This window comes from Apteryx rowi, unplaced genomic scaffold, assembly GCF_003343035.1.
Source record: "Apteryx rowi isolate R43461 unplaced genomic scaffold, aptRow1 scaffold_333, whole genome shotgun sequence".
In the NCBI taxonomy this organism is placed as follows: Eukaryota; Metazoa; Chordata; class Aves; order Apterygiformes; family Apterygidae; genus Apteryx; species Apteryx rowi.
In genome coordinates, this window is record NW_020449786.1 from 1 (window position 1) to 132,218 (window position 132,218).

Here is a 132,218-nt window from a genome sequence, read left to right on the forward strand (position 1 = left end):
GCCGCCGCTTCCTGCGGGGGCGGCCCCAGCCTCGGGCTGCCCGCTCCCGGCACCCGCACCGGCCTGCAGGACCTGCCCCTGTGTTGGGTGCTTTTCACTGATTTGACTTGACGTTTTAGTTATGCACTACCACGTTAGACTTGGTAGTTGTTATTTATAACGTGTCAGAGCCTTGGAGCCCTAGTTAGGAAGCTGAATTGCGCGGGGCTAGGTGCTGTGCAAGTGCGGGCAAGGAATAATCCCCCCTGCCCAGACCTTCCAGTGCAGGTTGAAAACTACAGGCAAAAGGTAGGCAGAGCACCTGAACATCTGCCAGTAGCACAGACAACTTAATGTGTAGTCTATATGCCACTTTACACCCACACGTTTAACAGGATGGGTTGAACCACAACCAAATGCTCAAGATGACAGGCTCTTGATTAAACCTGCACCAGGTGCAGCTGCTGGGGCAGCACACCCGATGGTACCAGCACCTATTGCCAGGCCACGTTCTTTTTTCTGAGTCCAAACAAAGTGCTGCTGGGTAGTCTGTAGCATTCGCCTCTCCCTGCTTCGATTCATGCTGTTGCAATTTAGGCCTCAGCTAGTTTTGGATTTGTTAAACATGTTGAAGTTTAAACCTGTGAGTAACCTGGTATCTGTGAATAATCCCAGTTTAAATTGAGGCAGCACATTCCATAAACCTGCAAGATCTCTTGGGCAGGGACAGTTGGGTTTTCCTGGCAATAGTTGGATATAAATTGAGAATACTTACACAGGCCTTTTGTGATTTGAACATGCTTGAGGCCTCACTCCTTGCTCCACAAACACACCTTTAGCCATATAGGATAGAAAGGAAAAACTTCTTACAGACACTGGAAGCTATAAACAGAGCAAGAAAAAACAGAGTTGCTACATCAACAGGTTGCTCTGCCAAGCGCATCAGCAAGAAGGCACAGCACTCACCCAGAATAAAAAGCCTTGCTTGTTCCCTCCTGCCCACACATACTGCTTTTCACCTGCTACTTGGATTGGTCAGAAATATTCTTTTCCTGTGGAGAGAACCAAGCAGGTCAAAGCAGAAAATGCAAAAAAGCATTTCAGGTGGATAAAGCCCACAACCTCTTGCTCTTGGCAGTGGTGGGTCCAGGTTAGGCTCTCATAAGAACTCTGTAAAGCTCTCTGGTCTGTAACCCCATGAGGTCAAGCCAAAAGGTCAGAAAATCCAGCTGCAGGTGGTTCTGCAAGGAAAACATAGCCAAGTGCTTGACCATCATTCACAACAGCCCACAGAGTCCTGCTGGCCTTTGATCTAGGGTCTTTTGTTTCCAGTAAGGCTCAATGGCCACTTTCTTCCTTTCTCTTCCTCCCAGTTTCCTCTGTGACCCACAGACTTGCTGTAGGCTTGTGCCAACCCAGCTGGAGCTCTCCTCTCTGCCCCACTGGCTGGTGCTACACCCTCATGCCAAATCCTCTAACCCAGCTGCCACCACCTTCCTCCTCCTCTTCTCTTCTCCACTGGCTGTAACCATGCAGGGGCAGTACTAAGGGCCGGACCTCATGAAATGACCAGTATGGTCACCTCTCTCTTAGCATTAGCATGTCCTGCTAGTGAGGTGAATGGGGAACTGGTGATCTAGTTAGTGATCTAGCTAGTGGTGATAAGGCAGCTTTTGCTGCAGAGATTGGACCCCAAGCCCTCTTGCTTCTGGTTGCTACAGTAGCCATTCCTTCCTCAGACAGCTCATAATTTAAGTATTTACTAAGCCACAGATCAAGAGCAATGTAACTATTTGCCCACTTCTTCTGAAGACCAAATCACCTTTTGCAAACAATTTGCTCAACGTTTTTTGTTTATAATCTTATTTTATTCCCTCCTTAGTTCTTAAGCATATCACAAGGCTTATGCAACCTTTTTTTTCCTCAATGAAGTTTTGTTTGCAACTTGCAAGCCTTGAAGGTGGGGATGGAAAGAGAAGAGAAAGGAGGACAAAGAACTTAAGACTTGAGCTGGGCATCAGTTGAGACTTGGACTTTTTGCTAGTCCCGTAGAAAGATTAACTTCACACTAAGCAAAGGGCTTAATAAGAAAGAAAAGCTTCCAGATGCTGATTGATTGTTCTCCAAAATAGCGTACATGTACTCCATGTTTCCAAGCACAGCCTCATGTCAACTTCTGACACAAATAAAGTAACAATGAGACACTTGCTGAATACTACTTACAGCTATATATTAATTTCCCATTATGAAGTATAGACAAGAATACTCTATATGGAAGACCCATATGCTGAATTTGAAGTATGACAGAAACCTGAAGTCAACACAACATTTTACTGGTAAAATAACTAGCTTTACAAAGCAATGGAAAGCGTGGATGTAAAATCAAGGGACTTAAGTACCTCCTACATTGTTAAATCTGTTAGTTCTGTTTCTTGGATTTGCGAGAATAAAGGTTTGCAGTCACATGCTGGCACTCTAAATGCATACTTTAGAGTTATTTTATTTTGTAATCCCATGGGTTTACAGAAGGGAAGAACAGCAGAAGACTGTCCTATACTGCCTTCAGGTTGTTCCTGGCATTGCCAAGATATGACACTTCAGACAGGAGGAAGGAATCTCTGCTGCCAGAGGAGTTAGTGGTCTCATTTACTTCATGCCATGCTGTACTAGCCAAGGATCAGGCGTTTTCCACAGTAGATTACTACCTGATCACTATCTCAGTATCATGTTAGAGGTACATGGAAATATTTAACATTTGTTGTCACCTCCTATACTTCAGTCTTAGAAATCCTAGATGCAACACATGAATACAGATATCCCTGCCATTGACATCTCTAATTCTCCCCAGACATTTTTCTCAAATCACCTCCCCACCTACACACACTCCTTGTTCTTCTGCCTTACTCTCCTCAGCAGAGAGCCTCCCCACCTGGCACTGTTCAATGGACAACCCTCCAGTCCTTTCTCCTGACCTTCCAGCAGTTAAGCCCCTCTTGAGACCCCTTAACACTTCACCCTACAGTTCCAACAATCCAGCTTAAAAGAAGGCAATTAAGCAAATCCTTCTGCTGCCCCATCTATGCTTTCTGAATAATGAAATGATATTCCTATCCCTATTCAGTTCCTGTCTGTAGCTTCAGCTTCCTCTCACTTCTACCAAAGCAGGACCAGAGACAAACTCTTATGTTATTTTTCATCTCATAGGTCTCCCTAGTCAACAGTACCTCCTAGTAGATCACAGGTAATTATCTCCCTCATAACTATCAGCTGTCTAATCACCTTGTTATTTCCTGCATCCATCAATCACCATTAGGTACCATGCTATATTTTGATCAGAAGGTGCAAGGATGAAGTTTGTTTTCTTAAAGAAGCCACTGACTAAGTATCCTTAGGATCAGTTAGAAATCTGAAATACTAACTGATTTTGATCATTAAAGATTCTATGGTACATTTTAAAACAAAGAAGCCATCTGTCTAGCCAAACTCTTGGTGGGGGAGAGGGGAACTGTATTCTGTCTTTACATATTGCTCCTATAGGCCTTTCTTCTTCACTGCTGCTTAGCACCATGCTATCGTTATAATGGGCATCAGAAGTCCTGTCCTAGCATGCATACTCTCACTGAACTCAAACATTCATGAAATACTAAATTCTCTAATGTGCAAAGGGGGGGTGGATGTCAGGCCCCAAGGGCACTAATAGGTCTTATTGTCTTTGACCAGCCTCACCTGAGGCCTTCCCCCTACCCCACTGCCCATGGGCCCTGGAGCTTGGCCTTCAATCCCTGTCTGAGCCATGCTATAAGGGGGTTGGTTTCCAATTCAGCCACAGCTCTGCCTGGCTGTGGGCCCTGTTTATCCAAACCCCAACCTGCAGACTGACTTCCCAGCTTGATCCCAGCCTTGCCTCAGCACTGTGGACCTGCCTGGCAATTGTGGGGCTGTGTCTGATCCTGGCTGCTGTCCCTGGACCTGACCCTGATCTGCAGATTGACTTCATAGCTTTACCTTGGATCTGCCTTGTTATCAGAAACTTGCCTGATGATCTGGATTTGGGGCTGCCCCCAGCTGCCCTGCTCCCTCTTGGGGCAGTGGGATGGCCCTGGCTGGCCAGGCCCTGCTGGCTCAGGGAGCCCCTGCTGCTACTGGCCCTCAGCCCTTAGGGAACAGCTGGCCCATAGGGCATCCTGAAAGCGCGTCCCTGCGCTCTTCTGTAGGAAGCACTTTGTGTCCTGGTGTGAGAAGAGATGGAATATTGATCATCAAGATGGACAGGCCCGAAACTATGGGTCAATGGATAGGCTGGATGTGTCACTTCAATTTAGGCTGTATGTTTTGTACAGCAGAAATTTAAAGCAAATTAGTGACAAAAAGCTCGGGTTCTCTTTAGATAATCAGCTGAATTATTGTGAAGTATGTGGAATTAGTTAGTAATGGTCAAGTTTTGCTATGTTTCTATAAATAACTTGTTCCAGTTTTGTGCAGTGTTGTATTTTTCTTACTACATTTATTTTAGTACCAGCCAATAGAGCAAGTCTGCAATGCATGTTAATAAGGCCACATGGTGGGTGAATACCTAACAGTTAAAACAGATTTGCAAGCTAGCGGATATGCACTTATTTAATGCATCTGAATGTATTTCCAGTGGATCAGCCCAGTAATAAATGTCTTACAGTGCTAACCCTATAAAGACTTGTGCACCTATTTATAGCCTGTCAGAGACCTAAATTACTTATGTGCTTCAAGCTATGCATGTACATACATTGCAGAAATAGAACTTTCCTTTCTAATTCTAAAGTTTTTGAAGTCCTTTTCATCACATTAAAAAACAATAAAGATACTATGCATGCTTGTAATGTCGTTCTTTACCAATAATAAAGAATTCAGATTTACAACAGCCACATGAGGCAAAGGAATACTATATCTATTTTACAGATAGAGGAGAACTAAATGCAATTTAAATCATGAGAGCTTAAGCAGTATAATTTACATATGTTAATCATAAATCAAAATGTCTTCATCCTCAACAGTTTGCTGTTCTATACTGAAAGCATATTCACGGGTCAGTGGGCTGCCAGGTGAGTTTATATTCAAAGATTAACTCTGCAGTTTTAACATGCTTGCCTCTCTTCCTAATTACCTCGTGGCATTTTGATTTAGGAAACACAGCAATTTTTGGCCTTCCATTATGAAATGTGTTAAGCTGGTCAGCTTGAAAGATAATTCAAAGTTATTTGGTAGAATTTTCCGGTGTGTTCAACACAGGACTAATTCTGCTCCTAAAATTAAGCCTACGGTTAAGGTTTCTGAAAATTCTACCTATAGAATGTTGTTAGATTTTTTTTTTCAGCTAAAGCTAGCCTTTATGATTACCCTCCTGAATGCACAACAGAGTACCTAAGGCCGTGTATTTCCAAAGTCTGAGGTGCTCCACCTGTTTAGCTTTCTTTTTCTCCTGTTCCTCTCCCCACTTCCATTTGTATTACTCTTGTCATCCCTGTCATGACTTTCATCAGGTAACTGCAACAAGATATGCTGAATGGAAGATGGAGACGCTCACTTTTGCATTGTGGGAGTAGAAACATGCATCCTGATCTCACTATGAATCAATTTCAGTCCAGTTTGATCCCTCTCTTCTACAGCCAAAGCCACTGAGCCATCTGCACCTGAGTCTTTTCTTGTAGCTTGTTTCCGTGCTGTTCCTGAGAGTGCTGTTATCTTAACAGGATAGAGATACTAACCATAGCCTTTGTGATAACAAGCTCCTGGGCTTTATAAGCCACTTACAATATGAATGCAGTTCAAATGAAACAGTGGTTCTGTGTATCCAGGTACATCTCACTACTCTACTTATGAACCCTCCCCAAACCCACCATCAGTCCTGTAAGTTTCAAATCTCAGTAGGAATTCATTACATTTTTGGTTTACATGGCTGAGCTCTTGCCTAAGTGGAAATAGGGCAATCTCTTGGCAAAAGCAAAATATGGGAAGGCAGCTTCTGCCAGTCTGGAGATAGTTTTGCATTCAGACTGTAGGATTTTGCTGAGAAAGCTGAACTAGCTGGGCAGTTGGCTTGGACAGCAGGGGTGGTCTAGCTAGGGCAACATGGAGCTTGCACAGGCCAGGGATCTGCTGAGAAGTCTGTGCAGAGCCGTGACAAATTGAGCATTGCTTTTTACCTGAGTATTAATTGATGTTAGTGTATTGCCAAGCTCCTTGAAATGTTTACCTTTTGCTATTTCTGTCTTGTCTCTGTGAATCTGTGCTGTCTTTTCTCTTAGCCTATATGCTTATTTTCTGCAGGCTTTCAGTGCATAGGCAGTAATAGAGACAGAAGCAATGCTGTCTGCCTCTTGGGGACACCAAGTCTGGTTAAAGAGAATTGGTGGTCTGTGATGGTTCGGCAAGATGAGCCAGAGCTGTGAACTGATATAGTGTAACACCATGCCATACTTATCCAGTTACTGATGCTGGTCCTTATGCGCTAGCTATCCACATCTAAGGATGTTGAAGACCTATGCAAGATCTGTGTTTGTAACCACAGAGAACAGGTGAGGGAATGCACCCTCAGTAAGTTCACAGACAAGACAAAACTTGGAGGAGTGGCTGATACGTCAGAGGGTTGCTCTGCTATTCAGAGAGACCATGACAGGCTGGAGAAATGGGCAGAGAGGAACCTCATGAGGTTCAACTATGGGAAGTGCAAAGTCCTGCACCTGGGAAGGAATAACCTCAGGCATCAATACAGGCTAGGGGCTGACCTGCTGGAGAGCAGCTTTGCAGAGAAGGACCTGGGGGTCCCAGTGGACAAGCTGACTATAAGCCAGCAATGTGCCCTTGTGGCCAAGAAGGCCAATGGTATCCTGGGCTGCATTAGGCTGTTACCAGCGGGTCAAGGGAGGTGATCCTCCCCCTCTACTCAGCCTTGGTGAGGCCACACCTGGAGTGTTGTGTCCAGCGCTGGGCTCACCAGTAGAAGAATGACATGGATATACTGGCGTGAGTCCAGTGAAGGGCCACAAAGATGATCAAGGGACTGGAGCATCTGTCATACGAGGTGAGGCTGAGAGAGCTGGAACTGTTTAGCCTGGAGGAGAGAAAGCTCGGGGCGATCTTATCAATGTGTATAAACACCTGATGGGAGTGTGTAAAGAAGACAGAGCCAGACCCTTCTCAGTGGTACCCAGTGACAGGACGCGAGGCAACGGGCACAAACTGAAACACAGACGCTTCCATCTGAACATGAGGAAAAACTTTTTCACTGTGAGGGTGACAGAGCACTGGAACAGGTTGCCCAGAGAGGTTGTTGCGTCTCCTTCTCCGGAGATATTCAAAACTGGAGAGGTGCCAAACTGTCACCAAAAGCTGTCTGCAGCACACTGCTGCATGGCATGAGAACAGCAGTACCAGAGATTAGGTCACCTGTCCAGCCAACTGCAGTGTCTCTCTCATGGTGGCTTGCTGCTACATCCACAATGAGAACAAAAGACACATGCAGTGGCAGCTCCCAAGCTTTTGGCAGTCTATCATAAGTTGGATGTTAGAGCCTCATTATTGTGTCTGGTAGCCCTTGACAGATCTCTTTCAATAATTTGCTGAGTTGCTTATTGATCCCATTCATACTTCCTGGTATCCAAAATATCCCCTGGCAACAAGTAGCACAACAGACTGTCCTAAAATAGTATTTCCTTTTGTCCATTTAATTCTGCTGCCTGATAATTTCACAGAGTACCTCTCATTCTTTGTATCATGAGAAATTATGAATAATCATGCCCTGTGTAGTTTCTCCATGACACTAGTGATTCACTGTTTCTCTATCATATCCCTAGCCACCTCTTTTTCCAGGAGGAATAGTCTTTACCCTAGTATACTAGAAAAGGTCAAACTTTTCTACTTCATTTTTTTAATCTTGATGAATTTTCCTGAAATAAGGGCAAGCATCCAACTACTTTGTTCTGTTTTCTTAGGAAAAACAGAAGAAAGAGCACAACCCCTTCAGAACTAGGTTTCTTCCAAACAGTARTGTTAGTGGTAAGGATGAGACCTAGCTGCATGTGCTGATACACAACCGACAGCTTGGAACATGGTCTCCTTCACATTGCTGTTCACACTAGGAAGGAATACCTCTCTTTGGGACAATAAAATGTATACTCTTCCAGCTAAGCTGCCTGCAAGAAATAGAATATGGCTAAGCTTGGTCAGTTCCCTTTCACCATTTTCTGCAGTACACCAATGCAAGTTCAGAATTTTGACGTGACGCATATCAATTAATGATCAGACAAGAAAGACTGCCCCCCCCCCCACTTTTCTGGAAATACAAAAATACTGAAATTACAAACCACTGAAAATTTCTGCACAGCCATACAAAACCATCCTGAAGGCTGTTTTTCAGTGCTTTGTATCTGAAAGGTAAAGGAGCCCTAGTAATTCTCGAAGATATTTCCTGCTAGCTGATCTAGAAATGATGCTCAGGGATTCCACCAGGGAACACCTCCCAGTTCAGAACTTGGTGGCTGCAACATCAGATCCTATGAACTGAGGAATCTACAAAAGAGAAGACGTGGGAATCCTGCAGGGTTCTAGGGCTTAAAACCAGAGATGAAAGCTGCAAATACAGTCGTACTGAATTCCTGTGTCTTGCAGATGCTGAGACAACTCACATCTTACTGTGTAATGTCAAATGAGACAAAATGATTTTACAGAAAACTAAATTAATTAGTTTTGACAGACTCACAGTAAACACCAACATCAAAGTCATTTATGTGAGAATGTATGAAATAGGACTGGTCAGAGCTTATAGTTGGATAGTGCAGCCTGAATAATAGAAAGGGGATGTTTAGAAGATCAGAAGAACCCCAAAGACATGGGAACAAGTCACATTTTGTTTTAACAGAAGGGAATTCCATTTCTGGACAGAAAATATTTTTTCCCAAACTAGCAAAAATTTCAAAAGTACAAAATTGTCATTGTAAATAATGAGTAAGACATGGYGCTGTGACCGATCAATAACCCCTACAATGGAAGAAGGCTCAGAGGAGATGGGCAAGGAGGAGGTGCCCATGAAGCTCAGGAATGATGTGACTCCTTAATCCTTGCTGTTGCACAGAGAACTGACTTTGTCTCAACACAAAGGGGGCCAGAGGGTGACCTTTGTTTTAAGTAGCCATAGACCAGATATAAATGAGTTGAAGGACTCCCTGAGATAGCCAGACCAGTACAGGGGAAGTGTATACGTGGCTCAGCCCAACACAGAGTATAAAACCTCAACAACTAACAAAGGAATTTCAAAGAGAGTGAGGGGCTTAAGCTGGCTTCAACCCACGTATTCCTTCCCGTGTYGTGATGGTGAGCATATTATAGAGACCAGTAATGGCAATCATATTGGTACTGTGATAAAAATGTGTAAGTGTACGCTTGCATTGTGATTTCAGTATATTGCTGGATCACTCTGCTAAAACAAAAATCCTGTATAACATCAAATATCTTCAAAGTAAACTTTTATATTAAACATTCCACTCTCCATGTGTGYGGAATATCTAAAAGAACCTGGTCAGAGAGTACTGGACTCTGACAGGCACATCCACCTGTAAACAGCATGTTAGAATATCAAAAATGCAAACAGCAATGTGCTAAACTGAGGGGAAGGGGATACACTGTCCTTCAGTGATCTGTCTTCCCTTGCTTGGTCATATTCCAAACCTTTACATCTGGTTTAGAATTGCAAGCAAGCTGCTCAGGAGTTTAAGAAATCTGTTTTATGCGATTAACAGTAGACTAAGGCATAAATATCTCAGAATCAGGCCCTTAAAATGCAAACAGCATGGATTTTACACTGAGAAGAATATAAAAATAGCACAAGTACTAAAAAAAAAAAAAAGGTCAGTGAAAGAAACTTGGCTTCTATTTCTGTTTGTAGAACATACTACTATTGTATATTCAGAGCAAACGTATCATTCTAATTTTCAATCAATATTCCTTTATTTCCTGAACTAATACCTATTTGATAATAAGAGTAAAATTATTACAGATAATTTGGTTGTATACCTTTATTAACCACTTGTAAAATAGGAAAATACCAAATGCATCTTGAACCTGTTTAATTGAAATTTTATTTTACATATAAGCTTCCATAAGCTAGTATTTTTCACTGAATTTTCATTATCTATTTCCTCCTCATTTTGGTCTTTGTTTTTCACACTTAAAGGCAGAGAGTTTTGTATTTGAAGGGAAATAAAGTTTTTGTATTCRATTTTCAAAATATTATTTTTAAATTATATTCAGTTTAACATTAATGGTGTATTTGAATAGTATATTTGAATTTTTTAAAGTTTCATAATAGCCAATTGAGAAAATGTTTTTATATTATTATATATTATTATTAAATTATAATATTCTATGATTATAAAAATATGCATAGACTATTAGACTCCTTTATGTATTATTTATGCTTTGAAGTATCAAAGGTTTGTAATCATCTTTGTTTAGAGATGCGCATATATATTACATAAGAGCAAAACTGAATTACATCTGTGCAAGATAATTCTGATTTTTTAAAATAATACGGTTTGCATTACAGTAAAGTGGCCCTAGATATCCTATGAAGAATACYGTAGGTATCTGATTTACATATAACTAAAAGAAGGAGACTGCACTGCCCAAAAGGATTGATATATTTTGTCATTGCTCACATAATTCATCATTTACTTTTGCTGTATCCAGAAAAGCTTGGATGAAGAGGGCAGACTAAACCAGCTACGTTTATCTAAGATGTTAAAATAGAATCTTCACACTTTATTCCAAGATGAAACTGTGTCAGGTATTGTGATTATTCAAGGAAGATAAAAGCAAACACTCTTCATCATCAATATAAGGAGGCTACCATGGACAGATTGGTATTTTACTACCTTTTCAAATGCACTTATAAGGAAAAAAACATTTAACTGGTCTTCTCAGGGAGATTAAAATAAATTTAGATCAAGGAAAGAGGTAAGTACACTCAACAGCCTGTTTTTTCTTATTGAAACTAGTGTCCCATATGTTAAAAGGGGTATCTTTGACAAGGAACATATTTTTAACTTGCTATTTTCACAGAAACATGTTGGAATATCCTCTTGCTCTATTTTCAAAATTACATGGGTTGATTATCTATGTGATGTGTGTAGAGAGCTTGTGAAAATAACAGCTGCTGAAACATTACAGACAAATATTCCACTCCTTCCTTCCACCCACACATACCAGGGGAATCACAAGCTCTGGTAGCACAGTCAAACACAGCTAAACCCCTACTAAGGAAGCAAGAATTGCAGCTCTCCATTCAAATTCAAACACTCCCTAAAAGGTCCAGAATACACAACTGCTCAGTTATTGCTTACATTAGAAGACCAGATTATTAAAAGAGATTAGATATGCAATTTTCCTAAAACACAGGCAAAGCCTTTGCAGACTTCTGTGTGATACCAATCTGAATTCAAAGGAAAACTCTGGATCACACTATCCTACAGTTACCAAACAGTTTTATAAGCTTGTGTATTTTGGAACAGTTTTGTCACTTTGTCAGTATTAGTATTTGAGAGATACAGTTAATTTTGGCTCGGAGAACTGCATTCCTTTCACTTAAATATGTTATCTCTAAAGTTCCTTTTTTACTCATCCAACCTCTCCTGTTTTGCTCACTGATATCACATTTAATACTTCGATGCAAAATATCTGAGGGAGACACACTAAATTTCAGCCATGTTTTGATGGTAGCTAGAACAAAGATTTCCTGAAAAATATATAATTTTGAGAACAAGGTTTAGAGCGAGCTGATGAGAGCAAAGGAAGTCTTCATGGGCTGTTTCCTTTGGGTTTACGCCAGAGCATTCAATTAAAGGCCCTACAGTTTCATATCTATAGACTTTGAAACATCCAAAAGGGGATCTGGCTTTCCAGATGGCCTCCAGGATCTTTGCAGCTTCAGATTTTTAGCTGAGAACTCCTCCTTYTGCTAACAGTCAGTATATAGGTAAGATTGTTTATATGCTCACAGAATTGGCTTCCCATGCTTGTAAGTAAACCAAAAATGTGAGTTTTGGGGGTTTACTATTCATAAATAATAATTCTTTCTTGCAACATGGTAAACAAATGACAGAATTATATTGGGATGGAAGAGGAAGAGGTGGTAACATCTATTTTATTTCAGCTGTATGTTTGACTCTCACATGTAGAAGAGAAAAATTTAAATGAAGGTCTGTATTACAAAGAATTGGGCCATCTTCAGTCCTGAGCCTAAAGTTTTCTATTGCCTGGGAACCTCTGAAAATCCTAAAACAGCTGACAGTGATACTCTTTCCAGGGACAGATAAGAAATTTTGGACATCAAGACCTGTGTTTTGATCAGAAAATTATCAAAAAGCTGTATCTTATTTGTAGAATTTCAAGAAAATATCCTATTTAATATTCTCAAGTGAATCTAAACTTTCCTTTCAAGCATGAAGCTGATCTACAACACTAAGCATTTGGAAACAATGAAACACTGACATTAGAGTATGCAGAGACCACAACACAGTAAACGTAGAGGCCACAGCTTTAATGTTGTTGCACAGAATCACAGAATAATTGGGGTTGGAAGGGACCTCTGGAGATCACCTGGTCCAACCCCCCTGATCATGCAGGGTCACCTAGAGCAGGCTGCCCAGGACCTTGTCCAGTCAGGTTTTCAATATYTCCAACAATGGAGACTCCACGATCTCTCTGGGCAACCTCTAAAGAAGTGTTTCCTTATGTTCAAGTGGAATTTCCTGGGTTTCAGTCTGTGCCCATTGCCTCTCATTCTGTCACTGGGCACCAATGAGAAGAGTCTGGACCCATCCTCTTTGCACTCCCCTTCCCCACCCCCCRTCTTTTCAATGCATATAAATACACATACATCATGTGTATTTAAACACATTGATCCCCCCTCAGCCTTCTCTTCTCCTGACTGAACAGGCCCAGCTCTCTCAGCCTCTCCTCATATGAGAGATGCTCCAGCCCCTTAATTATCTTAGTGGCCCTTTACTGGACCGACTTCAGTATGACCATGTCTCTCTCGCACTGGGGAGCCCAGGACACAATAATTCAGATGCAGCCTCACCACGGCTTCTTTTGAATAAACCAAAATTTTTGCCAAGCTGTTCTGTAGCAGGTTCACAGAAAAATTTGTTGTGCTCAATGCTAGAAAAACAAAAATAACACCTACTTTATATATCATAGGTTCATATTCAAAAGATTATAATCACCTTTTTTTAGAGGGAAAAGCAACTTCCACAAAAACTAAATATTTGGAACATACTTAGTCAAAACACTACACATCTATTTCAAAGTCAATTTAATCAGACAATTACTAACAGCTTTCAGATTATGCAGTGTTTGATGATGCAGTAAGTGAGTATATCACAGACTAGAAGGGTCATACCTGAAATGGCTTAGAGCTATTGATATGGAGTGTCTGTCTTATCCATCTGTTGCCTTGATTTCCAAACTTGTACCACAGCAGCTGTCCCTTGGTATTACTCTCAGTTCTCTGGAAGACTGACAGCTTATAAACTTGCTTTCCAAACATATGATAGTGAAAGCGGAAAATGCAAGTTTCGTTGCCATAGGGCTTGAAGACAGGACTAAGCAAAACTGCTTTATTTTGGAATACATAAGGCTCTGAGGATTCCATGTAGAGGTAGTGTCCCCTGACCGTGCCTGTTGTGTGATCCTTTAACGGGCCTGTATTAAGCGTGGGGGTTGGACCCTGTTTTCTGATCCAGTCAAAGTCATCCTCTATGTCCTGCTCCCAATTGCACAGCCCATTTTCAAAGTTACACTGTAGGTCAGGATCTGAAACATGTAAACAGAACAGACTGTAAAGTACTGAAAGTAGTATCAAACATTGATACTACTTTGATGTATTTTTCATTCACCTTCCTTCTAATATAGAGAAAAAAAACCCAAACATTTTCTTTTTCCCCTTGCAAAAATTTCCCTTTGAAGAATAGTTTTACACTGCCTTGACAAAAAAAAAACAACAAAAAAACCACTTTAGTTAATTAGTGTCTCTTCTAATATACATCTGGCAAACTGCACATAATTAACTTACTGAATAAATAGAACTATAAAGAACATTATACTAATTACATTATTAAATAAATGTGTATATTTTTATAATTAAAGTATGCAAAGTCCCTTAACTGAAATTTAAACGAATGAAGGAGTTAAAACTGCAGTAGCCTGTATGATGTTGTGGTAGATATAAGAAGTGACCTAAGATGTTTTTGCATGATAAATAAAATCAAATTTTAACTCCGTTTCTACATCCTTATTGTCCCTAGTAATACTAATGCAACCACTTTCTCAGAGCTAAATTCAAGAGAGACATTTATATAATGCAATTTCACTTTACTTGATATCAAGCCAAAATATATTGATTAGACCAATTACTTCTAATGCAAAAAATAAAATGAGTATCAGAGATGGAAAATCTGGTTTCCATCTTTGCATCTCTCTTCCATAGAGAGTGACTAACTGACATAATGGCCAATTCTAGTTCTTTTCTTAATGAAACTGTTATTTGTTATGATGTCCTGAACTGCAAAACCATGGATAATTTATGGACCTCAAAATGGATTATAAACAAGATAAGCATTACTTCCTATTACAAGTGGCAAATTTGAGATAGGCTAGAAAGTTTGTGCTTTACTTTTAATTCATATTAGGTTTAAGTTGTTATTCAGCAGATACTAGTACAATTCCCTTCAAGCATGTACAGTGTACCCTATTTCTGAACCTCATTGTGATCTGCATAATTTAGTTACCTCAGGATGTGATAAAKCTTCTGCTAGCTATTAATTTTGTTTTATATTAATGTTCCTGAATTCTTAAAATTGATGAAGGGAAAAAAATCATCATGAGGGAAAAAAATCATCAACAACACCCTTCAGCACTGCAAGGTAAATGTAGAGAATGTGAATGACCCATAGCTTTGTTCAGTTCCTATGAGTTCTTTCTTGGAAAGGTGCAATTATCTCCAGCATGACTAGTATCTTCTAGTAATACAGGCATATTAATATTTTCTAGGTAGACAGAGAATTATATATAGATAGGACATACACTCCTCTCAGTTCATATACACCTTTTGTTCTACTTCCATCAGTGCAATCAAAGTCAGCACTTGAACCAAAATCAATTGGCAGACTATGAATTATCCCTTTGAGAATAAACTTGTAATACATGGGTTTATTTTACAAAAGTTAAAGAAATATGACTAGTTTTAATAAAGGAAATGAATTACATTCACCCTCAAATTCATCTGTAACTCATCATATGCATTTAGGTTAAGAATAATTTTTAGAATCTATTTCAGCAGTAACTATATTCAGTTGTGTCATTAGTGGCTGTCACATTGATAGGCTGTAATAGTACTGTGCTTGTCTATGCCAGKGATGAACTTGGCAAGTAACTTTTGTTTTGATATAAAGTAAGGAATAACAAAGTACTCACTACAGTTGTCTTCATCTGATCCATCCCCGCAGTTATCCACAAGATCACACACCATTAAACTGTCAATACATGCTTTTGTGACTCTGCACCAGAAACGATTAGGACCCTCACAGCTTATTGCTGGAGGTGGAAGAGCACAATTTTCAAACATAATATCATCAATTGCTGAGACGCCATCATAAAAACCCAAACTGATTTTATCAAGTGATAATTGGAAAGGATGTGGAAGGCGTCCAAGCTGAATGAATGCCTTCAACCACTGATCTCCCTGGTTGTAATATATCCTCCAAAGGACAGTAGGCTCTTTCAGCCCATCCACCAGCAATTGCATCTCTGCGGCTCCAACTGACTGTCCATAATTGTAATACCTAAAATGATAGCAACAAAGTTAAGGATGCAAACAAGGAGAACAGACCACATCAAGTATACTGGACCAATATCTTTTCTGTTATAGCTCTGAGAAATATAGGAAGACTTCATTGCCTATCCACATTCTGTATACTGATATTGATAGCAGGGCAGGCTAAAATATGAATCTAAAGCTCATTTCAAGAATTTAAGATTATGAGAGAAGTATACTTCATTAAGTTATAATCCATAACTGGAAAGAGACTTTTGCTTTCATAATAAGCTCACTCAGAGTGAGTTCACTGCTCACTCAGATGCTTAATGTGTCTTTCATAAATTTAATTCAATACACAATTGTGAAGTTTCAAGAAAGAAAAAAGAACACTTACTGAATGTAAAAGCACACCTTCAATCTATGGTAGTTATTGTTAACATGTCACATTTTTACAGCATTTTTGGAGGATCTCAAAGCATTTTAAAACCATAAATACATAAGTGAGTTTAATAATACCATATCTAATTTAAAATTTTGGAAATAAACAAGTAGAGAGTCAAAAGGTTGAACAGCAATGATACATCTTAACTGGGAACAGAACAGCAATAGAACCAACAATTCGTAATTTCCAGAGGTGTACTCCACCAAATAGCAAGATTACCTTCCCTCCACTTTCAAGTAATGAATCTGACAAAAAGACTTTTTTTTTATCTACAGAAAATGCAATACTCAGAAACACTACACTGAGCACTGCACTAAAGCCAGTCCAAACAGATTTATTTAAGCAGTAGTATCATCTCTGACCTCAGTACAAAACTTATGATTTATTTTTTCTGTCCCTCTTTGTGAACAGCACAATCTCTGTGCAGTCCTGGGGCAGTAACTGAAAGGACTTTTTTTTATGTATATAAGGAAAGGATGGGAAGTGAGGCTCCAGTTCTTGCAACAGAGCTGTCATTTAAAGAAGGCACAAACTAATTTTGGGATACCAAAAACAACTCAATGAATGTAGTACTAGATTTCTGGATGGCTTTCTATTCTAGAACAAAACTCCCTAAAATTTTGGGACTGACTTATCCAAAGCAGAAATGTTATCAGAATGACTGTGGTATTTCTCTATGTAAATGTAGACACAATCCTTTAATATATTTTTGCCCAAAGCATGGCAACAAAGCAGTCCCATATTTCAGTTCTGTTTTCCAAATGCTTCAGCTTATTGGTCATAATGAACACTGTATGATTAAAGAATAAAAAGCAGCAATACTGTGGAGGATGGCATATACTGCTGTAAACTATAACCTCCATTTCAGTCCAAGAGAAGCTATGTGAGATGATCCATAAATTTAAATCTAACTTCTTTCATACCAGAAAGACACTGTGCAACTTGATCCAGTTTGGCTGAACTTTGGGCTTCGTAGCTGAGCAACTTGTGAAATGTTGCTGCTGTTTTTCAGAATGAACATAAAATGACCTATTGAAATAAAACAGAAAACAACCTTTCAGGCTGAAGAAAGAAAGCATTTCTAAAAGTTTTGAAAGGGTTCACAGCCTCCACTTTAAATCTGATTGAAGGGCAGCTGTATCTATGCCACTTTGTCTCTAGGCCTGATTTGTCTTACCTTCAGACTTGTTGTAGGTGTGATCCTGCAGAGGAGCTTGTGTCTGAAAAGCAGGTGGAAGAGCACTACTGGAACTCCTTACCCAGTCAAATTCATCTTCATTTACAGTTTCAAGCCAACCACAGTTGTTTGTTTCAAAGTCACACACAGCAGCTGAAATGAGCAAAGAGACATTTGGCTTTGTCTCTGAACATAACAGTACCAAATGAGCTTTACAGTATGAAAAGGAAATAAAACATTTCTAACACATCACCAATATCCTAGACAAAAGTCAAGGAAAGGGGTATGGGGAGACAGAGGACAAGATGAGTTATTTGTTTTATAATAGTTAAGACAACTGTCCCACAAGAACAACCAAGCCATCATTATATGCCATGTATTCAGTAAAATAAGGTCTCCACTTTAAAGGCACCACAGCCAAAGTACACAGAGCAGGCAGAGAGGAACTGAAAAGGCACTTCATGAACCTCATGTTGCAGAGTGTGCACAAAGCAATAACAAGACTTGTGCACAATCTTTTAAGGAATCTATATGGGAGCCAGGAATCGAATCCCTTATTTCCTGAATCTTGCAAGTATATTAATGATAATAAAACTCTTCCTCTAGTTCTAATACAACTCAAGCTAAATATTAAACATTATTGAGATATTATCATATTGGTAAAAGTAGGACATATCTGAAACAAAGTACTTCAGTAACTAAGGTTGAAAAAATATATTTAGCTGCATTCCCATGACCAAAGCTTTCATCAAAAGAGCAGCAATAATTTGGAAGATGTGTATAATGCAAAATAAATGCATCTGGAAAGAAAGGAGTGGAAGGATGTAATGTATGAATATAAATTGACAAATATTTATGACTTTAACATGAAGAAACCTCAGATACTGCTCTTTTGCATTTAAAAAGATCCTTTTAAATCACAAAATGGTATTTTTGATTCCTGTAATTAGAACATCCTTTTAATGCAAAAGATTTTTAAAAAATCAATAATTTTAAAATAATAATTTATTATTTGCATACATAGAATAAATCCAAAAACGTTAAGACACAGTCCTCAATATTCTACCATTATTCCATAACATATAGGATCACAACTTTTAGTGGCCATATGATTATGATACAAAAGATACACATTTCAGAATTAAATGTAGTCTCTTTGAAAACAGAATATTAGATAAATGTTTATTGCTGGAAGATATGGGAGGCTTTTTGTTTTTTATTCCTTTTTAAAGAACTGTTTTTTATTTTAAAATTATACATCACTTGTTAGAAAGAATGAAAAATTACTGACCATACAAATTAATATTATTTTTAGTTAAAGCTGCTAAAAAGACAAGAACTATTTTATGGATTATTAACCAAAGCATATAAAAATGCACAGCTACTAATGCTGATTCAAAAAAACCACTCCACAAATACAGAAAGCCAAATAATATTTAATAGATCAAAGAAAATATAATATGTCTGTGTGTATGGCGGACGTGGCCCAGTATTACTGATGATAAAACGACACAGAGCAAGTGTGACAAAGAACAGAAGGATTAAAATTTTTGATGGAATATTTTGATAGAAGAAAATGAAGACAAAAAATTATTCGCAAACATGCAAGGACCTAGGTATGATGGAAAGGACTGAGAATCCACTGACAGAACCCAATCATGACGAGACATGGAGAGCTATTTATGGTTACCTTTTTGCTCATCAGAGATTTCAAGAAATACAAGAAACTGTTTTACATTCCTAGGGGAGCAGAAGCAAGTAAAATGACAAACTTCGGGCACAGATGGATACACCAAAAGAGGCAAATAAACAAGATAAAACAGTTATCTGAGCCCAGACTTAGCGCATTTGTAACTTTGTAACAGAGACAAAACACTAAAGAAAGGAAGCAGCAGACCATGCATCTAAGCCTGGATGAATATACTGAGATAAAATAAGYGTCAAAACTTCAACTAAAACTCAAACCAACTGTTTAACACCCAGGAAAGATATAAGCATAGGGCAGGCTGGTAGAGCCTGGGCCAAATGCATGCGGTTGTGGATGCTGACTAACACTTCCGTTATCTAACTGTCCAATGACCTCTTTCCCTGGCGCTTCTGTTGTAGGCAGATTACCCAGAGAGAAGGGATGTAGCTTGGGTACCTCTGCAGTTTCTTACACAGGTGTGAACACACACAAAGAATTAATTTACTTTCTCTCCTAGCACTTTATTCTCTTTCTGCTATTTCTTATTTTCTTACTCTCTCTTCTTATACTGTGACCATCAACTGGCCTTACAGACTCTGTCAGGCTTTCTGCGCCTCATGTATTTGAAGAGTTTACTGTGAGCTTTTCTTAAAACTTTTTCTGGTCATTCTTACTGTGTTTTGACATTCAAACCACCAAACTTTATGATCCTTTCTTTTTTTCATTTGGACATTGCTTCAGGTCTTTGATAGATGCCTTTTTACTTCTAATAGTCTCCATGCYTGTACTGTTGTATTTCTCTTTGCTGCCCATTCTGCCTTCTTTTTTTTAACAAGCTTCCTCAATAACCATGAAGGAACCAGAGTGGCACCATGAGTGGAGCACTTCATGATAGTTGGGTTTTGTTGAYGTTTTGAGGAAGCTGCCTTTACAGTGTCAGCAGATTTAGTTATCTCTAAACCGAGTTGTGATCACAAAAGTCTAGATCACAAAAGTCTAGTCCTGCTGACTCCGGATTCTTATGCAAAGTGATTTTTCCATATTCTGTTTTGAGGAACTTCACTCAAAGGCCTTCGCAGATCAGATGTGCAGCCTCTCTTTTACCTGAGCAAATGCCTAATAAAAATTTAAGAAAGAGTCTGCTGAAAACTGTATTTAAAAACAAATGTTTAAGATTTTGGCTTTTCTCAAAGACTTCAAGTTCATAAATCTCTACATCTCAAAAAACCTCTCCTTCTCTCTCAGCACGTGTGTATTTATGTCGAAAGCACCATGTTGAGGAAAACTTCACATGAACTAATCCAGGTGAGGAAATATCATCATCATCACTGGCTTACAACTTTTTTCTTTCACTTATAAAGCTGTTTTAAAAGGCCCTAACATGCCACTAGACATTCAWCTTTTCTTAATCAGCAATATTAAAATAAATTTAAAGACTTATAACTAGATGCCATAAAGAAGACAATTTATTGATGTCTTCATATTTAGGAACCAAAGACAGTTTATCTTTGGACATATGCATCTTAACAGAGAAAAGTTATTTTAAAGCCCTTTACAATACCTATTTTGTAGGAGTACCAGTCTAATTTCTACACTGAAAAACAGTGTATAAAAAACAGTCTATAAAAAATATTGTGGAAGTTTGTCAGTAATAAACAATGCTAAAAGGAAAAAAAAGACAAAAAGACATGTTCCTGTTTGAAGGTCAGGCAAGTTTGATTTATACAAGATCCCAGTGAGAGTCCYCCTAATTCCAACTTTCCATCCCCAAATACTATTTTAAAGATTGGTGTCACCCCAAAAGGGTCTAAAGTGATACTTTAAATGCTTTCTTGAACCAGGTTTGGTCAAAAAATTAGAAGATGTTCTAGTCATTTATTAAAGAATTAGCATAAATCAAAAAATAGCTCATCCTACACCTACAGTTTTGAAAAAAAAAAGAAATAACTTCTACATAAATGTTCAAAATTCAAAAATTGAATGTCATCCTGATTTGCATCAYAATATTCTCCTATATATATATATTTATTTATTTATAAAATCACAGTTTAAATGTAAAAATCCTGTAGAGAAGACATATACCAGTCTCCTCAAAGAATGGCTACAGGAAACAAAACGCTTCAGAATACTTTTTTTCACTGCTAATTTCTATGGGAAAATCCATTTCAATAGCTGTGAAACTGAACAGACCTATCTGTGATTTCAGCCATCTAGGCTTTTAAAGTAATAGGCAAATGTTATTTGTAGACAATATGTAGATGCCTTCCTCTTGTGTAATGAGTTTCACAGATAAGACAGACAAAATATACAGAGGGAAAAGATTTTGTAATAAACACTAGTGATTTCACTGTGTGCTTACATTTTTAACAAGGTAACTGCATTACATGTCTCCAAACACTAAGTAATTTAGCTGGATTACTTACAAAGATTCAGATTTTTACAAGGGGAAAACAAAACATGCAATACTAATCTACTCTAAATCTAAGCTAAATATTCCCCCCCCCCCGCAAAAAAAAAAGAAACCTGAACTGTCACATGCATTTGCTACAATTTCATTTTCTAAGCAATTGTATGAAAATAACCATTACTTTGCAACTCATCTTCAGGGCAGGTCCATCCTGTGCAGAGAGACAGATATGCAATCTTATAACTAAAGGCAGTTTCATAATAAGAGTATTTTAAAGTGAGACAATGTCCAAACACACTGGTTTATTAATTTTGACATTTTCTGGAAATCCATTGGTTCATATGATGCTGTCATTAGTGAGTGCCTCTCAGGTTCTGGAATGAGTGATTACAGTATGGGAAATAATCCCAAAATAATAAAAGCCTCCCAAATAATCAGCTGACGTTTTCTTTTGAAATTTAGCAAATTGGGTCCAAATCTCTCTTCTATTCTATAGTGTTAGTCAGCTAGTCCAAAGAAAACTCTATTTCTTAAACAATGCCAAACAATTTCAACAAGAGAAATTGAGAAAGTTCTGTCCTAGAGCAGCCAAAAACCTGGTGATTTGGGATGCAGGTCCAAGTCAAATAAAACAAGTGAGATTTAGCTATTCTCTAATAATCACATGCTTGGCTTTCTGTCTTCATTGTATAACTGAAGGGGAACATTCCCGCTTTTAATAAAGCAAACAGAAAAATAAGATCCCATGACCGTTATACAGGCCATCTTGATATTAACCCCTTGAGTCTCTGCCACTGGAGCTCATGCAGTATTTGTTGTCATAGTCCATAAGTAGCAAAGAACTAGACAGGAATAACTAGAAGACATTGAGATATACTTTTTTTGCTCAAATTTTACATAAAAAATTTGCTGACAAAAGTAGAAAAGTTAGATTCACGACAGCTAGGTTCTACAGCATTTCTGAAAGTGTATGTCATCTCAGGCAGAAGAAYGCTCTTGCCCATTCTGCCATGCCCTTCCTTTCCACAGCCTATTTCCCCTTTCACCTGTCCCACAACTCATTTTCTCTGACCCCTTATCTCAGTCCTAGTCTCACTGGAAAGGTAAGCTAGTCTTTCCTCCTCCAGTTCTCATCTTTTTGCATGACTGTATCCCCAGACAGCTCCTTGCTCCTGTTCCTTCTGTGTGGTTTCAGTTCTCTGCTTCATACTGCCACGTTTTATCCTACTCCCTCCCAAAGCATCCACTGCTCCACATTCATATTCCTTTTTTTCATTTCCTTGTTTTATTCTCTCTTCTCTAGCTTTTTATCTTTCATTACTGTATCTCTCCTGGTGCTGTATCGCTGACTCTTTGACCAACTGGTCTCTGACCAACTTTGCTTCCCGCAGGCAGCCTGGCTCCTTCCCTCCCTGTTTTCCTCTAGCCCCTGGTTCCTTCTCTCCCACACCAGCAAGCACCAGCACTGCAGCCTCTGCTGCCATTCTCCTTCTCTATAGCCAAAGGTGGTTTCCACTCACTATAGACTGCATTTTACTGCCATCTCCTCCCCATTTACTTCCCCAGATCCTAATCTTAATGTATCCTATCCATAGAGATCCAGTCTCGGGTCCCTTCTCCAGTTCACAAGATGACAGTCTTAATTTTCCTCCTTGAACCTAACTAAACCCATCTCTCAGCACTGTCTGCTATTTCTGGCCTCATCTTTTAAAAAATGCTGATCTGTTTTGGCTGATATGGAGTAGTAAGCATCCGAGTCCGACATTTGTCATGGTAGATTTTGACTCCTAAGATCAAATTTTGGAAGAGTTACTTTWTAACCAAAAATAGCATTACATAAGAAATTGTATACTTCAGCAAGATTAGTAATGGACAATATTGTGAACATGTCTGATAATACTAAGGAAATTATTACACTTTTATAAAGGCAGCCATTAAAAGCCCAACAGTGCTGACAGTTAAATAATTAGGCCTCAAAATCACATTTTTTTAAAAAAACAATACATGCACTGTTCTCTTCTAATCCTTCTAAGTCATATCAGCCTACATAAAACTCTGTGCTAATATATAGATTACTTCCAGTGTATGAACTACTTCATTTAAGGCTTGCTTGAGTGTGTACAGGGCACTAGATTGTACACGGTAGAGATAATAACTATGAAATGTATATTTCTTTTATAATTATATTCCTTCTCTCTATATATATTCTATTTATCTCCTAATGTATTTTACTTCACATATATATCTAATACCACAATTATTGCTATACATATTAAATTATAACTTCATACATACACTTATGTGTATATATATTTATCTACAATATTTTGATGTTAAGAGACAGTGCCAAACCTGATAATCCACMCTGTAAGCAAACAGAAAAGAAACAAAAGACAGAGCATGGAGAAGTGTACTGCCAAGCATCAGACAATTAGAATACCAGATTTCCTTCCAGTCGGATCTTATTCACTATACCATCATCGTCTTTCTTTGATTGGAAAAGTGAGCTTTTAGACTGTGCCAAAAGCATAGGCTGCAGACTTTAGAAATGATACTGTACATTCATATTCCAGAGCACGAACACACAATGTGATAGATATGTTAGGTCACTGCTTGTAAATCTGCAGCTTGAAAGAGGCAGTCACTTCTCTCTTCTGCCTTAATGCATGGAAGTCATGTATAATAGTTTTATAGCCATTGTAAATTCTTCAGCTGTAGAAGGAAAGAGGTAAACTAATAGGAGTAGTGGTACTCGAGAAAGAGAACATTTAATAGCTTATATTTGATATTCTTTTCATTTTTCTCAACCAGTCAGAAAAATCCTAATGATTTTTTTTGTTTGGGATGTATACTTTTGTACAATGAAACTAGGATTCGGGAAACAAAGTCTAGATGTATAGATAATGTCTAAGACAAAGTTTAGATAATGTCTAGATAATAAAAATAATTATTTTCAGAATCACAAACAGAACTAGATCATTTAAGCATAGCTTCTTGAACCCTATAATGAACACACAAGCCATATAGTACCAGAATACTTTCAATATACCATCAAGTTTTGACTGATGGTACTTTACATAAATGTGGCATAAAATTATTCCCCTCAAAATTTGGTGGAAAAGACAGAATGCAGCAAAGCCGAAAGATTCCCAGGGATTAGATCAAAGTGGGAAGCTACAAAAAAATATCTGGCATTAACTAAAGTTAAAATAGACTATACAATAAAGATATTATCTTATGTTAATTATYAAAATGTTATTCTCATGCTGATTAAAAGAAAAATAGATTCTGAACATATGGCTGAGATTTTTATGAAGCACAGCTAAGAATAAATTTACAAATCAAAATATATAGCCAAAGTACATGCAAATACTATGTCACAGAATAAGAAGCCAAATAACTGAAGAACACCAATGTTGTAAAATAGAAGCCTGAAATGTTCTAGGAAACATTTCTTTTCACAAAGAGAAATTAAGCTTTGGAGCAGGTGGCTGCCCAACTTTATGCAATTAAATGGAACTTGGGTGGGCTGGAAAACCATCAGCCTTTTCCTCAGTGTTGAAGAAGACAACCAAGGACAACTGTTATCTCAGGTGGGCCAGCTATAGCCATAACTGTTTCACTCCTTTGAGGGCAATAGCAGGTTGCTCAACTGAACTAGCCCACTTGAACATATTGTCCTGGACAACCTAAACATTGCATTTATGACACTAAAAGCCTAAGTATGAGGGTGTGGGAGGTTAAACATATGTAGAGCTGTAAATCTGCCATTAGTCATCAATATCTAATGACAAATCTATAACTAGCCTCTTATCACAGCAGAATTAAACATAATGACTAGGTACTTTAAAATGATTAGCCTTTTAATCCAAGGTCCTTGAAAGATCAAGGGTATAAGCAAAATGATTTTGAGGCAACCATATGGAAATACTATACAGGCATACCTTGTTTTATTGTGCTTCGCTTTATTGCACTTCGCAGATACTGTGTTTTTTACAAATTGAAGGTTTGTGGCAATCCTGTGTTGAGCAAGTCTATTGGTGCAATTTTTCCAAAAGCAGGTGCTCGCTCACTTCGTGTCTCTGTGTCACATTTTGGTAATTCTCACAATATTTCAAACTTTTTCATTATTATTATATCTGTTATGATGATCTGTGACCAGTGATCTTTGATGTTACTATTGTAATTGCTTTTGGGTGCCACGAACCGTGCCCTGTAAGATGGCAAACTTAATCAATAAATGTTGTGTGTGTTCTGACTGCTCCACTGACTGGCTGTTCCCCCTTCTCTCTCCCTCTCCTCAGGCCTCCCTATTCCCTGAGACACAACAATATTGAAATTAGGGCAATTAATCATCCTACAATGACCTCTAAGTGTTCAAGTGAAAGGAAGAGTCGCACATCTCTCACTTTAAATCAAAAGTTAGAAATGATGAAGCTTAGTGAGGAAGGCATGTCGAAAGCCAAGACAGGCCAAAAGCTTGACCTCTTGTGCCAAGCAGCTAGCCAAGTCGTGAATGCAAAGGAAAAGTTCTTGAAGGAAATTCAAAGTGCTACTCCAGTAAATACACAAATGATAAGAAAGTGAAACAGCCTTATTGCGGATATGGAGAAAGTTTTAGTGGCCTGGATAGAAGATCAAACCAGCCACAACATTCCCTTAAGCCAAAGCCTCATCCAGATCAAGGCCCTAACTCTCCTCAATTCTATGAAGGCTGAGAGAGGTGAGAAAGCTGCAGGAAGAAAGGTTTGAAGCTAGCAGAGGTTGGTTCATGAGGTTTAAGGAAAGACGCCATTTCCATAACAYAAAAGTGCAAGGTGAAGCAGCAAGTGCTGATGTAGAAGCTGCAGCAAGTTATCCAGAATATCTAGCTAAGATAATTGATTTAGGTGGCTACACTAAACAACAGATTTTTAGTGTAGACGAAGCAGTCTTCTATTGGAAGAAGATGCCACCTAGGACTTTCATAGCTAGAGAGGAGAAGTCAATGTCTGGCTTCAAAGCTTCAAAGGACAGGCTGACTCTCTTGTTAGGGGCTAATGCAGCTGGTGATTTTAAGCTGAGCCAATGTTCATTTACCATTCCGAAAATCCTAGGGCCCTTAAGAATTATGCTACATCTACTCTGCCTGTGCTCTATAAATGGAACAACAAAGCCTGGATGACAGCACATCTGTTTGCAACATGGTTTACTGAATATTTTAAGTCCACTGTTGAGACCTACTGCTCAGAAAAAAAGATTCCTTTCAAAATATTACTGCTTGTTGACAATGYGCCTGGTCACCCAAGAGCTCTGATGGAGAGATGTACAACGAGATTAATGTTGTTTTCATGCCTGCTAACACAACATCCATTTTGCAGCCCATGGATCAAGGAGTAATTTCAACTTTCAAGTCTTATTATTTAAGAAATACATTTCACAAGGCTGTAGCTGCCATAGATAGTGATTCCTCTGATGGATCTGGGCAAGGTAAATTAAAAACCTTCTGGAAAGGATTCACCATTCTAGATGCCATTAAGAACATCTGTGATTCATGGGAGGAGGTTAAAATATCAACATTAGCAGGAGTTTGGAAGAAGTTAATTCCAGTCCTCATGGATGACTTTGAGGGGTTCAAGACTTCAGTGGAGGAAGTAACTGCAGAAATGGAAAAATAGGAAACAGCAAGAGAACTAGAATTAGAAGGGGAACAGAAGATGTGACTGAATTGCTGCAATCTTGTAATAAAACTTTAATGGATGAGGAGTTGCTTCTTATGGATGAGCAAAGAAAGTGGTTTCTTGAAATGGAATCTACTCCTGGTGAAGATGCTGTGAACATTGTTGAAACAACAACAAAGGATTTAGAATATGACATAAACTTAGTTGATAAAGCAGCAGCAGGGTTTGAGAGAATTGATTCCAATTTTGAAAGAAGTCCTATTGTGGGTAAAATGCTATCAAACAGCATTGCATGCTACAGAGAAATTCTTTGTGAAAGGAAGAGTCAATCGATGCAGCAAACTTCATTGCTGTCTTATTTTAAGAAATTGCCATAGCCACCCCAGTCTTCAGCAACCACCACCCTGAYCAGTCAGCAGCCATCAACATCGAGGCAAAACCCTCCATCAGTAAAAAGATTACAACCTGCTGAAGGCTCAGATGATGGTTAGCATTTTTTAGCAATAAAGTATTTTTTAATTAAGGTATGTACACTGTTTTTTCAGACATAATGCTATTGCACACTTAATAGACTAGAGTATAGTGTTAACATAACTTTTATATGCATTGGGAAACCAAAAAATTCACATGACTCACTTTATTGTGATATTCACTTTATTGTGGTGGTCTGGAACCAAACCTGCAATATCTCTGAGATAATGCCTGTACTTTGTTTTCATGCTTGAAGGTTCTTCAACCCTATTCAGCACTGAGAAGTGTTTTGGGACWGTCAGTGCTTTGAGTGTCTTCTAATAATATATCATGGAAAATATTGGGAAATTCTGCCCTCTTGGGTATTTCTGCTCTCTGTACTAAGTAGCATAGTTCTATGTCATGGCATATTTGCTGACTGTGGAACCACAGAAGTATTGTATCATTTTGTTTGTAATTGCATAACTTTCATATGAAGGTCAAAGGTTTACCTTTTTCTTTAATATGTGTTTTTAAAAAGCAACTGGTCTTATAAACACTCTTATCAAGACTCTGATTGAATAACCTGGGAACAATGGTAAGCAGCATAAAAAGTTTAGTATTTCATTTTAGCAGGAGCGGCTTTGGACCAGAAATAAGGCATGCGACCAAGATCTTGTATTTTCTTTCAAATGTAGTGTTTCAAGCTCAAACAAAATTTTTTATAAGGGGTGGGGGAATGGAGGAGATGGTAAGAGATCAGAGTACTGAATTGCAGCTCCCTAGTACACAGGAAAGTTCCTAACCCAAGTTCAGGCTAGAGTCCCTCCTGTACTTCATCAAGATTCCTGACTCAGTACATTAGCATTACTAAATTTCAATACTTACTAAAGTTGACACTGTCATTCGTAGCGAAAACTGAATTGTTCAGTGCAATGGTGTTATTTAGGACAACTACCTGAAAGCATGCATTAACTGGGTTAAATTAAAAGAATTTTATAAATACAATGTACACCTATCAGACCTTGTTTGGCCAAACTGCAAGAAGGAAGAGGACGTATGTAGCAACCAGGAGAAATTTTAGATGACCACAAAAACTGTCTGTCAGGAAAGCTCACTAATGTTTGCAAACAACCATCCATAAAGACAAAGGAAGTTATTCCTAGAAATAGTTGAATGCAATTCAGTTTTGAAGAAATTTTAAGATTTTGAAACGTTTTTCCTCTAAAGCTGAACAAAAGTAAAGCTTTCTAGAACTCCCCATGAAATGCATTCCTCAAAATGTTGTCATCAGACTAAGATGTCACTCATCAGGTTAAAATATGTAAATGAAAATATATACATGAAAAATAAAGTATTTTATTTGATGACATGTAAATAGTTACAATAATTCACTACAGCTATTGGTGTCAAAATAAAATAATTGAAATATGCTTTTATTTTTAGATAAATTAAGGACRGCTTTTACTTAGTCTAAGAAATCACAAAGGCCCCCATACACGTAAATCTATAAAAATCTTCCTCTACCCAGACTACTTCCACATTAACCATTTCCTTACTTTCCATTTCCTTACAAGCAGCGAAATGACAGATATCTTAGTTAACCTTGGACAACAAATCTTTTCCATCGCAACAGAAAGAGTAGTGAGGGTGGAGCTAGATATCACCAGCCAAATGTTGTAATAGCAACTGCTTCCTTCCATTCTCTTTCATTCTCCTCCACCCATTACCTTCAGTAATTTGCAAAGGATATTGCCTACATACCTACACAAAATAATTTCACAATTATATACCATCCCCTGTGGCTTCCAATGGAAATAAAGCTGCCTGGTTTTCACTTAGGGATGTAAGAAAAGCCTTTACTAGACTTTGAAAAAGGCCTCAATCTCAAAAGTTCAGTGATAAATACAACATAGAAAGAGGCAGAACAGCCAAAGGAAAGAGTGACTGGGAAAGACTGGTGCCTATCCTTAGAGGGTTGAAGATAAGTCACCTCAAACCTCACAGACTATTCGGGCAAATGTACAAACAATGAGAAATTTTTGTCCTTGCTGATCCAGCCTAATCCACCAGAATAAGTAAGCAAATACAGCACTAACCAAAAATGTTTCATAAGCACCAACAAGAAGTTTCTTTCAGGGCTCAGAACAYGCCAAGAACTTAACAGAAAAAAAAATCTTACATTAACAAAACCAGTCTCAACATAAAAATAATACTGGCCTTCAATAACAGGACAATTACACAATATGCTAAGGACTTTCAGTCAGGAAAATGAGTAACTACAACTGTTCCTTCATAAGTCTGATCCAGCTGATATTACTGAAAACTGGAGGGAAAAGTCACGGGACTGGCGTATTAGATATAAGTTGTTACTATCTGTTCAGGAGTGAGGCAACCTGAAAACAAGAGGAGGACTGCATGTAAAAACTGCAAGCTGCATATTACCTTTGAATGGCTGTTTGATGTAACCATTTTTTGTCTGTGCTCTTTTTGTTCTTTCTGCTAGGTCACAGATGAGAAGGGCTAAGGACACATCTGAACTCAATAGCAAACTTTAGAAAGGAGTTTTAAAATATAAGAAAGAAAATGATAATCCCTAAACAACTTAATATGCCAGGCACTGGCTGAACAAACTGAACAGACCCTTAAAAAAGGATTAGCAAGGAACCATATAAACATGAAGGCAAGGCAGAGAAAGAGACCCCCTTGCAGTAAAGTATTATAGTGGAAATACAATTAAGAAACATATACTGGGAAGAAAGAAGAATATGGGAGAGCAGAGGGGTTGGAAAAGGCAGCAGAGAAGATGCAATGGAATTCAAGGAGGAATTATGATAACACATCAATGTCTGCAAACATCAGCAACAGACAGAATGATCCAAAGATGCAAAAGATTAGAAGAGACAGAACTAGAGATTCTGTACTTAGTCAAGCTAAGGAATGAGGAAAAATGACTGAGAAAAATGAGACATTTGCATCCAATTGCATGAATCTATATACCAAAATGTAGAAATTAATGCTAGAAGACAGCTTCCTACAAGAACCAGGAACTAAAACAGCTACACTATGTAGCAACATAGGGAAGACACTCAGAGAACTGGAGACCTTCAACAGAGTTCTTCCAGTTCTGACAGACAGAAGAGCTCATTTATGGGGTAACAAAAATCAAGGACTGATGCTGTGAGAAGAGAAAACTACAAAAAGATTCTTCTTGATCAGTGGACTTGGATAGACACAAGCATCTAAGGGAATAATCTTGCTGGAATAAACGATAAAAAAGCTTTAAATTAAAAACATTTGGAAAACCCATTTTAAGTCCTTTTAATCTCCTTGTTTGATTCTCATACCAGGAGGAAAAAAGTTACATCAACAAGGTTAAGGAGTATACAATCACCAGGAGATAGACTAGCATAGAAATAAACGTTAATATTGATGAAAGGAACAAAGCAATTATAGATGATGAGGTCAACAAAACATCTGTACTTACTCAAGCTAAGAAATGAGGAAAAATGACTGAGAAAAAAAAGAGATGTTTGCATCCAACTGCATGAATCTATATACCAAAATGTAAAAACAAATTCTGCAAGGCATAGAACTGGATTTAACAGGATGTCAGAAATATGGTGGAACTGCCATCATGACTGAAATGCTGTATTTAGTGGATAATAAGAGACCGAGTAAACATGAAGATGGTGAAACATCGTTGTACAATATAAATACATATAAATTACATTGGAAATACGCAGGTGCACAGACAAAACAAAATTGATCTGGATCAGAATCAATTTGTGGAAGAATTATAAGAGAAGTCCTATTACTAAAGACCACCAGACTAAACACTGAAAGTTAAGTTTACTGCTTGGGAACAATCAACATGCTAAACTACTTGCAGAGACATTTTTGTACCTACATTATGCTTCCCATGCTCAAATTGCAGTGCTAGCACACACTGAGCAAGCTCAGGTGCTTCTGTATTCAGGATGTAGAATGCTGCTTCGTATCAGCAGCATGACAACAATTTGTAATAGGCAACAATATATTGACAGCAAAGCCAATTGTAAATATACTTATAATGGCTCCATAGTTCTACTGAGCATGGCATCATTAATGCAAGTCCGGGCAACTGAGACTTGGGTATAATAAAAGGATCTACAGTTACATAGTTAGAAAGAGAATAAAGAAAGAGAAAATGAGTTGCCATATAGGAAGCCTATGATTAAGGATAATATAGGTATGGTTAAGCAGCTAACTGAACATTTGCCTTCATTTTGAGGAAGGGTATAATGTCGAAATGGAAACATAGCCTGAATAGCTAAAAGGAGAGGGAGTGCTGAAATCTAAATGACCATATCTGAAGTGGAAACTTCCAAGATTTTAGTTGTGTTGATTAAAGGTTAAACTGCCATCCCAGAACAGTGAAAGAGATTTTGCACAAAACCATAAATCTATTAGCAATGTTTTTAATTAAACTATTAACTTGAAAGTGTTATTATTTGATCAGAGAACAGAAATCACAGTACTTGAATTTAAGAATAGTAATGGGAGAGTAATCCAGACAAATTTTGGCAATTATAACCCAGTAACGAATGCTTCAGCACTTTTTGAAAAAAAGCATTAAAATACAAAGTAAATGGAACAGGGCTAGACTGTAATATGGATTTACCAATAACAAATTGTGCTGGATTACCTGAAGACTGATTTCCTAGATATAGGAAAAGTAATAGATCTGCCTGCTCTTTACCAATATGTTATTGTGCTATACAGATTTTATACATGCATGCACATGTTTAAAAGATAGTGTTACTACCAGAGCTGCAAAGAATATAAAGTTGCATTGGAAAAGAAGCTATTTGGCTGAAAGGAGATCACCATGGAGTTCATTACAGAATGTCGAATTGATAAGCAAATGATGAAGAAGAGCTGGCATATTTCCAGAAGAGACTAAAGAAAGAAAATAATAGGTTAAGTATATTCCTGTACATTGGAGGAGAAAAGGAGAAAAGAACTGTGCTTCTCATGGGATACTTCAAACTGACTGGTACACACAAATTTTTACACTAAATATCTTTAGAATTCCTTAAAAAACATTGGTAAGAGTGCACTGTCAGAAGCTGTTAAATATACTGCAGAAAAAGTCCTAGTCTAGTTTATCCAATATATTCTATTCTACATTCAACTTCTTAATGAATAGAGAAGCTTGTTTACATAACTAAAAGCTATGCCTGTTTGGGGCAAGTGATCATGATTTGAATATATTTATTAAAAGTAAACAGAACACATTGGCTGAGAGTAAAAACAGTGGAAGTAACTGTGGAAACAATTCACAAGATGGCCTGTGAGTTTTGCTYGAAAAGTTTTAAGGTCCGCAAATTTCAAAACATTAAGAAATACTAGCCTAAAAGTGTGCACAGGCAAAGTTTGTTGAAAACCTTTAAACTGGGCATTAACAGTGCAGAAGAAGCAAAAGTATGTAATACAATTTTCTTGTGTGTTTTGGGGAAAAGCTAGATCATTTATTCATATATAACAATGGGGACTGTTTTCCAAGCATCTCAAAGAAGAGTATGTTCAATAAGTCACTGAACTAAAATATTTATAAAAATGTGATGATCAGAAAAAAGGGAATTTTAAAGGCCTGGCCTCAACGAAAATTTACAGCAACATTCATGAGTCACAAAACATCAGAAAAATTCCAGAGGACAGAAGAGAGATAATATTAAACTTATGGTATGCATTATGCAGGATGCCAGAATGGGTTATTAAAATTTTATCCTGCTATTCTTAATTCAGAATCTTTTGACTTTTTTTTTTTTTTTTAAATACTTGGAATCCAGAGGTTCCAAATCTCATAAAGGTTCATCTATAAAAATAAATGTAATTATCTCATTCTGCTCATATTGAGTATTACTAATTCTCTGCAACCAATCCAGGATGTGGATCTGAGCATCATAACTATGCTTTTTAGAAATCATTCAAAATACCCCAGATGAAACTGAGGACTATTTAGGGTATGTTTGTGATCTATTACTTTTGAACTTTTAAGGATACCATATCTTGTTTTCTTTATTTCAAAACATGCTAAATAAGCAAAAGAAAAACAATATACTCACCACTGGTCTCATTCATCTAGTCTTTTCCATAATACTTCCCTTCCTAACATCTTGCATTAAGATAAGAGTACCTACATGGTCTTATATTCTGAGATACAGATTGCCTGATCAGGAAGAAGTAGATGAGGCCTTCTTTAGAAAGCTGGAAGAAGCCTCACTTCGCAGGCTCTGTTCCTCATGGGGGACTTCAACCATGCCAATATCTGCTGGAAGGGCAACAAGCTATCCAGGAGGTCTCTGGAGTTCATTGATGACAACATAGATGATCAAGGTGCCAATGAGAGAAGACATTCTGCTGGACCTGATGCTTACAAACAAGAAAGAACCAGTTGGAGATATGAAGGTTGGGGGCAGTCCTGACTGTGAGATGGCAGAGCTCAGGATCATGAGAGGAAGGAACAAGGGAAAAACAGGATCACAACCCTAGAGTTAAGGAGAGCAGACTTAGGCCTGCTCAGGGACCTGCTCAGAAGAATCCCATGGGATACAGGCCTGGAGAGAAGAGGAATCCAGGACAGTTTGTTGATTTTCAAGAATCACCTCCTCCAAGCTCAAGAATGGTCCAACCTGATGAGCAGGAAATCAACGAAAGGCAGCAGGAAGTCTACATGTATGAACAAGGAGCTCCTGACAAAACATAAAAAGGAAGCATACAAGAGGTGAAAGAAGTGACAAGTGACCCAGAAGAAATATAGAGATGCTGTTTGAACATGCAGGGATGGCGTTACGAAAGCCAAAGCYCACCTGGAATTGAAGCTGGTAAGGGATATGAAGGGCAATAAGAAAGGCTTCTGTAAGTACATCAGTAGCAAAAAGAAGACTAGGGAAAAAGTGGGCCCTCCGCTAAGAGGGCAGAGGACCTGGTGACAAAGTTACATGGAAAGGGCCAAGATACTCAATACCTCCTTCACCTCGGTCTTTACTGGTAAGACCAGCCTTCAGGAAACTCAGATGTCTGAGACCTAGTGGGAAAGTCCAGAGCAAGGAAGAATTTCCCTCAGTGGAGAAGGATCAGGTTAAAGAACATTTAAACAAACTGGACATACACGAGTCCCTGGGACCTGATGGGATTCACCCACAAGTGCCGTGGGAGCTGGCCAATGTCACTGAAAGGCCACTCTTAATTATCTTTGAAAGGTCATGGTGACTGAGAGAAGTTCTTGAGGACTGGAAGAAAGCAGATGTCACTCCCATCTTCAAGAAGGGCAAGATCCAGGGTACTACAGGTTGGTCAGCCTCATCCCGATCCCTGGGAAGGTGATCAGGTAAATAATCTTGGAAACTGTTTCCAAAAACGTGAAGGACAAGAAGGTGACTGAGGGTAATGGATTTATGAAGGTGAAAACCACACTTAACCAACCTGATAGCCTTCTACGATGGGATGACTGGCTTTGTGGATGAGAAGAGAACAGCAGTTGTTATTTATCTCAACTTTAGCAAGGCTTTTAACACTCTTATAACATCTTATAACAGAAAGTACGAGCTAGATAAGTGGACAGTGAGGTGCACTGAAATCTGGCTGAACAGCCAGGCTCAAAGTTGTGATCAGCAGCATGAAGTCCAGCTGGAGGCCAGTCATGAGTGGGGTACCCCAGGGACCCTCCATCATAAGATGTTTAACATCCTCATTAATGAGCTGGATGATGAGATAGAGTGCACTCTCAGCAAGTTTGCAGACAATAAAAAATTGGGAGGAGTGATTGATACACTAGATGGTTGTGCCATCATTCAGAGGGACATCAGCAGGCTGGAGAAATGGGCAGAGAGGAACTTCAGGAAGTTCAACAAAGGGAAGGGCAAAGTCCTGCACCTGGAGAGGAATAAACCCCTATGTGCCAGTTCAGGCTGGGGACTGACTAGCTGGAAAGCAGCTTTGCAGAGAAAGACCAGGGAGTCCTGGTGGACAAGCTGACCATGAGCTAGCAACGTGCCCTTGCAACAAAGGCAGCCAACAGCATCCTCGGCTATATTAGGAAGTGTGTCACCAGCAGGTCGAGGGAGGTGATCCTGCCCCTCTACTCAGCACGGGTGAGGCCACATCTGTAGTGCTGCGTCCAGACCTGGGCAGGTTTCCCAGTATGAGAGAGGTGTGGACATATTGGATTGAGTATAGCAAAGGGCCATGAACATGAGGGCTTTGAAGCATGTGTCTCACGAGGAGAGGTGGAGAGAGCTGGGACTGTTCATGCCTTGAGAAGAGAAGGCTTGGGGGGATCAGGTGTATAAATACCTGATGGGAGGGAGTAAAGACCACAGAGCCAGACTCTTCTGAGTGGTACCCAGTGAAAGGACAAGAAGCAACAGGCACAAACTGAAATAAAAGAAAAACAATTTGAACGCAAGAAAAATCTTTTTTTATAGTAAGAGGGATCAAATGCTGCAAGAGACTGCCTGGAGAGGTTGTGGAGTTTACATCCTTGGAGATATTCAAAATCCAACTAGGCACAGTCCTGGGCAACCTGCTCTAATTGACACTGCTTTGAGCGAGGGAGTCAACCAGATGATCTCCAGAGGTCCCTTCTAACCTCAACTGTTCTATAATTACATCAGACTTTTTTCCCCCCATTCTCACTGTGGTCGACAAGAGGAAGGACATTCTGCCTAGTGAATGTCTTTTAGTTATTTCTGGGTTTAGCTAATGAAAAAGTTACTGGATTGAGAAAGTGGTTTCCTAACTTCAAGCTCTGAATATTTTTGATATAAATCTTTACAAGCCACTAAAACTTTGAACACCATTGCTTTAACCAAGAAAGATCTGACACTAAAACTGAAAAGAAATTGTAGGACTACGGATAAAAGCTGCAACTATTTCAGCTATGTGCTAAAAGTCAAATAGTTCTTTATTTATCTGAGCAACACCTCTCAAATTCCCTAAAAAAAATTAATTAGGGATTTTAATTGTATTAGCACCTGTGAAGAAGTTTATACTTTGTGATGTATAACACAATATAGTTAGAAAATACTGTATCTTCTCTACATTACATTTCTGATGATTTTTTGCTGAAATGCTAGAAACAATCATGCTGCATTTTTCAAAAATCCTGTACTAAGTATTGATCACGAAATCTCACCTTTGCAAATGCATCAAGACTTTTATAGCACGGTCAACAGTTCAACGCAATACCAAGGGATTCATTTTCACAGATGAAAAGCGTAACTGATTTCTTATGCAGAGCAGGTAATTGAATGAATCTAAAAGGTTTCTGAAGCTACGCATTACAAGCAAAAAGCAATCCGGGCTCCTTCCTGATTCTACACTGGAGGAGGACTCAGCGATACACTATCTCTCTCTACTTTCCCATGTGTTAGATTCCACACAGAGAAAGCACAGGCACATAGCCCAGACAGGTGCCACAGCACATCAGAGCAGGAACACAGGACACAGCCTAAATTATGTCTGCGACAATGTTTCTGCACAACTGCTTTATTTACCAATCCAGCTCTGGTATCATCGCATTAAAATTAGGCACACAAAATGCACAAAGTTTGAGCATGAGTCTGTGACCACGGCATCATTAATGTTTTCAGTCTCACTGTTTCTCAGATGCAATTGAAGGACCATCTAACTTTTAAAAAGAGGTATCTTGCACAGTGCTGCCACACAATTTCCAAATTTGTACATGTGAAATGTATTTTCCTCTCATTTTATTAGCTTTTTTTGTAAGAATGGGAGTATGTGCAAGACCTTGTGTGCAAGAGTGTGTATGGCACATGTTCTTTTTGATTTGCTTTACAATGGCTGCCTGAATCAGATTCCAGGATGTTACAGATTAGGCCTTTATTCACTACACCTAATATTTAACACCTTAGCAGTTATAAAATAAAATACTGTATTTTAAGCAATTCTTACCACTAAATACTAAATCAAAGTCCTTTTTTCCTGTTTTTAATCCTAAGAGGGAAGTAGTTGCTACAGCTAAAAAAAGAGAAAAATCAGAATAAAATCAAACTGAAATAACTATTTCTTGAGAGCTATTCCTTTTAATTAAATGACAACGTTTATGAAGTAATGGAAACCTTGCAAATAGGACAAATAAACATGCTCACAGGCAGCCTAACAATGTAGATTATTTTTAGATTTTTCACTTACGGCAGTTGGCTTCATCACAGCTATTTGAACAGTGAGGTGTAAAATCACAAAATTTGTCAGATGAAATACATTCTCCATTCCCACATGAAAAAAGTCCCGGTGCACAGTAAAAAGATGAAGAATTAGTGCCTGTAAACTCTGTTTCCCCTTAAAAAATAGAAAGGAAAATACATGTAAAAACAYATGTATAAAATTGTAAAATGCACTTTTTATCATCTTTGAATATAACAATGTACAAAGCATGTGGAATCGCCTATAAAGTGAGCTAGATTACATCACARTTGATAGAAAATACAATTGATATTAAGTTCTGGGGCCTTTACCAGTGTATTATTCTTGACAGTATTCAAACACTTGAATGAAAATATATCAAAAACACCTTAGAGGTCAATGGCCAAGCTCCAGTTTAGAGGAGAGGCTCTGTGCACAGTCTCTCTCTCACAGCTAGTTCAACAGCCTGCCTTTTTTCCTCACAATCAAAAGCAAGTCTTCCACAAAAATTTTGTGCTGTAACTGGTTTCAGAAACAATTTCTCTGACGAAATAGTGGGTTCAGTTCACAATGAGAATTCCAAAAAGCTGAAGTTGTTTTTATACCACTACTAGCTTGCAACCTCAAACTACACATGAGAAAACACCCCCAATTTAAATGAAGAAAAAAAAAGCAAAGATTACCAATTTTATTTCGGTAGAGTTCTAAAGAGAGAGCCAGTGAGAGAGGAATGACATGCAACTTTTCATCTTTTTTGTTTAAATTAGCTTATTTAGATACTCATAACCATTTTTCAGACAGGTTTTTTTTTTTTTTTTTGAAAAAGCACACCTTGCTAAAAATTGTACCTTTGTGACTGATAAGAAAATATGGGAGTTGTAGGGAAAATAAGTAAAGCAAATTATTTTTTCTTCAAATACCTAGCTATTGCCAATTGGATCATATATGGGGATCAGGGAAACATTAAAAACACAAGACTGCAATTTTCTACTATGCCTTTAAATTTTCTAATCAAGAAGAAATATACCCAGATTTCTGCTGGGTATAACCCATCAGTATTACCACTAACTGCATGTATGTCCACACCATTTTAGAGAAGTAGTCACTACTAATAAAGAGCACCAAGATGCAGCACAAGTCTGACAGAAGGTTATAGTTATTATATGTTTCTATCCATTTCCACTTTGAGATTACAGAGGATGGGCACACAGACAAGTTTAGCAGGACTGTAACTGCTTAACTGTATGTTAGGTATTTGATAGCAATGATGGGTGTATCCCCTTGCCCCAAGGAAAATTCAGCGGAATTTGCCCTTCAGTGGAAGATGTAGGATACTTTGTTTTTATCTCAGCATCCAAATGTGAATAATGGCAGATACCACATAGTAAATGACATCTGGAAATTCCCACGACAGCTTACTTCACAGAAGCTCGACTGTAAACTAGTTTTAGCAGCTAAYGTGTAACACAGGATGAAAGTCTTCATTATAGGGAACCCKTTACTACAAATGGACTTTTTTCTGAGGTTGCTCTACTTTCTTACAGGTATTTTGAAGTTGTCAGTTGAGTCTCAGTTTAATCTAACAGATAGTGTGGAAAATGTATTTCAAAATATCAGAATAGAAGGAATTTAAATAATGTTTAAATAGGATCATATTCTTGGTAGATGTGAACTGGGATAGCTACTAAAATAAATAAATAAATAAATCAGCCACTGAAACTCCGAAAATTTACATGGGTTGAAAATCTGGCCCATGAAGTATTTTAATTTCCTGGCTTACAGAAAGTACATGATATCATACAGCTGAAAGCTACCTCTCTCTTGCTTTTTAAAAATGTACCGTAATGAACTTTAATGAGGCAATATAAAGCCCTGTAACTTTTTGATTGGGATTTTACAATCTGCATAGTTGTAGCGTCTAAATAAGATTATGCAGAAACCAAGCTGCCCATGAAAGGTTAAAATATTTGTGAACAGAGCTACTCTTTCATTGAATTACTTTGTTTGAAGAAGTCACAAATTATCCACATAACTAGAACAATTTTCCTGAAAATACTTTTCAACAAAACRAAAAAAAAATTGCAGCACAACGTTTTGTCCTGCAGGTCTATTGAAAGCTACAGAGCTTGCCTTTGCTTTCTTGGCTGATACCTGAAAGTGGTTTATTCATAACTCCACATTCCTCTGTTACACTGATATCATCAACAGCAACGGTAGCATTTTTTGATGGAATTGTAGCTTGTAAAATTATCTGTAAATACAAAGAAATAAATAAGCTCATTAAAGATGACATTACAAAAAGATACATATATATTCCCTTATAATTTACTACATCTGTACAGGAAGTAAATACTGCCTACAACCAACTCTGATTATCATTAGCCAGCAAAAACTGTGATTGAAATTTGAATGCTAAGACAGAAGTCAAAAAYGTACTGCTTAACTCTCAAAAGTCATAACTACCTTTACAGAAAGCTATGTAACCCAAATCATCCAGTTTCAACCACAAGTGGTAACAACCATCACTACCTGAATGAACTGTTTTCCTGGTGGAACCATTAGAAATCATACACCTTTTAAAATAAGCTATTCAGGGTACCCAAATGTGGGGGTTTACAGCTCCATTTAATTGAGACAAGAATTCATCTATACTATGTCTGCTGAAGTCAACAAGGCATTTCCATACAACAAATCCATGCTGTGTGTTGCGTGTGTTAAGATATATTTTAAAACACAATGTGTAAGATTTTCTGCCAGCTAGCAAATTCATTATTGATTCTCCTCATTTCCAGTTTTCTACCTATAAATAAAGCTAAGATACAAAGATATGAAGATTTTTTTATTTTAAAAAAATCACTTTTTTTACATGTGGTGCAGTAAGTGTAAGGTTGTAAGGATGCATTTGTAAGCAGAAGGAAATATTCAGCAGATCACAAATGGAAGTAAAGTTCAGTCATAACTTACCAATGACTGAGTTGCTTTCTTAGACCTCATTTTACAAAAATGAGACACAAAATGAAAGGCAAAAACTGGAATTTTGATTTGTTAAATATTAATATTTGAATTGCTGATCCCCCCAACAGTTGCATTCTAAATTTTAGTAAAGTGTAGTTTCCTGAGATTATGTAGAAATAAAATTAAACTCAACAGCTGCTAATTGTTTCTGTGATCAATGCTGCAAGTTGAAGTCCACGGATCTGCACTTATCCTGCCTTTAGCCAACATAATTAGGTCCTCATTTTGAACAGCAGCTTCTATAGCAAGTCCATTTCTTTTAATCTACTGCACAACTCCTGCTTGATTTTTATTATGAAAAGGTGATTCTAATGCACAAAATGCTGAAACAATGTTTTTCCTCTTTAATAGGTACATCTATATAAAGAGCTGAATGGAATTCCATTTTATACAAACATTAAAGAATACAAAATTCTCATTTTATATTTCATTTTTAAAGCAAGTTAATTCTAAAGACCAAATTAGAATAACTGTTTGAAAGCAACAAAAATGTAATTTCTAAATACCTGAAAAGGTAAGTCCTCAGCTACAGTTTCTACAGGTATACTGGCTTTTGTCCACTGCAGATCAGGCAATCCTGAAATGTCACACAGTTTTTCCAAACTGCCATCCAGGACAGTTCTTTTAAAGACATAAAGCTGGGAATCCTGAGATAACTGATACCAAAATCTTACCTGTTGAAAGAATTTTTAATTAATAATTAATAATTTAATTCGCCACTGTAAAAACTTCATCATCAATCTGCAATATATTAAATATTAACTCACATACTTTGTAACACAGAATGACATACACACCCATAGGCCTAAACACAGCTTTGGTATAGAAGAAACAAATCTATAAAGCCATGGCATGCTGAGGAGCAGTATTATGTCCAAAAGTAAAACCATAATAAAAACAAAAAACATTTTTAAAATTTACTTTTAATTTGTATCTATCAGCTGATACAGATTGACTGATATGACCTCTCAACTCATTTTTAATTCATTTTTAGCTTCACCTTAGAAGYTTCTCAGAAAAAATTTTTTTTTTGCAAATACTGAGTACCAGGACAGTTTCAAAAGCATGTTAACCTCAGAGGTGTGACAGTTGAGGTATTTACATGAAAGAAGCCTTATGATCTTCTGTTTCCACGATCAACCTAAATGACAGATGTTTAAAATAACCTACTGATCTCCTAGAACAAACAGATTGATCAATGTATGGGAAGAAAACACAAAGTGTAGGTAGGTGAGACTATAAAAACTAGTTTGCCAAGCAGAAAAGATGAAAAAACAAAGGACTAACTCCACTATCCCTCCCCTGCCGGGGAGGGATCCCCCCTGCCTACAAGGGGAACAATACAGAGTATACCTGATGCCTTTAAATTTGTAAAATATTACCCAGAAAAAAAATCAGCTAATAGAACTGCAAGGAAGAAATGTGATTTTCAAAAACTGATTTTTTTTTCCTTCTTCTGAGTCCTTTCCTGCTTTTTTACATAGTAAGAGACTAAAATTCCTTCATCTGCAAACTCTTCACTTCCCTGCAGAGTCTTGATAATACCTGAATTAAAAAGTAAAAAGAGGCCTTTAAACAGGTCTTCCCACCCTGATTTTCCGTCCATCTTTATATGATCTTACACTGTGTATCTTGGATGCTCACACCACAGACAGGATGTTTCCTATACTTTTTCAGATTACACTAACTTTTAAACAACAGGGCTGATGAATGCAGACCATTTTAGGACAACAGCCAAATGAAACTACTGCATTATTTTGCAGGATGATAACAAATACCAGAAAATCTATCTTTGACCTTAGGACAACCACAGACTTCAGTGAAGCAGATACAGGTGTTATCCAACTTTAAGTTAGACAGAAGATGTAATCAAGCTTTTATTAGAGTAAGATAGCTAACACAGTAGACTCTACAGGTCCTGGAAAAGAATTATGTTAAAGACTGTAACAGGCAAAACAGTCTTCACTCACATAATTTTTGCTTTATTTAATCTATTGCCACACAATAACACAAACTTCCAATCACTAATTCGGGTATAAACAAACACTTAAGAAAACACCCTTCCTCCCCTTCCATCAGGATTAACTTAAGTCAAACATCTATTATGCCCCTTTCCAAGTCTTAACTTCCCGTGTATTCGCTGTGGATTGCACTCAGTCTGGCCCGATTCCTTTGGTGAGGCAACGGGTGGTGCAGGAGGTGGGGGTCAGTGCAAATTGGTTTCTTCCTGCAGCTCCTTCCTCCTTACTCGTTCCCCTCCTCTGCTTCTTGCTTCTTATTCATTTTCCCCTGCTCCAGCATGGGTCCCTCACAGGCCCCAGTGCCCTCAGGCGTGCCCATGCTCCAGCATGGATCATGCTTCATAGGCCTTTGGGGGCATCCCTGCCCGGGGGGGGGCCCCCGGCCATGGTCYCTCGGGGGTGACCCTGCCCCGGCGTGGAGTGCCTACTTCCAAAAGCACATCCCCAGCCGTGTCCTCAGCAGTGTCTCTTCCCGTATGTCTCCTCCCTGCATCTTGCCAAGAGCATCTCCTCACATTTCTCCAAACATGTCTGTTTACATATCTCCTCCCCTTGAAGCCGCTGCTCTTTCTTAAGCACATTTGGGCAGGGGCACAGTGCTCCCCCGACCAGCTGGGTGGGTTGTTTAGGCTGATTTTGGAGCCGTCTGGAACCAGCTGTGAGCAGCACAGGAGGGTTCATGGCCTCTTCCCACACAGGTCACCCCTGCAGCCCTGCTACCCAAACCCTGCCCTTTACGCCCAACAGAGGAACAAAAAGATTTTCCTGAAAAGTACCACAGAGGAAGCTGGGTTTTTTATTTTGGATGCCAAATGTGTTTGTATTTACATACCTAACAGACAAGACCAAATTGCACACATCTTCCAAAAGCTGGTTGAAGATACTCCTCACTTCCCATAATCTGCTTTATTTTTAACTATCACAGATTAAATGGAAAGTCAACCCACTCGACACACGTGCTGGCATAGAGTACTTTGAACCTAGCTGCAGTCTTCCAGGACCCTCCTTCTGAGTGCTACAGTACTAGGTAAAATAAATAACTGCACTGGAAAGCAACACTGAGTAACTTAGCCAGAATGGCTTTTTTTCGCACTTTGAGTTAACAAAATAGTTTAACAAAAGGCAAACCTGTCATCCAAAGCAGAACTTGAATATAAAAGTGCTCATTTCCAGAAGAATAAATCCACGTAAAAGCATAAGCATTAACTCAAGTATATATGATGGTCAAATTAACTTTTTTTTTCTTTTCTAACACAACAGGGAAGCAGTAGTTATGAGTGCCCAGATTCTGATAGAAGTCTTTTCTTCAGCAAATTTTCACATTAACATATGCATTAAAGCTATAGATCTTTTTCCTCCTAGCAAGTTGAACAGCAGGACTGATGAATTTGAAAATTGCTTACGTTCAGAACATTAACTACTAACCTGAAAATCATTATGCATACAGATTCACTACTTTTCACATCAGGTCCTGAATTTAATTTGGCCATAAAATTGCCAAATACACCAAAGATATTACACTTTTGCTATGTGTGAACCAAGAATTTCCTTTTACTTATGTTCTGTAGTACAAGGTAGATCAGCAATTAATGACAGAAGCACTCTTTGTTGCAACACACGTCGTTATTTTTTAAGCTCTGCTGCTTTCATGGTTGGTGGACTTGGCCTTTCAGTTTCCCATAGCGCTTCTTTTTCTCCCACTCTTGAAAATTATGTATTGTACAAGATAATCTCAAAACCTATTAATAAATTGAAATACTTTCATGTGTTTTTTTTTTTCATCAGGCAGCCTAAGGGACACAAAGGAGCAGGTATACAAACATTTCTCAAAATTAGCTGTTTGAAGAACTATACTGTAAACAAACTAGAACCGAGTAAGGTTTGCATTTATTAAATAGCTTTTCAAATGTAAATTGTTTGTTCTGTGTTTTCATTTCATAAGGAATCAAATAAAATTATCTTTACTCTCTATGGCTACATCTTCCACTTTAGGGAGATTACCATGTCCATTAATCTGCCATAGACAGAGAGCTGAGATCAGAAATTTGCTTCTACAATTCTAAAACCTGAGCTAAATGTAGATGTTTGTTAGCTGACAGCTGTAGAAAGACTCAGCTACAAGAAAAAAAAACACAGAAAGAAATTACTTCTGAGCTTCAATCACCAGTAAGGCACAATATAAAATTGTTATCCTTCAACTCCGATTTTTTTCTTTTAAACAACTGGAGCCAAACAACTTGTAAAGCCATTAATAAGCATAGATCTCTTTATGTAGATCCCTTTATCCTCTCAGTGGGACATCCAACAGAGGGCAACATCACACATTTTTACACAGCATAATGCACCAATACATGTCCTAATGAGCAACCCCTACTCTTTGCTCCCTCCCAGAACTAAAAGTCTGCAGTGAAAATGTGGCAGAAAGCCAACCTTCCAGTCTCCAGAAACACTCTTTGCAGACTTGTATGGCTGGATAAGGACTCACACTCATTTTTACTGAGTCTGGGAACTCAAAATAACACAATACGTGCATACTCAAAATTTAAAAAAAGATTATAGTTAACTTTGAACTGCCGAAATGTATGCATATGATCATGGCATTTATGCTTATTTTGCATACAGACCAACCTCTACAATAGATCTAACCAGAAGGATTCATTGATTCACATACCAGTTGTGCCCAGCTCACCTTAAGATTCTAAGATCAAGTTCATCTGTACTCAAAAGCTGCTTATCTACTCAGTATCCAAGTCTATAAAAGAGAAATGAAACTGCCTGAGCCTTCAGGCAACCTTTGTTCTCGAATTTTTAAATCAGTATTCTCTGCTAACTATTCCAAATTAATTCCCTACTGTAAATTAAACAATGTCCCAAGTTTCTTCTTGTGAAGCCCTCAGAGTTTCAATAACATGGCAGCTGTGGAAACTGCCTAAAAATCTCTTCTGTCAAAGTGTCACTCACTCATTACTGGAGAAAAGTCACTTTAAAGTTAGACTATTTGTTGACGATAGTGAGAACAGATCTGAAAGGATTAGAATTTCCATTTTTATGGTTAGTTCAGAATGTTAGCAGACTGCTATTCAGCTTACTTTGAACTGGCTGAAAACAGTAAATTCTTTGCTGTAAAAATTTTATGTTCTTGATTTTTTTTATCCCAAATTGTGAAGACTGTTCAAAAAGCTGTTTTATGCCTAAAATATATATGTATACATTTCCAGGAAGGGAGGAAAGGTGTTAGGAGACCTGAAAGAAAAAAAAAGAAGAAGAAGAAGAAGAAAAAAAAAAAGGCCTATTTCTGTTTGGCTGAAAAGTTTTTGCCCAATTTCCCCTTCTATCTGTGTGTGTGTGGGGGGGGGGGGAACGGCCTCCAGCTCTGGAGAGCTTCCATCCCATGTATGCTGGCCACACACAGAGCCACAGCCCTCAGTCTCCCTGCCTGCCCACCTAAGTTAAAACTGAGTGAGAAAAGGAGCCCAAATGCTCTAGAGAGCCACTGAACCCTCGGCAGTGCAGCTGGCTGCTGCCAGGCTGGGCGTCAGGTGGAGCAGCGCTAGCAGGTATGTCCAATAGAATCACAGAATGGTTGAGGTTGGAAAGGACCTCTGGAGATCATCTAGTCCAAACCCCCTGCTCAAGCAGGGTCACCCAGAGCACATTGCACAGGATTGCGTCCAGGCAGGTTTTGAATATCTCCAGAGAAGGAGACTCCACAACCTCTCTGGGCAACCTSTKCCAGTGCTCTGYCACCCTCACAGTGAAAAAGTATTTCCTCATGTTCAGATGGAAGTGTCTGTGTTTCAGTTTGTGCCCGTTGCCTCGCGTCCTGTCGCTGGGCACCACTGAAAAGAGTCTGGTCCCATCCTCTCGACACCCTCCCTTCAGATACTTGTACACRTTGATAAGATCTCCTCTCAGCCTTCTCCTCTCCAGGCTAAACAGGCCCAGCTCTCTCAGTCTTTCCTCATAAGAGAGATGCTCCAGTCCCCTAATCATCTTTGTAGCCCTTTGCTGGACTTGCTCCAGTAGTGCCACATATGCCGTGCCAGCAGGTACGCTGCACAACACGTGTGCCACAGATGCAAGAGCCGGAAAGAATCACGTAAGCCTCAAGGTTCAGAGCTCATCAGGGTCTTCCTGATATTCAAAGCCCAAATTATTGCCCCAGCAAGCAAGAAGTGATGAGGAGGGCATGCTGGAGCCTTCCTGAACATTAGCGAATGCTGGTCCGGCACAGCTCTGAATGGTACCATTCAATGCCTTCTGTGTTTCCTGCAGTAGCAATCTTTCCTGAAATTTGCAGAGCTTCTTATTTTACCCTCAATGGGGAAAATGGCCATGGCATGGGTATCTATTTTGTTTCTGATTCTTTACAATGCTATGATGAAATGCAAAGATTAAGCACTAAGAATGACAGCAAGCAGTTGCCTTTCAGTTGCTTAAAAGGCTTCTGCTCCTCAGCTGGAAGTTACAGCCATTCAGCTGAGAGAGCTAGTAATTGATTGACATGTGCAGTCCCAGTCAGGTACAATTTCAAATAAAACAGATTCATTGAAGCCAACACTTGCTTCAGGTCTAATACTACTACACTAATAAGGGCCTAAGAAGCCCTTGTCCTGCTAGAAAAAAATTCTGCTATTGGTTGTGTCTCTTACATGCTGACATTGTTTTCTGATATTTTTATTTCTAAACAAGATTTTTCCTAAGTGAGTGTGATGGTGTGCTCCTTTCCCCCGCAATGTACTCTCTCCCCCTCAACTTGACCTCCCTGTAAACAGCATGTATGTAGGGGCTAGTTGAGCATGCACCAACTAAAGCCTGTCTAGTATGCAAATATGAGTCAATCATCTCCCCCCCATAAATAGGGGGCAGCCCAGAGCCCATTGAGCTCTCCTGCACAGCAGCGGGCTGCACTGCAGAACCTCCTCTTGAGCAGGGACGCCTCTCAAGGTTACTCCTCGAGGCTGAGAGATTCCTTACCTGCGACAGATCCTCGATAAGTGATTAATAGCATGCTGAACTTTTGCGAACTTTGCAAAACTTTGCTGAGTTATATCTCTGATTAATTGTGCACATAATCCCTTAGACATAAACAGTTGACCAAATCTGGGACTAGGACTGAATCCAGCTGCACCTAGGCTTCTCTCCGAAGGAGTTTAGAAAGCAAGGGGGTCCTTTCCGAACCTCGTGACTCAATGGGAGGGTCTCCTTCACACACTCCTTTAGACATAAACTGTTGACCAAGTCTGGGACTAGGACTGGATTCAGCTGCACCTAGGCTCCTCCAAGGGGGAGTTTAGAAAGCAAGGGGGTCCTTTCTGAACCTCGTGACTCAATTCTCTGTTGCACATGCATCTGACCCTGTCCTTCATGCAGTAAATAACTGAGTGAACCTTGCCAGTCAAACCTCATTAAATCGTTCTTATTTACGATTGAACTTTAAGTCACTGTCTTACCGCAATAAACATAGTGCTGCTTCCCTCTTATGAGTGAAGTGCATCACTCCTTTCGTGACAGTGAGATCACAGTCTCTAGTCTATACTGATTTTCAAAAATTAGGCAACCAGTCTAAATTTTGGTATTTGTTTTCTTCAAAGCCTCTCTTTACCACTGAACACAAGAAAATGATTTTGCAATGCTTTCTCCATTTTTTCTTTTCTTCTCCATGACTTCTTAAATCAGAAAGCAGCATACAGTGGCAAAATAAAAATAAAGAGTAAGTACATATCTTAGGTTCTGCCCAGTATGGAGTAAGTTTTGAAAAGTTACAAAGTAGAAAACTAAAAAAGACTCAGGAAAAGGGAAAAAATATACTAAAATTGTACAATATCCATTCACTTTATTCAGTTGGCAAAAAAGATAAACAAAAATTCAGTTAAAAATGTTCTGTTGTAGTGTGTGTGTGTGAGTGTGTGTCTGCGCATTATATATATATATATATATATATATCACACCAGGGGAGATTTATTTAAGTTCTATTTTAAATCTGTGAATTTTGTTGAAAGTGCCAACATTAGTCAAAAAACGGTATTGCTGTTTTTCATTTAAGGCTTTTCCATTGCTTAGTGCTTCTTGACCCGTTTCTTTCTGGTAGCTTTCTAGTTTGTCAGATCAACCACCATGCTGCTACTCTTGCATTCCTCTACAGAGCCACAAGACATTTGACAGAAAAACACTTTGAGGTAAACTCTCAAGCACTGCATTGATCAGCTTTTAAAAAACAACCTCCTCAAACCGTCAATTAAAATTTACTATGTGTTTGGAGCATGGTAGGTAATTCTCTCCAGTCACTTCAGCATAGCTAATCTGTATAATAACTTCAAACAACAGATCTACTGTTATGGATGTTTGAGGTAAAASTATTTCCTGCTTACAGATGACAGAGTGATTCTTTCCCAGCTCTTGCTCGTAAGTCAGGCTGATTTGACTGTGAGTGTATATGGCCCTAACATTGTTGTTCAGCGATGTTTTTCCCAGCATACAAAAAACTGAAGTATAGCCTGCTGAGTCACCTTGTGGATGATTTAAACTGAATAATAATCAGATACAAACAAGGCAGCAAAAAGCCTGCTGCATCTCCCTCCAGCCAAAGAGTCAGTCTGTAACTCCTTCCGCCATTAATGAAATGGATCCAGTTTCTCTGTAAACAACTCTTATAGCAAGAAGAACACCATATATGGACATCAGGTGACTGATAACTTACAAAAGTGAGGACAGTTACCTGACAACAGGAAAGTCCAGGGGACAGCTTGATGAGGAAAGGGCTCCCCAAGTAAGCCATGGCCATTTCGGTGTTCCTCTGTTGTGATCCATCAAAGTAAATGTATGCTCCTGTAAACAAATTCAGAGAAATATGTCCAGTGGCAAGTAGTCACCTGAGAAAATTAACTCTCTCTTAAAGGCCTCCTCAGGCACATGGACCTCATTCATACACCTAAACACGTGGAATGGCATTCCTTTCAATTCAGCCTCAGTAGGTTCGGTTCATCCTCTCTAGGAGGATGTTGTAATAGACTGTGACAACTAGTATCTATATAGGTAAAAGACAAAACAGAGTTGCTAAATGCTCCTGCTGTTCCTCCCCAGTAAAATTAACATGCTATCAGTCCACAGATGAGGAAAGAAGGGGAAGGAAAAAACAGTAGTTCAGCAACTTGGGTAACAATTGCTRAGGCTATCCTGTCATGGTGCCTGCAAGCACTTAAAGCTGAGGAAATATATACAGAGCACTGCAAAACAAGTTCAAATGCTGCTTCTACAAGGGCTTTACTGTGCAGAACATATTCCACWGGATTCATTCTTTCATCTGCCTTCTTCAGGCAAAAGTCTTAAGACCTCAGTCCCCCAAACACAAATGTGACCTCCCATCCCCTCTGCATTCCCTGCCTCTCCACTCCCAGCGCAGTCATGGTCTGAGCTGGAACACAGAGCGCCCAGGAGATCAAACAACACACAGCTCAGCTGGGATCCCTAAAAGACACATACCCATTGGCTTAAATAGCATCACAAGTAGAATTTAGAATTAAAATTAATTTCCTTTAAGATACAGTATTCACTCTCAGCACAGCACAACTGATTTTAAGCATGCTAACAATGTTGCAAATCATGGGAGCCAATGGAAAAAGCTGTGTTTTCTCATGGGGTCCACAGACTGACATTGTTGTCTGTGCTAGTGGGGATGAAAGCTTAATTAAAGATCTAATCTGAACTCTGTCAAATGAACTGCCTTTGGATTTGAACTACAGCAGATGTGCTTCAGACAAAGGTAGGAAAGGATAAACATCTTCAAGGGGCCCTAAAACAGCATATTTTGAATGCCGTCAGTGCTGCCTTCACTGAATACTGAGACTTTTTCATGAAACTCTATGCAAAATAACACTAAAGGCTCAGTCTTGTTTGCACATTGATATTATACTTATTGCCTTACATCTTGGAAAATCAGCTATTGTGCTGCCACAGCCATACTCCTTAGCCATTTATTTCCCATGGATACGTAATGAAGCAGAGGGTTAGGTCCAGCCCCGAGTGAATAATTACATAGATTTACCAAGACTGGCACAAAGAGATGACCGTTACAGCTTCTTGTACAAACAGGCATGCTGCACTCTGCAATGCAAGGGCAGCTCCCCTCGTTGGAATGCAAGGGTACTTCAAAGGAGATACTCTTTTAATTTGCAGCTGAAGCTCTGCAATAGCCTTGTTAAGATCTTCATTATTCAGATTTTGCTGCTGTCYTCCCCAGGAGAGAAGAGATATGAACACTCTGCAGTATTACAAGTAACTACTGGAACCTAAAGGACTGTATCCCTGATTTAATGTTGGCAAAAACTTGCTAAAAGAACCTCATTCTCATTCCGTAAAGAGAGTAACTAGCATATAGGGGATTTAAAAGCCTTGATGTGGTTGACACAGGGCACAGGGACAGATGGGTATAAAACTACCTCTGAAAGACCTTTGCACCAACTTATGTGGGGGTCCATCATTACTAGGGTTGGGAGGGTTGAGCTGTACAGTAACTTACAGATCTGCTTAGTAGACACTTCAACCTGCAGCCTACAACTCTGTATGTACAGAGATATGAATCTAATTTGAAGTTAGTTGGTTCAGGTACCAAAGCAGGTTAAGTGCAGAAGCACATAGATCAGTCTGGGCTAATTTAACGTGCTTTTTAGTATAGCAGACTTTTTAGTACAGCATAGTATAATATAGCATAGCAGATGGTTCTTCAGGCAGCCTTCAAGGACTACTACACTTTGGTTGTACTACACCTCAGGCCTCTTCAGGACCTAGAATAATCAATGTGAGAAAGACATATCCTAGGGCCCTTCTCCAGAGCTGTATTTGGAAGCTGTGACTCTTAGTTCTCTACTAATGGAATGCAGTTTGAAGGGAATGCAGTAAGGCAGACCCAGTGCCATTCACTCTAGAGTGACAATAAAATTAAATATCAAATAGCTACTCAGAAAGTGAGCAGCAACTCTTTGGTGCACTTCCCTGCTTGGAGACCAATGGAAAAGATGGTATATGATCATGCAGTTATAGTTAAGACATAGCATGCATACACATGCTCAAACTCCTCTACATTTGCTCAGGCAAATTTTAATCCTGGATTTCCTTTACCTTTGAATGCTTGTGGTGCAATGGTTATATTTCACATTCCTTTAATGTGAGCATATGAGGTCTGGTTGTGACATAATATATACCATTTTTAAAATTCTTGTTCTGATCCTTGTCCTACTCAAAGGGATATTAGACTGTAACCCAGATTTTAAAGCAATCTAATCTGCTCTGGAAGCAGCATAATACATACATTTTAATAAATTAAACCCATAGAATATTTGCCAATATTATTTGRCAATGACAAACATGCTAGGCAGTTTCAGTGTTATGTAGCACACCATAATATCTTTTTCATTCTGGAAAAAACTTTAAAACAGTCCTCTGTTGGAATCAGCTTTTTTCAGTTGAATGCATTTTATAGCAATTATGGGCTCGTGGTGGAATAACTGTTCAAAGGATATTACACTTGCTCTATTTGTCCTGGACAAAACTGATAAATTTATCTGCACTCTACAAAAAGCTGCAGTGAAAATTTCATCCAATTATATTTTCAGGAATGACTTCTGAGTAATACAAAGGTGTTTATTGTATACGCGAACAAAGTTGTCTATGTCAGTTCAATCAGCAGTATCTGAAAAAACTGAAAGCAGCATCAAATCTCACACCTCATTGATGTCCCAGCAAAAAGTGATGGTTGCAAAGGCACAGTAAGCAAATTACAAAGATGAAATCTAAGAAAGAGCAGGGCTGAAAGACTAGCTCTCTGTATGTTACCTATGTTAGGTAGTATACATTTTTTAATCTAAATTCATCAGTCTGATATCCTTTTACAAGTATGAACACTCATCACAGAAGGAGAAAAATAATTAAAAAAAAAATCTCACCATGTCCCGTATTAGTTGTATGATCTCTGTCAGGGAGTCTTGTGTCAAGGGGAGCCTGTCCTTTCATTATATTCCACTGAGCATCAGCTGTACTTAGTGGCTTCCATCCACAGAAGTCAGTCTCGAAACTACACATAGTATAATTAGCTATTGTGAGAAGAACAACAATAAGAGATCATTAAGTTGAGTCTGATGCAACAATTTAATGTCAAAACTATTGACATTTTATGTTTGGATGTAAAACGAGTTTTATCAAAGAATCACTGGTATGTTTCACTGAAATTTGTATCACTCAGCTAGGAAAAAAGTTTTAAGATACAGGTAACAGATCAAGCAGGCCCTTCCATTCTTAATCATCAAACTCAGAACTGTAAAAGAAACCACCTGGAAAAGAACCAGCTATATCCTGATAAAGATGAGGCCTGTAGACAGGCTCCCAATAGATTGTGAATTTGAAGTTATATATTTTTAAAAAATGAATTTTACTGGAAAGTTTGCCATGAATGTGGGGTAAAAATTCAAATGTATCTAGTGCTTTAAACCCATTGAAAGTAAAGATGAATTAAGCTTATGTTTAAGTTATTTTTGAAATTAGATTTAAATTTATTATTTACTTAGGTCTTCTGTAAATTTTTGTTGCCATGTAAAACGCCGCTCAATTGCAATCAGATTTTCTCAGTTGATATAGATTAGATCAACATAAATTGTATAACACTTTCACATTCTGTTTCATTTCTTGAGCTAAATTAATGCTTTTGATAATAAAATATTATAATCTGTGTGAGTTTTATTTCCCAGTCCAGAACAGCTTCACAAAGTTCTGCACTTAATTCTTTGGGTCACTTACTACAATTGTAAAAATTACTTTGGAACTGTACATGGCAGTCTCCAGACTTCAKGGCACATTTATCCCATTATATCAGCCTCAGACATGTTTATATGTATTACTGCAATTTTCAGATTTTACAAATACAAAATGAAACACAGCTTGCTGAAGCACCACAGTAGTTATATTCTGTAATAATGTTCTTCCTGTTATAAAGAGGTTATTCGAGCCATTAAATCCCAAGGTATGAAATAAATTACAATATCAGTATCTCTTAACTAGATTCACTATATAACATTAAAATTCAACGGAGTATGCTTTTTCCTATTTAGTGCAGTATATTAGTTAAACATTAAACTTATTTAACTTATTTAACTACAGAATGCTGTTGCTTTTGACAAGATATCTTGTTAATTAGACTTCAATTCATAAAACATTAAGGTAGAATATGCAAATTGAYATCCAAGTCTAAGCTGTTGCGCTGTATGCTAATTAAATACAATGTCTAGGCATTGTACTAAGCAGTCTTTATATAACCAGTGTGACACAAAAAAAGCAAACACTCTTTGCTTAAACAGCTCTTTTCTCTGGCCTCCTCAAACCCTGCTAAAGGCCTTCTGCATAAGCAGCTGACTGAAGAGACTGCATAGTAATATCCAAAAAGACATCAATAAGTGACCACATATAAGGAACTTACTCTGGTACACACTAACACATCAAAAGCCTGTTCTTAGAAGGAAAACCCCAGGCCAAAGTTAAAATAACTCTTTAAATTTGAAAGCGAAATCAAGATGGCACTAATGATTAATTCATATAGATAATGTATCTTACTGTGGATCTCCCTCTCTCTCTCTCTCTCCTTTTTTTTTTAATGTGTATACTTAGAACCACCAGAAAAGTCACTATGGCCATATTAATAACAGCACCTTTCACATGCTGATGACATCAGATCYGTTGTCATTTAATCTGGCTCAATGCCAAGTTAACAGTTTTTCACTGGATCATAGTGAAAAGCTGACCAATTATTAGTATACAATTTTAAATATAGTTTAAAGTAGGCAAAGCAGCAAGGATGTGCTAAAGACCAAAGCAAATCACTGTCCTTGCCAGTCAACAGGAAAGGGGAAGCATGGTGAAATAATTATCTTTTACGTTGACAGCCAATAGTACAATTTTTCAGCATCGTTATTTTGCCAGGAGATGGCTCCAAATTCTTTTACCTAAGAACACTTGGTTAACATCATCCCTACCTTTGTTACCTAACAATGAAGACTAGATGATTTGAATGATACCATGTGTAGATATGAGCACTTTATGATCGTATAGAGGCACTGACATCCCTGTGTTCACATAATGGAGTCCAAAACACATGTAGAGGGAAAACTTTGCCCACACCACATTGAGATAGWCTCCCACAACACTGGCCTACTGCAAAAAGTCTTGCACAAGGCTCCCTTAGTATCTGTGGAGATGGCGACAACTGAAAATGTGGTTCCAACTTGATATATAGAATTTCTTGCTCTGAAGACTAGTTAGTTTTTGAGAATATGCCTAAGCTGTGAGTTGGTTCTCAAGTGAACTGTGAAGTATTTGGTTCATGCTGCTGAAGCCCAAAATTATAATGAAAATATCCCGCTATAGTTGAGACCATCAAAATTTATATTATTGAAACCACCAAAAAGCTTTTCAGGAAAACTGCTCTAGATTAACAGTAAGGGTGAGGTCCGAAGGGCATGTACCATGAATGGACCTCATTCATGATCTTAACTATTTGYGCCCCTTGTTGATCTAAAATATTCTTTAAACCTCTGGTCTTTAATAATACTCATTGCAGCTACCTTGTCAGATTAGTGAAAGGTGCAAGATGAAGACTGAAGATTCGTTTTATTTTTATCCAGTTGGAGGCTGGGGGAGAGAAAGGCTTGAAATACATCTGCACTAACATTCATAATTATATTATGTTAGGGAAAGCAAATACATTCAGCAATAGTCAGCAAGTAAGATAATACCTCCACCCATACTGCCATTCCATTTTTACAATTCAAGTAAGAATTTCAACTTTTTGATAAACACCCTCAACATTAGGCAATTCCTGAATAAAATGTATGGATATATTTAGAATTTGCTATAGTGGGACCTTATTAATGACATTGCTCTTCGTTTCTTTCCAAAACATCAGAAGATCTCAATGCTGTCAAGTATCTTTGATTTTAGCCTTGCACATTATTTTCTCTCCAATAAAAGGTACTCTCTGGTTGTCAAATGGCAAGCAATCAAAAATCGCCCCACAACACCCAAAAGAGACAGATTAGAACAGAATGAGAACAGAATGACAAAAAAAGATACATTATGCTGAGAGAGTGCATAGCCATTATTATGAAATGTAGACAGAGCTGGCAATTTCTTATGAATTCCCATGTTTTCAGTTGAGTTTAATATCACCTGAAATTAAATATTCAGTTGTAAATTCATTTTATGGGTAACTTTCTCAGGTTTTATATATAGAGATCTGTACATATATATAAAGCTCTTTCCATCCACTGTTTCAGATTAAAAGTTGGAGGGAAAATCCACATAAAGATTTTACTGAAGTCAGACTGTAAAAAGGTATTTCAGATTTTAAAAACAAAATTGACAACTTTAATGGCCAAATTCTAAAACGTTCACGCTTTAGAATGCAAAGAATTTCAAATTTCCCCTTAGCTGGCTTTTGTGTCAGTCTTAAGTGATGAAGTGATAAGTTGAAGTCATAAGCATCAGGGAAGTTATAGTGGCTTGCTTTTGTAAAGGTAATGGTTTTCAAAACTACAAAAATGCTTTTAAATTCTTTGTTCTTCCCCTTTTCACCGAGGAGACATCCAAACTTTGAGACCTGCCGTTTGTTAAAACAAGGTAGCATTGGTATATTCTTGGGAGAATTCTGCATTTAAAACAAAAATGTTAATATGCATTCCTTTTGTTTTGTTCCTCAACACAGTAGGAGAGACTACAGTAGGTAAGTTTCCTTGTTACATCATCAAATCCAGAGTTCTGCATCCAAGAAACCCTGCTCCTTTTCTTTTTCCAGGGATAATACCGAGCCAGCTTTTTCTAATACTTAAGATTTAGAAGAAAATGTATAAAGTGGTCTATTTTTTGAAGACACTTGCAGTGGAGAGAGACATGCACACACAAAAAGACACAACCCAAAATCAAATCATTTAACCCAATCACTTTTTCTATTCCTAATTGAGTCTGAACTCAACTATAAAGGCACAAAGAACACTCATAGTGTTGTTTTCTGAAGAAAACAAATTCCAGCTCTAGTTAAGTATATGCAATAATGCTGGCAATAAATTTTAGATGCTAATTTTTTTTTTTCTACTGCACCTGAATATTTAAAATGACGAACTCTATAGAAACATCCAATCATCATGCAGAGAAACTGAGCAAAAGGCACTTACCAATTCCAACTGTTCTACCATAAGTAGTTTACGGAAATTAATATGAAAATGAAATGCTTCATGTTAATAAACAAAAATGTAATAAAGTATTAATATGTTAGGAAACAGCTAGGCTGTAAATGCAAGTGAAATCCAATTGCCTGAGTTAACAGCTTGACTTTAATTTTATCCCTCCTTGATTCTAAAAGCTAAGGGGTGCTTGCAAATGTTTAATCAAGTTTGAAAAAAAATTCCACACTTAATTTGACACTCAAATCCAAGTGAGACAATTTCTCAGCATATTTTTTCACTGCTTAAACATTAATAAACTCCTTTCCTGTCAAAACAGTGCATAATTTTCATTATAAATAGCCCTTTTCAATATTTGTATTTGGACCTTCTAAGTGACAACACAATCTGTATTTTCTGAGGAGCTGTACTTCAGTTATGTAAGTTACACAGATGGGAGAGCATATTCCAGATATATTATGTTCCTTCCTATTACATCTCTTACCACCATGGCTTATGTTATTTACTTCCTGTGAAGATTTCACTGGATTCAAACTGCAGAAAGATATTCCACATTCTGAAAGCAAAACTAGTGAATCCTCATTTATGGACATGCATCTATTTGTAGTTCAACAGAAGAGGAAGGAAATTAAAAGAAAGACAACCACTTGTTTTCCTCTTAATAGCAAGCCAAATTTGAAATATAATCTATTTTTTCTTGTGGGTGTATCAACATTTCTCAATTGGTCAAGGATTATTATACCAGTTCTGCAAACAATGACAGTGGGATGTAACCAGAAGAAAAAYGTTCCCCAAACTCATCTACTTCAATTTAAAGAAATAAGTGTTCACTAAAACTATAAATCATCAATGTGAACCAATTTGCCACATTTTCTTAAATAACTAGCAAACAAAGCATATACTCCAAGAGCACTAGGAGGTTAGCAGGAAATGTTTTCTATGTCTAGCTCATTCTACCTATACAGCTCCTCTTGATCCTTATGGGGAAAAACAGAGCAGTACTCTCAGCTCAGCTGAGTTACCAGCCAATTAACATTGCTTCAACAATTGCTATACAGCAGTAAAAGAAACATATTTTTAAAATTATTCAAATTTCCTTTGTTCCACATACTTTCTATTTAAAATGATACAAACCTTAGGTAGGCCTAAAAATATCTGATCTATTATTGGAGATGCAGAAGGAAATCAGAAGAGTTAAACTGAAGACAGATGTTTTAAGGAAGCTTCTAATTAGACTTAATAAGAGGAAGGTGATGCTCTTTCAGAAACAGCTGTAGGATGTCACACCCCAAAATCATTTTGCATCTCCATGAATGCTGATGAGCAGGTAATTTCCAGAAAGAATACTACAAGCGTGATATCACTTGAAAACAGCAAGTGCTTCCTAGATTTCTTGCCAAGTAGCTAGGAATCCTAGCTAGTGATTTATTTGAAATTCTTATTATATGTATTATGCATGTTATGTATAAATAATAAATAATAGTAAGCATAAAGCTTGATGTTTTCATCATTTGGCATGCCATTTAGTGAAAAAGTTCCTTTATGTTAGATGAGGAAAAAAAGAAACATCAGCTTGAAAGGGTTTCTTTATCCTTCAAATGATCTAAGAACTGTATTTCATTTTCTCCATTTTGAATAAATTTACTAGGATTTGATTATTTATTAGCCTTCATTGTGAACTAAGAAATTTAGAATTGATCTCARATAAGTGATGTCAAATAAGATGTAATGAAAATGTAGAATTTAATATTAAAAACATTAATTTAACAATCTGCTCACTTCATTAGATCCATTGATTTCGATGAAACTACTCAAGTAAGCAGTTAGGCATGTGCGTGTTTCCAAGAAAAGTTCCTTACTTTTCAAAGACTTTAAATTCTTATATGCTTATTTTGTTATATATATACATACATAAATGTGCAGAGACTAAACAGAAAGTTAGAGAAGCATTCTAAAACATACTTATTTGTTCTTGTAATAAATTGCATTTTATAGGACCATTAGTGTCAAGTTAACGTGAATGAAGAGAAACATTATTTTTCCTCCTGTTTTAATGAGGCAAAGAAAATCCTCAAAGAACAGGAAGATCCTTCATATCGCTAGGTAACAGCTGCCTGCCTGTGTTTTCATTCAGTATGGAGATATGCCAGCTCTGTATCATGAGAGTACTTCATCAAAGGAAACTATTGAGGATGTGTCCAAAGATAGATGCCAAGATACATTCAAGAATATAGGCCAAAATATGCACTACTGTACCAGATAGGAATTTTAACTTGAAATTAATGTGAAAAAAAGCAGTGCACTCAAAATATCATGGGGGACAATTTCAAGATCATGTGGCAAATGTATGTAGTGGGAGGAAAGGTTAAACAAATGACACAAGTAAAGGACAGTTTGTACTTTAGGTCTCTTCTGTTCTGTTTGCAGAAACTGTCAGAAAGATGAATTTTCTAAGCAGMCCAAACTGTTGAAGAGCCAATCTCCACCCTTAGGGTTATCTTTTCAGGAAGAGTCCATGAGGTATCCAAGACAACATCAGCCATTAAAATGGACCAATTTTAAAAACAATCACTATTATTTTAAATATAGTTATTTTTCCCTTTTTCCTCTCAGCCAGCAGTCATCAGAGTAGCATATAAACTGCTATGAGCCACTTATATTTTAGAAAAGCAAGTTTTTGCCCTTTTTTGAGAGGACTGACATACTTTTGTTCTCTGACCTAACAAGATCGTGCATCTTTAATCTGAGAGTCCTTCAACACAGTGAAGCACATAATCTTTATGTGTCAGGTTAAACTGAGTGTGGTATTTTCTTTACATTAAAATATACCAGGAATCAGTTGAAAATCAGTGCCACACGGTAAACCGAAGTCAACCACAGAGGCAGCAGTAGAGAGTGGAAGGCTAAGCAGTGAAATCAAAGAGAGTTTTGCACACACTGGGACTCCCGTTAGTCCCTGCCACAACACCTTAATTTCGGTGGTGCCATGAAACACAGTTCTGGGAACTCCAGGCTATTCTAACTCTTCCTTTGCRACCTTTCTTCTGCCTACTTTCCAGTTTTTCTGACTCTTCCACATGAGCATGAAGGAAGCAATATTCCCAAGAATGAGTTCCACCAAGTTCTTGCTTTTACACTGTAATTCTGAGTACATATCTAGGCTACTCGCTTCTCTTTCAGTTGCAGAATGATGATGTCCAGTGTCTGAGGCACAGAAGTGAAAATAAAATGAAAAAGTGTAATAGATTGTGTACAAAATATATTAGCAAAAAAATTACCTGTAAGTGCTTAGGATTACTTTTATTTTCACTTTGTGTAGTAACAGCTACTCCTCAACTAGGACAACTAATTTKCATCCCTTTTTTAAATCTCAAAATTATTCTTCTAGATTCCTGGTCAATATTCACCACTATTTTTTCAGTTGGAACCCTAAATCACTGAAAAATAAAGTTCAGTGAATAAAGTACTATTCACTTTCTCTCCATTCCTCTTCCTAAAGCATATGAGAGAATTCTCCATACTCCTGCCAGCAAACACACAGAGTTAGCAACATAGAATCAAGTCCTGCAAAAATGAAAAACACATCTCAAACAGGAAAATCCTATAGATGTTAACATTGATTTAGATTCCACCCAGAAGTAAAGCAGTATAAACCTTCCTATTTAAAATACTATTTCAACGTTTGCTCATATTACCTGTTTCAGAGATGGCTCCTGCATGACTGTTTAAGTGATTGAAAAGATTAAAGGTTCAGACTGCAAGGTAAAAAAAGCTCATAGTCAAAAAGAGTTCCTAAAGTTTTCTCAAGGAATTTTTTTAAAAAAACTATCAGTGTCCTCCATCCTGCTACTTTGAGTGCACACAAAATTTTAATTTGCACCTCCCAGCAGCAATGTATATCATTACCAGTATCCAAAGTACGTGCACAGTTTTTATCTGCAACGTACATTTAAGGCTCAGAGTGCTGCTGCCACTGGCAAATACACATACAGATGTATGCCATATAATATTCATTTTAGAAGCCACAGCAGCTCTAAAATTACTTTCACGTGGAGCTATAAAAGACTTTGGAAGTATTACAGACATCTTCCAGTAATTTAAAATTTTTTTTCTCTTTATTACACAGTTGAAGACATGGCTTATGAGCAACTTTCAAATAAAAATAATGTGGCTAAGTTACAGCTCCTGAACTATAGCTGTCACTACATTAATATTACTTTAAAACCAATTTATGGGGGAAATATATCATCATGCAAATATTATATCACCAAATGCATTTTCTCACATTAACTCATAGACAGTCCAAATCAGAGAAATATTCAAACAACAAATCCCAAGGCAAATTTCAGTCTCTCTCAAAATTAGGGAAGTACAGGTTATAAACATTATATGTAAGGAATATATTTAGCCAAAAATATTCAAAATTTTGTGTTTCTGCAGCTACTTAAAAAATCAGCATCTGGATCCAAAACATATTGCTAAGGCCAGAAAGATAGAAATAGAAAGAAGCGGAAAGAAGAAAAATGCACGATAGCAGAATGTGCTGTGAACATCGTCATGAATCTGTACATCATTAAAGTCCAGGAACAAAGCTGTCTAAATAATAATTGTAAATTTTTGAGCCATTTCTTGGATACATCTGGTCAGGTGTCACAATACCCTTCAGCACCATGTCTTCCTAAAGCAATGCRATTTACTTACAGCAAGCTGCTGGAGCCTCATCACTTCCATCGGAACAGTCTGGGTGGGAGTCGCAAGCTGCCCCTCGTTCGATAGCCTGGCCATCAGTGCAGCTGAATTTGTCTGAGGAGCAGAAACCTGGTGACTCTGGTAGCGTAGTGTCCATGAGCTGGATGTTATTCAGACAGATAAAACCTGCTCTGCTCTGAACTGCGCCTTTAAAAGTAAGCTGTGGATTGTTACAGTTAAAACACTTGCATTAACAAACAACAGAAAGAAGCTGATCTTTTGTTCCACAGAAGAGTAAAGCCCTGGGAATGCACTGGGAGCTTTCCATGATGAAGCTTTTATAATAATGCCAAATTTAAAATTGGAAGCTAAAATTTTGTATGCCTACCTCAGGTTGAATTTTTTGAAAATTTTTTGCTAAAATGGTTCAACAAGTTGTAAGAGTGAAGTTAAGCAAAAGCCTACCATAAAGAAAAACACTAAATCTCATAACCATATGGCTAAAAAGCTATAATGGCTCTACACTTTGGAGGAAGGACCTAAAATTTAGTGTCATAAAGAACCTGTGAAGATTTTCTTGAATCTACTTCAAAGTCCCTTCAAAATCTCATTTTGCAGATACTGAAAGAAAAATTTTAGGTTACACTCATATAGGTGAATAAAATGGACTGGGGACTCTCCTCAGGTGCCAGCTGGCATGGCATAGCTCAACAACTAATCACTCTTTCATCTCTTAAAATAAGGTGGCTGCATCCAGACTACCAACTGGGGATGGTCCCTGCCTGCTGTTAACCCTTGAACTATTCCAGGCACTGTCTGGGAGACAGCCAGTTTCCTTGAGACAAAACCTCACTAGGGATCATGCTAATGCTTTAATTATATGGGTTATTGCATGCCAGTCCTTGGACCTGTGCCCTGGCCCTGTTTATTTTACCGCTATCGACAGATGCATAGAGATTCAAGGAGCATTTCCCTTTTCCACACAGTTCCCTTACACTGACTGGAATTTTCCACAAGAAGTTTTAAAGCAGTGGCATTTTGGTGGAACATGTCTTGCTCCCGCCATTGTGGATTCCAGCATTTCTGGGTCTGAAAGCAAGGAGATTATCCCACTTGTGCACCCCAGGTTTCTTTTGCCTGAGCTAACGTAGCAAAGAGGAGGAAGCAGGCTTAGATTCATGAAGAAGGTGAAGATGGGAATGGTAGTGAGGACTGAGAGACAAGAGCAGGATTTAGAGGCACAAATCAAAAACAGAGCTGTAGTATTTGACAGGAGGAATATGATCAGAGCAGGAGATGGGAATCTCAGAAAGTAATTGTGCAGGAGAAGAAAGACATAGCTAAAGGAAAGGGAAGCTGGACAAGAGTTTCGGAGAAAATGGAAGGAAACTAGAACAGACAAGGTTCGAGGCAAAAGCAGAAGGCACTAACCCACTCCCCAAAGCCTGGAAATTAGGTTGGAGTGAAATCTTGAGAGATGTTTGCTCTCTAAGAAATAAGAAYGATATATGTCACTATCTTCCACTAGTGACAATTTCTTCAAAATGACAAATGCTATCAGTTCTCTACTAGCTCAAATGACAGACTATGGTGAAAATATTACATAGTCAAGTAATTAAAGACAGCATCCTTCCTTCCTTAAGCCCAAGTGATGCATACCGTCTTTGTACAAGAAAGCTCAATTTTGTTATTTTTTAATGGAACCTCAGCACCCTTTTGTTTATTTACTTTTAGTTATTATAGATAATATCACACTTATCTGGTTCTTTATCTACCCTTTTTCTTATGGGAAATCACAAGAGATGGGCCATAATAGGTACTTATAATCTACTGCCTTGCTGAAATGCATTCATTCCAATATATATCAGAAATGTCAATACCTGTACTGAGCTTAATTTTTGTCCTTTCACAGAGGTTACTTTTTCAACTGACTATTGAGACAGTCAAATATCTAGCTTATTTACGGAATTATGAAAAAAAATCAATGTAAAATTACTTAAAATAGAAATTTATAAATTAAAGGACTAAGTAGTTGCAAATTTGCATTCTTCTCTCCACCTGAAAATTCAAGGGGAGGATTCTATCCCACAATTACTGGTTTATGTCTTTCCACTGAAATCACACATACATCATTCACACCATCCCACTTAATGGCATTTATATTACAATGTGCTGAGATGGACTCAGACTGTAACCAAAGTATGCGGAGACACATATACATTTTCCTGTTTGTTATTAAAGCTAGTAGCTTCAGGATGCGAACAGGTAGACTGTTGTTGCTGAGCTATAACCAAGAGTTTTGCTCACATTGAAGTAATTAAAACCAGCAAGCCTTTCTGAATATGTATCATTTTAATAAGTTTCTAAGTTCCCTAGAAGCTTTATAAACAATAAGGTGAATTGTGTTCAAAAAATCAAGTACTTGCCTTTTTCATTCATACCTTTAATTTTTCTAGCCCTTCTGGTATTTGTATGTCCACTTTGACCGATTCCTTGTTAGTTATTCTGTTGGTTTCCCACAAGATATGTTCTTCCTGTAGAATACAGAATATGATGTTATGAAGCTAATTTTCATCTCCSTATAAATTATCAACACCACTTTTTATCCTTGGTCTTTTCATTCCTAGCCAGATCACTACCATATACCTAGTCACTCTGTAAGAGGAAATACAACTTCACATATTCATTTGCAAACTTTGCATTGGACTCTACAGGAAAGAGGAGAAAACAAGACATATTTACTGTGATTAACCAGGTTAATCATATAATTAGCAGGAGGCACCTTGGTAGAACTAAAGGTTCTGTGTATAAATGTGTAAATTAAGCTTTATTTCTGCCAAACTTAGCAACACATTTCCAAAAATATATGGACCTTCACTGAAACTGAGGGCAAAAATTCCAGAAGCATTAATGAAAACAGCCCTGGCTCTTTCAATTTTAGTTTCTTTTTTTATAGCTACTGATAACACAATATACTTTATTAGATTTAGTTTCCTTACTTCAAATTGAATTTGGAGTCTGTCAAAATTACCCAATAAACTGTGTTGAAAATTTGTCTGTTAATCTAAAAACAAGCAGACAGAGTATTACCCAACAAACCCTAGTCATGTTCTGAACTACTTCAATCCCCATATTCATTCCAGCTCCTGAGTATAACAGCAAGAGTGCTGAATACACTGGAGCACACTTTATGCAGGCACTCCATGCCCTTTTGATTCAATAATCTGATGAAAACAAGCTCATGCTTATTCTGCTTCTGGTCACAATCATAAGTGGACAGTGCAGAGGTCAGTTTAAAGAAAAGAAATGTAGCCATGTGGACTTCCTTTCCCTAAATAAAACCCTTTCCAAAATCAGCTCCAATATTGAGTAAAACCAACAAGACAGGAAAAAAAAAAGAAAGAAGAAGGAAGAAACTTTAATATAAGAAACATCTACAAACAGATTTACCATTACAGGAATTAGAGAGACCTCTTTTATGACACTATGCAAAGAATTGGTCAAATCTTTTCACACAGGATATTACAGAATTAGAGGCAGTTCAGAAAAAGATATGAAGCAGGATAACAGAAATGGAAAGTTTCTTGTTTGGAGAGAAATTGAAAGGATTGAGATGTTTACCTTACAGGAGATGAATAAAAGGAGGATGTGATAAGTAAATAAAAAGTTATCACTGAGACAGACAAGGACAGTTATTTTTTTTCCTCTCTTGCAATACAAAAAAGAGGAAGAAGATACCATCCACTATTTTATGGATTAAGAGGTCTGAATGAATAGATCAATACTAATATGCTTAGTGACTAATAGCTGATTGCTTACCCTCATTTTCTATCAAGGCTTCAACTATTATAACATRTTAGCAAAGCTAAAAGACTGTCTCTATTGAGCAAGCGTTCTAGGATCAGTTTTGGAAAACCACAAGACGGGGCCAAGCCAGTGCCCCAATTCCAAGCACTAAATGATGTAAATGATCAGAGTTGGATAAGCCACATGGCATACATGATTGCAGAAATAAGTCAGCTGTGAACTTCCTCATCCATATAAGATGCATTTCTCTACTTGTTCATGTGATAGTTCAGCAAAAGTTTTTCAATGTCAAGAATGCTTCATTTTGCATAAAACTTGCTTCATTTTGCAGAATAGTTCAGCTTCCAAAGCAAACCTATTAGTGATATTAGCCAACAATAGCCAGGTATAAGACACAGAAAAGGATTATATACTAGGAACCAGACTAAAATCATAGCCTGTGGTTAGTACTAAAATAATGCTTTTAGRTATGCTTTGGTTAATATGACTGGGCGCACACACATTCCCTCACACACAAATACACACACCCTCCAAACACACTTGCATATCTTGTAGGGATAGTGTACATTTACTGTTTGATTGGATGTATTTGGATACTATATAATTCTGTTGGCATGCAATTAACTTCTTTAGGCATCCATCCCCTACGGCAATCTTTCTTCCCAATTTGTTTTAATAAAAACAGCTGGCAGGGGTAAACTGAGTTTTCGGTACACTTGCCAGTATCCACACTTTCTAGGGCTCTTTCTTACATTGAAAGCAGTAAATGTCTCAGCTGCAGCAACTTTTTAAATTGGCTATTGTACCCTCTGGTTTTATACAGCTCCAGTGAGCCAACAATACCATTTTCCCCTTCCCAGCAACGTTTTCTCTGGTGAATTCATACTGCTTGTTGGTTTCTTTCATTGCTCTGGTACAAATGGGTTAATCCCTCTTTTTCCTTTAACACATTCCTTACTTCTCTAATCTTCTTTTAGAAGGCTCGGTGTATTGTCTTTTCAGTACTTTCCCCTGAGATTTATTTGGGTGATACAGGATAGCACAATGTTATTAAAATATCATGACTCTATTCCATTTATTGCAATATATACCAACTAAGAACAATTTTTTGGGAGGCTAAAGTAGGCAAGAACTGAGAGATGCATTTTTTCTTCTTGCAATGTTTATTACGATAATGCTTCTCAAATCTGAAGGGTGGAAGAGACAACCACAAACTTTTTCTCAACTCCATTTATAAAATACAGAATTTATTATTCGATATATCTTTGCAGGTACATTTGCATACTGTTGTGCAACTGCACTCATCATTTTGTCCCTGCTTCTTTCATTTCAGCAAGTAATTTGGAACAAATGTTTATTTCTTCCCCCATAATGATTAATGGATCACCTTTCACTTTTTCTGCAGAGGAGTGTACTTGCATAGCTTTGGAAGTGTTGCTGAACACTTACAGAAATTTCTGTACGTTAGGGTACAAATATGCTTGCACATATAAACATAGGTTGAAGTTACCTTTTATTCTGTATTTTAGTCTTTTACAATCCATACAAGATAAAGATTAAGAAGATGGAAGGAAGAAGTATAAGACCATTACTAATGGGAGGAATGAGCAAATAGTAAATGGCACATGATAGACTGAGGTCAACAAAACCTTCTTTGGTTTCAGTTTTCACAGAAAAGTTTAACATTAATCAGATGTTCAAGACAGTTAATATGGCCAACTGTGAATGCAAACACAGGCCAGAATAGAAGAACAATTTAACAAATGCATAGGCCAGAAGTACTGAAACTGGAAGTGAATCAGAAAATTTTAAGTTAAGGGTACATAATTGAAAGAATATCTTATTATTAATAATTATCTTTGAGAACCTGAGGAGAACATGTGGGAAACTGCAGAACTGAGAGAACAAAGAAGGATATACATTATGGTTAAGGGAAAAATACAGACTATGCAATTATAGCCCAATCAGCTGAAAGCTGGCAGCTCGTAAGACACTGGAACAAATTGTTAACAATAATCTTGTAAGCAACTAGAGAATTAGAAAGTGAGAAACTAATTTTAACTGCTTCTGATCAGGAGCAAGTCACATTCAGCCAGTGTAATCTGTTTCTTTCTGACACAGTAAACAGCTTTGAAAAATTAGAAGTGACTTGACTGTGGTAAGGCTTTTAATATAATTTCATAGGACATTCTTTGAGCAAGTTTGGGAAATTTGGCACTGAAATTACTGTAAAAGGGGCATACAAATGGGTACAGAGATAGGTATACAAATATTTAAAGAGTGACTGTCAGTCTTTTCGTATGAAACTGAAAGAATACATTAAATAAGGCTCTGCATAGGTCTGTCCCAGGATCTGATGTAATTTATTGTGTTCATTAACTGTTTGGATGGTGAAATGGAGAAAAAAAAATGTGGATAACACTAAGYTGGGAGGAACCACAACCACTTTGAATTAGAATTTAAAATTATCTTGATGTATATAAGACAGTTTGAAACCAATAACAAAGTTCAAAGACTTATAGAGTATCATAGTTAGGAAAGAAAAATTCAGTGCAGAAGTATGAAATGAAGAGCAGCTTGGCTAGACGAGCAGTAACATGGAAAAAGATATGCAGACTAACACGGACCGCAAGTTAAATGCAAGTCAACAACAGAATACCATCAACAAAAACCGTACATTTTTTCTACCCTGTTCCATACACAAGAGCAATTTAAATTCTCTGCATCATCCTCCAACTGATGTCATAACGTGTAGATTAGAAAACACATTCACTCATCTCTGGCTTCTGTGCTAAAAGGGTGAGGCGGGCTAAGGACATATTTGGAATGTCTCTAGTGCTCGCCCTCTGAGAACTGTACTGAGCAAGACCGTTAAATGCAGCCCAGTTTCTGCCTGAGCCAGGATTTTCAGTACTGGGCCATAGCACAAATTATCTGGAGATGAGAGGTTCTATTAACCATTATAAAAAGCAAAAGGCTGGGGGGAGGGATGTATAGTAACAGATGATGCAATTGACAGGTTATTTTGACTGACAGCCTCCGGGATGGCAGCTCCCTTGTCCTCCAAAGTCAGAACCATTAACATTTTCTCTTGCTTCTGTTGCTCAATATGTGGCCAGTTTTGAAGAGTCATTTGATTTTCATAAACAAGCATTTTGTTCAGTAACAAAATGTGTGCAAGCTAGGTTCTCCTTCATTTAGGTTGAAGAAACTCAAAAATATGAGTCTGGGAGCTTTTGGTTTGTGAAGCTTCCAGTAGAGGCTTATGTTTCTGAAGGGATTTCTGCCATATTTTGCAGTATGATGCAGGCTCATAGCAGATCCAAAAAAGACTACATGTAATAAATACTCCTTTGACTGAAGGAGAAATTCAATAACTAAAACAAAGGGATAAGAGAACCTGTGGAAACTGCGCAGGCTGAACCGATACTGCCAAAAAAGCACTTCTAATGCATATCTGTAGAGTTATTTATCAATTAATTCAATTTATCCCCCCAATATTGTAATAATTCAAATGTCAGTCTTCTCACTTTTGGGGCTTGTATCTTCTGTTCTATTTTCAGTGAAAGATGACCATTAAATAGGATCCACTGATCCTATTTAGGTAAGCCATTGAAATTGTATTCCTACTCTGTCACAAGATTGCCATAGGTGTCATGCTGGGGAATTTATTGGCAAGCATTATGGCACAGATCTCCCTGCATCTGACCAGAATGCTGATCAGGTTACAGTTCCCTGACACAGTAATGCAGCACAGAAGAATAGAGCTACTCCCTTTTTATAAATGAAAAATGAGCACGAGCCTTTTTCATGAATTCTTGAAGATGTAGTGGAAGAGAAATAAGATGTTCCTATACTTAGATCTCTTTATAGTGTTATTTCTCAGTCTTGTTTGTATCCCAGTTTTGAGAATAAAGTATGAAATGGATCTGTCTTTTTAAATACTTGTACTGTTGGGTGACAAGAATTTAATTCCAATATCAAAATAGAAGAGCCATTAACTTAATGAAACCAGCTATACTGCTCTTGCTTTCATTAGGTAACAGTACAATAGCATCAATATTAAGTTATTATACAGGACTTTGAAAGCGGACATTTTAACAGCAGAAAGTCTCCACAACACAAGTCAGGTAAGTGAAATGGAAATGGTTATCATTGCTGAACCAGCATTTGTGTTACAGTTTGACATGTTCATTTTAACTGCTAATAGGTAGAAGAACAAGAAAATTATTGTTCTAAAGCTGTGGGCAGAGCAAGTCAGGTGACCAAGCAAGAGCTTTCCAGACATACCGAGCCAGCCACTTTTATTGCGTGTCTCCATAAAGCACAAGCATAGTTTAAGCCTTCCTGCCACTGGTTTTCCTGTTCCTGGTACAGAAGGAGGCTGGAAGAACTACTGCTATAGATTCTTCCCCTAAAACCACCAAACCATTTAATTCTGTAGTAGTCACAGTTTCTCTTTGGACTTTTATTGCAGAACATTCACCCATTGAATCAGTTTATGGCTGACATGGCACATACCCAGGTTTCACAATTGCATACATTAGTGGAACTACACAAAATTACAGGATGTGATACTCGCAATCTCCTAATATGGGGGCCATGCATGTACTAACAGGCATATTTCCTTGTAGTCCGGCTGGTAAGAGCTGGGCTGCCGTATCTTCACAGTTTAGATATGAAAACACATTTCGCCTTACCTGATTAGTATACAGCACTGCCTTGAGAATGCTGCCTTCTGCCATGGAGTAATGAAATTGAAAATGGCAATTCTTGCTGAAGCAATGACACATAGTGCTGTTAAGATAAGCGCTTTTGTATAATGTGTTGTCGTTAGCGTCTACCCACACAAAATGGCCTGAAAAAGAGAAAAGTACACTTTTTCAGAAAAATATATCTTTTGTGTCTCAGTCCTTAAAAATAAGGACTACTGCTTTCCTGTAATAAAACCATTGCCCTGTTCCCCCAAWCAGGGGAGTTCGATTGTCATGCTCAAGACATGACTTAGGCATCCTCTATGCATTTCCTATTTAAAAAGAAAAGAGATATCTGTCTTTATTTTCCTCACAGAGTAACCCCAGCAACCAAGAATTACAGCATTTGATAGCATCCTGAAGTTGTTACTTTGTGTGTCAAAAGCTGTGAACGGTCCCGCATTCAGTTCAGCCACCTTACATTTTCAACCATTCAATACCTAAACTTACATTTATTTGGAAACTGGGCTTTCTTCTTTCCTGTTATGGTTTCTAAGAAATATCTTTTTACAGTAACACTTCTGTAGACTCTTCAGAATGAAAAAAAAGGGGGGGGGGGAAGTGTTCTGACTTACTGCTACAGGAAACAGTAGCATCTCTACCATGTAATGAAGTTCCTTAGTGCTGAGCCAGAATTTCTGTAACAAAGTGTTGGGAGCATATTGTCTTTCCATCTAAAGCAAGAAACCAATTTGGGCTATTCTTGACCTTCTGCCCCTTATAAAAGTATTCTTACAGAGATCTAAAAGAATACTCCATCCACTCAGCAGCATTTCATGTCTGTCACAAATAAGAAGGCTAGATACCTTTTATCAAACACAGCATGTCTTTCTTCCCCCCTTCCTGAGTCACAAAATATTTTGCTATCTCCTGAAGCACCTAATTAAAATAATAAACAAGCCTCTAAGAAAGGTCTTAAGTTTCTGTGCTCACATCCGTAAAGACAACTTACCTCAGATGCAGACTTACTCATGCATTATTTCAAGCTGAAGGAAAAAAAGAGTCATTTTCACATGGAAAATGTTTGATTTTGTAAGGTACCACATGCTTTTCCTTTTGTTGCTACTTTACTGTTCATCTGCGCAACCTTTTACACCGAAACATATGCTTGCAATTTCATTTAAATCAGGTTTGTAATTTCATGCCACAGAAGCCAGCCTTGATATAAAGGAAACATTACACAAGTAACCCAGCATTCTATTTTAAAGAGATTAACAAAGCGTCTATGCTTCTATGGCTTCTGTGCTCTGCAGGACATAAGTATACATTAACATTAGAATTTACAGTACCTGTTCTTTATCTAAATTCAGAATTCTCTAACTGATGCCCTTATAAAAATCAACTCCAAGTTTTTGTTTCTTCTTGAAACCATGCATATGCATGTGATAAATTTCAGACCTATTAATGATCTTGGTTTGCTTTTTTAGACTGAAATTGGGAAACATTCTAATACTTCGCAATACGTTTTCTAAAGATAAATATAAATATTTAAAAGAAATATTTTAAACATTGTTTCTAATACCTTCCATAAATTCTGAAAAATATTTCCATGGTTACTTTTTATATACTGACAGCTGTCTCAAATGAAACCAAGGTGGCATTCACACTGTGTAAATTAAACGTTTGTCTAAGTGATACCAGAACTTAAATCTCTATCCAATGTTAAATGCAACTACTGGTTGTGTTACTAGATTTTCCTTTCAGAGCCCAATGCTAATATGCTTTTTCATCTTTCATTCTAAGTTCCTGAATCTTTAAAAATAATGTAATTGGCATACATTTTAGATAAGAAAGCAAGTGAATAGCAATAGACAAATTAAGGTTCTATGAAACATTCAGAATGATTACGTATYCATCAGGGATGCTTTATTGTTCCTCAGGGAATAAGCTTTGTGMAAGTATTAGGAAAATTTTTGAAGATAAATGGAAGCTTATCTTTAGAAATGAAGACTCTAGAAACTCTTGTCTTGCAAATACAGGCCTTTTTTCTTTCCTGGATATAGCCTGTATAAATAGAAACATGTCAGTGTAACTGGACAAGCAATCAGCTATGCTAACATGCTTATTTATTTCCCTCTTTCAGGAGAAGAAATTTGTTACCTTCAGCCAACATCTATTGAGTAGCTTTCTAAAGATTAATGGTTTTGGGAATGTTTTTCTTTCCTTTGTTACAAATTTTGCAGCTAGCTCTTCTCTAAGGTCTAAATTTCCCTCAGTTCCAGACACTGTATAGTGTATTACTGTATTTATGATCTGAACTTCTTTACGCATTGTCTCATGAATTTTCAAGGCTTTCTGAAGTGTAAAACTTCACCGTTCTTTCAGAAGTAGAACAAGAGTCCCAGGAAGGTCATTTCATTCCTGCCAATGTGGTAGTAGGGCTATCGAGTGGCAGAGTTGTATACGCTTCTGGCAAGATTCATTCTTCATTTGTTCATTTCTATTTACAGAAATCAACTAGCAGAGGCTGGGATTGCTGCCAAAACAGAGAGCGTAGACTTTAATATCATTCCATAAAGCCTTTTCTTTTTCCCCGTGTGGCTGCTTAATCAGGCTTTTAGATGGAAAGTCTTATTTCTTTCAGCTTTGAAGAAAATTTTTCTGTTGTAAGCAAAATCTTTGAGTCTTCCAGAAAGATCAGACCTGACCATATTGGAGTGCAACTGAAATGTTAGAATTTCTTTCTGAGGTGGTCCTGTGTCTTCCGAGACCTGGGATGGTCTGGCAGATCTGCCTGCAGCCTGCTACTCTGTAGGTTCAAAACTCAAATATTTAACTGCTGGCACAGTTTCAGCCATTTTCCAATTCAAATCCTTGGTTGCTCCTTCTTGTTTAATCCATGTTCTTTTAGTTCACAAGCTGTGCAACGTGCAGTCTAAGTTACTAGTTTCAGAGTAACAACTAAGCCTTAATTTAAAGCTGAACCACAAAATGAGACTTTTTCTTTTTTGGCAAGTTCTCTTCCCCCGCAGGCCAATTGTCTCTGAACCAGTCTCCCACAACCTTCCCACTCAGACATTTTGGGGGAAGAGGAGGTCAGATATGAACTGTCATTGTTTCAACTCTTTGGAGATGAATTTTCGTGAATTCACAAGTCATGGATGAAATCTTAAAAAGTGTAATTTAATAGGAGGATTAAATATTCTAATGATCTGGCTATTTTCTTTATGTTTAGAATTGAGGGGCTTTCATCATTAGGTATCTGTAAAATGTTGGGTTTAAAAGGCAAGAAAGGCAAGAAGTTTTTTTTTTTTTAGTATCTTCTAAGAATTATTTTTATTATGTAAATAATTGGTTTCATTAGTTTCCTATACCTGGGGTAACAYTTATGTAAACTAGATTAATCCAATATAAGAAGAATGAACTATGGAAACTACATAAATAAAATAATTATGTATATTCTGARCAGCATTAAGGGACAATATAAAACCTCTGTAAGAACTAGAGAAATTAAAAGGAAAAGTTACAGAGAAAGTGCCTACAAGACAACACTGGAGAAAAGAAGCAATAAAAGAACAAAAAAGCCATCCAAGGACAGAAAGTATTTTATTAAATTTAAGAACTCATGAAAGGAGTATTATTCAAAGTGTATAAGCAATCCTTTCTTTATAAATATAATTGTCTAGACCTCTGCTTCATAATTTAGTTTCTTACCCCTTTCCTATTTATTATATTGAAAGCTTTGATCAAAATCAGAAGCTAAAGCTTAGTCAAGTTCTATTTGCATTGCAAGTTGAGCCTTCAAGCATGGCATTTTTGAGGTTTGCATACCATTTCCTTACTCTTTAGAATTTGTCAATATCAGACTTCTTCATTTATATTTTTAAAAATTCGCATAAAAAAGCTGAATGTAGTGAGGAGAAGTGAGCTATCATAGTTCAGATTTCTTTTTTTCCCCAACATTAATGATGAACTAATTTGTATGTGTTGTTTTGACATTTCTCATCTCTTCTCACATGCTGTTTTTTCCTTGATGATATGGATTTCAGGCAGTATCCTCAAGCAGTTGTTTTGCATGGTGTCCAGCCTGCTCAATTACCCATGCATCTTTGCACAATGATGCCCAAACACCTATATTGATAGACATTTCAAAATATGTTCTGTTTCAGAGATTGCTTGTGACCTGGTCCTGTAGAAGCTAGTTACAGAATTTCAGTATCATTTACATTAGCACAATATTGCCATAAAAGGGAAGCCCATTACCATTGCTAGCCCTTCAGATATCATGTTAAGATGTAGCAGCGAGGCAACATGTTCCAGGGAGGTGTTGAAAATAAGTATATAATAATAATAAAAAAATTCTTTCTTCATCAGGTATCCAGGCAGAAATGAAAGGATGCTGTGACTTTTTTTTTTTTTTTTTAAGATGAGGTGGAAAAATATCTGCTTTACCAGTCTATATGCCCTCTCTTGTATATAAGAAATGTTAACTTGCAAAAATTCATTTTAATAGCGTGTATACACTTAATCATTTTTGCTTAGTATTCCATTGTAATTTGACTTACGGTTATCAGACATTTTGAAATACATGCTAAAAATCTAATAGAAGCATCTCTGAAAACAAAACAATACCTAATGGCTCATTCACTTAGGCTGCCATCAGTGAGATGTACTCCATTTCTCTGGGCTCAGAGTTCAAGCAGTAATCATCATGCTATCAGTTCTTCAAAGCTACATCACAAGTTATACCATTACAACTAGTGCTACTTAACCTCTCTGAAGGCACTCTCAATAGACACGCCAAACACTTCACTGGCGTGGGGATTCCATTTCATGTTAGAATACTTGCACATTTATATCCATTAAGCTTTCAAAAACCTTTCCCATAAACCTGTAGACAAGCACTACATAGTGGCTTTAAAAAACAAGTGCTGCATTTTACTTCTGAAAATTGCAGGTGCATTATGTTATTTTGTTCTTAAGAGTAATAATCTAATTTGTATAATAAATATTTATCTCCAGCTTACCTAATTAAAGATTTAAAGTGAAATTACTGAGCGTATGCTCAAACACAGTAGCACTGCACAAGTAACACTGCCAAACATTCAAAACAAAACAAAAAAACACACCAGGGCTGTTGACTTAGATGGATTTAATTTAATTTCACCAAGGAATCACAGCATAGACCTTATAGAAAGGATTTGCTGTAGAGTAACCCAATGACTAGCTTATATGGAAACTTGTGCATCAAAATTTTTTATGTTTTTTCAGCATGTGTGTTCACCCTTACTAAATATTCAAAATAAAAGCAAGTTTAAGTACAAAATGAATACAATTACTTTTTATATTTTTGTTCTGTTTCCACATCGGGTCACCACCTTTACCTAAAAAGCACCATATTCTTAAAGATAACTAATATGCATTAACTCACGGTTCTTACCTTCACTGTTGTTCCTTCGAGCTTTCACAGAGGAGAGGGAGGCAAGCTTGTGCCCTGCTTGCAGATGTGCCCACGTAGTGGGCACAGCTGCTGGATCTGAATTCCACTCACACATGCCAAGCTCAAAACTGGACGCCTGCTGTGCTAAAAGGCAAAGCAAAGTAATCATTCAACTTCTTAAAATGACATTATTTGTGAGACTATTTCCCATTAGAAACATATGCTCATTCAACCACTTGACAATCCTTCTGACACTGGTTACCTCAAAAATGTGCAGTCTACCAGCAAGTGTATCTGATATTCAAGGCTGCCATCTTCAGTGATACCATTTTAGAAAATCACTCCCTAAAGATGGATGTTTTTTTCAGAGCAACTTATCAGTATTTGTGTTGGCCAATCATTATAACCTTTGTGAATTCCCTTCCATAGAGTGTGTTCTCAGGGGATATCAGAAACACGTCATAAAAAGAAATATCTATTTATCTTTCTATATGATAGCTACAGTAAAATCCGTTCTGACTGAAAAGTTAAACTAAACATCTTCATAATATTTACAACAATTCTCCATTTTAGAACCAAAAGGATCTGAATATATCACCACACATTCAAGAATTTTCTAAAATTCTTGAAGCTTGAGATGCCACAGTGTTGCTGCAAAGTTTCATGCAATTAATAAGTACTATAGGAAGAAAGTCACTACTTTTAAACAGGATTGCAATTTGATAATGAAGGTTCCATTTCTTTATGTTATTACAGAGGAAAAGCAATCTTCTGGTTAATATCAATTTTTAAATAGCAGCCAGAGTATCTTGGAAAACACATGAAGATTCTTAACTGTGTAGAGAAAATAATTTTATGTCAGTATACATACACGTTACTGTCTACTTTGCAAAGTTATTTGTGTCACACTACTGCCATCTCAGAGAAACATGACTTCCAGCTGATGTTACAAACCTCCTTTCTCCTTTTATCAGCTTTGCATATTCACATACACTTTTTTTTTTTTAAGCGTGTCAGCTGAAAAGAGCTTGTTGGCAATTTATTTCCAATGGGAAATACAAAATTCTAGAATAATCTCTCTAGAAAAGGATGGATTTTGACAAATTCACCATTTGAAAAAAGCTGTAAATACACTCAAAAGAGCCAAGCTCTTCATTAAGTGCTTTTTCAATTATTGAAACAAATATTTTGATTAACTCTGAATTTTTAATTGTAAATATTTCTCAGGTTTTTATTTTATTTTTGATAGTGATCCCAGTCTTTTTGGATAAAATACTCATTCCAACTCTAATTTCTGCAGCCTCTCAGACAACAGTAAGATTAGTATGCTGGACTGTCTGACTGCCATCCCTRTATTCCACTTTCATGCCTAGGAGCTCTTTGCCCTTACCCCTGTGGCAAGATCAGAATGAAAATCTTTATGAAAGAGTTCTTTGTATATATAATTCCTCAGGAGTCAGGAGGGAGTTCTGCAGGGCAATCACAGAGACTTGGTAAGAATATAAAACCTTTGAATGGAAGGTCTGCTAAAGGTATAATTATAAGATTTTTTTTTGCAAATGTGTTCTAGAACATAACTACATTTCTCTATTTGACAGCTAAAATAGTTTTTTTGCGGTACATRTGGGTTCATACAATAAAAATATGTAGTTCTAAGTCATTAACAAAATCTGTAAGCTGTTAGGAAAACTACAAACTGTAGAATGTCTTAAATTGTTACACTATTGCAATAAAGTAATTAAAGATAGTTTTGTTAAATATGCATAAGCTTTACTGTTTAGCAGACCTGGACAAGTGGCTAAAGGGGTGCTTTTTTTTAGGGGCGGGGGGGAGAAGGAGAAGGGAAGGAAGAACTTCATGACATCAATGGAAAGTTTTTCTACAAAAACACTTTGGATTACTATAGGCAGGTAAGGATCTAAACAGCTTCAAAGTCTGGAAATATTAGATTTGAATAATCCAAAGTAAACAAGGGGCACTAAGTAGAATTTATCATTTTTACAGTTAAGCATATCAAGATAGTGTTCTGCCTTCAGTACACAAGAAGGTCATCTCAATGCAACAACTGTATTTGTAGAAATAAAACATTATTTTCATATTTGTTTCAAATAAAAAAGTCAAAAAAAAACTTTAGAAGATATTTATGTGCTACATTCAAAGGAAATTACACTTATTTCTAGCGATCACAGTTTGGATCAAACAGCTCCTGAAAGCACAAATACTTRAACTGTTTTACTCATGGCCCTAAATGCACATTCATACTAACAAATACAAATACACAGGTCATTTCATGCCTGCATTTATCCTGGGAGTAGAAATCATGAAGCATTCATGAAAAAAAAATGCAAATTTTAACAACAAATTTCATGCAATTAGAGCTGTCTTCATTTAAATCCCTCTTATCCCAACATTTCATAAAAATTAGAGGAAAAAATGCTTTCAAAAATCAAGCAGCCATTAATCTGACCTTTCGTTTTAATCACTGAAAAATGTTCAGCAGTAAAATTCCTCTTTTGGGAGAAAATTAAGATCTTTTGACCCTGTTCTTTGGCTGCTGGGAGCAACTCAGATGTCACCTCATAAAGTTGACTTCACCTAATGTAGAAGCACAGGCTAGAGATGATAAGAACTGGTTCTTATTAGAGCACATTTGAGGTACTTAATGCTGCAATGGGGCAACCTGGATGTCACACTTTTTCCTCCAAAAGCTTCCATTTAAGGTATATTTAACACCTAGATTTCTCCATTCTGCTGAGTATATCACTGTTTTTTTCCCCTCAATTTTTAACTTCTTCCTCTCTTTGAGATATTATTTCATCTCTGTACTTGATGCTCTTTTCATTTTTGTTTTAGAAGCACTTTATTTATGAAAAAGCATACATTTTTGAACAGAGAGATATATATCCACCTGCAGGAACTGGTTAAGCAAGCTCATCAGTTGATAGGATCTAGCAATGCATTTTTTCCACTTTCTTTTTAACTGCAAGAATCCTCTGAGGAACAAAGAGAAGTTGGGGGAAAATCACACACCAACACTGATGTTTTCACTGTCAGTTTCAAATTCATTTTTCAGAAAAGGTACACTCTAAACTAACCTAAGCTTATAGGCAAGTATGCCAAAGTTTAAAATCAGCTTTCTTGTGCTTTTTAGTAGTACTGCCAGAAAGCCACTACAAAACAGAAAAGCAAGATTAGTCATGGAATTTATATAAGCATATGACTTTTGCTTCCATAATTCCCCATTGCAAGAAGGCTGAAACGTGGAGAGGTTTATATTAGCAAATTTAGTTACCTGAAATTCAATTTCCCCAGTATACATCTCCTTTGAAGTAGTTATGTATGTGTCCCTGAATTATTAGGCTAAGCTTTGTATCTTGCTCTTACCGCGATCTGCCTACAATTGCTCAGCACTCTAAAATGCTAATAATCACGTGCATCTATTTTTAAAAGTACTTCCTAATGAGACCTCTCAGGACCTTTATTTTAGACTACAGTATACAATATTGTTTGTGGAACAAATTGTTGAACGGTCTGCGTCAATGAATTCCATATCTTGTATCACTATAGCAAGTTAACTTTAAGAATCTCAACTATTGTGCTACAACTCAGGAAAGCAAAGAGGGTGTTTTGCATCGTACTCACCTTATRTTGCAGCATGAGTGCCACAGTGCAGTCTTCTTGTGTACTTGACAGCAATGAAAARTCTAATTAATGCTAGGAAGGTCTTTATGCTTTTCCCAAAAAAATATATTGGGTTGAAAAAAGGAAAATGTGAAATATTTTGCTAAAGAWACTTGACATGCACAGGAGGTCTGGCTGCATAGCTGACTAACCTGACACTGCAGCTGTTTGGATGTAGTGGAGCAGAACAAAGTAACTCCACTACAGCTGAGGATCAGGATCTTCAAGCATTTAAAAATATACACAAGTGCCTTGGGGATTTTCCTAAAGCCATCTCCAAAGCTTTTCCAGAGCCAGCTGAAGACATTGACTCTTTGGTAAAGAACAGTAGATCTTTTCTGCCCACTGAGGACTTAGGGCTCTCCCAGCTTTAGGAAGCTCCTRCTGCATTTATACTGTACCAGTTTTCTTAAAGTATTTATTGGTGTTCTTTGTAATTGTATTTATATGTAATATGACAGCTGATTGTTTAGAGAAATGAAAATAAGACACATGAAGACAATTACAGAGTTAAGAAAACTTTTTAGTACCAAATGTTTTCCCTCTGCGTTCTCTCTACTAATCAAGGGGAAAGACAGAGTAAAATGTTTGTCTACTGAGGAAAAAGGAATTCTTACCAAATTCTGGAAAACATCCTTCACCAAAAGAAATATCATCAATGGCAATGGTTTCATCTTGTCTCTGCGTCTCTACCATCCCCCAAAAAATAACCTGCAGAGTTTAACAGCAAATCAAGAAATGCTATTCACCAGTGTCACAGACAGAGAGAAAAAACATTCCAAGATGCTCTAGGCACACAAAATCTATTACATTATATATACACACACACATAGAGAGAGAGGGAGCGCACACACACATGCTCTAACTTACACAGTTTCCATTAGAAATATGAGAACAAATCATGCACAACAATTTTGGAGGATTAGCATCTGGGCTTTCTGCACACATCTGTGGCTTGCAGGCATAGATATTTAGTCTAATCTTCTATCTAAATCAAAAATGAATTTGCATTTAACTGAAAGCGCCTCTTGGAAGCCACAATAAAATACATTAAAATCTAAGGAGGGATTATGATAATTAGGAAACAGAAAGAGTTTGTGTATTATCAAGCCATTCTTCCACCAGAGACTGGAAATGTGAACCTTTTGTTGTTGTTTTCAGAATTTAACAGACAGATATAAAGCAAAGTCAGGGCAACACACACCATTTCAGTCAGAAGCCTTTCATCAACATGTTTTTAGTTAAAATGGACTTTGAGAAGAACTCAATTTGAAAAACAAAACTCAACAGCTATTCTGGTCTAACACTACAACGAGAATCTTTTCCTGTCAGAATCTTCTACATAATTAGTTACAAGTATTTTACATTTTGTCTTTAGGGGCAAATTATGATCTAGATATTTTGCAAATGTGGAGACTGCCCCAGTTTCTCTGCAATGAAGTAGAAGGGGACTCGACAACCACAACCCTGGGAAGAAGGGGCTATTCATACTACCTAATGTTAGATGCAAGTGTGGGTATGGTATGAAGACAGGCTGTGCTATAGTGTAATTCAAAGCATATAAATTAGCCTCCTGCTCTGAATTCCCTTCTTTCTCCATTGACTATTGAAAAGAGTTTCTGAAGTCCAGCCTTCTCATCGAGTGAAATGCCTAGAAATCAAACATACAAATAACATTTTCTAAATTATTTCATAGCCCTGTCTTAGGATGTTGCAACTCCACTCTCTTCTGTATCTTGGAGATACAATATTAAGAGTCAGATTATACCTCTAAGTATATTTAGTGTACAGGGTAATGCTAGATAACAAACTTTCAAATATTAAGCTTATAGGTCAGTGGCAATTTTGCAAACAGTTTAAGCATGCAAGATTTTACCAGAAAAACCTGCATTTATCCTATAAGTTATTATCAACTAGAGTATGGTATTCCACAGTACAGGATTACACTACTCGGCCAAGGAGATGACCGTTATGGTTCTGTCTTGCTGCAGGAAAAGAAGTGTTAACTGACTCCTGAAACCATGAACAAGGGTTTCTTCTTGGTTCTGGTGGTCTCCTTTTTCTGGCATGTTTATTTTGTTTGTTTTTTAAACTATACTTGACCTGTATGAGAAGCATTACAGCTTGTAAAGTCAAATAATCCTGGCATTACATGACCAGTAGAAAGTGGGATGCATTTTGCCACATCACCAGTGAGAAATCAGTGTCACATTTGAATTTTTGTTTTTTTTTTTTTCCCCTCAGTACAGCAAAGAGAAGAATGGGCAAGAACCACTTTCTCTAACAAATATTCCAAGAAGAGCAGTATTAGCAAGTACATGGAACAACTGCATTTTCTAATATAGTATTGTTAACAAACAATGCCATCTTATGAGTTTATGCAACAGCTGATCAGAGAAACTCAGTGGAAAAATGCAGTTCTTTGAAATTCAGTAATTATGAGGGAACAGGGGCAATCCTGATACCAATTTTTGTTTGAAAAGGTTGAAAATCTTTTGCTATGTTTGTCATTTCATGTTGCTGTCTAATTGGAAAGAATAACTATGTTGTACAAAATATTGATGTCATCATATCACAGTCAGTTGTATGTTTATAGAATGAAATGCAGTAGCTTGGAAATTTGCACATTTGATTAGCTTCATAATAGTAACATTTTGAAATGTTGAAAGTTGCTGCAACATGTGTAGATAACGTATACTTCAGTGACAGCACCAGTAGAATGGCAATTAATATATTTATTTCCCATTTTTATGATTATATGATTTCAAATAAGCTTCTAGACAGTATTGTGCACTGCTTTAAAGCATAAAATAGAAAACAAATATTTGGCAAGCCTTTGATATTAAATGTTACATTTTTGACCTTTTCACAGTGAGTCTTCATTGTGAAGTTGAAATCCAGTTACATTTTTAAATGAGCTTATGTAGTTTGCAGTTACAGCTTCACAGTCAGAACTTATTTTTTAGTATTGCATATCTCGCCTATCTTAAAAAGAGGTGCTCTTTCACTTTGGTAGTGCAAAATCAGAGATGTCTTCAAGTTCATACTCTATAGGAGCATGCAAAATATTTAATAACATAATGTGTTACGTACCTGTAAAATATGTTTGCCTAGTGAAGATAATAAAAAGCACAGATTTAAAAGACATGATTTAAATGTACATACTATGTATGTCTCTACCAAGAGCTCCCTGCTGACCAATGGCAAGCACTCAAAGCTCAGAACCTTGGGTCATATCCAGCACTATATTTTGACTGGTTTGATTAGCAAAATGGGGAACGTATAAACCAAAGTTACCAGGTCAGTGAATCTGGATTCAGAGCTGCTTCATTTTGCTGGAGTTTCACAGAATAACTGAATTATGATGGCCAATCCCTCTCTTGATTTTAATCTTAATTTAACCACAACTGTGCAGTGAAGACAGAAAATTTCCATAGAACAGAGAGACATTCTAGAAGTAAAATGAGACTAGTACAAATGAAAGTTACTTAAAGAAAAAAAATAATCATTCTCAAAAAAGGAAATTATTGGTCAGAGTGTATATGAAATATACAGATGTACCTCAAAGTTCATTTATAATCTAGCTCAGATTTTTTTTTTCAGATTACTCTAAGAACAGCACTGCAAGTGTAGCTCTTTCTGCAACCTAATCAGCCAATAGCAATTAATGGAAGATCACTAATTCTCACTACAAATTGTTATAGGTAACTTCAGCTCTTATGACTTGCATGATTAAGGAGGAGGGAGAAGAAAAGAAGAGGTACTAGTAAAAGTAATTATTTTTGAATGTTTATATTACTCATATTTTGAACAAATTGCTGCATAGAAGAACTCACAGATGGCAAAAGCAGATAAAGAACAACTGAAAACTAATCCAGGAATTTTTAATGAACTGCTAAAATTTGTAGACTTTCATTACTAAGGATTATACAAATTCAGCTTTGGCATGTTTTCACTCTTTTTCTTTCTCAATTGTTCTGAAATGGGAGTTGTACACATCCAACATACCCTAGTGTTCTGAACACCTGGGGAAATTTCTTGATGATAAAATAAAAGAAGTACTTTAATAAAAATGTTGAAGTACAGGATTRAGTCAGGTGCCCTGAAGTCAGAGAGGTTTACCACTGACTAAACTGGGCATAGAGGCAATGCTGTAGCTCTGAACCCAACTCTCTAGAAAAGTCAGTTCTAATTTCTCTTCCTCTTAACTCCTCTCCCCCCCACACACACACACACCATGATGACAGAAATTCATACTAGATGCCTCCAGCTGCTCGAGTCTAAAGCAAAAAAAAAAAAAAAAAAAAAAAAAAAGATTATCCAGGCTTTACCCAGCACAGACATCCACTCCTCTGAGGAGTTCAGCCCAGTACTAACCAAACTGATTCCCATCTGCATTTGATCAAGAGATTGCTCAATTTTCTTCTCTTTCATAAAGTCTAGAGCTCTTCAGTCCAAGAATCTGCAATGGAAATGTCTACTTTATGACAGCCTTTGCTTGCAATGATAATCAACAAATATTACCTAAATACACATTATCTATAGCCAGCACTACAAATTAATGCTGCGGCTCCATTTGTGGCAAATACACAGCTTCAGTATAGCTATAGTGGTAGGTCTGACATAGCATTGGGCTTCCTCTGCAAGCAGACCCACATGTACAGAATCCAGTTGCAGTGGCAAAAAGGTCAAAACGGGCAAAGAGTAAGCAGCTATGGTTGGTTTCAATTAAAATATAATTTCAAAAATGTTTGAAAAGTTGGGGGAGAAATTTCTCAAACACCCTTTTTCAAGGATTTTTATGTGAAAAATTGTATTTTTCCCCCACCCAAAGATTTTTGCTAGAAACTTTAATCACTAAAAAGTTATATCTAAATATAAGAAAATATTATCAAAATTCAATGAACATGACAATTTCTTGAGGAGAATCGTCATGAATGTCCACAATAAGATTATTATTTTGCCAAAGTTTGGAGCAGAAAAAAAGTTACATTTTTAACAATTTTATTGCAATGGGAATTTTCCTCTCTGCTGCAATGAACTAGTATGATTACTAAGTATTTCACTGTATTTTTCCTACTCTATTTTTGCACAACTTTACCACCCTTGAAAAATGCTGCAGACATCCCTATAGGCTGAAGACCTTGTAGTTTCAGAAGAACCAGTTCAGGTGGTCAACTGAATTGTATTCACTTGCATGACCAACATCTTGCAAGATGTCACTGGAGGGAAAACTTACAACGGAAGAGAATGGGTTGCTCAGCCTCAGCGTTTGGTAAGGTGCCTGGCTACATTCCTTCAGTCAATTTTAAGGATTAYTGCAGCAAGTTTGACACCTGCCTCTTTAAAGCTGGACTGTGCCCGTCAGTTCTCTTTACAGAAGCCAAAGGATAATGATGTTTGCTAGCCCTAGCCATAATCTAATTAAGATTTGATCCAGCAATTTAGAGGCAGAAGACTTCATATCATAACTGTCCCCAGACCCAGTCAATTTTCTAAACAATATAAAAGATGGAAAAGTAGATATAGAAGTAAATCTTGGCAATACAATCTCATTGCTGTATGTCCACTTGGATAGAGGCAAGTTATCAACAGGTAAACACATAAGTACTTGTGTCAAATTAGATACATTTATTTCATTATATATATTCTCAGTCAGTGTTGATCAGGCAAATACTATTTTGAAAATCCCAATTTTGTGTCCTTAAGCACAATGTTACCTATCCAAGTCAGGTAATTATGTTACTCTTACAGTTTATTGAAATGAGGTTGTGCTTACCCTGAGAAATGCCTTTGGGTTGGCTTGCTAACCAACTCCTCACAGTAACTATTGTAGGAGGAAATATCTGCAATTTGCTTCTGTACTCCCCCATTCTCTTCCAGTATTCTGCATAATAGGGAGCATACATTATCCACGATAATATCGCCCTGAGTTACATTTATTGTGCTAATGTTTTGTGTAAATGAATATATATTGAATGAATATATATAAAAAATATTGAAATAATCTATGAGACTTGCATTATTTTTCAGCAATTCTGAGCAATATAAAACCATATGCAGGTGTTCTGTGATAAATGCTCAAAGCCACAATGAATAGTAAATCTATAATGAATAGTTACATTCAAAGTTTGTCACCAGGAATGCATCTGTAGAAGTTCACAGAAAGCAGTTATAAATTAAGCTTCCAGTTTAACAGTACAGGTAGCTAGGTCCTAAGAGAAAACAGTAATCAAAGTTAAGCTCCTAGGTGTGTCTTCTCTATGGTCAGGCACAAATTTATGATGCAATGAGGATGATTGCTTTATTTTAAATATATACACAGTTTAAATGAGATTTGGTGTTAGTTTTAACATCGTTGAGATAAGAACGAGCAATATTTGTTAGGGTCATTCATGAGCTACCAAGTGGCTTCTGATTTATCTTATGATAATGCTTTCCATACACAAGATATTTATCTTCATTGAGTTTTGCCTTATTAGAAAGTGATTTATAAGCCATTTACCAACTGCAATTTACCAACCTCAAACTTTTCAGTGCTATCAATTGTGATCATATTTGCTTTCCACTGGTTTTGCTGTTCTGCTGAATCTTGCCAGATGTTTTTAATGGTATCCTCAGAATGCTTTTGAAGCCCCACGATCAATGTTGCATTCATTTGACCGATCCAATAATAAAACTTAATCTAGGACAAAAAAAGATCTGATTATTCCAGGAAATCACTATGACAAAAGACAAAATACAAAGACTATGCATCAAAATACCTGGCAAAAGTGTTCTTTGTCAGTCGGAAGGAAAACATTGCTCCTTAAAGTTGCAGAAGAGGACCCCATTTCAGAGGGCAATGAGAGGAAATAGGCTATTAAAAAAAAGCAACAACAACAACAACACTTTAGCAGCTTGGAAAAAAAAATATTTGAAAGATACTGGTAAAACAAGAACACACACACAGGTACAAATTCATAATGAAAAAGTCATCCAGAAGTTTTTCCCCAGAAAAGATTCACACCACAATTGTAGCCATTGCGTGCTGAACTTTTGTTCATATTAAGTATTGATGCAGTACTTCTCTATGTTTCAGCTGAAGTATCAAGTAGGCTTCCAAAATATTTCATGTATAGATAGCCTGAATACTCAATTAATAAATGCCAGTTTTCTGAACAAAGCTAGGACTAGCTCAGTAAGCTGGTCAAAGAATTTGAATGACAATTATTGAAAAGATTGCATATTTCATGCATAAAAAAGGAACCATTATGACCAGCAAAACAGGTTTAGTACAACAGTTCAAGTCTTTAAGGAAGCATTGCTCGGGAAGATGGAGGAGGAGACTATCGTGTCCTTATGTTCCAGAACAACGTTTCTTCTGGATAGAAGTTAAAAATGGACCTGGGTTTTAGCTGCACAGGAAATTGCCTTGTTACAGAGTGGAGGTTGTGGCCTTCCCATACAAAGAGGTTGGCCTCAGACTCCCCACACTACCAATAAAGATAATATTATCTTTATAGTCACAGATCAAGTCCAAATTAAACCTTTATGTAAAGCAAAGCTTTAACAGCTCAACAAGAATAAGTGAAACATGACTGCCATCATACTTTGACAGACTAGACAAGATTGTTTTAGGTCTCCTAGTAGATGGAGGGTTACCACCAGGTTTTAGGATATCAAATATTGCTAGTTGAGATTTTGTTCTTCCTGAACATGAAGATTTCAAAGATGGTAGATGTTATACTTAAAGGATGCAAAAAGAAACAACAGAAGGGCTCAAGCTGTTTCTTTTTTCTTTTTTTTCCTTCCTCTCCCTTCTATCCTGCTTCCCAAACTCCATGCAACATCAGGTAAAGTGTTGCCTTCAGACATTAACATGTCAATGAAAGGAAGAAGATGAAAAGAAGTAGGACTAAAAGGAAAAAAAAAAAGAACAAGAAACCCACCCACCCTAAAAATAAAGATGTCCCTAGAGAAACCAAGTATCGGAGATTATACAGGAACATCTAAATAATTATATCAAACTATCCACACTGACCTCTCATCCTTGGGTGCAACAGGAAAGGCACTGACCAAGGACACCATGACTAGCTCAGTGCTTGAGCCAACTGTGCAATCTGTCACAGAGGAGCATTCTGCAATCTGCTAACAGAGCAGTGGCCATGCTCCCCCTACATTTTAGGCATTTCATGACTGCTCAGACAGCACTTTCGGAGCCTGCCAGCCGCAAGGATACTCTTTCCATGCAAAACAGATGGTGACTTGGTGGCACAATAGAGCCCTATCCCTGATCCTAATCTATTTCATCAGTTTTTCCACTTTCATGAAACTTTAAACATTGAACTTTTTTCTTTTAGTTCTCTAAAGACGAATGTATCTAAGACTTGTATGCAAAAATCAGGTTTCATCTGCCACAGGATTGCCTTACACAGATGGGGCAGAAATGGTAATTTCCTTAAAACTTTTTAAAAGCTAATTCTATATTTAAACTCTGCATAGATTACAGATTTCAATGAGTAAAAACAGCTCTTTAAAATAGTTTTCACCAGTCCGTCCAGCTACATTATCAAGGAAAATAAGAACCACGAGGAGAAAGCTAAACAGTTGGGTTCTAGTAAATGATTATGTAAATCTTCAAAGGAGTTGCATCTATCTCATGAACTTCGCTCTTTTTGTTGATGTGTGTGCAATTACTTACAATGGCAGGAACTGCTCCCTTTAATACTATGCTGTGGGACTCAGTTGTCACCATACAATGTCTTTTCTGGTTTTTAAGCAGGAACTAAAGTAAAAAAAAGCCTGCCAAGTCTCCAGCAGTGGAAAAACTTTGAGTTACCATAAGGAGATAAGCGTTTCYTAGACAACTAGAAACAGCACTCAGAAAATGAAAGATTACAGTTTAGAGATTCTCATTAGGTAGAAAACTGAAATAACTGAATATGCTCAGCTCTCCATAGCCATTCAGTTCACTAGTCTGAGTGCACAACCTCTCATCAAGCTGAACAGGTGCAAATATTCAAGCTTTCTATTATTCAGTCAAAATAGCTTACACGAACGTGGCTGCAGTTCAATTTAGACATGGCAGACAATGCTGACTAAGCCCACAGGACAAGCGGATAGGAATATACAGGTGATCTTTTTTCTTCCAACTGAGCAGCTTTGTCTGCTCTGTAACAAACATTTGAAGTTGTTGGTTCTCAGTCTTGCTCTGGTTTTGGATGCCTGCATAAGTTAGCTTCCCCCTTCATCCCACTCTCACAAGTTCTTAGCAAGATGAGGGTGACCTTCTTTGGATTTAGGCAAGATGACTTTCAGGTCTTCAGTACCTCCTGAAAGAATGCTATATGCTACTGAACAAACATAATACCCTAGAAACTTCAGGTAGAGCAAGACACTGTTGCCTGGTAACTTAGTTTTGATTCTATCCTAGAGTTTATTATATTTTTATTCCAYAGTATTTGTCTTTTATCTACTTCTTGATGTTATTGTTTTAAAGAGAGAATGTTTCACAACTTTCATACTTGAGATTAAAACCTGCCTCTGTCAAAATGGCCTGGAGAGTAGCTCAGATTTTTGCACTAACATTAGCTTAACCCAGCACTCCACTAAACAGATCCTTATTTTCAGAAGCATAGCACACACAGCAGGATTTGCTTGTATGCTACATAAGCAGAAAATGAAGTTGTTAGAAGCATGTTGCATGGGTAAAGCTTCCCAATTATGGAACACCATGAAGAGTTTAAGCTGTGGAACGAGGACTTGTGGGAAAAGATTTTTGGGTGGGTTTTTCTTGGTAAATGAAAAACTTGAAAATTGCATAGAAATTTTTAATTTTGTTGATTTCTAAAGAATAACTTCACATATTCACCTCTAAAACACCAATTCACATTAGGTTAATGTAACTCATTTCTGTTTGGTAGTTTATGCAATGTGTAGGAGGTTTAACTTGCTTCAGAACCATACAGATTTCTGTACTCCCAAATAATCACAGTTTAGGAGTCATGTGAAAAAAACATTGGCTCTAGCCTATCTCACAATGATGCTTTAATCCCTTATAAAACTATATATTTTAATATTCTTGCACACTCTGACCTTGCATGACTGCTTCTGAGGCCTGCTTTTGGGACTCCTGTACATCTATTTGTGCATGAGAGGTGAGCAGAGGGTGGACTGGGAGCAAGAACAAGGAAAGTGTGGATAAGAGCATTAATCAGTGTGCGGTGACTATTTCATCCAGCCCACATTTTTACTGTAATAGAGTGCACCCATCTAATTCTTTCCCTCCTTCCCTCTTTCTTACAAYACCAACTTTGGAAAGTAGAAAAGGATGCACTGCAGCTTTAAAAACAAAACAAACAGCTCAAGTCAGCTAAAAAGTTGGAAGAAATTCATGTACTAGAGAAGGAAGAAACCAAGTTTTAGAAAGGAGGGTTAACTTGGAGATTGCACAAGCACAAGGAGGGATGGTAGGGAACGTATTCTCTCTGGGGACAGGGACAATGAATTGTTTAGCGGAGGGACAGTCTTCGAKGGAAAGTGGAAATTTAATAAGATTGAGAGAGCAGCTGGCTCACACAGGCTAGTAGAGCTCTTCCAGTTCCCGGATCCAAAGTCACCTCTCTCAAAATATTTGGAACAGTAATATTATTCACAGATAACAGATATGCATACTCTGGGCATTCAGAAGCCAATCCAAGAAAAGATCTAAATACATCTCATAAAATGAGGGATCCAGTTCTCATTTCTAAACTTTGCAACTATGAAGACTGAAATTATAACCAGATATCTCCAAAACAGGCAGAGCTGATTCAGGGAGAGTCACTGCATATCAACATAAGTCTTGATGACTCATTCTTTATTTCTCAAAGATAACCAGAGCTGCTCTCCAGAATAATTTCTTTTCCTGGAATTCTGGGCCATTGTAATTACAATCATCTAGCAGCCCTAACATCTCTCTATTTTATCTCAAAAAACACATGGCTGAATCCAGCTGAACTATCAGGAAAACAGCAGTTTTAAGTAAACAAAATAGAGACATACATAATGTGTAAAAGCCTGTGGTTTCTTCAGAGGGCATGAAGATTCTTACCGGTGTCATTCCCAGTATGGTCAGAGTAAGGCGATCCCATACCAGATTGGCCATTTCTTCTAATCCATGCAGGTTGTAAATTCAATTCAGGAAAGGCTTTGCACAGATCAGTTTCAAAGTCACACTTTTCACAGGATGAACCTAAATTAAAAAAAAAAAAATCCAGAAATTCTACGCAAGAATGCTTTGACTTACTGAACATATGCACAACTCATAAGTAAATCCAGAAACAGAAGGAACACATTCTTAACCACTGTTTGTAATTAAATTAGCACAAAAAAATAATTCTAAAAGGTATTCTATRAAAAATAGGAAACACTACAATTTTTAGGTCAAGAACAAAAACAAAAAACAGTGCAGTGGAAAAAGAACAAGAATGAATGAATGTTGCAAAAGGAACAGTCCATTTACTTTATATCACTATAGCTATACCACGTCTTTTTCTCCACAAATGTGTGTGTAGCTATATACTTGTAGGAAGCTGTACAAGCTCGTATATACACATAGAGCTTATACACAGAGGCTGTTCTTTAAATATACTGCAGTTATTAACTGAAAAGTTTCAGTACAACCACTTTATTTCTACCCAGGGTTCTYGCATAAAGAAACAAAGACTCAACACCACAAAATAACCAGATAGCAAAAATATTTTTATTCTACTATTGTTTATTTAATCATATCACAACCTGCATTTTTCAGGGACTTCAGAGAACAAGCCCAGTCCCAGAAATCCCACAGGACCTAATGGCAGATGACGAGAGCCTCACCTTTCTGCTATGTTCCAAAGTTCACCAGTGCTCATTTTGCTTACTAAGCTGCTACATTAATGCACAAAACACTCTTCAGAGAAGACCTCTGGTCCTCAGAGTGAGTCTTCAGAACAACACATATTTTCCTCCCTCTTTGCCTTCCCACTGACCTTTTCCTCCTCCAAAGCATTTTCTAGAGTGGTGGGGAAGGACTGCTTCTCCCATCCTTTCACATTCCCCCGTTGGGCAACAGAGGTTAGAAAAAAGGGTGCAAAGTGTGTCCTAGCACTGGATCCAGTCTGGTGGACCCGTTATTCCAGGAAATTTGAGGTGAGGATGCTACCATATAAATAATTCCTTACAGGGAGGGAGGGACGAACAAAGAAGGGATGGAGAGAGGGAGGGACAGCAGSTTTATTGCAACTTCATCCTAAGCAGCAGGGCACTATCCAGGATTGTCTTCAAATTTCATGCACTGTGTGGCACCTTTCAGTTCATCTGTTTCTCCCCTGATGCAGAGGAGAAGAGCAGGTTGAGACTCTGCTTTCTAATCAGGATTTCTGTTTAAATGCGAGAACTACAGAGCCTTTGTGCTGCCTCTCAAATTAGTGCTCACCTCAGGCCCACTGACAACACTTTTGGACTATTCTATGTTCTAGGTTGGATCACAGTTCACTAATCATTTTAAATAAAGTTGCAGCTGCTGCATTTATAGTCACGCTATGATGTCCAATTTCAAGGCTTTCATATTCACAACAACTTACCGCAACAGTTAATTATAAGGCAAGAAAGAGGAAAAACATTGATATAAGCATTTAAGACTCAAGTTAATGTGCAGATTGGCTGATGAATCAGCCAACTTTTATTGCTTCAGCTCTTTAAGTGACTGAAAAGCACATCAATGGTTCATCAAAAACAAATACTGCTGGAGTATATCCACTTCATGTTACATAAAATGCCCAAGACATGCTCAATAATTTCACAGGAATTTTCTCATGGTTGAAAAAAACAATTTAAAAATCAACAAGTATGAAGTAATAAGCACAGTCTCCTTTTAAATTAAAAAACCTTGATCGCTCATGATTAAGTTTTAAAAGATATGTTCATTCTCACAGAACATCTAACCTGAAAGCAATCCAATGTAATTTTTCTGAAATAGATTCACAAAAATAAAAAGTTATTGCTTTGAAAGGAAGAGACCAGAAGGAAATGTGGGGGATGTTCTAGACATTTTTGCAGAATTTCTTGTTAAGAAAGCAAATATTTAAAGTAAACACTAAGTAAAACTTAAAGTCTACATCTCAGAGAAACACACTATAGTACAAGGTTCTACTCCAGGTGTGAAATGGTCCTCATCATCGGAAATATGATCATTTCAGGCACAGAAAAGTATCCTCTAACCATTGGATACCATCAGGGAGCAAAATATTTTTAAGAGTAGTTATTTGTCATTTGTCCTCTAGTGAGCATTTTGCAAGAGTAGTTCAGAGGTAAAGTGACTGCAGGGTTTAATCACACTGCTTTCCTGATACTGTGGGCAAAGCACAAACTGGCCACATCTGAAGTCCAAAAATGATGATAAAATGAGTCATCTGAAATTCCAACCCTGAAAAATTTTCAGTGCAGAAAGAACTCTAAACTTGAGTGGAACCCAATGAAAACAGCAGGGATCTGTCATGAACATCAGATTGCAGAGCTGAAGTCCAAGTGGAAAACAAAAACTTGGCAAAAATGTTCAAGTCAGCATCTGATTCTTTGTGACTGAGAACTAAATTCCTTACTGGTATGATCCAGACCACAATCCAAGCAGCCCTAGAATCCACAAACTGCAATTCAGAGCCCAGTTCTACACCTATTACTCACCCCAATTTAAACACAACATTATTTGGTATTCAGATTTGTTACACTGCCCATAGGCTACAGTTTCTGTAAACTATTCTTTTTCATAGAGAGCATTAGCCTATAGCAGTATGTTGCTAAACAGCTGTAAAAAGCCTATGCAAAAATTAACAGAACGCATACAGCATATCTTGCTACTTATTCTGCAACCATAGTAGAAACTGCATTAGAGAAACCTGCCTGGAGGAAATGTAGTGAAACCAGGACCAAGCACAATGAGACTTTCAAGCCTATGCAGCAAAGTGTAACATAAAACAGTGTCTTGTGCAAGTGACAGAAAATACACTAAACTTGGATGCATTAGTCACACATGAGGGGATTGAACAGGCATAATTTTCAGCCAGGGGCATCATCATCCATTTCTACCTTGATATATTTTAGTTCATACAATAAAGTTATGAGGTGTAGTATTATCCTATACAGTCTTAACAATTGTCTTATGTGTAGAAAAACAAAAATCAAGTATCCTAGAGTTGATTTTAGACTCCTGTATCAGACACATATAGGAATCATATTTGGATGAAACCAAGAGTCATATTGGCACAAGCAAAACCCCAGGCATTTTGGCACACAATTGTAATATGAGGAACCCAGATTTAAGTTGCTTCTCTTTCTCCAAGATTTCGGCTGAATGCACTGACCACTAACACACTGATGAACTGAATATAATCATCACATCATTGCACTAATTAGGATTTTTCAGGGGACAAAAACCATACAGATTCATSTAAAGATTACTTGCACTTAAATTTAAGCTAAAACCAAAAAATAACAAATACAGTAGCTACCTTTGTTGCATGGTAAGTGAAGTTATCCAATTTTTTAACTAAAATTATGAGTTTCAATAAATGCAAGCTTATCTTTCTACTCCAAAAAAGGATACTCAAAGAGCASAACTACCTTATGGATCATATGAAACCATTTGGAAAATGTTTTTATGTTATGGTGTTATGGAAATAGATTTCTGATGAGAATTTACTCAGATTACATCAGTTCTAATGCACTCTCAGTTCCTCTAAGGGAAGTGGAAACTACCATATTCATATCCTCTCAATGTTGCAAAGATTAAGCTAGGGCTATCAGTTCATAAATTCAAGAAAGCTTTCCCCCTTCTCTCTGGGGGGGGGGGGGGGGGAATTATTGTATTGACTTGCTGTTTGCAAGTATGCCATTGCTGGTTATACCTTGAACCAGGTATTTCAGATGAAATCTGAATTTCAGCAAGCAATTTTAACATGAATTAAAATAAAGTAATATTTGTTAAATTTCCTTGGAATTGAAAGTGGATGAGGAGCTCCTTTGCTACATAACATCAGTAAGAAAATTAATGAAGGGAGTGCAGTGTATAGAGGTTGAAAAAAATCAAACAGATCAAATCTGAGTTTTAGAAAATCAGATGAAGGAGAGGGGAAAATAAAAGTTTCCTAATATTTTTCTAACATGAAAGATCCCCTCCAGTGCTCACCGCTGCCAGGTTCAGTTATCAAACTCTATCACACTTACGATGAAGCCAACCGAGACTCACATTGTTTTTCATCACTGCTGCCTCCACACTGGTTGGTGAAAATGCACAATTCCCCAGACGTAGCAGAGGAGCCATCACCACACTGGAATTCAGGTCCTGTAGATGACCAAATATCCGCAGGAGCAAAACAACATAACACACAGAAGAATATGAATTTGTTCATTGGCTATGCTACTATCCAAGTTCTCACTTGGAAAAGATTTACTTTAACTATCTACTCTTTGACATGAAGAATCCTTGAAAAAAGCAGCATTCAGGCATATCACTTTGAAACACGTTTTTTTAGAATCACACTTTCAGAATTTGMAGCTTAAATGAAACATGGCTTCTGTGAAATGGTACCTGGTACCTGGTGTGCCTTTAGATAATAATTAACTGAATTTTAACATGGTTTTATGACTAAAATGGTGGTGCATGCTATGCAAGTCAAGTGTATATCATTAACTTACTGACTGGATTTATTGCCYGATAGCTTGCAAACATATTTGATAAGAAGATTACAGGATAACACAGTATAATTACTCAATGACCAACATTCATAAAGATCTCTCTTCTCAGAGGGAATTGGCAAAATGCTTAAAAAAAAATGCGAAGAGTTTGTACATCAGATGTAGAAACAGATTTAAATTCTACACTGATTTTACATCAAAGAGATTGCAATTGAGTGATCAAGGGAAAGAATGAGAATTTTCAAAGCCTCTACATATATGATACTGATAGTTGAACCTGGTATCTATTTATTACTAATGTGGGCTACAATTGTAGATAAAGATTGAAGTAATTCAGACTACCTGATTTTTAACTATAAGATTCATATCTCCAAAAACCATTCACATCAATGTATGAATGATCTAGCTCTTTGAAAGTACTTCCCAAATACTTGCTTTTTCAGAAATGGCTAAATTCCAGTATTTTCTGGAAAAATCATTTTTTGCCTTACTACTAAAGATACCCAAGGTCAGGAAAATTTAAGAGATATCTGAGATACTGTATTTGAATCCTTATGAACAGTGACCAACATGATCACACAAACAAGAACAGTCAGAATTTGTCAAAAGTGTCATTCATTCCAGGAATCCATATTTAGGGAACACTACCATCACTACTAACCCTAAGTGGATTTGCATCATATAAATAGATTCACAGTTCATTATATGGTACACCTATCAAGTGTTCATTACAAAAGCATCTTCATACAATGTGATTGAAATCATGCAAGTGGATTCCATCAGTATAAGAGACTTAATTCAATGCCCCCACTGAAGCAATCACTTGACTGAAAGTTATGGGAAACCTCTAAAGGTTAGTTTACAATCAGCAAACACTGTATTGAGAAAGGCAGATTTCAGAGAAATCACCCCTCATGTCCTTTTGGAGGAAGATAAACCCAGAGTTTAGATTTTCTAAAGACTTCAATCCAGGCTCTGGAGAACCGCATTGTCAGTGTTCACTTGGTAACTGCTAGAAACCTAGCTCTCTCCTGAATCCAGGCTAGGCACCTATTGTAAGGCAGGTTTTAGTGCTCGACTTCACTCCATCTGTCTTTGAATAAAGTGATTTCTGAAGCTTTGCACTTAAGTAGAATAAACTGATTTAAACAGGCTTTAAGGTCACACAAATGCCAAGAGTGGTTCTGGGAAATCCCCAGATATTTCATTTCACACTAATCTTAAATCATGGGAATGCATTCACATACACTGGGTCATACTCACAATAAACATGTTGTTAAATCTCTGCTCCACAAAGCTACATTTACATTTCAAGAAGCTGGTAATTCAAGAAGCTGGTATGGTAGAGAATTCTCTTATTTACAATTATCAGAACTTCTTCACCTTGTTCCAAGGACCACCAGCAATGGTCTGCTCAGCATAGCACGGTTTGGTAACCTTTCTGCTATTGGTCCTAGCTTAAAAACTAAGCCTCAGTTCAACAGTGATGTTATTGATCACTTTTCAAAAAAAAAAAAAAAAAAATCAGGTCCTGAAATCCCAACAGGTCTATGCTATTATATAGGAACCATAGAACCATTATCATTTTATCTGCCTTTTGTCTAATCCCAGTTGTCAAGCTGTCAGGTGGGCTGCACTTATAGACAACTTCTGAAAATAACTACTATAAAGTGAATTGTCTTAAGTACTCATCATTTAGATGAGTCATAGCTGTATAGAAGTTTTCAGCACAACTCAGCGCAATAACCTGAAATCCTAAGTGTCAAAATTGGGAGAAAGGGGACATGCAGACTGGGGGATTTCTTATGAAACACAGAAGATTTTCAGGAAAAATTCATTGTCACACTTTACTGYACATTTAATGAAATCCCCAAATAAACAATTTGGCTGACTTAAAATATCTACATTTTGATTCCAAAAGCCATTAACTAGAATAAAGAGCAAAGAATTCATTAAGTCATGAAAACTGCAAAGAAAAGTAAGTGTCCATAGGAAAGTATCTTCGAAGTCTGAGCCATAGTGTAGTACACCAGCAAGAAGTTTCATTTCAACAGACAAATTTAACTATCCAGTTAATAGCAAAAGCCAATGAAGTTGAGATCCCTACATAGCCACCAGTCTCCAGGAACCAGTATTAAAGAAAAAAAAAGAAAAGAAAAGAAAAATCAAAACATGATTAATAAAGTACAAGTAGCAGCTGTTTTTATTCTGGTGCAACCAAGAACTAGGTAAATGACATGTCAGCTCACAGGTAGGAGATTTTTGTAAAATGAAGCCTTTGAAAAGATTCATATTTCCTTACTACAATAATTAGCTCATGCAATAGAAATCTTGCTTCATGTAAGYACTACTTTCTATTAAGCTTGATTTGATTAATATTTTAAGCAAATTAAATTTGTTTATATGTTGGTTATACGTTAAACAAAATATTTACCTGTGGACACTTTCATTTTGATTTCAAAAATACTTAAAACATTGATTGCTGAAACCATAATTTTTTACTGAAATCAACCAGTTGTGACAGAGCTTTTATGAGGGTGAGCCCAAGATCTTAGAACTCAGGTCAGAAGGAGGAGATCCAGCCATTCCAAAAGTCTCCAAAGAACTCCTAGCCCAAGGAAGTAGAAAGCCAGCCTTGTGAGAGAAGATTGAAATAACTTGGTTTGTTTAGTCTAGCAACACAAGAGAGCAGGGATATTTAAAAAAAAAAAAAAAACTTAGATGTCAAAACACAGAGGAAAAAGAGAGAGAGAGTCAAAAGAGGAGAAAATTATTGCAAAAGGTAAACGGCAGTCTTAGCCCAAAGCAAATGGCTGTGAAAATAGTCACAATTAGGCTGACAATCATGTAAGCCTTCTGGCACTCCTCTGATAGAAGTAGTGGGATGAAAGASAGCTAACTAGTTTCATTTAACTACAATTTTACTTAACTAAAAGTATCAAACAATTGTCAAAGTGGCAGCACATAACTGATGACAGCAACTCCAGAGATCTTTTCCACCCCTATATTCCCAAGGGCAAAAAACCAGAACACRGGTACCACTGAATACCTTCAATTTGCCTGTTAGCCCCAGCGAGCAGAATTAAGACTAGGTATACCACTTTAACTACAATATGTTGGTTAGAAAGCACAAGTGCTACAGTATCCTTAAAGAAAGATTGGCAACCTACTCTGGAGACAAGTAAATCATTGCAAAGTACAGTGGCAGAACCATATTTCCTTAATGTGAGAAATCTCATGTTGAGGTACAAAGAGTATTCTTCAGTGTCTCCTGTAGGCTAACATTCTGAAGTTTGTAGCAAATTCCTATTATTTCCAAGACTAGAAGCAGATATGCTTATTTAATAAAGCTTTCAGTTTCTGCCTAGAGAGCATTTTCCAGCTCATCCGGTTCAAGTCTATACAATTCATCACTGTGCTTCTGTGATGACAGCATTTTGTGTGCTTCATTTTAAGACTTTGTCCTTAGGCCAGTAAGCTGATTAGGACACTTCCTGAAGAAAAGTAAAACTACTAATAAATACAGTTAAGAGTTCATTAAAATATATATTAAAGAGTTTATCAAGAATGCACATCGTTGAAATGTTTGCTTCATTTGCATAAGTACAGCTTAGATTAGAATTTTATAGAAAAAAGTGTGTATAAAGTCTCATATAAAACATTTAAGCCTTTACAACCTTCTGGATACTGTTCAGCTGCTTTGTTTTCCAAAGCATTTTCTCCAACATACAGTATTTAATCTCATCCCTTCTTTTCCCCTGCATTGTTCTCTTTAACCTATCACTCCTTTCAAAAGTCAGGAGAGATCTGTGTCCAAAACCAAACAACTCCCCTTCACACAGTTGTGCTTTGTGATGGCAGGACTTCCCAGTCTTTCAACCTTCTTACAACATTTTATTAAATTTTTGCTGCAATATTCCAAGCTGTTCTCTTCCTGTAAAGTCTGTATACAAACTCTGTAAGTGGGAAAAATTTTTAAACAGAAAGTGGTGTTCATTTCCAGTCTTATTATACTCTAATTCAGTAATAAGAATGAAAATGGTATAATCCAATGAGTCAGAATCATCATTAATTCTCAATCAGCAGTAGAAAGAGATGAAAAAAGTGTCAAATTCTGAGAAAGCATGTAATGTGTTATCCAAGGGCTTTCAATGAAGAAAAAAAAGAAGAAACGCATCGCAGGTAAGATCTAACAAAGAGTTCAAAAAACAAAGGGAAGTTGTCTTTTGTGTGATTACGTGGCTATGTACGAGGAKGGAGGGTTTCTTGACTATGTATCAGCCATCTCATTGATTAAGAGCAAGAAGAACATGTTTTCCCATAGCTCTGAGAAACACAAAAAGTGACAAAAAGGTAACCAAGAAGCAAAGACTTGCAGAGAAAGTCAAAAGGACAAACACGTCAATAACTAAATTGCAAGCAGAACCCTGAAAGCAGAAAGAAGAATGAAGAACTAGAAAGAGGAGGAGCAGAGACAGACTGAAGACCTCTAAACCAGCAGAAATAAGAAAGGTGTCAGATGAAGCAGAGAACTGGCAATAAGCAAAGATTTTCTGATACAACAGAAGTTTTGCAGAGAAACTAGAAGAAGAACAAGCAGAGTCAGGCAGCATGTCTATTTTCAAAGTTAATTTAGTAAACAATTAGTTCTCAAAAAGGGGAAAAAAAAGTCAAACTAGAAAAAACTGCATGACTTGCCTCAAAGCCAGCTTAACCTGGTTTAACCTAACTCATTTCATTTAAGCCAAGTCAGAATACATTAGCTGTAAGTGAAAAAGATTACCCTCTCAGCCTTTTCACTTGTTTAACTAAATCAGTTGGGGGGGGGGGGAAGTTGTAGATATTTAACTTGGGATCTGAGTTTTAAGAAACATCTAAATAAATGCAAATAGATTTTGAAATAGTGACAGAAGTGTTTTGCATTTTTATGCCTATTTTTCATGTCAACAGAAAGTTACCTATTTTGGTAGAAAAGGATTGGCAGTTAGCAATTCTTCATTAAGTTTCTGTACTATTAGTTACTATCAGCAAATGAAACAGAGGAGAGAACTCAGAAATGGAATATTAGTTTCATCATCTGGAAACAGCATTAAAGACTTGTTGCCAGCACTATTTTCTTTTTTTTTTTTTGGGGGGGGGGGAGGAGGAGGGAGGAAATACTTAATGGAAAATATGGTGACATCTTCAGAGAAGTTGAAATTTCATCAAGTTTAATATAACCTTTTAAGGGCAAGACTGTAAGAGTATTCCATGCCATCAGAGTAGGAAGTATTACAGCAGCAATGTATATACCTTTAATATATTTTTTCTCCTAGTGTACAGTTTTAGTAAACATCATTTCAATATAAACAAACTTAGAAGATTTCTACAGGACCAATTTTGTCTTATAGTTAAGAAAAGCACCAAAATAAAATTATGTCTTTGAAACAATTCACAACTATTCTGCCAAGACTTCATACTGAGAAACAGTCTCCCAGAATATGCTATCTGTAATATCATACGACAGCTCTAGATTTTAATTGTCAAATCGGAACTGAACAACCTCTGCTAATGAAAGACAAGCAATTGCAGTAACCTCTGACCAGATCAGTATTTAAGTATCAAGTATTTATGATGAGTATTTAAGAGTGAAAGATGAAAGCAATAATGTGAAAGGCAATAATTGCATACTACCTGCTTCAAATTAAAATGCACTAATTCAATAGTTAATTTGAAAGAGGACTAAGATATAAATATATTTGATTGAAAAGAATTCTGAGCAAGTTTTCTTATCACTCATCCCCATTTGTTAGAAGAAATTAGCAGAATCAATTGAAAGATTAAAACCAAAATCAATATCAGTGTACAACATGATGTGGCATGAACACCACAGTTAAAACTAGTGTAGGAAAAAGTCCATAATGTTAATGCAGGGTGGTACAAAGTATAGTACACTAGGTAAAAATCAGTTGAATCAAGATTTAAATAAGGTAACACTTCAGGAACGTTTTTGGTAGCATAAATTCTACCTTTGTAATGGCAGACCACATCACATTCAGGAAGATATGACAGATGTAGATAAAAGGGAGAGAAAAAAATATCAAGGAGAGACAGAAAAAGACTAATCTGACTCAGTGCACACCATGTGCTAAAATTTGTTTTCACATCTGGAATTTGAAGGGGAAAATAAAAGATTTCAATTCTCAACTGACAAGAGTTCCATAGAATTGCTCCTCCTCTTTCCCCCTACAGGTTAAGAGGGGAAAAGCAAATGAAGACAAGCTATGAACTGGAATAGGGTAACTCTGAAATGACAAGAAAACCTTGCTACCTCCTATCCCCTTCTACAGAGGATTTAGAGGTTGGGAGGAGAGGGGGAAGATGCTTTTCTCTAAACATGTTTTCCAGTTCAACAACTTTCAGCACATGCCACCCTCATGCAGTTGTCTCCAAGTCAATAGGAAAGTCTTTCTTTCAGCATATCCTACTATCCAGCCTTTTGGTTCTGTTCTCTGCTACAACAGAGCTCCCTGTTCCTCTAAGGCCTCTTCAGCTAGAACTACTTTCACGAGTAGCGCTCTCCAGCAGGAGCAGAGCTGTAGAGTGAAACCCATGGGGCTGAGGACCTCTGTTCAGATTATATGAATTTCACACGGGGGTTAATTCAAACAAGCTCCAGCCTGGTCCTGTGGACTGGACACTTATTGGTGGCTGAGGTGCATTAGGTGAGCTCCAGGAGCTCAAATCCATTTCACACACTCCTGGGCTGCTCTGCTTTGGCTCACCCAGCGAGCAGGAATAGTTGAGGGATTTGCTTCGATGAGGCACACTTCACTGGACCTGAAAAGCAAACATGCTTAACAGCTCTCAGAACAAGAGCCAGCCTTCCCTCCACCCCAAGAAATATAAATAGGCCTTTTTTTTCCCCCTCCCACACTTTGGAAAGAAAATATAATTATTAAGATCAAATTGGAACCAATTTCAACAGATTTGTTGTCCTTCACAGCCGTATACATTGGAGGATTCATCTAATCTACCTTTGGTTGTTCAAGTCTGAACTAGTGACCACAGGCTTTACAGGTAACAGGGGCAGACAAACACCTTCCCAGGGCAAGTCATCTGCGTTTGTCTCTCTCTGGGTGAGATGACTCCCTCAGAGAGGCTGGGCGTTTTCCGCTGACAATAGAACAAACTTAAGATGACTAGCTCACATTTTGCTATAACTTCTAGGCATTCAAGTGAGGGCAGACAAATCCTTCACGCGGTTTGTCTGCCTGTTTTTGTCCATTACATTTGTCACATAACATTAGCTGAAAACAGCAACAGGATCAGAGAGACAACTGGAAGAAAGCCATCTCCCTAGGCTCACCTCCCATGCCCACAGAGGCAGGATCTGCACAGCCCAGAGCTGCAATTGCAGGAGCATTTCTATTTAGTCCTGAAACATGCCCATGCCCAGGAGCTGCTGAAATCTAAGGAGTCTTAACAGAGCATATGCCTTAGTAACCAGAAAATTGCTCTTTTAATTTATCCATAAGGTTTTTCGMTATTGATTTTGGCTTCAGCTTGTCTCTTGCATGACACTGTTAATGGAAGTTTCAGCACGGTTATACTTCCTAAGCACATTTCTGGAAGTCGATCCAAACAAAAGATACAGGAAGTATGTTCCTACAAAACTTTAACAAAATTTCCATTTATCTCAATTTCTTCATCAATTAGAGAAACAGTCTGAAAAATTCTAAGTTGTTCTGACACAAGCTGACAAAGCAGGTTAAATAGAACATAATATTAACAGCTAACTTTTCTCCACCGTTGCAAGTGAAAATTCAATATAAGTGGAGTATTTTGACATCCAAAGAAATAATATTTCACAAAGCAGAACAACATAGGGATACTTCCCAGCTCTGAAATTGGGGGAGGTAAACTGAAAAGGTGACATTCTTATCAGAAAACAGCTTCTCCAAAACATACAATTGCTTTCAGTGCAATTAATGCAAAGCTGAACTTTATGCAATAAAATGATACAGCAACAAGCATGCACATGATTTGAGAAAAGTCCTAGGAATTACAGCACTTGGAAGATTAATGGTAGAAGCTCAACACTTACACAAATTGTGTAAAATTCAGAGTATGTGGTTCATCTGGAAAAAAACTTAATTAAAATAAACAAARGAGTCACCATGTGCTATCTTAATAGAGCAGCTTTACCCCAAGTCTAAAATGCTTAGTTATGCTTTTAACATAACCTGGACAACACCAGTTATTTACAGAAAGCACTTTTCAACTTGAGCTGTGTAATACTTACAGCAATTTCATACCTTGAGGAAATGTAGGAAATGTCACTGTTCTTATTAGTTTTTGATTATTTTTGTATTCTATCACCATAAAAAAGAAAATCACATAAAATAAGTAAGATTTAGCTTTCAGCCATTATTATGTAAGTCTAGGGATTTAACTGCTTCTGTAAACCCCTTTAATCCTAAAACCTAAGCTAAATGAATATGCATCTCAGTCTAGATGCATTAGTGAGTTAATGTGAAATATAATAAATTCTCACAGATCAGAATTTATTAGCAAATATCACATACCTTCTCCCTCTGGTCCCAAATTCTTGTTAATATTACATTGTACCTAGAATGGAAGATCATCAGTGGGATAAGCAAAGAATATTAAAAAAAAAAAAAAGAACTCCCATACCCTTCCTAAGTAATGGTTTCATCACTAAGATGCAGTGATATTTTCCACTACTCAAAGAGTTCTCATAGAGCATCGGTCATAGGTATAACTTAGAGGAACATTGAAGTTGCTCTGAGTGATGTTGACAGAGCCAGCACAGACAGGGAATCAGAAACACCCTTGCACTCCCTGCTCCAGCCCCCCAGGCAGGCAAAACACCCTCCAAGCTCCCAGCAACATCTCAGAGACTGTCTGGCCTTGGCAGGCTGGACCAGCCCCATCAGCAATAGGAGACAACAGAAACACATTGRTCTCTCCATTCACAGGGAAAAGAATTAAATCCAACAATTCACAGTATAAACACTCAAAATACTTTAGCCTAACCTGCACCCTCCAGATTTCCCTGAATAGCCACCCTTCCTCTCATAGCCCTTGCCAAACCTGCTGCTTCTCCACAGGTGATAGTCATGGGTACTACTGTGGGTACTAACCCTCTGCACCTGGGTTTAAGCACAGAGTCTGCAGCTGCTTCATTAGAAAAGAGATTATGGGAGCAGGAGCTGCCTAGAAAAGTGCTAGATTTTCTTGTAAGAGCTGTAAATCTCAGAGCATAGATGACAGAGAAGCTGCTATGGCAAGGGCCCACAACCACAGGAATAGTCCTTCTGCAGCAAGGGAAACTACTTTAAGGGTTGCTGTGTTTTGGAAGTGCATGTAGTTACAAGTACTTCAAAAAAAGAAAAAACAAAAAGGATAAAGAGAAATGATTTCTCATCCYATCCACTCCTCTGTGAGATGCATCACGCATTGTCAGGCAGCTGACAAAGGCACAACTGAGGTTTCATATCACTGATTGTTCATTTCCAAAGATAGAGTGGTTGTTATTTTTCACAGTTATATATTGCCTACCATCAGCAGCAATAGTTTTCAGTTATTGTCAGACTTATTGGATGCTTCTGTTAAATTAAAAAGTTTAAAATGAATGTAATGGTTATATATAACAACAGGTTATTTCAAGTATGACAACACATTTTTATTGCTTTTTCTGACTGATCTGAAATGCTCAACAGCTGTTATCAATTGGATACTTAGTACATCAGAAAGGATTACCCAATTGAGTGAACAAATTCCTGTATGTATTTTTTAACTGTATAAGCAGCAGCTCCATTAAACAACTCTAATGAAGATTTTAGCTGAATATTATCAGAACATTTAGAAAAAAATTCAGTCTTGAAAAGTTCTAAATTATGCCAAATTCATAAATATTTGGGGGTCTGCCATTCTAATGAGAGGCAAGAGAATTGTTCCACCTCCTCAGTGCCTGTATTTCAGTGTCAGATAACCTAAATCTGATAAATACGAAGCTGTTACACTCAAAGTCTTGTAAAGAATAAAGGAGAAACACTATAAATTGGTAAAACAAGCTCAGGACAATACAAACCCACACAGGTCCTGAGACCCTGCACTGTCAGTTAATACAAAGGCTGTAACCTGCTACAGGTAATGGCAAAAATCTTATTTACTGGGCTAGAACAGGGTGAAGAACAATACAACAGTTTGATGCTTGTATCCTTGACCACTTCCATACAATCATCCAGAGCTATTTTGTGGGCTCTTTTAATAAAGAGTGAGTGACGCTTTCCATCAGYGGCACATCATTTCATAATCTTCAACTTTATCCAAGAACATAGACATAAACTATCAAAAAAATGTGACAAATGACAAAAGCAGCTGGTGCAGATGCAATACTTAACATTGACACTCAACATGTTCCTATTCCCAGTAAAACCTTGCTGATTAATGAGCCTTCCACTTGCCTTCATAAGGCCAAAAGCCTCATTGACTGCAATCAAGGAAATCTGAGGACTCCAGATATTACCGTAGTAATTTCAGCACAGCCTTCATAGGAGAAAAAATCAGAAACCAGATAATTATTGATATCAAAAGATTGTTTCTTAATAGTAGTCAGAGTTCTGCCCTTAGCAGTTAATCTTCAAAGACTGGTAAATGAATATTAATTGATGTAATGCCTATTAAAATTCTATTTTGGAAAGTAAAACCCCAAGACACAATAAATAAATAACTGGTCATCCATCACTGCTAGAAAATTATATTTTTAGCATGAATTATGYAGAAATGATGTAGCCCATCAAAGAATACTTGACTATGTTAATATCAGGTAAAGTTACATGTATGGAGGAGATAGGAGCCAAGTGCAACATTTCACAAGCAGATAGAAATTACTTTGCAATGAGCAGTTTATTTTCTATTTGGGTGGTAAATATAGACCAGATTTTACAGCCTACCTTGAATATTCTACTAAGGTTAGAAGAAACAATTACTAATGACATTTTCAATTAAAAAATCTAATGGCAAGATCATAGAGAAAGCAAACTTTGTGACTTGGCATGAAACACCCAATAAATTCAGACTGGTTTGTAAAGATGTAGCTAAGTAATCTTTCTTTAAAATTAAGTTATAATAACAAAAGTTGTCAATTAGCAAAAGAAATTTCTTTTGAAAAAGTATCACTTTCCCCCCCCAAAAAACAGAACACACCCAAGTACCATTCTGAACATTGACCCTCCTGATTGCCGCTTCACATGTGGGAATGAGAAGTTAGCAATGTCCTTGGAGGAGATTCTCAAGATATTTAACATGTCAGAGCTCCTTAAGATTTTTGTCAGTTTACGTCCAGCTTTACAGCTCTTCAGTTGCTTGGTTCTTCTGCTGAGACTGTTGCCAGCAAAGGTGCCAGTTTTGGCTATAGTCTTTTCTGAGACATGGGCTATGAACAGGATTGACATAGCTGGCTCATTTCATGTAAAACRAGCAAACAGCAACCGACAGATAGTAATGAATTTCAGTCCCTGGTGGCATGAATTAAATATGCACAGCAATGAGTGAAGACACATACTGCAAAAGCAGGTGGCATGAAAGCTCATAGCACAAACCTATCAGCACAGACCTGCAGCAAAGCTGATGGAAAGATCTGTAATAATACTAGCCAAGGGCTAAAATAAAATTAGGGATTCATTTCTACTTGGAACCCAAAGAAGTTTTGAATAAATAACTCCAGATCAAAGAAGTCAACTCATAGTCTGAAGTAGAATGGTTGATAGGAAATGAGAAAGAATACCGGAATAAAACTAAGTCCTGCAGCTAGCTGGAGGCAGATGCAGGAAATATCAACGACACAGATTAGACAACTCCTTTGGCTTATCTCTTGCATGCAACCCTCTAGCAAGTAGATCACTGACAGGATAACTACACTGTCAGTTTGTCTCATCCCGTGTCACTGCGGGGTCCTGGTGCCCTGATCTTGCTCTGACCTTCTACATTTCACAAACCCTGGCCAGATTCTTTTCTACAAAACTCAGCTAACCCTCTCTAGCAGGCATGGCTGAAGGAATAGTACCTCGCAAGGTCTAGAAAGACAGTTTGGATGCAGACAGCAAACACAGAGTTACCCAACTGTCCTCTAACACTGCATCTGAAGGTCCTGTGCCCTTAATTGTCCTCTCCTACAACCCAATGTGTGCAGTGCACACCCACAACTTTATACCAGAGAAGCCTGTGCTTTTCTAGGATAAAGTTGTGGGCATGCATTGAATTCTGACAAGTGGTAAAGAAACTCTTTTTCATAGATTTCTTTTTTGTTGTTATGATATTGTAATGGCAAAGGCTTTCAAAAGAAAACTCAGAGAGACCATGGCATTGATTTCTATTTGCCTGGAGGTGCTTAGGTCCTTGGATACAGATGCAGGTGCATCTGGACAAATAAACGTAAAAGAAATTTCATAGCAGCTTGGCATTGCACTTATGCCTGTAGGGCTGACAATGCCATTTTAATTGAAAACAGAATTGCTGGCAGATACATGAAGCCCCAGGACTCCAGCTGCAGCTTGCTTACAGCTGACTACACAGGCCCGCTCCATGCAAGCCGCTCCAGAGGTCGGGAAGAGAGTCCTCTGTGGAGTCACTTGTGCTCTCAGACCCGCTGGGTCTGCAACCAGGGCTCCTCCACATCAGCCCTCTGAAATCCCAGGCTTTTTCTGACTGCCTCAGGCCTTGAGTGCCTGGAAGGAAGGGGAGACCAATCCACCAAACCACTGGCTCATCCTTTCTGCCCTGCCAGCATCTTGGAAAGGATGCAGGGGAAGTGCCGAGYTCCCAGAGGAGCCGTGCTCCACACCAGCTGGCCCAGAGGCGAGGGCTCCCCCACTGCCATCCACTGGGCTTCAGAACTGCAGTTCCCCTTAATAATCTCCAAAACGTCCACAGACAGATGCACTGGGACAGGTCAGCTGAGGTTTCATTTTGTCATACATTTGCCTTTTCAGAAGATAGGAACTTTTCCACAGTAGAAACATTACCAAAAATTTAATGAATAATGATAGATGAATACTTTATTGGGTGCCTATAAAATGGCATTTCCCCAGATACTGAAAAAATATAGTTAAGATGGATTTTTTTCTTGGCTTTTTAATGCTGAGTCATTCACTCTGTTCAATTTTGTTGAATGCACCTGGCATTTTTTTCACCTAATAAAAAATTGATATTTCTTTTTTCCTATAATTATATTAGAACACATCTCCCTCCTAAATCATTTTAGGACTTGCACAAAATACCGATGAGCATTAGTGAAGCCTTTGAAATTTTTAAAGTAGTAATTGCATAATAAAGGTTATTTTAGTTCTCAGACACCTAMGCTGCTGACCCAGTGAGACTGTGTATGAAATACACATAAAGAATAAAGATACTCTGAGGTTACTGTTACTGAAAACTCACAGAGATTACTTACTTGTGAGAAAAGGTGTTTTTGTATATGTCTATTCATTTCTCTTTATTTCATGACAAAACAAATAGCAGCTAGTTTTTCTGCTCTTTCCATTATTAGTTGCGTTGGCCTTTTTGGACTTTGGTTCACAGATGCTACACCAAACCATCTGATTTTGTACATTTTTGTCTTTATTTAGGATTTTTCCGCAACACTGCTGGAAACATCTGAACCAGAAAACAGGGGTAAAAGGAGTAAGCAGTGTAAAACATGGAGAAGAGCAATGAGTGTTCAAAGGAGAAACTCAGGGAAAAGAGATAGGGACAGAGCATGACTGCGGAACGCAAGCCCAAGTGAGRTAGCATCAGATTTTCTGTGAATAGCTGAAACAGACCTTTTCTTGTGACAATTTAAGTTCCTAGCAAGATAAACAACAGCAAGAGGAGATCTATTCTTAACCACTGTAACTAGTGGTTAGGAGAAGGAGACTGGAATCTGAGTAGTCTGCTTGTTTCTCATGCCTAATTTGTGATTTTTAAGAAACTGAAATCCTCATATGCAAGAGGAGCATAATGCTATTCGCCACTGATGCACAAGAGCTGGATGAAATTATTTGCTTTTGGGATGTGGACAGTCAGACCAGATGATCAGAACAATATGCTTTTATTTTAAATTATATCTGCCTCCCTTAAATTACTGGTATCATATGAAACTTGATTTAATAATGTTTTGATGTATCTTTAAGACTCTTGGAAAGGCATTATTTATACCTATTTGAGTAAAGTCCTTTTATTTTTTATTTTTAATCAAGTGTAAATGACATAGAGTACCCAGTCATTTAAGTGGAAAGGAGCTGAGAAAAAAAGAGAGAAAGCAGTTTAAAAATCAGGAGAAATGGCAGAAAATAAAGCCAAGAAAGACTGGAATGACAGCATTAGAACACACACTCATGAAACAAACAAAATGGACCAGAAATGTGCCAGGCTGGACACGGCAGATTGAGTGAGAGTTACTACATTTGAGTTCCATCCAAATATCCCAACAAGTAAAATAAAACATGTTGTTTAGGTCACAGAAGAAAACACAGTCTTTATAGAATCTGCTACGAGACCCCCAATAAAGGGTACAATGACAGAATTCTCAAAGCTGCAATGTGCAGTTAATTCAATTTGTTAGCAAAATTGCTTTCTGAAATTTTAAATAATACTGTTAGATGCCTCCCACAGGCACTCACTGCTAAAAGCACTTGCAAAATAAAAGCACTATACAGCAAAATGAAAATAAATTTGTCACCCACACATAAGTATACACATCTCCAAAGCAATAGAAATGGGCCTCTCACCAGTTTGCTAGCACTGCAGTACTATGTTCATTTGGGGTTCATTTTTGAAAAATATAATTTCACAGAAAATAAAAAATAGATGGTGGAACTAGGAAAATATTTTGAATGGCAAGAAAATTAACCACATTCCTCCTGTTTACTGCTTTGTAAATATGCCACCTTTTTTTCTTGTTAATATTTCTTTCTTCCCCTCAGAATTCCTGCCCAAGTCTGTGAAACTCATGTTTAGTGAAACTAAAAAATGCATCACATTAGTGAAGGAAAACTCAGGTTTATCTCGTTCTGTAATTATCTTTCATCTCCTTATGAACCTTATCCTGAAAATCATCAGTACTCACTACCACAAAATGGAAGCAGTCAGAGGTTATATCACTTTTGGTTGATTTTAGCAAAACAAAKTGAGTCAAAAGTTCTCTTAGAAACAGGCTTTTGGATTGCTGTTAAGCTGGACTTTCCTAAATGTAAATTCTGTTGGGTTTTGGGGGGAGAAAAGTGGGGGAAGCAGGCTGTTATATAGCCGCCTCCGCCAGGGAATAGCCATTCTTTCTCCCTCCTTGTTTCCCTATAYCTGTATGAAAGAAGGTGGCTGAGAATGTGGAATATTAATTTTTCATGTATACAGACAGTCTCCAGAATTCTCACCTTTCTCGACAGCTGATCTAAGGACTGTGCTTTGCCCAAGCATTTGTCCAAGTCTGGTGTCAGAGCACCCAAAAAGGGAATGAAAGGGATAATATGAAAACATAACTACATCAGTCATAATTACAGCTCCTGTGCCACCTCGAGCACAAAAAGAGTTGCAAACAGGAATAAACAGTGTATGTAACTAGTTAAAAATTTACCCACAGAAGAGAAGATTTGGAAAACATCAGGCTTGTGGAGGATGGAGTGGGTGGTAACTAGCAGCAATGTGACTGTGTGTATGTGCACGTGAATATGTTCACACGGTGTAACACTGGGAACACTGAGGTTCCCAGATTTGCTCCTGAACACAAGAACTATTTGAGGTTAAAGCTGCTAGTGGAACAAGTCCTACCACATGGGCAGGCTTTCAGATGAAAACAGAAGATTTGGATGAAATGCAAGTAGTTAAGAGAATGTCTCTCGTGGGTTGTGCAGAAAACTAAGATCTTTCATTTTTGTATGAATATAATGCTGGGAAAACTGAATGAACTCCTCTCCCACCCCCAGAAGTAAAATTGCGATAAAATTAAGTGGAATTAAGATATACTTAGTTATGACAATAAAAAATAAGCTTTAAAGTCAAAAGAAGTGTTCTTTTTATTAATGACAGTAAGTAAAATATGAATGAATGTAGCATAAATTGGAAAACCATTCACTGTGTAATAGAAGCTCAAAATAGGCTTATAGATGGAAAGTAAATGAGCTGGAAAAGAAAGAACAAATGCATTGGGAATGCTGTTTTTCATATTATGCATTGTCTGAATCTGAAGAGCTCCCACTGTACTGGCTTTTTCACTTCAGTTTAGATGGAAATGTATTGACTTAATAGAGAAACAAATTTGCATTTCATTTCTTAACATTTCTAAGCATTTAAAAATATTAAATCCATTCCCTTGCCAGAAGTACTGAAGAATTACATATTTCATTTTCAGAATCATATATCTAGCATTATAATCATAATTTTTTCCACACTTATTAATCTCCAGGTATAGAAGATATATTTGTTTTAAATATTAAATAACTTGCTTTATTTTACCAAGATCTGAAGTGAAAGCATAAATATGAAAAAGAAATTAAATCCTGGTTGGATTTGACTTTAAGAATATATTAAATCTTAACTTTCTATAAAATTAAGGCATTTTGAAGAGTAGTGAGAAACCCAAAATCAGTGAATGTAGCAGCATACAGTCAGCATCCTCCACCTCCTCRGCTAATGCTTAGGACAGTCTCTAAAGCCCATTTTGAAAACTTTGGATCAAGCCCTTCAGAAGTCAGCAGGACTATTCATGTGTAAAATATTAAAGCATAATCACATGTTTAACTGCCTTGCTAAGCCAGTGTACCATTCTGCTACTGATTGTAAGCCCAAAGCCTGCTTTTGTAATGCTGTGAAAAATGTTGATGTTCAGCTTATGCCTCCTCAGTACAATATTTGACTGGGACAACAAATGCTTTATTTTTCCTGTTTTTCTGACTCTGTCCATCCCTCTCTCTCAGGAATCCAATTCCAATATTTTCTTCTAAATCTATATACTTGATACTGCTTCTTTTTCTTTGAGTATCTGTCACTGCTATTTTCTTCCTGTACCTCTATAATGCAAATAAAACTGTGCAACTAGTGCAGAAATGTGTCTGAACATGCTCCCTCCAATCCCTCCCTCTAATGCTTTTCATTACATGAAGTTTATAACGATTTCATGTTGACATAGTCAAAATGAGATAATAAATGACATGATAAATAATGGCATGATGAGAATTTTATTATCAATGAAGAGAGTTAGACTCTTCCTTCTTCCAGCCCCTCGATAAGTAAATTAATATTGTGCAAAGCCTATTTTTTTATCATGCTCATAACTGCTATTCCTTTAGCTCTGTCCTCAGATTTTCTACCAAAGCGAACATTGGATGAGCCTAGAATGTAGATAAAAGGCAAAAATACAGAAGTTACCAAAGAACAGTGTTTCCTCAAGCTGTACAAAATAATTACAAATTAAAGAGCCTAATTTCAGGTGTCCATTTTTTTAATTTAACTTGATTCTGCTTCTTAGTATCAGGACTATTAAATATAATTCACATAAGTGAATCAAATTAGGTTTTCTGGGTTGCTGTATGGTGCTCAAGTGATGCCAATCAAGTGAAATTGATAACCAGGATTTTTTTATTTAATTCAACTTATATTATTGTGTCCATTTCTGACGTATACAGGTAACATAGGTGATTGGCCAATACAGATTGCTTTAGATTTTTGAGGTTTTCATGAGCACATTTATTATTATGATTTTGGCAGCTATATAATGATTTGTAAAATAAAATAAATTCTTGACTGATCTAAGCTTTTTACTAATGTAGTGCTAAATTCTTAATTGCAGAAATTACTTTTCTGTCTTTTAATTATTCAGACTAATACCTTATCTAGTTTGCTGCTTTTGTCAAAGAAATATCCTTTATTACATCTCAATTTTTTGATAACACCACTTATGTCAAGTACCTTGAATGTATCTCATTTTCTTGAGATTTTAAGAGTGCCTGCCTTTTCCTTCGTGTATTTTCTTTATTTAAATATAAAGATGAGAGAAACAAGTATTGTTTCTTTTTATGACATGAAATAGAGAGTCTGCCATTTGTATATATATTTTTATAGCACTATCATATTATTTTTTGACCTAGAATCTCCATGTGCTTAAAATAGAATAGACATAGCAACAAACTATGGCTCCATTAGTTTATTGGTTGTTTGTTTCAATGCATGAATTTGTCTTTTGCAAGCAGATGACTGACAAAAAGCTAAGATACAGGAGTAGATTTGGAGTTTGGTTCTGAAAACAGCTAAATCCCAGGTCATCTTTCCTCTCACATTTCCTCTGGAAGGCACTAAACAATTTTCTAAGAACTGAAAAATTCACATGCTATTCAAAACTTTCACGCTTTTTGCTTAGTGATTTTATTAGTGTCTAGTCTATGAAAAGTCAGCTCTTGYTCACTTGATGCGATCATTGTTAGGGTACAGGAGCACTTTGGCCCAAGGGGGATTTTATTCTGATGCCCTGTTGCAGTCTTATGCTTTATATTAACCGAGAGTAAGTTAAGGACAAAGAAGCTGACTTTCAAAAAAGAAGCAGCAGCCATGGGGCAAGTTAATTTTTTGAATCACTGGACATCAAATTATGCTGATAAAGGTTCTCTAGAAACCATAAACATTAAACCTGCAGAATCAAAATGATACTGTGTCCTTAAATACATCAATACATCATCTTCTGAAGAGACGCTTCATTAGAAGGTGTACATAATTCAGCTATGAATCCTTCTCTAAGAACGACAACATGCCTAAAAGGGAGGAGACCAAATCCTGGCCTGTATACAACAAATTTAACCCTCTAGCTGAATAAGTTACGGGGAGTTTAACCAAAGGCAGGCAATATAGCATTTCAGATCCAACAAAGCCATTTTGCAGTGTCTAAGCCCCGTAGTGTGTGTGGTACAATTACAGATGGACACACTCGACAGAAGAGCGAGCTTCATATTACTACACTTGCAACTTCCAGTTATTTATGAATTCATATAGTAGTATTTTATAACTAAACTCAGTGACCAAATATTTGATACATTCTTAAGTGCATTTTTTCTCTCTGCATCTTTCTGACGTGCCATAAAAGTCCTTTCACAAGTGTCATCAAACAAGAGCGGATGGTCCATGAAGAGGAAATATAAAGAAAGCAGGGAAAAATACATTATTCCACTTCACTTCTCTATAGGAACAAAACTTCTGTAATACTTCCTTCCCACTAAGTAAACATATTTGCAGAATTTGCAGTACTGAAGGAATTAGCCCATAACAGCAGGTTCTCCACTAGTTGAACTATTAATATGATTACAGTCATGAGATCAACACTGCGGATGGTCTTACAAATGCTGTTTAACTCTACAAGCAGCTAGAAATTGTTATGAGTTTTGCTRGAATACTTTTTAGAACCAATGCATTTTACCAGTAAAAACTGAATTTCCTGCCTTCGTTTCTCTAACAATCAATTATGGGAGCACTTGCTATTAGTCCACAGCAAGCATAAACATTATACTGCATTAAATCCATTACAGTTTTTCTGGGGAACTGATTGCCACTCTATGCTGTACTTTGGGTAGATAAACAATATTACAGGAACTGCATATCTATTAGACACTGCACTTTTCTTGGGTGCTTACTGATGATTTCCTTATGTGACACAGGACCATCARCAAAAACTGTGAAAGAAAAAGCTTGCTTTCATGGATGTGTCCATACAAAACAACTTATTTCTTAGACTGTAACTTAGTGTGCACCCTTGCTGAAAAGTTCATAAGCTGAAATATGTACTTAGRGCACAGAACCAATTTCAAATCATAATACATTACTTATAAGGAATTTTCATGCATTGGAAGGCTATTAAATGAAATCATGAGTAAATAAAAATTTGTGTTATTGGCAAAGAAAGTATTATTGGCAGTATGTTCACTGTTCAACCCTACACAGCAGGTTTGCAGTTAAATGTGTGATGAAAGAACATTTTCTCCCTGCATCTATGAGGAAAACTAATTAATTAAAAAACCACCAAACAAAGAATTGGGAATAACTTAGCTAACATACAACAAATAATAGAGCAGATATGGCTCTCTGTATTTTGATTGTTGTTACCTATTTTTCCTACATACAATAATGCTCTTTTTCTATTGTGTTAAGTTACCATGCTTAAAATGACAGGGTCTTTGGAGATGATGTCATCTTCAACAGCTTGTATTCAATACACCAAGTTCATCGACAGGAAGAATACTGCAAATGCCATAGTGAAAACAACAAATATGTATGATCAGCAAGTCAAACGTGGGTATGGAAGTAATTAACACAGTTAATGTTTTAACACAGTAGGATGAGCATTCTGTCTTCAAGAAAATAACATAAGTTACATATAATTTGCATACACTAGATGAAATATGTTAATTTCACTGTAAACAGACCTGTTTTCAGCCTTGATTTACTGTCATCACTAAATGATGAGAACGAGCATGAATACTAATATGATGGTAGAAATTGTTCATTGGCTAGGGAAAGGTTGAAGRGAGGCAGAGAAAGGAACTGGTCTTCCATTCATTGAAAGAACTGTCTGTCCTATTTGATGGGGAGGGGTAAGCGGGGAAAGAAACACAGCTTAATCAGCCTGACACTGAAAATTAATGTAGGAGATTCATATAGAAAAATTTTAAAAGAATGTGGACGTGAGGACTGGAAACAAAAAAGGGGTGAAGGAGGTTATCTGGTACTGAGGGGAAGGCCGCAGCTGTTTTCAGAAGGGATATACAGAGAAGTCAGCTTCTTTTTGTATCCTTATTTAATACTTTTTTTAATACTAAAAATTTTAAAATACTTCTACATCTAAGAAATGTTGTTACATGAACAAGTAAAATATTCTACACTCCTTACATCTTATGCTTAAAGAGGTTTAAGGAAGAATTTTAAATTTTAGCAAACCTTTGTACCTAAATTCGTGGACAGACACATAAATCAAAGCAGACTGATTTTCATGAATGCTGATCTTCCACATACTCATTCCCATTAGCCAGAATTGGAAGTGCTTACGACTCCACATTTCAAGTTATTTATATTCATATACCTAAATGCATGCCTTATGTCTGAAATAGCAAAGTGAACAAATTCCACTTGACACAAAACAGAGATGAAGAATGAATTTGAAGAGCTCAAGTTGAGTGCATTTGTCTGGAGGACCATCTTAAAAATGCTTATTCTCTTATATTATGTTACTTCATGAGATTTAAGGACAGTGTTTACACATGACAGGGGCTCTCCATTTTAATGTCTTTCCTGACATATTTTTAAAATTATGTTCTGCTACAGTTGTTTGCACTAGGTACTGCTGACTCCACTGAAGTTGAAGACAAATTTCCTGTAGAGTTCACTGGAGTACAGTGTTTCATCCTTTTTATGAAGAAAAGTCTTTCTGGGAAGGAAGAGAACCAAGTGAGGTTTTAAAATTATTCAGTTATAACAGTGAACAAGTTTGAGTTTTTAATATGGATTTTCTTCCTTTTCTCATAACTCTTAAAAGTTACATTTTAGTCATAGAAACATGCCCATGTAGTTAGTTCTGGTCATGGAAAACTTATCAATCTAAAAAAAAACAAACCTTGAATTTTTAAAGCTATAAAAAATACAATTAATTTAAGGGGAGTTAAGAAAAAACTTTAGAGAAAGAAAAATACTATGCTTTATGTCTGACATGTTTGTATACAGTCAAAACTGAAATAGGATATTTTAGCAGGGTTTTTGTTTTATATCAACGTAAATTTTGTTTTTGGATTAGTAATCACGTCATTTTAATTTCAATATTGAAGGTTTTATGTATCATTGTTACAAAGTAACGTCTGTGGCATATGGCTGAAATTTGAAGAATGCAAAATTTACATCAATGCATTCAAAAGACTGATTTGTTCTCATTCTGCCTAAGTTAAAAAAAAAAGACATAAAGCTAGAAAGAAGATAGAAGTTTTTATATGTGCTGGTTTAATCTTCTCAAGAAATGGCAATGGAAAAGGGTCTGAACAAATCGGAGTTCATTTTATCCACGACCAGCTTGAACTTTAGGAGAGAGTTAAAGGCCTACTTTTCTCTATAGCCTATGAAAATAGATGTCAAGATGCTTAACTAAGGGCTGTGAAATTCTAAGTAATGTTAATAATGTCAACTAGGCCAACCGTGAAAAGGAATTAGAAAGGAAAATATAAATGGAGTTAAAACAAGTGTGAAACCTTGTAACAAAAGAATTTTAAGGGAACGAAGGTATCTAGAGGGTCTTAAAAAACATTTTTACACTAGATGAGTTAAACAGGTATGCTAAGAGGTTATGGCTATTTATGCTGCACATTTTAACTCAGTTTTCTATTTTGCCAGTGTTTGATAATGGCCAAGGCCATTTCTGCTCAGTTGTTCTCACAGCACTCCTACTCCTCCTATGTACTCCTTCAATGAATGTACGAGTGCATGCTAGACAAGGCATTTTAGTGTTGTTACCCAAAAATGCAATATCACAACAGGATCAAGGAGGAAAATCTGGATAGTATCAAGACATACGGACACAGTTCTGTATCTTGGGAACCTAAACACTACTGGAAGCTGATCTTGTGCATATGCTGGTTAAATACAGAGCAGACCTATCTAGCTCACCAAAGAAATAAAGCATTCTCCTCATACTAACCAGCTCTTGTCTCAGCCCCCTGAACAAGTCTTATTTATCTGAGTTTTATGTAGATAACCAGAATATATTTCTCTGAGAATGCCCAAACTCTTCCCACACAAAGAGCTTTGCATGTGACAAGAATCTGTCTYGGAGTCTTTTGCATAAGAAGTAGTTTGTTTTTCATTTCTCAAGTACAATAAAGTAAAATTGTGATTTTCAAATCAGATATATGGATTTTTATATGTTTCTGTGCCACTAAATTCAGCATTTTTCCTGTCCTTTTCCTGAAATATTTCTTTCTATTACAAACACTCAGTTCCTACCTGCATTAATTTATGTGATGTGATTATTCAAAAAGACATAGGAGATCTACTTAAATATAAACAACATTAAAAAATTAGTATAGCATAACCAAATCATATACACTCCCACACATAGCAGTATTTTTGGAAGATTTATACTAACTGATTATAAAACAAGCTTTGGAACAGGCTAAATAGGTACTTGAGGACATATTAAATACAAATAGATGAAAAATTAAGTATTTTAATTTTTTTTGAAAACTTCTAGTGGTTGTACAGTAATGAAATAACAGATTTTTTAGATCATTATGGGTCTGTGGGTTCAAAGATAGTTTTTTATTAAGGTATAGACAAGTATTAATTAACAGTATTAATGACAGTTAAACTCTTAGATGAGAATCGAAGACCTACTCTCTAATTGCTGATATACATTATAGTATATTTTGGCATTTCCATTCTACAAGGATCATTTTATTTATGCATGCTTACCAAAAGGTTGGGCTAATAGCTCAGGACTCAGCTTTGTTCTATTTCAGGATTCTACAAAAAGGCACTTAACTTCTCTGTTCCACAGAGACCTGAGGGAAGACTGTATTAGGTAATTTTGGAGCGTGCATCAAAATAGTTTTGTAAGATTCATGTTTGAATCCCTGACTCACTACAAAAAGAATCTCTTCCTCAGAATAACTGTTCATAAAATAATCAATCTTTAGTTATCATTTGAATTATGCTTGTTGAAGTTTCTTTTCTTGCCATTAAAATGCAATATTTGAAAACAATGCAACAAGAGCAACAAAGGTCCATATTCAAACGACAATTGCTGTATGCATCACCAAGCCAAATTTTCCTTGAGTGATTTCATCAGTTCATTTTGAAGTTTCTATCTGACATTTAAGTTAGCTATTAAGTATAGCTATGGGAACCATCTGGTGAACTATCTTAGACAGAATAGCCTAATAAATGTGATCTGCCTTAATGGAATGCCTTTAGATTGTTTATCTTTTGTTTGACTGCAGTCTAAACTATCATGTCCTTTTACTAATTTAGAAAAATTCAATTTTAAAAGCCTTGCCCTATTGCTTACATATTATATTACATACATTTGACTACAATTTTCTCTGGAGACCTGAATCTGGAACCTGAACTCATTTCTTGAATGGGAGACTAGGAATTCAAGTTTGTTTTTGCAAAGTAAGAAAGGCTTTTGTGAAGACAAGTTGCTGTAGCTTGCAATTTTCACTTTATAAAATATAAAAATGGCAGTTCAGAAGCCAAAATGCTGAGCTGAGATAGAAAGTGTGGGAACTATTCTTACAGATTTGAAATGAAACAGTCTCTTTTGAATCAACAAAATAAATTAAGCCAGGAATTCAGGGCCTAATCATATATGGTCTACCACCTCAAAATGCACAACACCCTGCTGTACACTAACAACAGCAGAGTGAAAAAAATAAAGGCCAATTCCTTTGATTTCTTGGGCCAAACCCAGCAAAGATTTTACAAATGCACTGAGTTTGTTACATGAAATACTCTGAGAGAAGGGTGAAAGTTCTATTATCTTTCCACATCTGCCAATTTCTCTCTTAAGCAATATATTATACTCTCTTGCTGTACCCATGTTAATCCTGTGGCCTCAACCTCCCAGCAGTTCTGACCTCATGTTAACTCCAGTCATGCTTCTCCAACACCATTGCAGTTCTGCATACCACCTCCTTCCCGCAGGCCCCCACATCTTCAGTGTGGAAGACCTAACAGGCTTCTCTTCCCCAAAACATGAGGGAAGGGATAAAGCACAGAGCCTGACTTTCCAGTCAGTACTAAACATGTGCTRTTAGACTGAGCTTGCATTTTAGAAATGATGTTTCTAGATCTATGACCCATTGTGACTAGGCACAGTTTACACTCCAACTAAAACTCCATGAATTGTGGCTCAATAGTCTTTAAATATCTTGGCTTCACATTCCTAGGGCTATTTAAAATTCTTAAACATGTCACCAGAAGTTATTGCAAACAGTGCTATTTTCAYTTAGCTGTGCATGTGAGGTTTGATCTTGCAGTGTGCAGAGGATGATGGCCCTCACCCAACAAGAAAACCAAGGAAATCAGAGCTTTTGTCTTAACATATTACAGATTTCAGCTGATGGCTAACAGTTCATTAGACTTAGATTATTTCATAATATCTCATTAGACTTAGAGCCTCAAAAGAATTTAGCCACCATTGGTTTATGAATCATCAGACATGTTCTTGGCATTTCAAAGGAAACCATACMTACTTACTAACACGAATAGCTGGGAACTCTTAAGAAGAAGTCTGGAGAACCCAAGGATGACAATGGGTGATGGAAGATGATCACCAGAGATAGCTGGTATGCAGTCAATTTTAACTCAGGTAATACAAAAAAAAAAAAAAAGGTTTGGTTGCTTACTTTGTTTTACCTCTGAAATCTACTCTAATTTGTGGTTAGCTTTTCAGAAAGCATTTGAAAYGCTCATCTTGTACATAAAAGAATATTACTGATGCATCATTGCTAGATATTCTTTGACCACACTTGCTTTCTTTCTTCCAAAAGCCCTGAAGGAACAAAATCATGCATATTAAAAGGAAGAAGAAACTGTAACCCMGAAAGTCATAATATACTGTAGTCTTTTCAATTAATAATGTCACAGGCAGTTGAGCATCATGGAATTAGAAACTTCACAATGCGCTTCTCCACATTTCACAAGCAAAAAAAGTATGACATATAGAGTTTTATTACTTAGAAGTACGGTGAAGCTTGAAGCACATGCATTAAGTTTGAGCAGTCTTCTGAAGTGAGATCTGGTTCCCTCATTATGCAATCCGACATCCTTCATCTAAAACCAAATGAGATAATAAAGTAAGAGAAACGAGATGCATTTTCTGCATAAAGAACCATATAATCCTTTGTCTCATTTAAATAATAGATTCATAAAATCTTTTTTTAAACATCCAACTAAATGTTGCAGTGAAATATTAATAAATCCGCATATTTAATAAAACTAATACCAAATGCTAAATGATATCCAGATTAATTGATATCCCTAGGGATATACTGAATAACACCAACATGCTTATTATGTGGTTTTCTGTTGGATCTGACTGCAGTTTGCAAAGGGACATATAAAGCAAAAGGTCTCAAAACTGTGCAAATTCTGCCAGGTACTGTGCATCAGTACAGCATTAAAATACAGGCTTTATTTTATGCTTGTATATATTTTCATTGCATTGTATATATTTTCTAGCATTGATGCTAGAAGCTGTGCACCCGCTTACATGCCTTGCTGGAAGAGGCAAAATACATAGTGCTTTACAGGACAATTTTATAACTTCTTATAAAAAGGCAATCAGTGGTTGTTGAGGATCAGTGGAATAGGGTGTTGTCAGGTATATTGGAGTAATTTGCCTCAGACTTTTACAGAGAGAGGGGCCTAATTATGCCCTCTTCTCTTCTCTGACTTCTTTTTGGCTATGTCAGGGATAAATGAGAGCACAGCTAACAGAGGCAGCCAACAGATGCAGCAGTTTGCGCATCAGTTCTTGCAGAATGGCACAAAGAAAGGGTCCTTGCCTCCATCCAGAGCAGCATACACATTCTCAGTTACGGCTGTGACACGCCACAGGGCGCATTCCCCAGTAGTGGCTGGAGTTGCTGTCCCTGCCATGTCAAAGGCTTCGATCCAGACCTTCCTATGGAGGATGCAGCTCCACCAGTCTTGGGCTGCAGGGAGTGCCTGGGCCTCACCTCGAGGCTGGGGCTGACAGCCCTCTTTCCTGCAGAAGGCGTGCTGTTGTTAAGAGCTGTGTTGCCAGGCAAAGGAGTTACGGGAGGAAGTTGGTAGGCTGCAAGGACGAGTGAGAGATAGACAGGATCTTCTCAGAGATCTCACAGATTCAAAAGCCCCAGCTCTCAACTGCAGTGGAGACGGATGGGTCTGTGCCTTGCAGGACAGTAAGTGGTAACTCCAAGGAAGGCAAATACTGGAAGCCAGTGACTTCTCATACCAGGAGAAAGGTTTCTGCTTCTCCTGAAGACTTGCAGTGACTGAACAGGTTCACTGCCCTCAAAGTTGAGGAGGGGAAGAGTGTGCTTACACATACAAGCATCCAGAGGAAGTGGCAAGTGATAGTACCRGGTGACTCCCTGTTGCAGGGGACAGAGGCACCCAACTGCCAACCTGACCTGCTGYCTAGAGAGGTTTGCTGCTTGCCAGAGGCTCAGATCTGGGATGTTGTGGAGACACTGCCAAAGCTTGTCTGTCCCTCTGACTATTGCCCCCTGCTGCTCTTCCACATGGGCACCAAGGACTGCCAAGGGCAACTTGGAAAGTATCAGATGTGACAACAGAGCTCTGGGGGTGGTAGTCAGGGGTACGGGGCCCAGGTTGTGGAGTCTCCAGTATCCTTGGAGATATTTAAAAGTCTTCTGGACAGGGTCCTGGGAAGCCTGCTCTAGGTGACTCTGCTTGAGCAGGAGGGTTGGACTGGATGATCTTTAAAGGTCCCTTCCAACCTCAACCATTCTGTGATTCTGTGAAACTTTTGGGAAGAAATAAAATGTCAGAYAAGAATCTTGATTAGAAAGCAATTAGCCATTAAAGGCAAATCAAAATTATTGTGACTTTCAACCCACTGCTTGGCAAATGCCTGAAAGAGTGTTCAGAAGCAACAGGGTCGTTAGGAAGAAAGCATTTCCTGTTTGCTTCTGTCTATACAGTGTGCTGCACATCTCTCTATCACTTTCAAGTACCACACAGGCAGGAAATAATTCCTCTTCATAACAACTCTGCTGTGTAAGGGAGGCTCTTGAGGTTTTTAGGRTTGGAGAATTGAGGCATAGAGATAAGGCTTAGATCCAAAATAGTATATATCAAAACATCTATAATGAATTTTAGGCAGACTGTAAGCACATAATTTCAAGTTTGAAATCCTTAAAACCCTGTTTATCCACTACATATTTCTGGAGACCCCTGAAGCTTTAACTGTCTTGTTCATCAACATTAGTGGCCCCTATAAGGCTGGGTCTACAGGTCTTATTTTGCACTCTCTCAGAAATCCCTTAGAGCTGACAGGACAAAGCGGTCTGATTAGTTTGTCCCTAATCCCAGTCATGGTCCTTAAAATAGGATTTCCTCCTATTTCCTGGGAGTGGCAAGGAGAGTGTCATCTAATAAGACAGTTCTAACACATTGGACTGTCTGCAAAATCTAACAGCAGATACCTTTGAAAAAGGCAGTGAGGAAGAGAAGAAGATATGGATAAAATATATAAACAGTCTTCGGAAGGATTCAACCTAGCAATTTGGGTTAACTCCTAGGGTAATGCCCTGGCAAAATGTATTTTACCTTCCCATTCCAGAAAAAAAATGCTAGAGACCATGAAAAGTGGTGTAATAGAATAATATAATAAAAATATAAATGTATAAAATATAAAAGTGCAAAGCAGAGGGTCATATGACTATCAGTGATGTCTGTTATACGAGCCTAATGGAGATGACAGTGCAGGAGAAAGACTCATCAGCTATGAGCTAACAACGTTATGTAGCCATGAAAGAGGTAAACATGGTCCTAGGATATATCAGGCTAGGTATGGTGAACAGAATTTAGGAAATATAACTCAGTTGTCTAAAGCACTGGTGAAACTGCATTATGARTAATATGCACAGCATTAGTCATTGATATATAAATAGTTTAATTACTGAGATAAGCATAAAGTAACTAGACCGAGCAGGGGCATGAAGAGATAACCTTACAAAAAGAGGCTAAAATAAACTCTGAGGCTGCAAGTCTAGCAAACCAAGGCAAGATGAGATATCCTCACTCTCCRTAAGTACATCAGCAGAAAGGAGGCAAACCCCTCATCAAAAGGAGAAACTTCAGATAAGAGAGTATTGGGAGAAAAATAAACAAGCATGAACTATCCACTTTTAATAAAGGAGAACTTTAATCTTCAGAGAAGTGAAGTTCTTGAATGCAAGTGGGGACAAAATTTGGAGTTTGATCAATTAAGAAAACACATTATTGTGAATGGTTGTCTGAAAGAGCAGTGGACTGGACCTCAGCAACCCAGGAGGTCACTTTTCATCCTGTTTTCCAAGACATTAAGTCAAGAACAGGAGAAAGCTGCTGGACTAATGTTAATGAAAGACATACCTGAAGAGAATGATTTGCATGTTGTGATGCTTACCATTAATAGTATAAGGAATAAAAATCAAAATACTGACTATACAGAATGTTCTCCAAATGAATTATTTTACATTCCTGACGTCTATAAATATGCTAAAACTAGTAAATGCATATTATTTTGACACTGCTGATATTTATATGCTGTATACTTCATGATCTATTTCCAATTTCAAAAATTAATGTATATTTGAATGATTAATTTAAAAAAATCTAAGGTTAGAAATTAATCTGATTATTCAAGGGGAGAAGGCAAATGATGATGTAACATCCACTCACTACTCATGTTGTCTGATTCATACCAGCCACTGCTGGAGATCTTTGTCTCATAAATTTACACACTCTCTAGACTATGCTGCCAAACAGTGAACAGTTCTCTCTGCAAGTCAGGGCTATCATTTTTATTCTCAGTTTTGCAACTGATTCAAAGTGGAAGCTGGTCCAGTCATCTGATTAATAAAAAGTACCAAAGTAGCCTAAGAGACTAATGTTGGGTTAGCAAGCTTTATAACATCTTGATAAAAGATATTGCATAATCCTATTGGAGCTATTATTTTCAATATTATTATTACTGTTCTAGAAAAAATTACAGCTGTCTCATAGGACACCTGTAATCTTAGAAAATCTCCTAAGATTTCTCAGTATGTGACTTATAATAGGTTTATTTATCTGCCCAAGAATATAAAAAGAGAAAAAGCAATCACTTTAAATAAGAGCAGGTCATAATGGCAATAAGAGGAATGAAATAAATGTGCAGTTAAAATAYACCATGGAATTTCACTGTACGTGTACTTACAGTGGTTGTCTTCAAATCTTTCCTTTTTGCTTCCTCATAGCTTAAAAAAAATTACGTGTTTGTAGTTATCTGAGTTAAAACTGGGGCATTTTTAATGAGACATCACAGTCTGATGCATCTTAATTGGATTTGTTATCTGTGCAGGAAGATAAATGATTTGATTTTAGTGCCTACAGTGAGTTTACAGGTGTGGCAGTTCTAAAGACTTCCTTTTAATGGGGAAATGAGGTGATTTATTATGGTATCAGGAAAAAAACAGGAGCTTCCAAGTGTCAGCATTACAATCTCTTTTTCAAAATCTAACCAGGCTTTAATCTCAACCCCTATTCTTTACGTTCTCATAAAATGCAGAGATGCTTTACTAATGTGTATTTTAATTATTTAATGGTGGATCTCCTTCTCTCTAGTAGTATATTTTTTCAAAGGTGGGTTCCAAATTGCAAATGGCATGCCAAGGATAGCCAAACCAGCTTTTTAATCAGAAGCAATTATTTCTCCTTTGATTAAAGATGGTACATGTCCATGTATGCAGCCTCTGATTGCATTCTGTGGTACAACTGTTCATTTATATAGCAATGATAGTCACACTTGAGACAATTAACTAAAACAGCATCATTGAACATAGGGTGAACAATGACTAAAACACTAATCATTCTTGATTTGCCTGCTTATCCTTTGCTAGCATTCATTGTGTCATACAGTGAAAATGCTAAGATTTTTTTCTGTACTCGTAATGAAATTCTGTGCCATTACAGTCATGTCCTACAAGCCAAATACAGGTGTTTGTGCATGTACACATATATATATGATCTACATATATGTATGTGTTTGTGTATATATATATATATTCTTCTTAGAGAATATACATAAAATAATTATATTCTTGCRTAATATACATATAATTAATATATGCAATAGCATATACAGGAAGCATGCAAAAAATGTCTATCCAGTTATATAAAGAAAGCAGCCTGAACTTTTAACTTATTAGATATTAAGAACAAAACTGTAGAACAAAACTTTCTGGGGATCAGAAATTGATACAATTCAAGTAGCTAGACTTTTTGTAATTGTTTATCATGAACTGTTAAGGAATCCATTACATTTTTTCTTATGAACGATTCATTTTTTAAACAAAGCTAAAAAAAATAAAACATTAGTTAACTGATTCACAGAAGTAATTATCAGACAACGTTAAAAACCAAGACTTGTCTTTATATAAAAATGGTACACTAGAAACAGTAAATGTCTRCCTACCAAGAACTGTTCCTACAGTCATTTGTAGCAACGAGTGAAAGCATTTTTATCCAGGCTAGACACAATGAAGTACGAATACAATAGTACATTTTTATTGGAGTGAATGTGGAATACACTGGTACGTGGAATGATTCTAAATGATATATCCACAGTTTACTGGCAAACTCATAGCTATCAAGGTATGTAATTTTTCTACAGAATATTTCTCATGAACAAAAATCATCTTGTTTCTAAAARAGGTTGTGATTAGTTTATTTTCATTCCTTCACATGCTCCAACTAAAACAAATGTCATTTACTTTCATCACATAATATCATTATGAAGATTTATCTTCATATTTTCAAATCAGAYAGTCACCTTAATAACAACTTGATTGCATGAAGGATAGTGCCTATCAGGATACATTATCATTCTACAATGTGCACCTAAAATGAGGTGAATTTAAAGCAATGTTCTACAATTTCATTATCATGACAAATGAAGACTAAGACATTTTACACTGACATTCTCTCATCTAACTTCTAAAATGTCTCAAAGCGTACAGCAATTATTATCACTTTAGAAAGATTCTTTCCTTAGTAGTGCATTATGTTTGGAATCAGCTTGAGGAAAGTGTTACCYGTCTGAATTTCAGTGTTCTTGATTACATTTTATGAGCAGTATATCTTCATTTTTAGTAGATCGAATTACATGACATGGAGAGCAATAATACACATGCTGGCTGTATTAACATTGCTTGGCTTTTATTTTTAATACAGAGGTGCACTAATAGGGTGACATTATTTTTGTCGTCATGATTAGTAAATCATGCTTTTCAACATAATTAAGGAAGGATGCAATTTTAAATATACTGCACTCTAAAACCAGAAATTGATCTGAGGTATGACAAAATGTTGTTATCATAAAGAATAAGAAATAATAAATTGATTTACAGAGCTGTATTCCATTGACATGTTCTGATGTAAAATGCTTGGCAAATACTTGAATATTTCAGCCTTATTAAGAAATAAATATCCAGACCTGAGCAGATGGCTGAGATGATATTAGCCCCATTAGTCATTTTTACATCACTGGCTGCAGGAATTGTCAACCATCCTGTTCCACACTCATGGGATCTTGGCTCTTTCTTTCCAGAACATTTTTGGTGCAAGAAAGCCACAGTGTTCATCGACCTCTTCCCTAGACCTCTGACATGCGATAAGACATAAGGCAGAAGAGAATCGGACTGCATCCTTCCTGGCCCTACATGGACTGGTAAATGCACAGTTTTGATCATGAACTTATAGTTTCAGAAAATTCATCATAATCTGTAATACAGCCAGAAATGTAATCATGGCTATTTTTTGAAAGAAAAACAATAAAATTTCTGTGGTAGGACATCTGTAAGATGCATCGTTTCCCAAATTCTCTTCCCATAACTGTTCACCAGCTCTGCTTCAGATGCTGTTTCTTCCTGACATAGTGAAAGTCTCAGAAACAAATCCTAGATCGCTTCTTCAGTCAACAAGTTAAGTAATAAAAATATCAAATGTCTATGCACCCAGTTTCAGTTTCAAAACCAAGTGGAGAATGGACCTGGGCAGCTTCCTCTCAGTCAAACACTGAAAGAAAGCCAATAGCAGTTGTTTATTTGAATCCACAGATCCATATTTCTACCCCTCCTCCTTCTGCCTTCTTTTTCATTTATGATCTCAGTGGCAAGCACAGCTTCAGCAATCATTTTTGCTAGGAAGAATAGATCCATTTCTTCCAACAGGTTTGTCTCATAAAACCTCTGCCAGACTTTCTGACTCTTTTTGTCTCCMCATCGGTGTAAGTTAAACATGACTAAACATGACTCTGTTTTCTGCAGAAATCATCTCTGGCAAGCTTACTTTCTACCTCTGCTAGGTACTCAGGCCAAATAACCTGGATGTTCACCTAGACTCTAACATCTATTCTCAAATCCAGATAATCTACAACACTTTCCAATTATTCCTGCAGTAGTATCTTTTAGGTATAGACTTTCCTCGTCATTCATACATGCAAATCTCTTTCAGGCTTTCCTATTTTTCCAATCTTGACAAAAAACAGCTTCACCCCACTTCAAGCTTTTCAAAGAGCTTTTGTATAGATGACACTCCTGACTTTAACTTAATCATCCCAGGTTTCCTTTGAGTTTAGAAACTGCCATATTTTTTTTCACTGCACGTAAAAATGGTACATCTTCAGACATCTTGGGCTAAAAGCTCGTTCTTCTTTCAACAGAAAAGGCAGCAATTGAAAATAAGATAATGGGGGAGAAGAGAAAATAGAAATGAAACTAAATTGGAAGTTATGAGGCATATAGTGAAGTGACAAGGAATAATGAATACATCAGGGAAAGCCAACTGTTAGAAGAGCAAAAGAGAAAAAAAGATAAATTTTAAAGCATATTGGAAAGAAAAAATTACCAGGTGGAGATGGTAATGATAATAACAACAGCAACAATAGCAAATCAAGAACAGACTGAAGTGTTCAGTAAATATTTCTATTTTCTACTTGGAAAGAAGCAAGATGTGCATTTATAAGAAATGTGGATGACTTCATAACGATCAATAACAGACTGTTAATCAACAAGTGTTGATCCGTAGTGACGGATACTTTCAAACCACTGGGAAATCTCTGCTCTGTGTATATTCCTTTAAATAATCTTTGATTTCAAGAAAGAACAAAATACTGCTAGAGAATTAATATTAGACTAAAGTCAAAAAAAGCAAGGAGGATGGCAGGAATAAATACTGACATCAAATTAGGTAAAATATTGGAAAACCTGTTGCAGGAATCAAATAAGTGCATATTAAATTGTTTTACAGAAAATTGATCATGTCAAGCAAAACWGGCTTAATTTTTGATGAGATGGCAAGTTTATTTAAGTATGCTTACTGTAGAAGTATAAGACTCTGGAAGTAATACAGGCACCTGAATTAGCACTGCAAGTACATAATGAAAAGATTACAAATTGATCAATTAGCCAAGCTTAAAAGGAGTGTCTGTGAGACTCGTAACCAAATGGGGATTTTCTCGTAGTATCTATTTAATAGTATTCAATTATCAGTGATCAGACAGGAATATAAAGTTATTGCTAATAAAAAAGCATATAAAATACTATAGAAATCTTAGTTTAAGAGGTTTTTACAAAAGCTGTGTTATACAGCTAAATGTAAACATTTACAGCAAGAAAGAAGGAATGTGACCGTTATTTGGAAACAAAAACTATAGAAATTGCGTGTAGAAGTTATAATAAATAGGCAACACCCAAGTAATGAATGCTGTTGCAAGGCAAAATAGGTTTAATACAGTTGTTACATCCAAAAACAAGGAGCAGTAAAAAGGGAACAGAGATGATTTCACTTCTGTTTAATGGGTACAAACCTAGAATAATCTGAAAGGAGCTTATCTGGGAAGTAGAAATCCTTCCTGGYTAAAATGTCAGTATTCTCAAAATTGAATTAAGATTTTTTTTATTTTTTTTTAAGGCAAGAGGCTTCGCAAAAAGGAGTTTCTGGATGAATCTGTCTCACAAAGCAGAAAGCAAAGCAAAATAAAAACATAGCAAAAGTCCTTCTCACCTTGAGGACTCATGACAGTCACAAAAACCTGACGCTCCACGTCAGCAGTCTGTCAGCTATCATTCTGTGAGTAACTGGGACAGTTTTCATGCTGTCCGCAGTTTCCTAGGGTTTCCCCAGACTGTCCGCCATATCTATTCACTGTGTTCGGTTCCTACCAGCTGGGACAGATCAACTACAGAGAACTCAGGTCCTAGTGGAGAAAGTGTCTAACTGGAATCAAGTGTCAGCAGCTCTGCTCTGCTCTCATGCTCAGCATCTTGAGAGAATGGTGAGGGAGGGGAAGTTTAATGTTCTCTCTGTGATTTTGAGGAGCAGTACCTATACAACCTATTGTTGTCCCCAGGGGAATGGCTCTTTACTCAGATGCCTTTACTGCAGACCAGGACAAATGCAAGACCTGCACACCAAAAAAAAATGATTTGTATGTTGACATGGTAGGTAGTCATGCTATAATAGCAGTATAGTGAGTTATAAGGTTAAAACAGGATAGTTTACGAAAAAGGCCTAGAGTATGCAAACCAAGGAGGAATATCATATGCCAATAGCAGGTGTTTTCTTCTTGGTGCAGTTACATTGCGGAGAGCAGGCAAGAAAGAGAARGCTATATTGGCCAGCCAGCAATGGGAAGTAAATATCACTTGCACAGTGGCTCCCAGGAAATTACTGGCTTAACCAGCGTAATTCTATCTTAGGTTTGTGAACACCTGATTTTTGGGGCTCCTCAACACTTTGCTCAATGTAAATAAAGACTTGAATGCTAATACTGCATTCTCCTTGGAGGTACTTCAGCTCATAGCACTCAAATAAAAGTAGAAGGGTTTGCAATAGGGTTTCTCCTTGCTGTCATTGGTGGTGTTTTACAGTTGAATTAACAGTACAAAAAGTGTTTATTAACCTCTCCACCCTCATGCAACTGCCAAGATTATTTCAATAGCTGCAGGAGGTAGCACAATATGAATAGAAAGGGCTATTTACTGACGCTCTAATTCAATAGATTTTTCTCTTTATCMTCAAAGATGATAGTTACAGCACAGATCATTCTCCATAGGACTGTAACAAAGAATTACCTATGCTAGTTTATCGTAAGGAGCCAAATTCCCTTCCTTGTTTATATCTAAAAAATATTGTTAATGGAGTTACTCTGGATAAGAAGTTATGTTACTTCATATAGGACWTGTCCAAGGACTTAATACTTTTTGCTGGAGCACTGGAATGTTCATAACTCAGCAAGAAATAAATTGTTCTCTTGTTATTATATTTGATTAATATTCCAGTAAAGTATATTCTGTATTGCATCCAAAGAAAACATCTTTATTTTGTTTGAACAAGTTGATCAATTTGATCAAGAGGGCATAGTATCAGCAAAATAGATATTCTGTTGTGCACTTAACTGAATGTTTCACTCTATGTCTCAGAAAAGGAAAGGAAATTGCAGTTAGTTTAGTTATTTTGCTTTATGTATGACCTTCATTTCTTATTTCTTTGTCCTATCATGCACATTCACTTGATCTTCTCTTATTTCTGCTTCATGGAGAATGGTGTTCTACCACCAGGAAACAAAAGAAATATAACTGATTTACATCTGTGACATTCACCACTTGTTTTTAGTCGGTTACAATTTTTGTCAAATTACCATACTTAAAAGACTTTTTTATATTTAAAAATGTATACTATTTTATATACCTTTCATCATGGTATCAAAACTTGATCAGAGGTATCAAGGTATACCTTTTATCAAGGTATTTTGCAATAGCAAATAAAACAATGCTTTGTCCAATGCTTACTACAATTATTCCTATAATACTTTAAAAACATTAAATTAAGAGTCACCATTCCCTTGAAAAATAAATGAAGGAGAGATTATGGATGAGAGGAGGAGGAGACAGACTTTCCAAGTTAACGACTGGCTGCGCCGCTGGTGTTGGCAACAGGGTTTTGGTTTCTAYGACCAWGGGACCCTGTTTGAAGATYGACAACTGATGGCGAGAGATGGGATCCACCTCATGAGGCGGGGCACGCGGGTCTTTGCCAACAGGTTGGCCAACCTGGTAAGGAGGGCTTTAAACTAGGAAGRACGGGGGAAGGGAGAGTTATAGTGCCAGGGTAGCTGGCAAAAGACTGCTCAAGTCGGGATGCCTCCACCAGGTGAATGCAGCCAGGGAAGCGCGCATGGGATGTGGCTATGGAGGATCCTCTTTTACCCCTCCTGGGAAACCTGCATGCTCGACCACCTCTCTGAAATGCCTGTACACCAATGCACGCAGCATGGGGAACAAACAGGAAGAACTAGAG

At 37.1% G+C, this 132,218-nt stretch overlaps 1 protein-coding gene across 1 annotated transcript; it reads right to left on the reverse strand.

Annotated features, from left to right (window-relative positions):
• Nucleotides 1-13,402: 13,402 nt before the first annotated feature.
• On the reverse strand, nucleotides 13,403-94,813 carry MALRD1 (MAM and LDL receptor class A domain containing 1). The gene is made up of 17 exons (XM_026071967.1): nucleotides 94,651-94,813; nucleotides 90,478-90,618; nucleotides 86,168-86,262; nucleotides 85,927-86,088; nucleotides 80,021-80,114; nucleotides 75,723-75,866; nucleotides 70,289-70,446; nucleotides 64,223-64,315; nucleotides 61,794-62,001; nucleotides 52,815-52,961; nucleotides 49,592-49,701; nucleotides 41,359-41,526; nucleotides 39,968-40,088; nucleotides 17,443-17,595; nucleotides 17,189-17,294; nucleotides 15,481-15,848; nucleotides 13,403-13,821 (listed from the first exon to the last, which is right to left on the reverse strand). The coding sequence occupies exons 1-17, from the start codon at nucleotides 94,811-94,813 to the stop codon at nucleotides 13,403-13,405; spliced, it is 2,850 nt and encodes a 949-aa protein (XP_025927752.1).
• Between the last annotated feature and the right edge of the window lie 37,405 nt (nucleotides 94,814-132,218).

Coding starts and splice junctions, on each gene's coding strand:
- MALRD1 (XM_026071967.1), bottom strand. CDS start 94,813: ATGAACAAATTCATATTCTTCTGTGTGTTATGTTGTTTTGCTCCTGCG. Junction 86,263..90,477: donor CCATACTGGGAATGACACCG/GTAAGAATCTTC, acceptor TTTTTTTAATAG/CCTATTTCCTCTCATTGCCC. Junction 17,295..17,442: donor CACCTACAACAAGTCTGAAG/GTAAGACAAATC, acceptor TTATTTCAATAG/GTCATTTTATGTTCATTCTG.